The sequence below is a fragment of the Sinohyriopsis cumingii genome, chromosome 8, assembly GCF_028554795.1.
Source record: "Sinohyriopsis cumingii isolate HCF-2022 chromosome 8, ASM2855479v2, whole genome shotgun sequence".
NCBI classification, from domain to species: domain Eukaryota; kingdom Metazoa; phylum Mollusca; class Bivalvia; order Unionida; family Unionidae; genus Sinohyriopsis; species Sinohyriopsis cumingii.
Window position 1 is genome coordinate 113,599,340 of NC_142968.1, and position 144,179 is coordinate 113,743,518.

General features: G+C 36.0%; 3 protein-coding genes and 1 long non-coding RNA gene across 6 annotated transcripts; 2 read left to right on the forward strand and 2 right to left on the reverse strand.

Moving 5' to 3' along the window:
- The first annotated feature begins 21,410 nt into the window (after window positions 1-21,410).
- Window positions 21,411-50,654, forward strand: LOC149794408 (radial spoke head 1 homolog). Its single transcript, XM_089968600.1, has 7 exons — window positions 21,411-21,573; window positions 25,700-25,824; window positions 27,517-27,611; window positions 29,681-29,907; window positions 30,547-30,618; window positions 31,989-32,142; window positions 49,733-50,654. The coding sequence occupies exons 1-7, from the start codon at window positions 21,520-21,522 to the stop codon at window positions 49,951-49,953; spliced, it is 948 nt and encodes a 315-aa protein (XP_089824726.1). The 5' UTR covers window positions 21,411-21,519; the 3' UTR covers window positions 49,954-50,654.
- Window positions 50,655-66,401: 15,747 nt separating this feature from the next.
- Window positions 66,402-72,499, reverse strand: LOC149794409 (uncharacterized). Of its 2 annotated transcripts, XR_016423026.1 has the most exons (5): window positions 69,405-72,499; window positions 68,444-68,567; window positions 67,740-67,883; window positions 67,213-67,482; window positions 66,402-67,008 (listed from the first exon to the last, which is right to left on the reverse strand). It is a non-coding gene; the product is annotated as an uncharacterized LOC149794409 (long non-coding RNA). The 2 variants fall into 2 exon arrangements; XR_016423025.1 differs by lacking the exon at window positions 66,402-67,008 and having other exon boundaries at window positions 67,029-67,482.
- A 163-nt stretch (window positions 72,500-72,662) lies between these two features.
- On the forward strand, window positions 72,663-96,301 carry LOC149794410 (uncharacterized protein NKAPD1-like). Of its 2 annotated transcripts, none has more exons than XM_089968607.1 (5): window positions 72,663-73,015; window positions 76,855-76,973; window positions 82,699-82,973; window positions 87,702-87,797; window positions 91,182-96,301. In XM_089968607.1, exons 2-5 carry the CDS (start codon window positions 76,908-76,910, stop codon window positions 91,366-91,368), a joined length of 624 nt encoding a protein of 207 aa, XP_089824733.1. In that variant the 5' UTR covers window positions 72,663-73,015; window positions 76,855-76,907; the 3' UTR covers window positions 91,369-96,301. The 2 variants fall into 2 exon arrangements, with proteins under 2 accessions (XP_089824733.1, XP_089824732.1); XM_089968606.1 differs by having other exon boundaries at window positions 72,664-72,960.
- On the reverse strand, window positions 96,111-120,145 carry LOC149794411 (CD9 antigen-like). The gene is made up of 7 exons (XM_089968605.1): window positions 119,679-120,145; window positions 114,896-115,129; window positions 112,251-112,325; window positions 107,352-107,450; window positions 105,355-105,435; window positions 101,417-101,500; window positions 96,111-96,706 (listed from the first exon to the last, which is right to left on the reverse strand). The coding sequence occupies exons 1-7, from the start codon at window positions 119,745-119,747 to the stop codon at window positions 96,635-96,637; spliced, it is 714 nt and encodes a 237-aa protein (XP_089824731.1). The 5' UTR covers window positions 119,748-120,145; the 3' UTR covers window positions 96,111-96,634.
- Window positions 120,146-144,179: the final 24,034 nt, after the last annotated feature.

Sequence of the window (144,179 nt, forward strand, 5' to 3'; positions counted from 1 at the left end):
ACCACAGTAAGGCTGTATCATGAATGCCAAATACATGCTGGAGACGGTGAAGTAATATATCATGGTCTATTGTGTCGAATGCTGCAGACAAATCAAGGAGGGTGAGGACTGTAATCTGTCCGCTGTCCAAAGCAGAGAGAACGTCATTAACTACTTTTGGAAGAGTAGTTTCAGTACTGTGGCAAGGGCGATATGCAGATTGTACATTGCTAAAAAGACTGTTTGAATTCAGATGAGATACAAGCTGGGATATAACAACTTTTTCTAAGATTTTTTATATGAGTGGGAGATTAGAAACTGGGCGGTAGTTCTTTAAATCGTTATGGTCTAGTGTTGGTTTCTTCAGCAGAGGCTTTACAATGGCAGTTTTCAAAAATGATGGGAATTCCCCTGATGAGACAGAGGTATTAATAACATCAGTTGGTGAAGGCAATACTGGATCTAAGCACTCAAGCAGCAGTGATGTTGGAATTGGATCAAGTTCACATGACTTTGGTGCACTCTTCATCACGATTGTACGTACGAAATCCATAGAGACAGGTTCAACTGCTGCTAATGGTTGCCGCTCAAATTCTGTATCCCAACTGTATGGTGACGACGAGTCAATTGAAATTGTGATGTCAAGCTTATCTCTAATGGTTTGTACTTTGTCACGGAAGAAATTTGCAAACATGTCCGGAAGGTCAACTGGAGAGAAGGTAGTTGGAAATGGTGTAGATTTGTTCCTTGACATTAGCTTGTTAGTAATCTCGAAGAGCTCTTTGCAGCTGGAACTTTCCATGATCTTAGCAGTGTAGTGGGCTGATTTCGCTGCAAGGACTATATTTGTGACATTCTTCTTAGCGGCTTCATAGATTTGTTTTTGAATAGTGAGTCTGGTGGAAAGCCAAAGCCTCTCAGCTTTACGGCGGTCTCTTTTAGCAGTGCGAAGCTGGTCCCTAACACTGCTATACCATGGAGAACACTTTTGAATTGATACTCTGCACTTGGTAGCTGGGGCATGTTTGTCGAGCAATGAACGCAGGCAGTTATCGAGTTGGTCTACTGTAGGAGGTAAGCAAGTTGTTAGGTTAGCTTGGATGTCATGCATTAGTTTGGTTCTATTTATCATACGGAGATTTCTCTTAGTAGTAGATAAAGGTGGAGGATTAGGGATTGATACGTCAAGATGGCATATAATGCAGAGGTGATCTGATGCAAGTTCATGGGATACCAAGGAGGACCGTAGAATGTTATCATCAGGTCTATGAAGAATCCAGTCTACAATGTGACCATGTTTATGGGTGGGTTGGTTAACTGACTGTTTGAGGTTGAAAACATTGATGGAATCTAGGAGTTTTGATGTGCTTGGGTTTCCGGGACAGTCAAAGTGAAAGTTGAAATCTCCAAAAATAATCAGTTTGCCACCTATCGAATTTCCATACTCCAGGAGATTCAGAAACTGCTCCAAAAAGAGAGATTCAGTCAGCTTGTTTTTTCTACTAGGAGAAGGGCGGTATAGGCAGAAAAAATGGACTGACCTTTGCTCCAGTGTGAATGTGGTTTGGACTAGTTCAAACGATGTGTGGTCGAAATTGAATGTTGTGGTGTGGTTAAGACGTTTGATCATGGAGTTCTTTGTGATGACAGCAATTCCACCTCCGTGAGAGTTACGAGGGAACGATTTGATGGAGTAACCAGTGGGTGTTAGATCCGCACACTTGGGCTCATCGCCTGATGTTTTTAGCCATGTGATGTTTATAGCCATGTTTCTGTCAGGAAAAAGGCGTCAATATTCTGGTCGTTGATAAAATTGACTATTTCTGTGCGCTTTTCCGGTGGTCCTACTGATTGGGCATTGAATAATGCAATACGCAGAGGTATCTCTTGGATAGTTGACACAAAGGTTGACGAATTAATAGGGATTTGAATTAGGTTATCTAAATTAACGGTCGAATTTTTAAATTGTTGAGCCGGAAAGGGCATAAGGGAGATAACTGGAATTCTTTCTCCTGTTCTACGCCGGCCAGCTTTGAAACAACGTTTCCTTTTTTTCGCTTCTGTTTAAATTTAGGTAATGATGAATGTAGTCCCAGTTCGTTTAGTCTAGAGCACAACGTAGTGTGGAGAGCCAAGGAGCGGTCATTTAAAGCAATTAATGAGGGTCCATCATAGCATAAACGGGTTGACTGGCGAGTATCACGTGATGGAGGTTTGTTCAAAAACAAGTGAAGTTGTAGCAGTGGAGCAAGACAGCTGAGAAAAAGTCTAATTGTTCTCGCTTCCAAAACAAGGAGATGAAGAAACACATACGAACTGAACAGCCAATACATAATGAACACAATAACGTAGACGAAGACAGACAACAAGCACAAATATCATGAAAACGGCACAAAAATCGGAACAGCTGCTTCAAGCCGGTTAAGCGATAGCGGCCCTTTTGATCCATCTTTTTCATTATTACTTCCGCTTCAGTACCCACGAATGTAGTCCTAGACTATTGTTAGATAATATTTATCTCTCTTTTTGATGGTGATGTAAAAGTTAGGTTCAGGCATTAGTTATATCGATTTAGAGGTAATCTTGTATTCTTTAGAATTTTGAGCTTTACGATATAGTTGTCTACATGTTTTTTAGCGACAGCGCACAGTGAGTTATGAGGCATTGCGATCGGAACATCATTAGGTCATTTCCGTCAGGTATTAAAATATTTACTGAAAGTTTATTTTTCACAATGTGACGTAAATGGCCAAGAGATGCTCCGATCGGAGGCATTAGTTCTGCTCCGGAAGTGAAATATGTGACCCACTGCACGTTGATTTGTTATTACTTCAGCCTCCGCGAAATGCCGGAAAACCTATGGCAAGAACTTCACCGTGAGTTCATTTTTGGAAACATTTTGGATCAATAAATGATTTATTAGGTACTGGACACAGTGGAAAGTTCAGTACTAAGAAATAAATGTTGAGACTATATAGAAAAAATAATTGTGATCCAAGTCCTACCTGGATGTGTAGCAGAGGCAACCATTATAAGCTTCGTTATTGCAAGGATGCAATATTACGTCACTGAAAACTAAAGTAATGATTCAATTGAAGACAAAAAAAAACAAATGATTAAAAATTACTTTCAGTTTGGTGTATATTTGTTAGTCTGAATGTGTTTAATTGGCCTGTTTCTTTGATTCATATACTTTCAGGAAATGGGTTGTAAGCTGCGCATTGAATTGTTGCCCAAGAAGTGCTAGTTGTGGTTTTGTTTATTAATTATTATTTTTTGTACTGTTCTCGTGAAAAATGGAAAAATCAGATCGTATTATACATTGGATTTTTGGGTTTGACAGAAATGTCAATTTTGCTCTTATTGAAGTACTTTCAAATAAATTAATCCTTTGATGTCGTTCTCATTTCTCTGTGGTGTGCCTTAAGGTAAGCGCTTCCGGCACAGTTGCAAAATTACCCAGTTATTGATGCTAAACTAAAATGAATTGACGCAACGGTAATAGTTTCCATTGCAATGATAACATTTACGGTTGTTAATGCATTTTAACACTGAAGTCAATGCACTATTATTCATATAACTATCATATAAATTTGGCTATTTCGTGTTTCTATATCGGGTTTTTCCTCCAGTTCAGAAGAAATTATAAGCTTTAAGCTAGAAGCACTATCAGTATTACTGTTAACATTTTAACGTTTTTTCGCCAATATTTTACGAAAAAATGACTGAAGTGACAACTCAAAAATAGATTTTTCCAGGTGTCAAACGGTCTTTTCAGGCAATGACTTTATTTATCTTTCACTGGAGAATAATTTCACGCGGAATATCACTCAAAGCGTCCTCTGCTTGTCTTTAAAATAAAAAAGAAACAACGACAAAAATATTTTTTTAAATTAAAAACAACATAAAAGTCCACGGATAAAAAGGAGCGTAGCATGTGACACCCGACGCATGCGATAATAAGGTTACCATGACTGTGTGGAAAGCTGGATATGAAATGGTGATCTATTTCACATGATTTATTTTTTACACCTCATAGTCTTCGCTGATATTTTAACACTATCCCGTGTTTTATTAATACTATTTTTTCACAACAGGTTTAAAAGTCATACCTTTAAATTTAACATGTCTTTATTTAAAGCTAATTCCAATGAATTCTTTTTCAGAAAGATAGAGTATAACCAGCAGTAGATGTTCAGTGTTATTAGGTATTACCTTACAAACTGAAATAAAAGCTGGGAGCTTGCTTAGAAGTCAATCAAAATGTCCGACTTGTAGTAGAAAGTCATGCTGAAATAAAATCAACATACTAATTGCTATAGTGAACTGATTAAAAACCTGCTTCTTGCTTTTGCTTCTGGTGTGTGTTTTATATGATTCCCATGACATTCAATAGCAATAGGCTAGTCTTCATCCTCATATATTACTTCAGATTACGTCATACAGAAAAGGGTCTACAAAAACACTGATTACGGGTTTGGAACGAATCTGGATTGTTTATTCAGTATGGAAAATATGAAACTTAACCCATTCACTTGAACGTTTAAAAGTCTTTGCCTAGAGTCTAGCCCGTACATATGTTTTTGCTGGATAGAGTGGTACCATACATGCATCTGGCATCACCCCTTTTCGTGTACACAATGATTAAGACTTACTGAAATTAGTCTGTGCATTCTGACGTGCCTTACGAAAAACAAATGAACTTGACAGATATTTAGGGATAAATAGCAGATAAAACGAATGAGAAAATTGAGATTGATGCATTTTTCCATAAAAGTGCATATGTAAACCATGCTCACAACTATAAACATAGATTCTTTTGTATGAAATGTTCTAGCCTATTTATTGTGTCACGTTTTGGAAAAACCTGCTCTATGTGAGACAGACAGACAGACATACAGATATACAGACATAAACGACTAGAAAGAGATGGACAGTTCTCAAACAGTCAAACATGATAAATCCGGTTTAAACATCCTCGTACTTCCAGAAGAGAAAATCCATTGAACCCATATAAAATTCTAAATCACAACCAACTCTCTATGGCATACTAAGGGTAAATGGCGCTCGGGGTGACGATAATGGCCCTAAGAGAATTTTTGCGCCCCAAGACCTCTATCGCCCGTGGTATTGGTACCCCAATACCTCTGGCGCCCAGGACAACCATCCCGTCTGACACCCACCCACCTCCCATTTTAGTAAGCTACTGCCAACGCCTTTGAGTACAGGACGATATTCTATATCTTGACTGTGCACTGAGTAGAGTAGAAATAAATGGATTTTAGAAGGTCATGGGAGATAAATCTTAGTGTGTGTTGGGTATGCATTTACGAGTTACTTTCTTTACGCCGCCTTAGAACATTGAAACCAAGCAGTTTAAACAAAGAAGACTAGAAAAAGACAACCATGCACAAATAAAATTACCTTTTGCAGCCGACACATCTTCTTTTAAATAATTCTCTAAATTTGATTAATAGCCTATGACTACTATAACAATTAAATATCTTGGATATAATTTGCGCTTACATAGATATACATGCAATAACAGATGTCGTTATGGCTCATCAATTTCTAGGTCAATACAGATATTTTCCAGTATTAGCAACAAGCTGAAATAAACTAATTGAAACATAATACAGTTAAAAGGTTTAATTCCTGTAGAAACAGCCATGTAAAGTTTAACAAACATAAATGTTTTTCTGTTTTATTTATTTGTCTTGTCTACGTTTTGTATTTGGCACTGAAAAAGACTCATTAAAGAGTCGACAGAATGACAGAAAGTGATGGAGATTTTAGAATGAAAGCAATTTAAAATCATACATTCGGTGATGATGATGTTGTTGATGATGATGATGATGGTGATGTGGTTAGATTTAGAATGTACAATGCAAATTAACGATACTGTAAGTCTTTCTCGTGTCTTTGGTGAAGGTCAAAAAAGAGGATATAAAATAAAGCATCATATGATTTCATAAAAAATGCCATTAAAAAACATCTATTATTGAAATCCTGACAGTATAGACTTAGGACAAATAATACTCTATATCAGATTAAGAAAAGAATTTTTAACCATGTAAGGTTAGATAAATCTAGTTGGAAAATGAATAAGTCTAGTTGGAATATGAAAAAGTCTAGTTGGAATATGAATAAGTCTAGTTGGAAAATGAATAAGTCTAGTTGGAATATGAATGTTACTTACTTAAGAACCTAATGAACAGGTAACGTGTAAATACTCATTAGAACCTTGTGATGTACAAAGACAACCAAAACATGTCCAGAAAGAAAACAAAAAGCTGAAAATATTAGACACAACGAACCCTTTCATCAACAGGAAAGAGTAGCTTTAGTAAAGGACCGGGAAAAGATTATTAACTACACAAGATGGAAAACAAAGTTACGATCTTATGTAAATGCTGAAGAAGTTGTCAATTCGGAAATATAATCTGTTCATCGGATGTTGAAAGGTATGAAATATATATTTAACAGCTAAAGGACATCAGCTACAAGGAACAGACACAAGCAAGAAAACATTATTGAAAATAAAGTAGGAAAGTGTTGTAAGTAAAGGTTATTGAGCATCTAATGTAGTTTGAGAGAAATTATAGGAAAACTGTTAAAACATTCAAAGTGAGGGGAAAATAAACATTAGTTCAAAAGCTAAAATAACCGTTCAAATTAAAAGATGGTGCTGTTGCTGCTATAGCAAGTGATACCAATGACAACAACAATGGTTTATCTCTTTAGAGCTCTCGTTATTTTATAGTCAATTTTGTTTTTACGTTTCTAAATTGGCAATCGTCATTTCAGCGTCCGAGTGTCCGGTAGCATAGGCAGATCTGACAGTAGGGACATCGTCATCATAATCAGTGTTTTCTCCACTGTTTTTTTTATTATTATTATTTTGTCTTCTGCAACTTCTTGTAGTATTGCCACATTGTTTTCTGAGTTGGTAGTTGAGAGTTTTGGAATTGATGAGTTTGATAAAGAAAAAGAACAACTACTTGATAGGTTGTGTACATCTAAGAAGGTTAATTACGATTACGATAACTCATACAACTCATATTAGTTGAAGAGTTCAAGAAATGAGTCCATAGTGACGTCAGAACCTACCTTGGTGAGTAAAAGGTGGAAACTTTGAAAAACTCTGCCCATACAGCTGACGACTATTCCTTGACTCAGGAACTTTCGTTTGTCAGTAAGTCTTCCTCTCGGTAGTGTTTGGTAAAAATACAACCCATCTCAGTCTCATAGGAGTACTTCTACATCACAATCTGGCACAACGTTTATGAATCAAACTTCTGTCAAAACTGATCAGAAATCCTTATCTCTTCCTATATGCATTTATTGTGAGAGGAAAGGGCACGTTATTTCTGATTCCTACACATTGAATAAAACAACAAAATAAAGACACAGCCATTCCAAATGCTATTGTTTCTAAGAGGTCAGGTCACGGTAATGTATTGAAAGCAATACATTTGTTGGGTCAAACAAACCAGTTTGATTTTATTATAGAGAATTATGTATCATTCGTGTTGAAAGGTTCTATATCATTTATTGGTGATTCTGCCAATCCTATCCCTATTAAAATATTATGGAAAAAGAGATTCTCAGAGTCTTTAAATATTGGGTACTTTGCCTTTATCAGAAAAGTCTTCTTCTTGTGAAAGTGTTCTTATTAGAATGCGGTTTTGTGGACGTGTATCATCAGACTTATCTCATAACTCGTGAGAGTTAGAATTGTGACTTCTTTGCCCATTAAGGGTATTCGTTTTCCTAGGCAACAACCTAGTTGTAAATAAGGTTGTGGTTATCCCACCTGACCTCAAATACAACTATTGAGTTTCGTATGTACTGAGGTGAACATGGTTGTATTAGAAAGGTGCGTATGGTTCGTATAATTTTATACACTGTAAACATTTAAAATTCACAGTTCAAGATTCAAAATAGAGTTCAAAATTCACATCCACTGAACGAACTCTGGGCTTGTCCGTCCTCCTTCCGGTCAAGTTGGTATGTTGTCAACGATATTGCTCAGCTGCCAACTATGCTGTTTTGCTGCCGAATATGTTGATCTGTTGCCAACGATGTTGTCCTCTTGCCAACTATGTTGTTTTGTTTCCATCAATGTTGTCGTGTTGCCAACTATGCAGCTATGATGCCACTCACTGCCTTTCTCCTATTCTGTGTCTATGCTGTCATACTGCCAGACCCATGGCTGCAGTAAACTGTCTACGAATTAGACACTACCTTGAAAGATCTCGGAATCATTGTGTCTTCATGTAGCATATGCGTCTAATAAATAAACAAAAGTGTGCAAGACCCAAGGGTAAATTACCCATGCGCATCATGAAATATGGGTATCTCGCTGCTTAGGACTGAGAACTAAATGTATCTATTACTCAGTTACAATTATTCAAGGCAAAACAAAATTACTGTATGCATCGCTGTACGCGTCAACGAAAGCCATTACATATAATTGCTCTCTCTTTCTAATGCATCACCAAGTTATTTTCTTGTCCTATTCCGTGACAATCTCGTAACACAAGAATGTCCAGCTACAGGATCGACACACAATTCCAACAGCAGCACTCCGTAAGTACCAGAGAATCAACGAAGCACCAGAAAGTTATACAAAATGCCTCTGATTGAATCACCCATACATATAGGAACCAAACCTTGAGGACTGCAAGACAATCATGTTCAGACACACATAGGTAAAAGAATAAATATTATACAATACAGGATTATCAAATTGATCTGACTCAATATTCAAACATCACAGTATATGGTATAGACAAAGATTATAGCGACCTGCACTCTCTGCAAGAAACTAAGCATGACAAAGACGGGAGATATCCGACGAAACTGATTTTGGTACAAACATAATCGTGTCAAGAATATCTCCAATGTCTGACATAATTTAAACAATCGGCAAGACCAGCAAGGGAAATATGTGACCGGCTTCGCTGTATTGCTTCTTCATACTGAATTAAAATTATTATTACGTCATTAAATATATTATGTTTCTAAGAGAGTGACGTTATAAACACAATTACATAAGCAAGACTACGTCATAGATTGAATCATTATGAGACTTTCTTGCTAGTTCCACATGGAAAATTAGCATGGGAAAATGGCTTTTACAATACTTAAAACGGAATCATTAGGATACTGCATCTGTATTGAAATAGATAACAGTATAACATATATGACAAAATCGAGTTAAATTATTTTGTTTCCGTTTACATATGTATAATTTATCGTAATAAATATGAATTCATAAATTAATGAAGAATATGAATATTCTTAGAATTATAACCCTTTAGATGTTTTGCCAGTAATAAAATTGTGAATGATATATATTTGTGTGTGTGTGTCTGTGCGTGTGCGTGTGTGTGCGTTTTTGTGCGTGTGTGTGTGCAATTCACTAACAACGAACAATGCAAAACTAGTTTCTAAGTAGCCAGAGTGCTGTGTGTGTGTGTGTGTGTGTGTGTGTGTGTGTGTTCTATTGCACAATTAATGTTGAATGATTTCTTCTTTGACAATTAGTGTAGAAAGATTTCAATAATGTCATAATTTATAAATGTTAATTTAAAATAATAATAAATAATAATAACTAACATTCAAAGATATAGTTTAATAATATGATATATAAATAACAAAATATAACCATATAATCTATTATACATTTTCAAATTGAAATATACTTCTGTATTTATATTTTAGTCAGTATTATATCGATTAATAAATCAATAAAAGTTCAGTTGCAGTGTAATAGGCCGGGTAATTCTCATTACTTACAAAGAAATATAAGTTCAGTTCCAGTGTAACAGGCCGGGTAATTCTCATTACTTACAAAGCAATACAAGCTCAGTTGCATTGTAATAGGCCGGTAATTCTCATTACTTACAAAGAAATATAAGTTCAGTTCCAGTGTAATAGGCAGGGCAATTCTCATTACTTACAAAGCAATACAAGTTCAGTTCCAGTGTAATAGACCGGGTAATTCTCATTACTTATAAAGCAAACGAGAAACGAGAAAAGACCAAATGTTGTGAACTTAATAATGAATTTCATAGATAAGTTTGGAAATCCGATCTTTAAAATAAATGGCATCCAGACAGTCAATCCATTATGTTTCTTTTAACAGACGTTTATTTCCGAATTAACTATATCAACTGGCTTAAATAAAAAGTCTTGTAAGGTATAGGAGCCGTCATTACAGCGTATGGTTACCTGAGATAAAACAAAAAACAAAGTGGCTCTATAAAGTTACTGATGTCAAATCTATGTATATGCATGTGTTTAGATACTTGCAGACAGATTTATGGAACATATTGTATACCACACTTTTTTTACAGGTTATGAAATAAATAACCATAGATGTTATTATAATGCGTCCTTAATGTGTTTTGTGTATTACTGCTACTGACACCAGTATTGTCATTAATGAAAGAACAATGCAAACATCTGTTACATTTCGCTGATGAACCCTTTACAAAATATTTCCTTTCTAAATTAGACCTAACAAGGAAATCGTTGAAATTCTTAGTTGTTTAATAAGCAAATGTAGGCCTGTCTTTGTGAAACGAGTTCCTTACATTACAAGATAATTTCAAAGATCCCATTAATTCTCACTCGTCACATAAACATTTAGAAAAAGACTCGGTAATCCGAAGACTTCTCAAAACCCCAAATAAAACGGGGTTCCAAGGGTTCTCGGTTTTGAAGAATTAGCTGATAACTGTCAAGTTACAATTTAAAATCATTCCGCTGTAAAAATGTGCAACAGTTAAAAGAATTTAACTCAATGGCAAATGAAGCATCATTGTCACATAAGATTTTAAATAGTCGGTCCAATATGCAAATGATATTATTAAATTAATGCTTAGGTTTCTCACGTCATACCTGAAACAAAAGGGCAGTCTCAATTTAACTTGCAACTATGAACAAATGTGCGCCAGTAACAACCAATAGGAGCATAATTTATGTCAGGTCGTAAAATAACATAGCAAGTAGCTGTAGGGGAAGCAAATCAAAACGTACCGTACTAAAAACGTACTCAAGTCAAAACGTGCACAAGCAGAAACGTATCCAGGTCAATGAACTCAGGTCAAAATGACCTATGTCAAAACGTACCCGAATATAAGCAAGTCCAAGCACGTCAAGGTTTGGAAAATTGCTGTTTTAGTTTTATATTTTTTAAGTTCATTCAATCTGTATATAGTACTTCTCCATAAGTTGTGAATAGGCATGGCTGGTTTTATGATGATATTCTGATAATTGTATAAAAGATACCTTGAATAAGGTAAACATTTTGGCCTTTGAAATTTACTTTGATCTTGAGAGCTCTTTAAATAATTTTTCATTGGAATAAATCAGCACCGTATTCCAAGAGATGTAATTTGCTAATCAAATCTGTCTGTAATTGATAAAAAAATAAATAAGCCAAAACTTTCCCAAAACATGGCAGCGTTCTTATGCTAGAATTGCAATTTACATAACCTCTGCTAGGCCGCCTTGCAAACACTTGCAGATCGCCTATAGTAAGGCGATTGGTGGCGAGCAGCTTTATTATGACATTTGGCTTTCCAGCAGAGATCAAACCAATGCACGTATAGAAGCAATGATACTGATATCATGTATATGTGACTCGATTACTGTGATAATTAACTGCTCGTGATTAAAAAAAATGCTGTAAAGACTAAAAACAGAAAGAGCCACAAACTAAATTGAATTTAAGTGAGATTATGCAGGTATGTCAGCATATAATTCCACTTCATACCTCATTGAGCACTAAATCTGATTAAAGTAAAAATTTCGTTTCAAACGGCGTCCGTGCAAGCTGCTGTATGAGCACCTTCTGCAAGACAATTGTCGGCGAGTGAACCTTTTTAAAAATGATTATTAGATAATTAGCATTCACGTAATGATCACAGTACTGAGCGCAGTAAAAAATTATCATGTTGACAACATCATGTAATCGCAGCTGATGATCAAAAGTTGAAGAAAGTTAATTTGGATTTAGGTTAATTATTGCAGGTGTGTAATGATACAACTATAAGTCTTAAACTATGTAACAGAAAGTTTAGTACTATTGACAAATAATTTTTTTCTCTAATTTACAAAGTGAACATTTAAGAGTTCAGTATTGTGAATTCAATCATAAATAATTCTAAATATCCTTTCACAAGTTCAAACTTACAGAATGTTCAAAATTAATTCCAAACGTCTTGAATGTCTTCATGTATCAATGCTCTTAAATATCCTGATGTATCACAATGATACGATCCAGAATGTCTTTGAATTAGTTCTCAGTAATCTTAAAGTAGTGTTTAAGTCCAAAAAGTCAATGATCGCGTTATAAGTTTAATGAATAATTTAAATAAATAATTCCTATAGAATTGAATCTGAACACGACTCCAAACTCTGTCTATAGATTCCCAAAGACTGATATGAAATAAGAATGAAAAATATGTGTAAATCCCCTTTATATATAAATTTCGCTTGACCTATTACGTAACAGATTTCCAACGGAAAAACCTAAATTTCCGATGGAAATCTCCACTAACTCTTGACCTAAATGATAGTAAACACATTGTTAACTACTTAAAAGCATGACAAAAGTCTGATAGACAGAAACCCCATTCACATCCCTCAAATACAATTATGTGGGTCTCATGTCACCTGTTCATTAAATGTGCAATTTTACTGCATGCTAATCTTTCCGGAATAAAACCTGCGTACACTTTGGACACTTACTGGTATTTTGTAAAAGCCATATCTAGCGCGAAATTCATACTGGCCACAGGACAGAAGGTTGTGCTATTCCACGTGAATTTACAAGTCGCCAAATATAGTATTTGCTCCGGAAATTAAATGCATTTGTTGCCAAAAGGATCCTTCAGCCGACGGTAGCTCCACTGCCGCGAGAAATACCGGAAAGTGCCAGTATTAATGGTGGAGGAAGAACCCGGTAAACCCTAGAAAGAACCACCGACCCACGAGAAGCTTACTGGCAAGCTTTCTTACATACCCACATTAGCCGAATCCGAGACTCGAACTCACGCATACAAAGGTGAGATGGCAGTGATCCGTAACGGAAAGCGCTTTAGACCACTCGGCCACTCGGGGCCCCTACGCCCATGTGAGCAGACAAAATTAGCTGCAGATTTTTGCAGGTTTTAATGAATAGGTAATATCAGATTAGACCTTAAACCGCCAACCAATATCATCACGGGTGTGTGGCTGATTTATCGGCCTACAATTTGATGTGTTCGATGGTTCTTCTCTGGCGGAGTGCACCACATGTATGACGACAGAAAAAGGACCAATAATATTCCAATAGTAACTTTGTCTCCTTCCGCCACCATATTGTTGCACGTGAACGAAACTAATTAAAAATATAATTCTCAGTAGGCCAATAAATCAGCCTCACACCTATAATAATAATAACTGGCGGTTTAGGGGATGATATCGCCTATTCATTAAAACCTGAAACAAATTTGCTGCCACTCTTGTCTGAACACATCGGTGTATATTTTATATACTTATCGGTATTTCTCACGGCAGTGAAGCTACCGTAGAAAGGTTGTTTTGGCGATAGGTACATACTATTTCTGGATCAAATCCCATGTTTGGCGACTTTAAATCCACGTGGAATAACACATCCCTGTCTTGTGGCCATTTTGAATTTCGCGCTAGATATAGCTGACACCAAATACCGGTAAGTGTATAAATAGTACGCAGTGTGTTCCGGAAAGATTTCCATGTAGGAAAATTGCACATTTTAACAAACAGGTGACACAAGACCCACATATCGTCCACCAATATCAACACATATTGGGGGGGGGGGGGGGCTGATTTATCGGACTAAGGTCTCAATGGCAACGATTCGCGTCCGTGGTTTCTTTATCGACATGTGGGAAAATATAAAGAACGCTCTGGTTAAAGTAACAAAGGCCACCGTATGAACTGGTTCTCTCCCCTTAGCAATGCAAATTTCAAAAGTAGTCTGCAACTAATCTCTTTTAAAGAGAGGATTTGCCCGTACTGGTCTCACATTAGATTAGTGAGCTATAAAGTCTGACTATACCAACCCTTTTGTTTGTACCCCCCACACACAAACACACATATCGATTTCAATAATGGAAACCTTTAATGTAACAAAAAGTGCAAGAAACTTAGTCAATTCATTCATTGATTTATAATTTCTAACCTGATTGTGAGTGTAGTTGCCCTAACACCGTCATAATCTGCGCGTTTCATGCTTAATGGAAGTTTTCAATATAATAGACGATATGCTCGAGATCCATTTCCAGTTCCAAGACAAGTCCATTTTCAGCAAAGGGGTGTAAGCATGACTACAGCTGTACATACATGTCGTCTGCTTCTGATATTTACAATATCGAATCAAGCAAAGGAAAAGAATGAAAACAATGAATTTGCCTTTCACGTGGATTTAACAAGCGGTTTAATTTCTATGTTCATGTGTGCAAAGGAATATAATTCCAGACTCTCAGCGTTATGGTAATTTACGGAATTATCCGGCAGTTACAGAATAGGATGAACTACGTCATTATGTTGTCGGATGGAAATAAAGTAGCCCATAATGTACACAATATGGCGCCATGTTAGTATGGAAAGTCCGTTAAGCATGGAAGGTGCAGGGGATGCCAGTAGGGCTCATGGTCATTCCGTACCCAAGTCGTTTCGTACCGAGTGGAAATTGGTCGTTTCGCACCCAAGGTGCTAGTCGTTTCGTACCCGAGGTGCTAGTCATTTCGTACCCAATGTGGTTGTCGTTTCGTGCCCATTAATTTACAAGATCAAATATACAGTATTGTCATATTTACCGCTCTCTCTCTAGGCCTAATCTTTTTCCTACCTTTAAAATTGCATGAGCAAAGCATATCCGGGCAAAAAGTAAAACCAAACACAAATAATTACAGTAATTGTATTGTTTTCACTGTATAATAGCATCTCCAGAACACTAGTTAGTTAATCATAATATGTAATCTTATTAATTTCTCAGCTACATACCATTGTAACTGTATTGTATTGAACGGAAATATACATTACAACATAATAAAATTCTCAAAGATTATGAAAGAATAAACTTACTCTTCTTCTTGATTTTCTGTGACTTGGAAGGAAGCGTCTATGTTAAATGTGCATGTCACTTCTGTATCTTGGGACGCTGTCCAGATATGAGAACTAACATCTGGTGGTAATCTGGAAGACAGAATATTTTCGTGGTTACCTAATTTGAAAACGCTGCACATTTATTACGAATTTGTTTCTTACGTTAAGATCGATTAAATTAAGATGAAATAAAAGGGTATATATCTTACTGGACTGAAGAGTTGTCGATCGGCATGTCAGAATCATTGACACTGATACTGACGTCAGCATTCATTGCCTGGTCTGTAAGATCACCATATGTAGGGTCTTGGACATCATGTCTTTCATCAGCAGTCAGATGCGTACTCTCTGCTACTGGCAAAATGTTCACCATATAGTCGAGACTGTCATCTGTCGAAATCAGCGGTGGAGGAAGTTGGGAACAGTCCTTGCAATGCTAACCACTCAGCGTCTCACCACCACGACATAACTGCCCATACAGTGGTTGTGATATGCCTAAAGAAGAAAACCAACAACATCAGCCTAGTAGCTACAGCAGTAATATTAATATTATTTCAACAACCACCAGCAGTACTTTTACTAATGTTACTATATAATAATAATAATAATAATAACATCATTATACATACCTGTCTCACATGTACGATGCTGCCACTTTTTGCAAGCGTTACATTGTAAAGCATGTTGACGTGGTCTTACTCTTTGGAAACAAACTACACAGTTGTCCATTTATTGCTTGTATTTGCTTGTGTGTGCTGATGTCTGACTATTTCTTACAACACTTTATTTTTTAAACCAACTGAACTATTTATATCTGTATCGCGTTTTCTTGTCAAATAATGTTTACACAGAAGCATTATAAATGTGGCTTCATTTACTGATATAAATAGATAGAACAACATTAAAATAAACTGAGATAGAAATCAAACGTAAATTGTACAACACCTGACGAAAAACAGTTAGGAGTGGGAACATATGTCAGTTGTAACTAACAAAGGAGAGTAAGAGCAGCGACAATTAGTAACAATGTATGCGTCCATGAGAACTATTGAATGTATTTTCTAATTGATTCTTTTTGGCTTAATGATAAATTTTAATTCATTGTATATAACTCCAAGTTTGCCTTCTGATCATTATACTAAATTATAAGTGTCTGAGTAGAACAGATTTAAATTTCCGAAGATAAAGTAAAACATCAGTAAACAAGCGAGGTAAATAGAGTATTAATGTCAAATAATTCTTGACACGGAATTTATTAAGATTTCTCCGAATCAAAAGACTGCTGAAAAACAGAGACCTCGTGTAATTATTTCAAAGTAAAACAAAAACAAATAAATAATCAAACACGTGTAAAATTGAATGAAGCTTGAAAGCTTCAACTTACTAGACATCCGTGGATTTTAATATTTGATAACTTAACATTTCATTTATGCTTCCCGTTAAAGTATACAAGGTCATGTAGTATTCACATAATATTATCCCTTAATTATGTTCCTATCATTAATCGTATTATGATTATTATTATTAGTAGTAGTGGTCTAAGGTTGACATTGCCCGGGGTGGGAGTGGGAGACAAGCGCCCCAATCCTCCAAAATGCCCCATAGGCCTGCGTCTCTTAATGCCTCTGTCAACTAAAATCCAGCTCCTGGCCTTAGCGAGTGGCTTAGATTTGAAGCCCGGCAGACCATGTTTTCTACTAACAGGAGAAGGGGTGAAGGCGGCCCACTGGCGCCTTAAAACCAGTTTCTTCGGGTAGATGGGACTCGTAAACCTTGGATGGTAGCTCATCTAGGAGAAGGAAAACTCCGATTCCAAACCTCTGCTGCCTTGTGGCTATACCCACTCATGGGAAAGGCTAAGGGAGTAAACCCCGACAGAAAATCCGGAGATGGAGTCCCTAAGGCGGTATGACATTGACTTCAACGTCATTCCGGCAACTCCTGCGACGCCGTTGGTGCCAAGCTGTATCGGCATTCGTCGTTCCCTTGGGCACACCAGCTGCGTGGAGAGGGGGGATCTGCTGCATGGGCAACAGCTGATTCTCCATACCACCCTGCTCAGGCTTCATAGCTCCACTGGAGAGGACACTCCAGCGTCGTCGTACGGCGTCGGCACAACACGAGAAGTAGCAGTTTATCGGTTCTAAGTCAAAGCTCGATTGGCGTAGAGCTTGGCGCCAGGGGTTACTTCTGACGGTGGGAGAGATCACCAGGTCTCACTGGACAGCTACCGCCCGCCTCAAGCTGGGCAGCCCCCAGTCAGTAAGGTGCTGCCCGCCAAGGCCTGCCTGCTTCACTGGGTGCGTGGAGCTTAGAGAACCATCTCGACAAGTGGGCCACAAAACTCTGCACCAGGAAAGACTAAAAGAAGAAATAAAAAGACTCCAACTCTTCGATTTGCAACCTGGAACATCAGGACCATGTGTCCTGGATTGACCACTGACCTACAGCAGATCGACGATGCACGGAAGACTGCCGTCATTGACAGAGAACTCTCCCGACCGAACATCGACATTGCCTGCCTCCAAGAGACCCGACTGGCTGACAGCGGCACCATCAGGGAAGCCAATTACACATTCTTTTGGCAGGGGAAGCCCTTGGATGAACCTAGGCAGCATGGTGTAGGCTTTGCCGTCAAGAACACGCTAATCGCCTTCATTGAACCTCCATCATCAGGTACTGAGAGAATCCTTGCCCTCCGGCTGTCAACATCCTTAGGCCCGGTCAACATCTTCAGTGTGTACGCCCCAACCCTCTGCTCCACCTACGAGGAGAAAGACAAGTTTTATGAGGCTCTGGATCAGGCAATATCCAGTATCCCCGGCAATGAAAGCCTTTACTTACTAGGAGACTTCAATGCTAGAGTGGGAGCTGACCATGAGGCCTGGTCCACCTGTCTCGGCTTCTACGGAAGGGGCAAGATCAACGAGAATGGTCAGCGACTGCTGGAGATGTGCTGCTCCCACAGCCTATGTGTGACCAACACTTTCTTCAAATGCAAGGAGATCCACCAGGTGTCGTGGAGACACCCACGTTCATGCCACTGGCACCAGCTAGACCTCGTCATCACCAGGCGTGCAGAACTGGCCAGTGTCCTCCTTACCCGCAGCTACCACAGTGCCGATTGTGACACGGACCATTCCCTCGTGGCCAGCAAGGTGCGAATATTACCCAAGAAGCTGCACCACGCCAAGAAGAAGGGTCACCCACGTATCAACACCTGCTGTGCAAGCATCCCAGAGAAAACACAGCAGTTCATCAGCAAACTGAAGGAAGCCCTCACCAAAGTGACACCTGATGACACCATTGACTCCAAGTGGTCCAATATCCGTGACTCTGTGTACAATTCAGCTATCACAGCTTACGGGAAGAGGGAGCGAAAGAATGTCGACTGGTATGAGACAAACTGGGAGGAGATGGAGCCCGTGACTGAGGCAAAGAGGAAAGCCCTCCTGGCATACAAGGCTGCACCTAGCCCCAGAACATTACAAGCCCTCAGGATTGCAAGGAATAACGCCCAGAAGACCGCCCGCCGCTGTGCCAACACCTACTGGCTGAACCTTTGCAACAGTACACAGACAGCTGCTGACACTGGGGATACAAGAGGACTGTATGAGGGTGTCAAAAAGGCGACAGCCCCCCCCCCCCCAGCTACAAGACCGCCCCCCTCAAGTCCAAGACGGGTGAAGTCATCACAGACCAGGGGAAACAACTGCAGCGATGGGTTGAGCACTATCTCGAGCTATATGCAACCCAAAACAATGTCACTGGAACTGCCCTGGACGCCATTCCAGACCTGTCAGTCATGGAGGAGCTAGACACACAGCCCACCCTGGAAGAGCTCGGAAAAGCCATCGATTGCCTTGCCTGTGGGAAGGCTCCTGGAAGCGACGGCATTCCGCCTGAAGTCCTCAAGAGCGGAAAACCAGCACTGCTCCAGCCCCTACACACACTCCTCTGCCTTTGCTGGGAACAGGGATACATCCCACAGGACATGCGTGACGCCAACATCGTCACTTTGTATAAAAACAAAGGAGACCGTAGCGACTGCAACAACTATCGGGGCATCTCCCTCCTCAGCATCGTCGGAAAGGCTTTCGCCCGTGTTGCCTTGGCGCGCTTGCAGATCCTAGCCTCCCGCGTCTACCCAGAGTCCCAGTGTGGATTTCGAGCCGGCAGGTCAACTGTAGACATGATCTTCTCACTACGTCAGCTGCAGGAGAAGTGTCGCGAGCAGCAGATGCCCCTCTACATTGCCTTCATAGACCTGACGAAGGCGTTTGACATGGTTAGTCGGAGTGGACTCTTCAGACTCCTGCAGAAGATCGGCTGCCCCCCACGTCTGCTTGCTGTCATTATGTCGTTCCACGAGAACATGCACAGCACAGTGTGCTTCAATGGCGCAACATCTGAAGCATTCCCAGTCATTAGCGGAGTCAAACAAGGCTGTGTCCTTGCACCGACACTCTTTGCCATCTTCTTCTCCATGCTTCTCCAGTACGCATTCAAGAACTGCAGCGAGGGAGTGTACATCCATACCAGGGCTGACGGCAAGCTGTTCAACATCGCCCGTCTCCGTGCTAAGACTAAAGTCACAGAGGTACTCATCCGTGAATTGCTCTTTGCCGACGATGCAGCCTTGACATCACACACGGAAGATGGACTTCAGCAGCTGGTATGCTGCCTCTCCCATGCATGTAAGGAATTTGGACTGACCATCAGTGTGAAGAAAACGAATGTCATGGCACAGGACACAGACTCCCCTCCCTCTGTCTCCATCGATGGGTACAATTTGGAAGTTGTCGAGAACATCACATACCTCGGGTCTAACATCTCCAGCTCACTCTCCATTGATTCTGAGGTGGGCGGCAGGATTGCCAAGGCAGCAGCAGTGATGGCCAGACTTTACCAGAGGGTCTGGAACAACCCCAACCTCACAGAGAAGACCAAACTGCGTGTCTACCAAGCCTGCGTGCTCAGCTCACTTCTCTACAGCAGCGAAACATGGACCACCTATGCAAGACACGAGAGGAAACTGAACAGCTTCCACCTGAGATGTCTGCGGCGCATTCTGCACATCCAGTGGCAGGACAAAGTACCCAACACAGAGGTTCTAGAACGCGCCAACATGAACAGCATGTTCTCCATACTCAGCGAGAGGCGCCTTCGCTGGCTCGGCCATGTCAAGAGAATGGACCCAGGTCGCATTCCCAAGGACCTGTTATATGGAGAGTTAGCAGAAGGTGCACGACCAACTGGACGACCACATCTGCGCTACAAAGATGTTTGCAAGAAGGATATGAAGACAGCAAACATCAATGTCAACGACTGGGAGAGCTGTGCAAACAACCGTTCCAGCTGGCGTCTAGCTGTCAGACAGGGAGTTCAAAACGCAGAGGAAAAGAGAAGAATAAAACAAGCTGAAAAGAGAGCTAAAAAGAAGGATAAGCAAAAGCGTACTTTGGAGCTATGCCATCGTCTCCCGTAGACGGACGGATGCCAAGTTAAGTTATTATTATTAGTATCCATTTATATATAGCCGTTGCTTCACTAACATGTAGATTCGTTTTAGCATTGATCGTTCGTGTAATTATCTTTGTAATTTTGTATGTCTATCTATCTAACTATCTATCTATCTATCTATCTATCTATCTATCACAAAGGGAAAAAAGCAACATAGAAATAGTTTATTCTGATGAAATGAAAACTATAGCATTGGGTACGAAACAACCAGCACCTTGAGTACGAAACGACTAGCATTTTGGGTACGAAACGACCATTGCTTTGGGTACGAAGTGACTCATTTGGGTACGAAACGACGTGGGTACGGAATGACCAGTTATCTGCCAGTATTAGTGCCATTCTGGTCACAATCAGGTTATAGATTATAAATCAATGATTGAATTGACTTAGTTCTGTGCACTTTTTATGACATTAAACGTTTTCTTTATTGAAATCGGATGCGGGGTACAAACAAACGGAATGTGTAGTCAGACAGCCGGGAACCAGGCTACTATGCGACTAGATTTTTCATTCGTAACTTGTCAGTCAATGGTTGAATCAATAAAATAGTAGAGTATTGAGACATCGCCCGCAAACAAATATATGATTTATTTCTGTAAATGACTTCCGAAATATAAAGAGAGCATTCTTATGCATAACCTGGTTCCGAACAAATGTAACTTTAGCCAAAAAACATTTCAGGGAACCAGTCTATTTTTTTATACACTATGAAGCCAGTAAAACAGAACGAAAAACCAGTCTGACAACGGATCGTTGTTGCCTAGCGACGTAGAAGGTAACATCCGCTGGCATAGAAAACGATAACGAAGATCACAACACCCGTATATTTTATCTGAGAAAAAGAGGTATTGTTAGGTTAAACTTCAAAAAATGTCTGATATCGGCTCAGAAGAGATGGAAGAAGAGCAGGGACCCTATTTGGGCGTAAGCATTTTGTTTTCCTCTATCTCAGCTTATCATAAGTTTTCGAAAATTCGAAAGCCTTGCGCAAGCTGGATAGCAATTATCTTAAGTATTGCATAGAATATTAGTGCATTTGTTATACATACAATGTACCCAATTAAATAATATACATTATTGTTTATCTCTGACATCTCAGCTCCTGTCTATTATTTCTTTCATAGTTGATCGAAGCATGCAAAGCACCCACACTCCGTCAGTATACAGTATGGTATCTGAAATGTTTGGTTTTTGATGCACAGAGGGAGTTATTATTAAATTATTACAACATTACAGATCATTTTCGTGGTTGTGTCCAAAAAGGTATGCATTAAAATAAATCACTAATCAATACTGAGAACATTGCTGACAGTTTTGAAGGCACAAAAATAGGAGATGACTATGTATAGCTTAAACAAATTTTGCACAGATTTGCTGTCATTTAAAAGAAAGAACATATTCCTGCATGAAACCACATTTTGAGTATTTTGTGAAGATTATTTCAGGCTGACAAAACCATGTACATATTGTTCTGAAATAAATGTTTTGAGAGCCATTTGGTCATGGTGGCAAAATATATGACATTTGTCACTTTTTACATACGAACTCTAATTATAGATTTGTAAGAATAAAATGAAATATCTATTGCCAGTACAAAATACCTTGCATGTTTATTTTTCCAATTAACTTTATATCAAATTTAAAAAGTTTACTTAGATTAAATATAACATGCACACAAAGATATAACATAATAGGATAAATATCACATAAATATACTTGCACTTACATTACCATGCTGTCTGGCATTTCTGCACACCTAAGGTTTCCATCACCAATACTGAAGCAAAAGGCATACTGAATATGACGATTGACGAAAATAAAATACTGCAATGCATACCATTTGAAAAGAGGCAATTGTCACCAGAATATTCTGTTCAAAATAATATTAATTTTGGACACACAGGATAACATCCCCATGTTTTCATGACTTGCAATATGTCGGTCTATTTTGTGCGTAGCTTTGAAAAGATGTCATATTATCCATCGGGCTAGAGAAATGAAATATGTTGCTTTGGACTGTTTCTGTCAGCAACTAAGTGAAGTAATTAGGGCAGGTTTATAGCTAGTTTTACAAAATTCAACATAACAGTGCCAATAGATGGCAAGCAATATTAAGCCAACTAAACTGATCTTGTAAAATAATTAGTAAAATTCAGTATTTTATAAAAAATAAGTTATTATGTTGAAGAGAAACAACAATGAATAGGGTGTAATATGTTTACAATGTCTTGTTTATGGGGAAAAAATTATTAAAGAATTTAGAAACAGACTATAAGCCAAAGAATTTCTTGAGAATCCCTTTCTAGTGGTAAGTTGACACATTGGGTAGCAGATGATTTTGTATGTGTAGGACAGCTTCTTGCAAAATTGGATTAAAATGCAGAAACTTGGACTAAAATGCAGAATTCTTTTTAGGTATACATTTCCATCTTTCAATTATTGTATTTATTTGTAGGATTCTAAAAGGTACATAGCAAATAGGATTTTCTGGGCTACAGGTTCCAGAAGGTAATGGAGTGGGTATTCATGTTGACATTTAGAAATCACATTTTCAAATGTATTTGAAGTCAAAATGTGGGATATTTTTGTACAGTTTATGAATACCACTTTTCTTAATTAAAGTACGACCATTCTTTCTTAATACAAATAGATTTTTAATCCAAAATAACATGTGATCCATTGTTTACAGAAATGAAGTATTGTTGCACAGAATTACCCAATGTGTAGAATTGGCTGACATTATGGTATATATGTAGATTTAGATGACAACATTGAACTTATATTTTAAAATTTGTTAAATGCAAGAAAAGAATAAAGAGAATCAAACTAAACAGGAAACAATCATTCATCTATAAGGTCTAAAGTGTAAACCAATAAACTAAGAACTAAAAGACTTACTGTAATAAACTATAAAATGAATATTAAAATTATAAATTAAATATTAGGCTGAGTTTAGCTTCCAAAAGATATTATTATTGATGCATACACAGAAAGAATCTAAAACTTTTTGGCCCCACTGTTAGTACAACCTTATTTGTGTTTTGAACATGACATCATCACGCTATCCTCACCAGTCAACCCATTTATGCTACAATGGACCCTCGTTAATTGCATTACATAATGATTCTTTGGTGCTTGATACTACATTGTGCACTAGACTTAACAACCTAGAACTACATTTATTATCACTTAAATGTAAACGGCAGCAAAAAAAGAAATGTTTTAAATCTGGTCGGCATAGAACAGGAATAAAAATTCCAGTTTTCTCCATTTCACCTTTTCCTTCACAGCATTTTGAAAACTCAACCATTCATTTGGAAATCTGAATTTAAATTCATTTTAATTTGTCAACCTTGAAGTCTGATCAACCACTGAGCGATATATTATTCAAAGTTCAGTCAGTAGGACCACTGGCAAAGTGCACACAAAGAGTTAACTTTATCAATTGTCAGGATATTGACATCTTTTTCCTAATAGAAAGTTGGCTGAAAAATAAAGCATAAACCAAAATGTATGGATCTAACTTCCTGTGATTAATCCATCAAGTTGTTGTCATGCCATTCCATGGAGGTGGAATTGCTGTCATTGCAAAGAACTCAATAATTCACACTAAAACTTTCAGGTTTGGAATACACATTATTTAAACTGGTCCAAACTCACCATGGAACCAAAGGTCATATATTTTTTGTGTCTCTACTGAGCTCGTCCTAGTAAAAACAACAAGCTGACTGAATCTCTCTTTTGGAACAGTTTTCTAACCTCCTGGAGCATGGATATTTGATAGGTGGTAACCTGATTATTTTTTGAGATTTCAACTTTCACTTTGACTATCCTGGAAATCTATAAAATTTCCTAGATTCTATTCACATTTTAAACTGCAAACAGTCAGTTAGCCTGTAACCCACCCATAAACATGGTCACATTTGGGCAGGATTCTTCATTTACCTGATGATAATAGTCTTCATTGGTGTCCCACAGATCACCTCCTTCACATATGCCATTTCAACATATTGGTCCCTAACCCTCCATCTCTGATGCCATCCTGATCACCATGCAAAGACTTTTTCATTTATATCCTTTACATCAAACATTATCAGCAATCTCAACATTAAATTAACAATAGGTATGAAACATAGGTGTCATTTTTGACAGTATGCTCTTATTACAATAACATGAAATGAACATATGCAAAGCTGAATATCTGGAGTTTAGATGTATCAGCTCCATTTCCAATTTTCGTTTGGTTGATGACATTAAAACACTTGTGTGTTCCTTAGTACTTTCAAGACTGGAATATTGTATTGCACTTCTGTCTGGTTCATCTCAGTATCAATTACAGAAATTTCAAAAAGATCAAAACATGGCTGCTCAGATCATCCTTAGAGTAAAAAGAATTGAGTAAACATCATTTTACTGTACTTTTTATCTAATTTTGATGAAATAATGATTCAGTGGCACTGTATAATCTGGAAATAATATTAAAGAATCATGCCAAAGAATGGAGACTAAAGATCCTGATTTTCTGCTGTATCCTTAAAAAACACCAATTGAAGCAAGGGCTCATGTGTGTAGTATAATTGATTAATGAAAGAAAATATCCAAAAATTATGACAAGGTCACTAAAAAAAGGGCTTTTGGTAATCATATTAAGAAATACATTGTAAATAAAATAGGACAAAAATTATTCTAATATAAAATTTTGAAAATACCAATTTAAAGTCATACCTTTAAAAGGTTTACATATTGATAATGGATATACCATTTTTTTCATGGTTGAGATATGATATCCATATGTGGCTATTTTTACAAAGTAGTTGACATTTTTCAATTTTATTCTCTTTGTTAGAAGAAATTAGAAAAGTTTGTAATCACCCTTTCTTTCTTTGTTATATTCAGAAATTTCTCTTTTTCTTTCCATATTACTTTCACACTTTTTTCTCACTATCAGTGTTGCACTTGCAAGATATTATATTCTCAATGGCAACTATAGATTTTGTATGATGTTAATGTAAATCAAGATCTCAAAAAGTCTGCATTTTTTTTATAACAGGAGTATGAGGGTGGAAGAAATGAGAGAGATGAGAGAGACGGACATGGAAAAGCCACTCTTCCAAATGGTGACACATATGAGGGAATGTATGAAAGTGGCAAGAGACATGGACAAGGTGTATACAGGTATATACTATCTGGTGTATGTGCATGTCTGGTAGATAGATACTGAGATATACTGCTGTTAGAAAAGAATAATTGTTACATATAAATATATTGGAATGATGTTTTTAAAACTATGATGATATTATGTATGCATTACATAGTAAATTCTATCTTAGTGCTATACTAAATAGGACTTGCTGTAGACCATCCACCTGAGTACTAAACTGGACTTGTTCTAAATCACCCACTTGACTACTAAATTGGAACTGCTCTAGATCAGCCTCCTGACTACTACCAGTAAGCTGGACTTTATTCTAGGCTACCCACTTGACTACTAAATTGGACATGCACTTGACTGCCCATTTGGCAATTATTACTACTAAATTTGACTTGCTTTGGACCATTGGTTCCCAAACTTTTCGACAATGAGGACCTCCTTTTAACTTCAAAAATTTCACTGACCCCCAAATGCTAATACTTGTACTTTTAGGCTCTGTTAATTAAGAAAATACATACCTCTTGGAATAACCTTGTATCTATGGCCCACAGGTTGGAAACCATTGCTATAGATTACCCACTTGACTGCTAAATTGGACTTTCTCTAGACCACTACTTGATTACTAAATTGGATCTGTAGACCACTACTCAGTGACTATATTGGACTTACTCCAGACCACCCATTTGACTACTTAATTGGACTTGCTCTAGACTACCCACTTGATTGACTAGATTGGACTTGCTTTTGACCACCCACTTAATTACTGTATTGGACTTGCTCCAGACCACTCACTGGACTACTATTTTGGACTTGCTCTAGTGTACCCACTGAACTACTAAATTGGATTTTCTCTAGGCTACCCACTCAGTTACTAAATTGGACTTGCTCTAGTCTACCCACTCGATTTCTAAATTGGACTTGCTCTAGACTACCCACTCGGTCACTAAATTGGACTTGCTCCCCACTCAATTACTAAATTGAGCTTGTTCTAGAGTAACCCACTTGATTACTAAATTGGACTTGCTCTTGAATATCCCCTTGACTACTAGACTGGACTTGTTCAAGACTTGACTGCTATATTGGATTTGCCTGAGACCACCAACTTGACTGATAAATTTGACTTGCTCTAGACTACCCATGTGACTACTAGTTTTCTCTAGACCGCCCACTTGATTACTGTATTGGACCTGCTCCAGACCTCCCACTTGATTACTATATTGGACTTGCTCCAGACCTCCCACTTGATTACTATATTGGACTTGCTCCAGACCACTCACTATTGGGTTTTCTCTAGACCACCCATTCAGTTGCTAAATTGGACTTGATCTAGACCATCTACTCAGCTACTAAAATGGACTTGCTCTAGACCACCCAGTCAACTACAACTAAATTTGATTTGATCTAGCCACTTGACTACTAGATTGGATCTTCTCTAGACCACCCACCTGATTACTAAATTGGACTTACATTAGACCATGGTTCATGGTAAATGGACTGGTGCTTAAATATATTTGTTTCTCCAAATCAAACATACTCTACTAACAAAATCAGTTTGAGTTGATTCATGACGAATGGACTGGTGCTTAAATTTTTGTGAGCCCAATCAAATCCAAGCACTTATGCACCTTGAAAAGGAACTAGAGAAAGATTAGAGGATGTCAATAACAATTATTTAGTAATAAATGTGTAAGAGTGATAATTTTCCTTTATTGTAGGTTTAAAAATGGTGCCAGATATATGGGTGAATATGTGAAAAACAAAAAGCATGGCCAAGGAACATTTATATATCCTGATGGATCCAAATATGAAGGTAAGTCTGCTAAGAAATATTTTCAGTAATTTAAGGTCTGTTCTAAAGTAAGTGACCAGTACCTTGGACAGTGTTATGACATTAAGGTCTTTCTACTATAAGTGGCCATCACCTTGGACAGTGTTATGGCATTAAGGTCTTTCTACTATAAGTGGACAGTACCTTGGACAGTGTTATGGCATTAAGGTCTTTCTACTATAAGTGGACAGTACCTTGGACAGTGTTATGGCATTAAGGTCTTTCTACAATAAGTGGCCAGCACCTTAGACAGTGTTATGGCATTAAGGTCTTTCTACAGTAAGTGGCCAGCACCTTAGACAGTGTTATGGCATTAAGGTCTTTCTACTATAAGTGGCCAGCACCTTGGACAGTGTTATGGCATTAAGGTCTTTCTACTATAAGTGGCCAGCACCTTAAACAATGTTATGACATTAAGGTCTTTCTACTATAAGTGGCCAGCACCTTAAACAATGTTATGGCATTAAGGTCTTTCTACTATAAGTGGCCAGCACCTTGGACAGTATTGTGGCATTAAGGTCTTTCTACAATAAGTGGCCAGCACCTTGGACAATATTGTGGCATTAAGGTCTTTCTACAATAAGTGGCCAGCACCTTGGACAGTATTGTGACATTAAGGTCTTTCTACAATAAGTGGCCAGCACCTTGGACAGTGTTGTATCAGTACCTACCAACTCACATTGTATTACTGTGTTATATATAGAGCATACATCACACTTATCCATCATATCTGTACCTGCCAACTCACATTGTATTACTGTGTTATATATAGAATATACACCACACTAATCCATCATGAGCATATATGAGTAACATTGAGTGTACAATGTGAGTTATATTATATTATATACTGTAACCTGTGTACTACATGTAATCCTTTCCTTTCCCCAGTCCTTCTTCAATCAGAGTTCTACATCAACATATCTAAATTGTTTGATAAAGAATGAGTATGACAAAATTCTGGACATTTCTAGATTTTGTTTTGAGATTTAAGGAGAACAAAATATGCCAGGGAAAAAGAATACTTGAACCCTTATACCCTGTCAAAGATTTTATTGATCCCTTTTTTCAACTCAGTCTCCTGATTTTGATGTAATTGAAAATGTGTAGAAAATTTACAAATTTGCTGAACTTCAGAATAAAACAACTTCAGTGACAACATTGTCTTTTAAGCTGATACAGGAGATTATGTCTATTCCGTCTAGCCTATGTGAATTCTGCATAATAGAAGACTATATCGATGCCTTTATGTCTAAAGTAGTTTTGAAACAAAAAAGGATATATCACCAAATATTTAGGTTTTCAAGTAGGTGTCATCCATTGGTTCAAAGATTTTAACATCACACTATGTACATCAACTTTCTTATGTATCATGTCATCAGCATGTTGAAATATGTATGGCTACTTACTGTGGTTCTAGATCCGTCATTAAGTGTAATATAATTCCTAACTTGTGTATGGTATAGACATTGTTCTAGAATATTTGGGATCTCAAGCATTAGGGGATTTTTTCTGTCGAGTTTAGCTAGTACAGATGATGTAGAATTCAACTTATATTCATTCATTTGTCAGTGGTTATGTTAATACTGATATTGTCAGTGGTTATGTTAATACTGATATTGTCAGTGGTTATGTTAATACTGATATTGTCAATGGTTATGCTAATACTGATAATAATATCTCATGTCACAATGATACTTGCTCAGCCAAGGAGAACAGGATGCAAATATCCTGTGTAGCCAACAGTTTAAAAAAAATAGGAGAAAAAAAACCCAACTTTTTTGATGGCATTTTTAACACCCTGTGAGCTGTATCAAAGAAATGGGAGCTAAGTGATTGTCCATTGGACATGTAGAGGAAGTAAGCCCAGCATGGTCTGGTTGGGTATCAAACCTGGGTCTGGTTGGGTATCAAACCTGCTACGCATTGATTACAAGTCTGATGCTTGATCAGCAGAAAGGCTCTGCATATGCCTATCTGGCAGCAGTTAGTGCAATGGTGTAGGTGTATATGGCAGAAACAATAACAGATTATCTGATTTTACTTTCCAGGAAGCTGGGTGGATGATCAAAGATGTGGCTTTGGTAAATACAGCTATGTTAATGGTGATATGTATGAAGGTGAATGGCAAAATCATGTACGGCATGGACAGGGAACCTACACATATGCAGCAACTGGTACAAAATATGTAGGGACATGGCAAAGTGGCAAGAGAGAAGGACATGGAGAATTGATACATGCCAACCATAAATATGTAGGAGTGTTCAAGAATGACAAAGTGAGTCTGAAAATATGGTGTCTTGTTTTGTCTTTTTTTATTCTGCCACACCCACCCCATCCTGAAGGGGAAGTTTCCTACTGAGTCTGCATTTGATAAATCCAAAGACACTGGATGTGAAAATGCAAAATTATGTTAATTTTTACATTTGTAATTCAACAGTGTGTCAGGGAGTATGCAGCGATTATTCTGATGCCTGTTTGTTTTTATTTCATTTTGTTTTCATGCTTTAAAATTGCAATGATGATGTGTATATGAAGCTTAAAGCGTTACTACAATTATAACCTTTTCTCCTAATAAAGGACAGATTTTTGGAAGATGTGTAATATTTTCGTTACTTCTTTTTATTGCAACCAAGTTTCTCTTCTGAAAGTAGGTAAGTTTAACAAAGTTGACATTCTTAGCAACTGAAAAAGACATTTCCAAACTAAGACAGCACTGTAAGAGCATTATAATGTTGCATTAATCTCTCATGGTAATCCATTCATTTGAAAAGTACTAGGTGTTAGTAATGATTTAATTTATAATGTTTATATTAAAGGGGGGGGCCAGTAGTTTAAATAACTAATCATCCTTGATTTACAGCCCTCAGTAGAATATATTTTTTTTAAACTAGCACTTCTCTTTCCTATCTTTCAGCCCCTTGGTAAAGGAAAATATGTGTTTGACATCGGCTGTGAACAGCATGGTGAATATATTGCCATTGAGCAGGTAGGTACACAAAATAACATTTAGTAACAAAGTACTGCTGTATTAACAGTAATTTCTGGAAACCGATGTGATCACTATGGGGGCAATTCATTTGGCCCTTCCAGGCATCAGCTCATTATCATAACAGAGTAAGGTTAAAAGTAGACCCAACCTCATTACACCACCCATAAATGTACTTACACAATTATTTTTTTCCATGTATATATTACTAATTATAGGTTTCAAAATCAAGTTACATTGCTGATGTGAATTTTTAGGTAGAAGTATTCTTTGATGAATTGGTTATGTTAGGTTTTACAACATAAGTATAAATGACAAATGTACTTTAAAACTTATATGTTGTTAGCAGGAAATAATTTCATATTTTTCCTATATGGTCCCAACATTTGTTTCTTAGTGCTGAACTTTCCACTGTCTCTAAATTATATGTTAATGTAAAGTACCTTCAAAGATGGATTCACGGTGAAGTTTTGTCATAGATTATCTGGCATTGTTTTGAGAGGCTGAACTGTAAGCAAAGCACTATGAAATGGGTCACAGGTTATACTTTTGGATCAGCTTCAGTACCTGATTTCTCTCTGTATACTATTGCCAAAATACACACAGACAGCAGCACCATAATGCTAAAATTATATAGATTAAACAATTACCTTTAAATCAACACCAAGAATGCATTGTATCACAACCAAATTGAAAGAGGAATGATGCTTTAAAAATCAACTTGGACTTCATTCATAGGTACTGAACTGGAAGCAATAATTTTGAACCAAGTCCATATGACTGGTCTGCTCTTGTGGGTACTGATGCAGGGATATCACTGGTGCTATAGGGATATGACAGGTCTATACTTGTTGGTATAATTATTACTGGGATATGACTGGTCTACATTTGTGGGTATTTTTATGACTGGTCTATATTGTAGGTACTTTTACAGGGATATAACTGGTCAACATTTGTGTTTATTGTTACAGGGATATGAGGGATATGACCAGTCTATGCTTCTGGGTATTGTTACAGTGATATGACTAGACTATAATATTTTTTAATATTGTTACAAGATGCTTGTGTGGGTATTGATATAGGGATGTGGGGGATATTACTGGGGATTGATTGTAATCTTAACAGTCTAACATTTGCATGCATAAACACAAACAATTCAAGATTATTAATAGACTTTATATATATATATATATATATATATATATATATATATATATATATATATATATATGTGTGTGTGTGTGTGTGTGTGTGTGTGTGTGTGTTATCACTAAGTGTAACAAATGTTGATGACATGAAATTGATCTTCTGATAATATGATAAAATAGAATCAATTAAGACTGGGGTGTTTGTATTTTGTTTTTTAACAGGAGAAGGAAGAGAAGGCTGAGGAGGAAGAACCAACAGCAAATATCATCACCAAGTGGAAGGCAGGAATAGTAACTGCTATCCACCTAGCCACAGACGAAGATGAGATGGATGACCCACAAGTCGTGCATCAGGAGAATGACAAGCCACATGCAGGTTAGTTCTTCTTCAGCTGAGACATAATAGGAAAGGAAATACATCTTCATTAACAAAGGTTCTGATATGTTAACCCTATCTACACGTTGGCAGTTTCAGCAGATATTTAGTGTTTTGTCCTAGCAACATCTATTGGATTTCATGAGTTGCCTCCCTTAGAATGAAATGTGAATTAACCAATAGTATGTAACAGCAGTACATTGTAAATCAGCCAAAAATGGTGGAGGTAATTGACTTCAAAATTATACTTTGTCAAAATGATACTTTGTAAGTTTAACATTGAAAGTATGACTATGTACCAAAGAGAAGCCATTACAGGTGTATTTGAGTGAAAGGTATTTGTACAAACGCTGAATGACAATGGAAGATTGCATATTTTTGAGCACATTTAAGTTGTGTGCTTCCCTTGTCTCAATCATGTAGGAATATTGTTCAAATTTGAACAGTTTCATGTTGATTGGATGCGGTGGCCTTTCAGAAATTCACAAACCCAAAGCTCAGAAATATCTGCTTAATCTGCCAAGGTATAGACAGAATCAACATATCAGAACCTTAGCTAGCGAAGATGGGAAAAGATAATGCTCAGTGATTTTATCGGCAATAAAACAGTTATTTTTTATGTGAATATAATGTGCCTTTCCACTATATTATAAACTGCCGTCTGCCATGAAGCCCTTCCTGTCAATTATAAATAGGTGACTGCCAATGGGTCCTTATTCCTGACCATTATAAATAGATACCTGCCATTGATCGTTCCTGTCCATTATAAAAAGGTGTCTGCCATTGAGCCCTTCCTCTCCATTATAAATAGATGCCTGTCAATGGGCCTTTTTTTCCATTATAATTAGATGTTTGCCTGAAGACCTATCCTGTCCATTATAAATAGATATTTGCTTTAGGGCCCATCCTGTCCATTATAAACAGATGTTTGCATTGGAACCCATCCTGTCCATTATAGATAGATGTTTGCTTCCGGCCCATCCTATCCATTATGTGTTTGCCTTTGGGCCCATCCTGTCCATTTCCTCCACTAATAAGATACTGAATTTTTTACAAAATTATTTGCCCACCATTATCATTATCATCATCATCATCATCATCATCAATAAAAATAATAAAAATAAGTATTATGGGACTATGAAATTCAACTATTTTTTGCTCAAAATAAAAATGGATATAAAATAAACCAAAGCATACGTTTTACATATATACATGTGTCTGAGAAGTACAAGCTTTTGAATCAAAAGATTAATACCAATCAACACTCTATTTTGCTGTCAAATGAATTTTTGGGTGTCTCATCTTACGTGAGAATTTTAATTTCAATTTTCACTTAAAAAGTGTGAGAATGAAATTGTAATGAGTCAGAATATTGTAATATTCAGTACATGTATTTTGTGCACTCATAAGTCTACACTATCATGTTTCTAAAAATATTCAAAAGTGGACTGACCATTTAATTGAGTGGGGTCTGACTGACCATTTAATTGAGTGGGGTCTGGGAGGAAGAGATGATCCTAGAATTTTAGTTCTAACCATTATATTGTTTTAGGGGTGGTTTTTTAAATCTCAGAATAGTTTTGTTTAAATACTGATATAATGGATAGAATTTCTTAATTTCTTGTCAACGAATCATAGCAAGGGGGCTTTTTCAAACTATATTGGGACTGCCCGTTCTTTTTCAAAATAAATCCCATTACCTTCCCATACATAATTAAATGGTTGGTCCATAAATTCCCATGTATGGATCATCCAATCTATACAACCATCAAAGACACTTGGTTTGCATGTATGCAATATTGATCCTGGCCTCTTTTATTAGGAAGCACCTCACCCTCCTTAAGCCCAGGTACCCTGCCCTAATTTTCACCCTGTCTTTAGAGGCACCCATGTCTTAAATCTCCAGAGATTGCCTATGAGACCATTCTTCATGTGCGATTTGGACATCAGCTTGACATCCAGTTCAACTACATTTCACTTGCAGTGCAGATATTTATTTAAATCCACCAGATGAATGAATAACAATTACATATCCTCTAAAGAGGGTTCCTTCATCAGACTTAACCACACAAAATGCCCTGGCAGGTTTCTGGCACCTTACCCTAACTAGTAGTCTGGGGGTAGCATAAATTTTTTTGTACGTATATGGCCTTTTTTAGAGTGATCATCTATGATAATCCTTAAAATTTATTGTTTTTTAAAAAAAATTGAAGATGTAATTTAAATTACTTACTTGAAGGACATTACTACCTTACTTTTTGCAAGTCTTGTGTGCAGTGATAATTCCGCCCTACCATGAGTCTAAAAATAGAATCATAACTCCACCCTATTGTGTCTAGAAATGCAATTATAACTCTACCCTATTATGAGTCTAAAAATGCAATCATAACAATGCTTGAAGATAACTGCCTCACATTCTGACTGATTTTATATTAATTTGTACAGCCCACCCACCCCCAAGGATTAGTTACGGTTCAAGTAAGCATGTTTATTACATAGGCATATGAGCCCTATCAGTTTCTGGTGTTTAGATCAGTCACTTAGTAGGGAATCAAAAACCTTTGCAAAAATTGATGAATAAAGTACATTTTAAAGAAATTTTGTTTAATATTCTAGCTTTACAAGTTATGTGTCTATTAATTAGCACCAATAAACCAGCTGATTTTAGTATATATTAGCTAATACAGTCCATATCCTTTTCACAGAATAGCTTTCAAAGTGGTGTATTGGTGTAAGGTAATCAATTTCACATGTCCTGTTGCACCTCTTTATGTTTATGTGCATTTTGTTCTGTTCCATTCCTTTATAGCATTTTTGCATGTTAACAAACCAGCACCTTTTGGGGAACTCAGTTCAGTGTTCAGTAATGACTGACAGATTAAGTGGAGTGGGTGTAAGTGTATACTCATTTTTAATTACAGGTTGTGAAAATAATCATTGGGTTTGTACCCATGTACCCATGTTTTAGTGGGAAGCAAGACATAATATCCAAATATTTTAAACTGACCTCAAGATGTTTTTCAACATGTACTCATGCCCTTTTGATCATAATTAGAAAATTTATGTTATGGTTTTGGTCTTTTAAATTTCCTTTTATCTCCTAAACCCCTTTATGGACTCTTGGATGACCCATTATGAAGCTAAGAGAATTCTTTCTAAGACATGCTAATTCTACATTTTCACGTTGTCAAGGTCACATGTTTAATGGAAACAAAAGAACACCATAAAAAATCTATGAACAATGATCTCAATGTGGGAACAATAGAACACCTTCCGAAATCTATGAACATTATCCTTATTTGAAAACAATACAACACAATCAAAAATCTATGAACAATGGTCCTTATGTGAAAACGATAGAACACCATCAAAATCTGTGAACAATGATCATTATGTTGGAATGATAGAACACCTTCTAAAATCTATGAACAATGATCCTTATGTGAAAACAATAGAACACCTTCTAAAATCTGTGAACAATGATCCTTATGTGAAAACAATAGAACACCTTCTAAAATCCATCAACAATGATCCTTATGTGAAAACAATAGAACACCTTCTAAAATCTATCAACAATGATCCTTATGTGAAAACAATAGAACACCTTCTAAAATCTATCAACAATGATCTGTATGTGAAAACAATAGAACACCTTCTAAAATCTATCAACAGTGATCCTTATGTGAAAACAATAGAACACCTTCTAAAATCTATCAACAATGATTCTTATGTGGAAACAATAGAATACATTAAAAAATACATGAATATACGTCTGATGAAAATGTAATTTTTAACAAAACCATGAAAATGTATAGCAGTAAAATACAGGAGTTCACAGCAGTAAAATTTGTTATTGTCACTGCACAGTAAATCTAATTTGAATGATGTGTTTGTTAATAGTTACATTGCCCTCAGAATGGTGTGAAGATCAATTAATGTCACTGACAATTTGCCCATAAAGTTTCCTTAAAGCTACATTTAAAAGGTGAGAAAATCTCAAGTATTTAAATAAGTTACAATGCTTTTCAACCGTAAAGTGATTTTATACATCAATTTTTATTACCAAACATACTGTTCAAACTGGAAGGATTTCATATATCATTGCCACCTTTTCCATTCATTCAGTTTTTGTTGCATGAGTTCTTTGGGTTGAGAGTTTATGTATGTTTATCTCTACTTCATTTTTCATTGATCCATTAATTAGTATGTTTGTTGGAATTGCATGATTGTATTCATCTTGTATCTTACAGGTAATTACATGCTACATGTTTTGTAGGTGTCATTTACAGAGGAAAATGTACTTTTCCTTCTTCATTGTATATTTATTTCCACTCATGTAACATGTACGAGTCCAATTTTGAGCATAAACAATAGATAGATAGATTTTATATATATATGAAAGTAATTGGATAATAAACACATACATGGAGAAAAGCTTACACAGAAAATAAGCACACATCAACCTTCCTATATTTCTTTGGCAAACATAAGTGTGCATATATGTTTGTAAATTAAAATAAAGTCTAGTACATGTACATGACATTTGGGTTTCTATTCCTTTAAAAGTTTTTGTTGGAGCTGTATATCTATTTACAGCACCTTATTCACTACCATTTCCTGACTCCTGTCTTTCCCGGTTTCTTTGATAAATCATTTTTATATCATATACTGTCAAATATTGTTAACAGATATCATCCGATTGTGTTATTTCTTATTATTGATAATGATTACATGTATAAAAGAATAAGTGCAAATGACCCTCGCTGATTCACAGACTATGTGTATATGATTATTATCCAGATTTTAGTGTGTGTGTGTGTGTCTTTGTTTCTCTGTGTATATATATATATATATATATATATATATATATATATATATATATATATATATATATGTGTGTGTGTGTGTGTGTGTGTGTGTGTGTGTGTGTGCATGCATGCATGTGTCTGAACAGTGTTATGATGGCAGAAATTCTTTTATATGCTTGCAGTGTTCTAAGATCCTCTTGTCTTGTTATGGTTGTTTTTTTGTCATGCCACGATTTATGTATGAATAGTTTATTAACTAAATACTGCGAAATATTGGGCCAAAGACCATGTGAGACAGAATGCCAGAGCTTGCAATAGGATTCTGTGCCAAATGAATGAGGGCCCAGTATTTTGTAATACCATGTCAATCATTTTTTATTATATACATGTACTGAGATACAAACATATTAATGATTCTAATAAGTTACAGGAATAACACCTTTGAAACAGAACATGATTTCATCATTTTGTTGAACATTCTGCAAGTAATGTTATGTATGAAACTTGAGCATAGTGCAGTAATATACACTACTTCAATGCTATGTCATCAAGTGCATTCATAGTGTGATTCTCATTCAGCATTGATATGTTTCTTAAAAAGGCTATAATGTCATGTAGTCAAAGAAAAAAAAATTATGATATTAGGAACAAAGGATGCAATACATCAATGGAAATTGGAAATATAATTATGAAATGACGAGTCAGAAACAATTCAAGCTGATGCAGTCATTGTGATTGTCCTTATTTGATGTTGCTGTTATGGTGGTGGGTAAATTGGAAAATGCAATATCCTTCAGGATTATTGCCAAAGTATTGTGGCACATCAGTCTTAGATAATACCTGAAAATAAGGACACTGATTCATGTTAGAGTCACTTGTGTTTCAATATAGTCCATGTACATGATAGAACAATGCTATTCAGAGTGGATAAAATTGTAGTGTTTATATGAAAAAGAAATTGTTCATTGATATATTTGATCAAGGGTCATTTTCTCTCTCTCTCTCTCTCTCTCTCTCTCATTAGCAAACTATTAATTACTATTAATCCAATTTCATTGCATTTATATAAAAAAATTCCTTGTAATTTAAGTCTTTGGTTTTATTTTTGTATTCTTAGCAATTAGGTCATTGAGTTTTACTTGACTTCAGTCAATGTCTGCTTGATATTGAGCAGTAGGAGCAACATTAAACTAAAGAGACTCTTTATAAAGTAAAAAGTAATATATATATATATATATATATATATATATATATATATATATATATATATATATATATATATATACTGTTCACTGCAGCCTTAGTTATCTGAAACTTGATTATCCAGATTTACCATTCATCCAGACTAGAACCGTATACAACAAACATTTGTGATCTTATTCTTATTTGATTGCCATAGTTTTAGGTCCATGGTGGCCAAATGGTCTAAAGACACTCGCCTTTGCACATCCAACCATTGTAAGTGAGATTTTGAGTCTATTCTGAACCAAACATGGGTATGTGAGAAAGCTTGCCAGTAGCTTAATCCCATGAGTTGTTGGGTCTTCCTGAGGTCCTCCAGTACAAATACACTAGCCACCATGCATTGCCTGCCATGCTGAAAACTGGCATTAAACATCACACTCAAAAATCTCTCATAATATGGATGTGTAGTCTCTGCTTACAATCAAACTCCAAAGATAAAGGCCTAATTATGATGTGTAGTCTCTGCTTACAATCAAACTCCAAAGATAAAGGCCTAATTATGATGTGTAGTCTCTGCTTACAATTAAACTCCAAAGATAAAGGCATAATTATGGTGCATAATCTATTGCTTACAATCAGACTCCTCCAAGATCTTGGGGGTAAAAACTATTTACAAAGTTTTATCAAAGTTTAGCCAATCAAATGAAAGATCATCTCATTAATTTGGAGAAATCTCATTTATTCTAGAACCAGTCTAAGATGAGGATGATATAGAGGACTCCATATTTTCTTCTTATATATTTTTAAGGCAGAAACTGTCAGTTTGCACAGATTTTTCCCTCCATTCTGTGGACTGCTCCAGTGGCTTAGTGGATAGAGCCTCCGCCTCAGATGCAGGAGGGTCGTGGGTTCGATCCCTGGCCAAGTCATACCAAAGACTTACAAAAATGGTGCTTGGCACTCAGCATTAAGAGGTTAATGTTAGGACTGGTCAGCCTGGTGTCAGGATAATGTGACTGGGTGGGACATCATGCTACATGTCTGCGGCTTGATGCCCCAGTGCTAGGCATCACTATAAACTGCCACAGTGCAGACATCATAGCAATATGACTGAAAAAGTTAAAGCTACGTTTAAAAAATCCAAATCCTCCATTCTGTGCAAACGTGATTAACAGCTACATTACTACATTGATAAAAGAAGTTCTGAAATGTTACAATAATTTTATACAGTGCTGTTTAGTTTGTACACTTAATGCCTCAAATTGTATATTTTTGACAAATTAATGATTCTTCTACTGAAGAGATATTTATTTTTCATTAATACTTTTCTTGCATGGATTGGGATGTGGATACTTTAGAAACATCCGAGTGATTGATTATAGATTACAGTCTTCAGAACATTCCATCTTTAAAATAAGTTTTTAATGACTGAGTAAGGATTTTGGTTATTTATTATGTTTTTTCTGCATTTAAACATGACATTTCAAGTGGCCTTTAGTTTAGTTTTTTTTAGTTTAGTAACAAATGCTGCATCCAGAAATTTATATTGTCACTTAATTTCATTTGCAATCATTGCTCATCAATGACAGATTTCTCCATCATTTTCAGACATGATTATAATTGCAGTGTGAGTTAAAATTGCTACTTCAATAATATTATTACAATATTTAATCAAGCAATTTTCCTAAAAATGTTTACCATTTGCCATAGACTGTATCATGCATATGACACTGACACATGATATCAAATAGCAACAGGTCATGTAAGTTCAGTTACTGACAATTTACCTGATTGGTGTGGAAAGCTAATTATAAAAAAAAAGAATACTTGGAGCTTAGTTTTTATTATTTAAAGTTCGTTTTTATGCATTTCATGATGGCGCATTCTAATTAATTACATACATGTATATTAGAGTTGCTATAGTCAGGGCCGGCGCTACCATATAGGCAAACTAGGCAGCCGCCTAGGGCGCTGATTTCAGGGGGAGTGTTTAAAAACAAAAATATTGTTTATAAATTATGAAATTGATATTTTCCGGGGGGGCACCAGAATCTAACCTTGCCTAGGGCGCCAGATAGTCTGGCCGGGTCTGGCGCCGGCCCTGGCTATAGTCATCATGCATTTTAAGATCTCTTCATCCAGATGGAGATTGAAAGAGAGAGAGAGAGGAATGGAGGGAGAAAGTAGGATCAGAAGAAGAAAAATGAATGAACCTAAATATTAAAATACAGGTTTGAATAATATATGTAAAGGCAATATCAGTTTTATAACAATATAATAGATAAGTTTATTATATACTTCATAAAAAGTCACATTAGTTTAACATTGTTGCTATGGGTCAATACCCAGTGGTATAAAAAGTCACATTAGTTTAACATTGTTGCTATGGGTCAATACCCAGTGGTATTGACCGAGGTTAAGTACAAGTATTAACCGCTTCCTTATATGGTAAATTACGCGCCCACATTCGAAGAACTTCTTTTGTCTATGTTGAAATAAAAATGGCAACAAGCACTAACTGCCTCAAAGTTTGATGTTTCCAACTTATTGCTTCTTCAACCATTAGAGGAAGAAATAAAGGTAGAAACAAGAGATTGATACATTAATCCAGGTGACGTGGAAAATTTCACTGAAAATCAGAAAAGCACAATACCAAAGGGGGGACACAATGAGATGTAAAAAATGTTTAATGATGGTTATGGGATGTGAAGAGAGAGCCAAGGACCATAGAAAACACCAATGCACACTTACTGAATGAATATGTTAGTGATTGTTTTGTTTCTATATACAAGCGTGACAGCTAGATATAGCTCTTATCCAAAATGAAATTTTAAAAAATACCTACTGTAGCCATCACCAAAATCCAAAGACTTAAAATTGCAATAAAAAAATGGGAACAATCTCACAGAGAGAGAGAAAGGAAGAGAGCATTTCACTCTAACATTGGATACAATGTATCAATCAGCCGGATCATGAACATGTTCTGTTTCACATAATCAATGCACTTTTAGACACTCAGAATAACATTGTTCTATTCCATAATTGGAATCTTGTGAAACACAGCAACTTCAAAATGAATATCAATCCTTATTTATAGGTATTACCCAATACCGATGGGACACCTTATATTGGTAATGTTGATGAAGGTTGCTGCTGCTGAAAATGCGGGATTTCAGAATAGATTCATGAATCATTCCATAACGAAAAAAATACCACACTCAAAAGCCATAGTGTCATCAAATAAAATCATGCAGCTCACAGGACACAGAAAGATTTCAACAATCACAGCATACAACTTAAAACTAAGTGTAAATGAGCAGAAGGAATATTTTTCAGTCATGATGCACACTCTGTTCCAAATCCATGCCCCCCCCCCCATGTACTTTCTTCGGCTATGACAGCATCATCAAAAGAAGACCAAGTCACCCACCACAGGGGCTCTTATCATTGCTTACAATTTAACTATCAGACATAAATATAATATAAAATGTTATTTAATACTAATGTATGACTGACAGTTGAATTTTGAGAAACGATACACTGGCACCTATGGTCACCCACAAAGACCACATTCAATGATTCTTTAAGTCGTATCTTTTCATAGTTGTACTTTCAGTTTCCACTGATGAATTAAGTCATTTTTCCTCATGTAAATATTTCTTGTTTTTCTTTGGCTACATAAAATTACATTCTCTTATGCAAGCTAAGTTTTTTCACTACTGAAGCACGCGTTCAAAGTCTTAAAGTAGTCTATATCAATACATGGAGCTCAGGTTTCATTCATAAATTGAACATCATGTAAAATATGAAACAAAACAAAATAATTTTATTTTTTAAATTGTATTATTCCTTTAATGTAACAGAAAGATTAATATGCTTATTATTAAGTATATAATAAAAAGGTTATTGACCGAGTATAAAAAAATGTTGGTCCCTCATTTATGTGGTGTAGGATGCCTTTGCAATCTCAGCCATCCTTTGCCACGTGAACCTGGGACCAGTATTTTTTAACACTCAGTTAATAACCTATACTTATTTACCAAGTTTGAGCAAAATTGGACTAAGATTTGGTGTTGAGAATGATCCAGGATTATGTCAGAATTATATGCAGATATTGGTCATACCCAAATTCATAGAGCATCATTGTATAAGATAGTTTAATAAGTTTGACTAGATTAAAAAAGAGCCTCTGGAGAGGTAACATCCTTGGAGTAGTAGATGAAGTATCACCTCATTAACAGGCATCATGCCTGCCAACCTTCCAGATAGGATTGGATGTATTTGAGACTCAGAAGTGTGCTTTATGGTTTAAAAGTATGCATGACCCAGTAGGTGATGTTATACAACTGAGAATAAGTCCTTTACTTATTTAAGCCCATAGAAAATGCCTTGAAATTCCAATATGAAATAATAAAAATTATGTTTTCCTTGAAGCCTTTTATACACTATCAGACAAGAAATAGCCAGTAGACTTAGCATTATCATGTCTCACCACACACACACACACACACACACACAAACACACATAATCACTGTCTCATAAACATAAACAAAAAATGCACAACATTTCTGTCTTTAGAATCTATCGTAGAATGCAGTATTAACTTGTGCATACTGACATATCTGCTCTCAGTAGTTCATTAAACAATTTGAAAGTGATGCAGATGTCATTAGTGGTCATCTTTGCACTCATTAGAGACTGTTGTTCAGACTTCCTGAAAGATATTGTAATTTTTGTCAGCATTGAAAATGATCTTTCTGTATATGTGCTGATGCAAATTGGTCCTATGCTTCAGGATGTCTAATATCAATATGGTGTTTGTAGTATATGCAAATTATAAAATGCTCTCCCTTGCTGCAACACTTCACAAGGTCAAACTTTGTCTGAATTTTACTTTTTCTGGGCTTTGCTCACTTCACAGATGACATCCTTTCTTATGCAAATTTGCTGTTCAACATTTTGCCCTCAAAACTGAATTATACTTCTACACTGCTCCTAACTTTATCATTCCAACTGCTGAAATAACCATGTTTTGCATTTAATGTATGAAATAACTTAGGACTTTAAAGACATCAAAATATCATTTATGCTGATCATAAACTAGCCAGGGATCTTTACAAAAAAATAAGGTGGCTTAAACATTCTCATTCAAGTCAATGAAGTATAATCACTTTTATTTTTTCAACACCCTTCTCTGATGTACCTAACATCAAAAGAATTTGAGTTGTTCCAAATGTGTGCTATGCTGAAAGGACTTGCAAACACAAACTCACCGTAGCTTTTTTCAGGCAGTTAAGTAATTTGTTATTTACTTCTGACTGCCTTAATCTTTTAATGATCTCTGTGACAATTAACTGTATAAACTGCCCAGTGGTGATAGTTTTCCATTAGCATGAAGCTAATGGTATGTGAATCATCAATGTTTAGCTAGCTTCAGGTTACAGACATATATCACAGTGTCATAAAAGGTCTCTGTTTATTTTTTTCCACAAGATTTACTGGAAATAATGTTGTGACAAACACAACTTTGTCAGGGTGTTTACGGGTCAAAATAATGTTTTTCATGTTAAATGTTGAGTTCTGGAAGGTCCAATCAGTGGATATTATTCATTATTTAACTCCTGTGAGATCATGATCTTTTAAGCCTATATTACAAGTTTGATCAAATCAGAAATATGGCTTCCAAGCTCCTAAACAGCTCAGACAACAAGGTGCAAGATCATTTCATTAATATGTGTGAATAAAACTTGTTCATTATCAAACTCATCTGAGATTTTAATGATACGAGCTCATATTCCATGTTTGATGAAATTGGATCAGACATAGTTATGGTTTCCAGAGTGGTAACAAACAGATGATGATGCATGCAGCTAACACTGATGCATTTTGTAATTAAATTAAAAAGACTCCTATATTACTACCTATGAATTTAATTTGATTTATGGGGTACCAATATTTATCAATCTTACAGTTGTTACTAAAACCAAATTTAAAAACACTATACAAATATGGATTGACCAATGAAAAAAAGCTTGGAATCAGTAAATGTTACAAGTATCATCCCAAACTGTATTCACAACAAAAATGTAATTTACAGCGAAACTAAAGAAAGAAATAAACTTATAAAAAAATGAGATTTTTTGTATTTAGAAGTACACTTGGCACTCTGTATTTGGTGGTTATCTGAAATGTGGTTACTGTATATGATAGTTGCATGGAAATTAAGCATATTGAATATCCTACAAAGCTGCAAGCCCTCTCCTACAATGGCATGGCTTTTACACAGATTACTTGTTGGTGTGGATGTCAATATCATGCCATTTCCTGAATCATACTGTATATATCATACAATTTATAGCATACACATTTTTAAATTTTGGCACAACTACTTATTTTGAGCAATATTATGTAGCTTTTTGGTAATTATTCAGTGTGCAAACTGCCTGTGAACTAATCACAAAGAACAGGTTTGTTGTCACAAACATAATAAATTTATAAAACTTGTGAAAATTTCATCATACCAGTATACCATGATATACATGATATCTTTTGGGTAAGAATAGGGTAAAGCATTAAATCATTTAATCCAAAAGTTATCACATATATGCCAAACATAAGTTTATTATATGATTTTTAATGTCCTTACAATTTGTCCACATCCTTTTTTTAAATCAGTAAAATATTGTTTGTACATATGTCATTTCCCTGCACTGTATTTGTCCGCTTTTTCCCAACCACTACCACCAGCATCATTTGTTAAAGTTACCTCTTTGTTTTCATCATTCATCAGCAATCATCACACAGATTTTTTCTAATTGATAATTACATATTGGATCTGTTTTATCTTATTTGGAATCATCTATTTTAATTTTACTGATAGAAAATACATAGTTGAATCACACTCCTACCTTTTTCATTCATAATTACTTTAGTTCTGTGTAATGACTGTTTCATATTTTCATTGTTTCAAGCTTTTTGTTTTAACATTTCAGTTTTTCAGATATATTAGCTGGTATAAATACATTTACCTTTTACAGCTGACAGTAGATGAAAATTAAATGATTACCATATATACTGCATAGACCCAGATCTGTCATTGCATATTATACTGGCTGATCTGGGTCTGTGTAATTTCTTAGGAGTAATCAGTAGAACAAACAACATAGACTTTGATCTGCCAGTGCATTATGCATCAGCAGATCTGGGTTTGTATTGGTTTTTAGAAATAAGTATATATGGTAATTCATTGCTAAATAGTATCTTAGTAATACATTTTCAGCTGCAAATTTGTCATAAAAAAGTTGAATAGTAATCACTCAGACTAAGTTGAATACTTCTTTGAATATCTTCAAAATTCTTTTTGCATATATATTTAATCTGACATGCTTCATCAAATGTAGCCTCTTTATCTGTTATGCTTTGTCAACCACAGCCATTTAATATGACATGGTACATCAACCAAAGCCATTCAATCTGACATACTTCATCAACCGTAGCCATTTTGTCTGACATGCTTCATCAACCATAGCCATTTAATATGACATGGTACATCAACCATAGCCATTTAATGTGACATGCTTCTTCAACCATCACCATTTAATCTGACATGCTTCATCAACCAGAGCCATTTAATCTGACATGCTTCATTGGTCATTTGTTATTGAAGTTTCATCTATTTTTCCATAACACACACTAAGGCTGGAACTATTTGGGTATCTTTATTCAAGTCCCATGATTAATATTCTTCACCAATCAAAATTAAGCTAACAATAATAATAATAATAATAATACTTCACTTATTGAGGGTGACTCATTTAGTCATGGCATATTTGTCTCTTAAGAAGAAAGTACAACAAACAATAATGCTTTTTAATCTTACACGTAATTCTATGTGACTAAAAATATTTGAAAGCATAAAAAATGTGGTATATACAAAACCACCACATTTGTTTTCTTATTCCAAGCCATGGGAAAGAACTCTGTTGGTATGGTAAATGAATTTACCATAGTCTAACATATCCCCAGTAATGTCATATAAAATCAAGTTCTTCCTGCAAGGCAAGCATTTAGGCTTATGTATGTGAATAATACACATCCGACTATTAAACAGTCTAGACCTAGATCTACTGGTGTATACACTGATTTTTGTATCTGTAATTTGAAGCTCACAGAGGTAGACTCAGATTTGCCTGTGTAAATTTATGTTATTACAGATTTGGATCTGTAATGCCATTTGCAGTGTAGACCAGATTTGCCTATGTAATATGTATTACAGATTTGGATCTTTAATGCCGTTTGCAGTGTAGACCAGATTTGCCTATGTAATATGTATTACAGATTTGGATCTTTAATTCCGTTTGCAGTGTAGACCAGATTTGCCTATGTAATATGTATTACAGATATGGATCTTTAATGCCATTTGCACTGTAGACCAGATTTGCCTCTGCTTTCGGTTGTGACAGATTTAGGTCTGTAATACTGTCTGCAATGTAGACCCAGATTTGCCTTTGCTTTTGGTAAATGTGACAGATTTGGGTCTGTAATACTGTCTGCAATGTAGACCCAGATTTGCTTTTGCTTTCGGTTGTAACAGATTTGGATCTGTAATGCCGTTTGCAATGTAGACCCATATTTGCCTTTGTTCTTGGTTGTGACATATTTGGGTGTGTAATGTTGTTTCTGATGTAGACTCATGTTTGCCTTTGTAGTAGGCTATGACAGATTTGTGTATATCATGCTGTTAGCACTGTAGACATGGGCTTGCCTTTGTATTGGGTTATGACAGATTTGGGTCTATAATACTATTTGAAATGTAGACCCAGATCTGCCTTAGTATTAGGTTATGACAGATTTGGGTCTTAATGCTGTTTTCAGATGGGTTTACATATTATGCATGTTTTTCTTACCTCAGAATTTGTAACAATGAATAAGACGTGAACATTAGAATTACAGTGATCCTTTAATGTAATGTACCTCAGAATAACATGATCCCTGATATAACATGGGTATTGTCAGGGATCCAGTTACACAGACTAGATTATATTTTTTCTTGCAACATACCTCAGTATAACACAGTCCAAGATATAGCACAGGTATTGTTATGGTTCCAGTTATACAGATTGGATTATTGATTTTTCCATATAATGTACCACAGTATAACATGGTCTCTGACATAGCATGAGTATTGTTAGAGATCCAGTTATACAGACTGGATTATATTTTTCATGCATTATACCTTAATATGTCACAGTCCCTGATAGTGGTGCAATGATGTGCCCAAAATGATGTTGTGATATATTGTGATATACCAAACCTGTATTGCAAGACTGTAACACTTAATGAAAACAATAAAGTAATCACTATAGCATTTAGTACTTGAAAAATACATATCTAAGTGATGTTACCTTGTAAGACTTCAACGGTAGTCAAATGAACATATAAAATTAAGATAAAAATAAAACAAGTCTACAAACACCTTAAAGCAGTCAAATTATGAGCAAATAAAAATCTCTGCCATTTCTAGTCCATCTGTGTTTTAATTCAAAGTTCACAGCAGCATTGTTTTAACAGTCTCCACAAACTTGAACTCTGTTTTCTTACCTTTCTTAGCAAGATGATAAATAAGTCACTGCATATTTTTCTTGAGGAAAATTAACATATCGACAGTGTCTGAACTCAAAGTAGCTTCTGTGTTGTAACAATGTCTCATGCGGTGCAAAGACTCTCTGAGGGTACTGAAGTGGCAGGAATGCGTAGCCTTTTCCTATCTAGTTGTGAATGGAGTGGAAACTTGTACTGCCGAGCTTTCCACCATTTTAAAGCACCCTCATTGAACATTATTAGGGAATCATTCCTGAACAAAGTCAACCTCATGTTTCACTCTATTGAGTCTGGATTCATTTGGCTTGCCCTCTCTGACAAATGTGACATCACCCAAAATCAATGCTAGTCCAGTCATAGGAGAGCACTTACTCTCAGAGAGAGCTAGTTCATCTGATTTGACCTCATCTGTTGAAGCAAATAAGATAAAATGAATCCCCTTTCAAGGCTTTCATTCGTATTTTCTTGTTTAAGAACATTTAGTGTCATTACAAACAGGACACAAATAACTGAGCCAAAGTGAAGTTTATAAATTATTATTTATAACTTAAAAAATATCTCCTGCTCTGGACATGACACCATCCCCCCAGTTAATCTTTGCCTGAATAATGCTACTGTGCATCTCGTTCCACATTCTCTTGCAATCTCGTGCTTGGCATGCATCTAGCAAATAAAGAAAATATGGTTCTTGAATTATATTGGAAAAATTCTGTGGCATACAGATATTTGTCGGATGAAAGCAAGACCGTGAAAAAATCACAGTACAGAAAACTGTATTGTCAAAACAGCAAACTGCAATATACAGGTATACCAATATATCAATGCACCCTTAGTCCCTAGTTCTAGTCCCTGATATAAAATGGGTATGGTCATGGATTTCATTATACTGACTGTAGGATTATATTTTTCCTTGCAATATACCTCTGTATAGCATGGTCCCTGCCATGACAGGAGTATGTGGGCATGGTCTTGAATCCCATTATACAGACTGGGTTATACTTTTCCATGTAATTTACCCAGGTATGAGGTGACCTCAGTTCTAACAGATTGGGTTATATTTTTCCATGTACTGTACCCACGTATGAGGTGACCTTAGTTCTAACAGGGTACATGTTTATGGATATATAGATTGGGTTATATTTTTCCATGTAATGTTCCCAAGTACTGTATGACCCAGGTATGAGGTGACCTTAGTTCTATCAGGGTACATGTTTATGGATATACAGATTGGGTTATATTTTTCCATGTAATGTACCCAAGTATGAGGTGACCTCACTTCTAACAGGGTACATGTTTATGGATATACAGACTGGGTTATATTTGTCCATGTAATGTACCCAAGTATGAGGTGACCTCAATTCTAACAGGGTACATGTTTATGGATACCAAGAACAGTGTTATAATGAAGGATCGCTGTTTATCTTTTGCTTTCATTGTCATCTAGAAAACATGTTAATAGCATCTAATTTATTACCGTCTAAGCAAATCTCTTTGATCTTTGTTATTATTGTATTGTCTGTAATTATTTGTACATTTTATTAACTATTTCAGTTTTATATAGAAACAATTTATAAGTTCAAAATTAATTATAATTTTCTTTAGAATACCAAAAACTGTGCACACTTTTAAGAAGAAAAATAATTCTTTGTACCAAACATAGAGGACCAAATATTTTTAAGTTTTTATAGATTGATTGTTCATGAAAAATTAGAGAGTATCAAAATATTACAGACAATACAGTATGAACATTTCATTAACACACCTGTGCAGGTCTTAATTACAACGCAGTGTGAACATTTCAGTAACACACCTGTGAAAGTCTCAATTACAGACATTGCAGTAGGAATATTTCAGTAATACATCTGTCCAGAAGTCTTGGTTAAACCAAGCTATATACAGTAGATAATGGATATGAACTCTTCATGTGTTTCATTCATGTTTTTAAAACATTTTTGCCATGTTTCATCATATATAATTTGCGTTTTTTTTGTTACAGAAGAGGAGGAGAAGGCAAACAATGAGGATGGTGGAGAGGATGTACAACAGCCACCTGAAACTGTTCCAGAGACACCAAAGGTTGAGGAAAAAACTGAAGACCAGGAAGATGATACTGGAAACCAACAGCAGGAGCCATCAGAGGAACATCAGGAGGAACCAGCAGAAACAGCAGATGATCAGGATGGGGGTGGAAATCAGGAAGAGGAATCAGCAGATTAAATCTTAGACAGTGGACATTATTAGACTTTACATTTCTCAAAATCGACTATATATTAATAAGTATTGTGACAGAAAAAAGTCCAAATTGACTTTATGTTGTGAGCAAGGAGGTAATCTCAAATCTTTAATGATAATGTTGGTGTAAATCTACATCATCAGATTATTCATGCAGACAACATTTATTTATATTTCAGCTACAAGTTTCATGTTAGACTCAATATATAACAGGATTATACTTAATCTGAAATATAGGAATGCTAGTGGTTTTTCTGTGGAGTTCTGTATCACTTTTTTTCCTCTTCAAGCCTGGAAAAGAGTTCTTCAGATAATGAGAATATTCATGCAGACCAATTAAGCATTTAATTTATGATGTATAATGATGTTATTTCAGGTTTAATATCTACAATGTAACATGAGAAAAACTGTATATTTCATTGGAAAGAAAACTTTAAAAGTTGAAGTTTGCAGATTGATATGAATATTCTAATTTTTAAAAAATATGATTTGTTAACTAGATTAGCAACAGTACATAGCTAATTGTGAATTAAAATGGAAAATATTTGCAAAGACATGAACTGTGGACATGATTCTCATCCTTTGGTGCCTCATATCTTGAAATAGTGATATATTTTAAGAAAAAATATTAACATATTTCACTTTTGTATGATGTTATTCATATTTGAATAAAACTATTGATGCAACACGGTTTATGTTTTAATTGTCACATTCAGAGTATAGCATTCTGCCATATTAACCTGAGGTTCTGTCCATGTGTGGTGCCAGGCATTCACATATCCTGTAATATTACCTGAACTACTGTCTTTGTGTGGCACCAGGTATTCAGACATTCTGTAATATTACTTAACTACTGTCTTTGTGTGGCACCAGGTATTCAGACATTCTGTAATATTACTTAACTACTGTCTTTGTGTGGCACGAGGTATTGAGACATTCTGTAATATTACCTGAACTACTGTCTTTGTGTGGCACCAGGTATTCAGACATTCTGTAATATTACTTAACTACTGTCTTTGTGTGGCACCAGGTATTCAGACATTCTGTAATATTACTTAACTACTGTCTTTGTGTGGCACCAGGTATTGAGACATTCTGTAATATTACCTGAACTACTGTCCTTGTGTGGCACCAGGCATTCAGACATTCTGTAATATTACTTGAAATTTCTGTCCATGTGTGGTCATATATTCTGTAATGTTTACATGTAGTTCTGTCCATGTCTGGTTTTATCTGTTGTGGAGTCAGGTATTTAGACATTCTATATTTCTACATGAAATTCTGCCTGTGTGTGGTACCAGGTATTCAGATAATATGAGACCTATTCATCTAAAGGCAATTTCCTCACTAAAATATTTTCTTTTATGATTGACATGCAAAATTTGACCCAAAATTTCATTATATAAATTTTCATTTTAATCTGTCTTTATTATCCATAACATATTCATCAATTACAATAATAATAATAATAATAATAATAATAATAATAATAATAATGACCTTATTTAAAGAGGGTAACACAATTAGCTAAAAACTAATCTACCTTGAGGCCCTCATACAAAGGAATTCATTTATTTAAGCTGCATCTCTGAAGCCACTGGATATATGGGTTTGGAAGAAGGAAATAGAGTGGGCATTTCTACTCTCAACTGGAATACTATTCCAGAGCAGAGTTCCAGAGTATTGGAAACTTTTTTAAAATAACTCCTTATTTGGTTTGGGAATTTTATACTGTTTGGTATACATGGATCACAGGTGGGGAGTATTACCAGGTAGCCTATACTGGAATAGTGATTGTAAATATTCAGGAGCACTATTCTGAGATATCCTGTACATTAATTTGGCTTTTCTCAAACAGATTCGGTCTTGAATAGGTAATATTTTTAACCTACCAGCTAAACTTTCCTTGCTTTCTTTCTGGATTGATATTAGCCCAAATGCTCTTTTTTGAAGATGTGCCAGCTTTGCTATGTTTTTATCATTTGAATTAACCCATACTGTACTACAGTAGTCCAAATAGGGTTGTATGTAACTGTTATAAAATAGTTTCCTGTGCCTTTTAGGGAGAAAATGTCTTATCCTACTGAGAAGCCATAAACTTGAATTGACTTTTTTTACTGGTATGTTTGATATGTTCAGTCCATGATAGGTTATTACCTACCAGAACACCAAGTAGCCTATCATGACAGACTATTTGCAGATTTGTATCCTTCCATGTCCGACATAGTTCATCACTATCAAGATTTGTCCTTCTTTGCCGTGTTGAGATAAGTAATATTTTAGTTTTACCAGTATTTACCACCATGCTATTACAAGTGCACCAGTTTTCCAGTTTGTTTAGTGTATTCTGTAAAGAAATTTCGAGCTCATGCTTTGTGTTTTGGATGTCTGACAATGTTGTGTCATTGCATAGAGATCTGTAGATGATATTGAATCTCTTAGTAAAAGTGGTAGGTCATTAATAAATAAAATGAATAGTAGTGGACCTAGAATTGAGCCTTGTGGTACTCCATATCTAATTGTTTCAGGTTCAGACAGAACATTATTTATGTAAACATGTTGTGTTCTCTCATTTAAGTACGAAGTAAACCATCTAACTGTTCTTTCATCACACTGGTAGATTTTCAGTTTCTTCAAAAGGATTTCATGATCCACCATGTCAAAAGCTTTCCTGAAATCTACAAATACAGTTCCTATTATTCTACCTTGGTCAAGTACTTGAAGCCATTTATCAGTTAGGGAGATCAAGGCAGTCTCACAGGAATGGTTCTGTCTAAAGCCTGATTGATTAGGGTGTAACAGCAAGTGTTTGGTTAAATATGACATGAATGAGTCATGGACATGTTTTTCAATCAATTTTGACAAGTTTGGTAGTATTGAAATTGGTCGGTAATTATCAGCATCATCCTTAGAACCAGATTTGTGAATAGGAGTTACTTTTGCAGTTTTCCATATTTTGGGGACAGATGAGGTTGCAATGCTTAAATTAATTATGAATGTTATGCTATCTACAATAGCAAAGGCAGAAGATTTAATGAGTCGTGGACCAATCTGATCAAGTCCTGTAGCTTTCTTGGTATCAAGTTCACTGAGACATTTTTTAACAAAGTATTTTGACACTGGTGGGATAGAGAAACATACCTCCTTTGAGATTTTACTGCTGCAGAACTTTTTCAGTTCATTAAAGTTGTTTTCTATCACTGGCTCTTTTAACTTTGTGGTAATGTTGATGAAAAAATCATTGAAAACATTTGCAATGTCAGTTTCATCAGTGACTATGGTGTCATTTACCAGAAGTGAGTGAATTTTATTTGTCTGTTTTTTGTGCGTTCCTCCAGTGAGTTCATTGAAGACTTTCCAAATGGAGTTTGTGTTGCTCTTTTTGTTTTCAAGCAATGATTGATAATAAGATTTTTTAGCTTTTTTGATCATACTTGTTATTTTATTTCTCCATACTTTATATGGTGCATGGTTTTCCATAGCCTTGAATTTGTCTTATGTTTTCATAGCATCTAGGATTTCAGTAGTAAGCCAATTAGGTTGAATATCAGTCTTTACTCGATGTACTTTCAGTGGTGCATGCTAAGATACTACATCCATAAATAAGTCAGTCCACACCCTCATGGCTTCATCTATGTCATCCAAATTTTGGATCATACTCCATGGAACTTTATATAGGTCATTGAGAAATTGTTCTTCATTAAAAGTTTTGAACGATCTGTAAGTGATCGTTTTATGTGTATTTTTCTTATTTTTCTTGCATTTAACCTTTCTTGTCAAAAAAGTAGGATAGTGGTCACTAAGACCAACATTCGGTACATTAACACAAGCCACATTGTCTGGTAGGTTAGTATAAATGTGATCAATAAGAGTGCTTGATTTTTCTGTTACCCTTGTAGGCTCATTTACCAGCTGGTCTAGGCCTACTGATTCAGTAAATTCCATCCTGTTGTTCCTTATTTGAGTATTGAGAAGGTCATTATTTATATCTCCGAGTATATATGTTTCTTTCTCCTGTGCTAGAACATTTTCTATTTGTTTCAAAAAGTTATCATTCCAAAATGCTTTGGAGGAAGGTGGTCTATAAATGAAACCAGCTAGGAAAGATTTTGCATTATTTTGAAAAATTTCCACCCAGATACTCTCAATTTCATGTGACTCCAAGTCAAGTCGCCTTTTTACATTTACATCTTCCCTAATGTATACAACAAGACCCCCCCCCCCCGCTGTCTCTCTGTCCCTATGAAATGGTTTATTGTAGCCTTGACAGTGAAATAGATCATCATTGTGGTTAGCATTTAATTTGGTTTCAGTGAGTCCTAAAACATGTATATTATTTTCTTTGGAAGACAACATTAACTTAATCTGGTCTATCTTTCCCACTATACCTTGTACATTTAAGTGACCTATGTTAAAACCTTTTGTATTTAGTTTCATATCAATTACATGTATGTCATCATGCAATGGGGTACTCACTGAGATTGTCTCCATACTACTTTTATCATTCTGACATCCTATTTCTATATTTAAATGTTCATATATATTAGCATCTTCAAAGTCACATACAAACCCTGAAAATCCATTTACATTTGCATCTACAATAGTGTCCATTGAATAGTTAGAGTCAAGAGTCCCACTGGGTACATTTAGTTTTTTTGTAAATGAAGCGTTGGCATTCTCCTCTTTGCCAGCTTCCTAATATGTATACATTGATGGACAAAGTCTTTGTTTGTGTCCATATTTATGGCACCTAAAACACTCGATCTGTTTGCCATGATGGCATACCTGTGTCATGTGCCCAGTTTCTCCACAGTTGAGACAACACTCTTCATTAAAGTGTTTGAAAATAGGGGCATACATGTTAATATTTCTCAGTAGCTGAGAGGTTCCTTTTCTGCTTAGATGAATTTTGTCTCTGTGGTAGAGACTAAGGTTGACATCCTGATTCTGAATGAAGAAAGATTTGTATTGTGGAATGTACTGTAGGTTGAAATCTTCACATAAATCAATTATCAGATCATTTATTTCTTTGGCCTTGGTGTCCACATGAGGAGGTAGTCCCGATATCATTAATTTACATGTATTTGGGCTGCAATACCTAGCAGCATACAATAAACTTTCAAAATCTGTTTTGAGTTGATTTAGTGACCTTCCCTCACAGGCATCATTTCCACCTACTAAAATAATAATTTGTTTGTATTTGGTTAGGTCACTGTTCATTATTCTGTCAGTGATGTTGTTGATTTTTGCACCTCTTAAAGTCTGTACATCTGTTTTAAAAAGTCTCCTTGGTATTATACTGTTCAAAATTGAGGAGCCATTTGTTAGAGTCCTATCTTTTCTGGCTTGTGATGTCGTGTGTTGGACTATGAAATGTATTTTAGACACGTATCTTGGAGGAAGGGGTGCTGAAATTGGTGTTTCAGTTGTGTGAACTACTTGTGTTGATTCTGACACATTTGTCTGAGCACTGGGAAATGCAGTTGTTGGTGAAGGTAACAGACTTGTTTGAACTGCGGGCCATGGATGTACACTTATTGCTGTTGCAGGTGTGTCACATGACTGAGAGGGGGATACTGTTGTCTGCAATGCAGGATTACTTTGGGCATCAGTTTTTATTTGCATGGTCATTTTACATTTTCTTTTGGCTGGTACTGGGATTGTCTGTGTCTGAGCATCTGATACTGTTGATATTTGGGAGTCTGTCTGAATTGCTGTTTCACATGAGGTTACTTGCTCATTAACCTTTCCCTGTGCTGATTTAATAGCATGTAACTGTAGTTTTAATTCTTCGATTTGGGTCTCCAATTTCCTAATTGTTTTTTGATGTACACACATGAAGAAATCATTAAGGCTTAAGCCATCACTGCTGTGGTCATGATTTATGGAGTGTGTAATTGCCTGACACTCTGGAGGGGTGTTAATTTTATTGCCTGAGTCATTTAGGTCAAAGACTTTAGGAACTGTTTCATGTTTCGTACTACATCTAGTTACTGGTGTAGATGTCAGCATATAAATGCCTTTAGCATGGGTATTCTCATCCTGTCTACATTTACAGATAATATGATCTAACCATGTGAGACTGTTCAGCCCCTGTATATGTAAGACACATGTTGTTTTATACAATGTAGCTGTCACTGTGTTTTTCTCTTGTGTTCTGTAGATAATACCATTTTGTACACTTGAACTGCATGAAGTCATGCAAGGTTCTGAATCCAATATCTGTTTTACAAACTCCAACTTTTGTGGATCTATATTCACAGTGATACTGTATTTATTATGTTTGACCCTCAAGAATTCTGGAGTGTCAGCCATAATGGATAACTCCAAATCATCACCTGCACCATTGTTTTCATTTTTATTCTGAACATGACTTTCCTGCATGGGATCATCTGTGTGGCTCTGATCTTTAGGTATATCAGACATACTAAAGCCAGAGAATGATGCAGAAAAGGCTGAGCTGAGTGTGTTGAGTAAGGAACCTACAAGGCTGGTATTTAAATATGTTTCCATGATTCTGATATTTTCAGCTTGTTCATAGCAGTGATAGCAAAAGTATATCAGATCCTTATTTATGACTAGCACATATCCATAAACTTTTGAATGAAACTTGCATAATGTGTTTGAGTTGGTATCAACTGAAGTTCAGATATGGTAGGTGTAGTTCAATTTCATGTATATCCACTTCGGTAGCCATCTTGGATAGCCAAAAATCCTTTGTTCTGAACAGGTTTCCAAATTCACTTGAATACATGAACATGTGCACATAACATTTCACTTACACTAACTGAATATTGTCATAAATCCACAGTATAAATGATGGCTACAGGTATTAGCATATTTAACACCAGTTTTTACACCAAGTTCATGGAGTTGAGTGGAGCTGTGTTAAGACCATATATACATGGCAGCCATCTTGTAGGGAACATCAACACATATGCAGCATCCATAACACATTTTTGATATTATCAATAACATATTAGCATTGAAAACACAGTGTTATAATCAATAGTATATACAGCATTCATAACACAATGTTATTATCAATAGCATATTCAGCATTCATGACAATGTTATAATCAGTAGCGTATACAGCATATCATTTGCGGCATTCATAACAATAATATTATCAATACAATATACAGTATTCATAACAATATTATCAATAGAATATACGGTATTCATGACACAATATTACTATGAATATTATCAGCATTAATGTTCAGTAGCATATACAGCATTCAAAACACAATGTTTATATTGATAGCATATACAACATTCATAACAATAACATCAATAGAATATACAGCATTCATGACAATATTACTATCAATATTATATTCAGCATTCATGGCTCAATGTTATTAACGATAGCATATACAACATTCATAACACAATGTTATTATCGATAGCATATGCAGCATTAACAACACAATGTTTTCATTGATAGCATATCCAGCATCCATAACAAAATGTTATTATTGATAGCATATACAGCATTCATAACACAATGGTATTATTGATAGCATAAACAGCATTCATAACACAATGTTATTATTAACAACATATACAACATTCATAACACAATGTTATTATTGATAGCATATACAGTATTCATAACACAAAGTTATTATTAATAGCATATACAACATTCATAACACAATGTTATTATTGATAGCATATTCAACATTCATAACACAATAGCATATACAGCATTCATAACAATGTTATTATTGATAGCATATACAGCATTCATAACACAATAGCATATACAGCATTCATAACAATGTTATTATTGATAGCATATACAGCATTCATAACACAATGTTATCATTGACAGCATATACAGCATTCATAACAAAATGATTTCAATATCATATGCAGCAGTCATAACACAATGTTGTTATTTCTGATAGTGTACATAGAATTCATAACAACGTGGTGTTGAAACATAATCAGGATTATTTTCAGTGTACTGGAAAATTCTGCTAAAGTCCTTGAACAACCTTGAATTCTGAATGTTGGCCAAATTTGACACACATCCCAAACACACCATAAAGAGATGTGGATGAAATTTTCTCCTGCAACGGTAAATAAAAGTTAGGAATACATGTAAGAAGAAAATAAAACATGATCCCAGACTGATGCCTTATCTAATTTCAATCATTTGGTATATGATCCTTCATTTCCTTTGACTTTTGTAGTTTGTTCATGTAAGTAGCCTGTTGGTACACCCACTGTTAGCTGTATATACTTTTGTGTTGCTATTGTTCTTTATATTTTCTCCACAGTCCTTGCATAAATTGCTTTTATGTTTACATTGAATTTAAGGGGTCTGGGGTTGGTTTAACTTCACTATTGAAATGGTAATTCATTTCTTCATCCCTTTCTTAGCAATTAGTGTTATGGTAAGTATAACCTACCCATGGACAACTTCATCCACTTCTTCACTGAAAGCCCATTCTATTCCCAGAGGGGACTAGGGCACTTCCCAATGTAGTGAAACCAATGGCTTCATAGTAATGGAGAAGTACTTTGCTCTTTTGGGGATATAGCTTTTGCCCACTCCAGCAGTGAAGGGATCACTGACACTTCCTAAAGGAAAAATGTTGTCAGCTTCTGTGATGGAGGGATTCTTAGCACAACCAATTGTATAGAAGTCACCAGCTTTTCAGAACAAAGCTTCTCATAAAGAGTCCTGACCATTAGACCAGTCATTGACCAAGTGAGATTTCAAGTAAGTCACCAGGTGTCTGGCATTGGGTACTGGGTAAAGCAACAAGTTCCAATACCTGGGTTTCAACATGGTGGCACTGGACATCTGTCTCCTGACTAATCTCCAGGTTTTGATCACAAATATGGAGGAGATGAGGTTGATGCTCCTTCTCTTTTCTGTGTTTCTGTTTCATCTCTACATGGGTCATCAGTGATCAGGCTTTGATCATCCATCATGGCTAAGAGATTAGATTTGACACCCGACTTTTCCAATCTGCCATTCAATCCTTTGTGGCTTGGAGACTCACACCACCAAGTTCTGAGTATGAAATGACCCCTTTCAACCCCATATCTATATGGATAGGGTTCAGCTTGCTAAACATGTAACCCAATCCCCCATCACATGCCTTGTCTTCTTCTGGCTTGACATTGAAGAAAAATGAGAGTGTCACTGCTCTAAACTACTTGACACTTTACCAAGTAGAGAGAAGAGTGGGATGGAAATGTTCTCCCTCTGTGAGTGGAGATAGGACAATGAACTCACTATCCTTAATGCCCCTTCTCTTTGGACAGAAATTAGAAGGGGTAGTCTGTCTCAACTATAGCACAAAGATGAGATGAGGAATTCCTAATTGCATTGGAATCCAGTTGATCTCAGTGAAGACCCTGTTGTATCAGGCCCTTCCTCTCCCTTTGGGTCTCCATATTCTTCATACAGTGTGGACATCAAGGCGACAAATGAAGTTTACTGCCACCTTTTCCCACATGTGTCCAACACCTTCAAGGTCTCTTTCTACACCAGGATTCTCTCCAGTTTTGGAGATGATTTTTAGAGAGCACAATTTACGATGGGCTCTCTTTTGCTCCCACACTCAGTGATGGTCAATGAGTTTTCCAAAGCCAAGAGGCAACCAAGCAGTAGAAGGGATATGTAATTTCTCCACAGTTATAGGGTCGACTTCCCAGAGTGGACATCAAACCTCCCACACTTGCCTTTGGCGTCTTCCTGCTTGGGATATCAGCATAAACCTTGACCAGTTTTTCAACTAAGTCTCTAGAGGTTATGGAACTAAAGGCTTGTGCACTAGACACCATAGTCTTTCATGCCAACCTCGCTGTTGAATGGGGAATTGCTTTTTCTGCTATTAAAGGCTTAAAGGAAGCTGTCACCAGAACATTAAGATGCACTCTATTGATTTCAAAAGTCCTCTCAGCAGAGCTTCTTCACCTTCATATGATTCTGACCTCGATATGTATATATTTTGCTGGAGGACAGCAAAAACCATTTGAGGGTGGCTTCCTTTGATATGGAGATATTTTTTGTTTGATTTGCTCTCACAAAAGCCTCCAAAAATCTGAAGGATTAGCAACACAAGACCCTGGATGTAGTCCCAGACCCAAGCAAGCTGAAGTCTCTTTATGTGAAGTCTGTGGGGCCCTTCTTAAATATTTTAAACATGGACAAAAACTGAACTGTCAATCCCAATTTAAAACTCCCTCCAGCCTGTCTTTTTCAAGCTGGAGTGATCAAAGCGGCCAGGTTATGACATCTACGGACTCCTCCACCTTTCCTTTCCCAAGGAGGGAGATGGTTGGCCCAAGGGAGTGACATCATCTCAAGTCCCTCTCCATTCCAACATTCCGATAGGTGTAAGACTGAATCTTTATTCAGAGACTTGGTTGAACCTAGTGGGCTAGGTCCTTTCCATGGTACAAGAGGGTCATTGACTTCATTTACGGGACCTCTGCCTCTGTCAAAAGCCTTAACTGGTTTCATCAGACCAAATTGGAATTCCTTAGGGATGAGACATACATCCTTATACAAAATTTGGGAGTATGACAAATATTCAAAGTCCAGGATTTTATATCTGGATCATTTTTCATTTCAAAATAAGGTTCCTAAGCTTCGACTTCTTATCCATCATTTTCCCTTAATGATGTTTCTCCATGAAGAACGTTTCAAACTGGAGATATCCACCTCAGGAATGCCACAAAGCTGAATGACAGGACCATCTCCACAGACCTTCTGGCTACCTACCTTCCCATTCCAATCCTATCACTGCACATGAAATTTCCACAGTTTTGACTAAACCATGAAATCTTGATTTTGAGCTCTTCCCCTCGGCAAAGCTTCCACTCCCATATCCTTTATTATGGTAATGTACATAATAGCATGTTCACTTAATATTATTAGAAATCATTATTTTTTTTTTCTATTTTGACTTTGACTGACCTGAAAATCTATATACATCAAAACTCCTAAAATCTATTCACAATTTCAACCTCAGGTCAGTTAGCCAACCCACCCATAAACATAGTCATAAATTTAGACTGGATTCTTAAAGACCTCATGATAATATTCTAAAGTCCTTCATTGGTGTCCCACGAACTTGCATCAGATCATGTCTGCATCATTTGCCATTTCACCCTATCAGTACCTAACCCTCGATCTCTGTTTGCTACTAAAGAGAAACCTCCATATGATAATAGAACCCAACACTAATGCATGACATCCAAGCAAACCTGACATCATTTTGTTTTGTAATTCATGGTGTTTGTTTTTATAATCTTGTCATTGTGCATGTTTTTATGTGTTATCTAATATTGTAAAGTGCCCAGAGCTACTGAAGATTACGCACTCTACTGTGTCCACATTATTATTATTATTATTATTATTATTATTCAGATTCAGTATTTCGATAACTAGTTGGAGCACATTTTCAACCATCTCCAAATGAGGTACTCCTCTCACTTTGGGAGCCAGTGACTCATCTAGGCTGAATCTGCAATCTCAAGAAGTTATTGCTGATCCCTGGCTTTCATTTACTTGGTGATGAATTTTCTTGCCTGACAAGGGCAAGTTCTCCTGTTCCTTCCAACAGGATCTCACAGATGTATATCATATCAAAACTAGTCGAGAAGATCTCTTAGCTTGCATCCACCTCTTTCTCATGGGTACTCCTGCACCTAGTGAATCTCCTTAGGACTTCAATTTCGTCATCACCCAGACTGTAGCAAAATCAGAACAGGTTTCTGGCTGGAGTTCAGATTCATGCAACAGGACCTCATTCCTTCCTGTACATAACTGCTGTTGGTTCAGGCTGGGATGCTCACCTAGAAATCAGAGAGGGTAGTTCTGCAGGATTTGTGGTCATGGGAAGAATCTTCCCTTCATATCAACAACCTTGAAATGCCATTGATTGTCCAGGCAAAATGAATGTTTTGGCAGACAGCATGGCCAATCAGGGATGGGTAGAATGGTCTCTGCAAAAGTTGGTAGCTAGAACACTTTTTCAACTGTGGTGTAAGTCAATGGTAAGTTTACAAAGACACTGAACAAAAGCTCTTTCTTTATATCTCTCCTACCCCTTACAGTAGAGCATGGAGTGGGGCTGACCGTATGCCTACGCCTTCCTACAGCTCATAATAACCCCTCAAATTTAGCACAGAGCCAGGATTTCCACGTCACATCACAATTCTGATAGCACCCTCCCCCCACCTCTTATGGTTCAGTGAGCTCCCTGACATATTGGTAAATGTCTCTGGGGAATTACCACAGGGAAATGATCTACCGTCCAAGTACAGAGGGCCCCTCTTGCACAACAATCCATGAATTCTCCACCTTCACTCCTGGCTCATACTAAATGGTCCATCTGCTCAGAGCAGTTTTCAAAAATTAGGTTGCTAAATAAATTGCCCAGGATAGAAACCATTCTACTTCCAAGGTTTACAATGCCAAGAACAGAATATTTTGAAACTGGTGCAGTAGGAAATGCAATGTTTCAATAAGCATCCCTTGAACCGCATTTGCGGATTTTCTTCTCTATCTTTTCTAGTAGAAAGATTGTTCTATATCCACTATTAAGCAGATCTCTCTTATGTTTTATGTTCTGAGCAGGCTCCACTACAGAGTCACTAACTGCTATCTTTCAGAATTGATCAAATACTTTTGAGTTTCACAAACCAGTCTTTCGCTCCTTAATGTCTAAGTGAAACCGTATGTTTGTCCGTTGGTCATTATCCAAACATTCATAAAGAACCATTGAGTGAAGTTTCCCTGGAACAGAGTGGTTTATAAAACATCTTCAACAGTGTATTTAAAACTATGTGTTGTTCATTCTTTGAGTTTGAATATTACTATCATATCACGGACTGATTTGGTTTCTGTGAAAATGTGAGTGGCTGTTCCTGTCAATTTGTGCTCATTACTGTCTGTGAAATACTTGACATGAGATGCCGCTTTGGGTTTGCTTGATAAATAGAGGATGTGCATCAGTTCTGAGATTAACACTGCTCATGCTTCTGCACTACCTCTACAGTTCTCTTCTGTTCAAACGTATCAGCTCCAGTATGGATGAGACTCCACCAGTGGAGCAATCCTGTGTGCGATCTTTCCAAGACTCCGGATCAATGTTGAAGTGGTTCAAGGATGACTGGAGGTAATCTTTGATGTGTTTCTTCTAACCACCCTGAGACTGCTTCCATCCTTCAATTCATCATAGAAGAACTTCTCTGGCAGTCACACTTCTGACATCCTTGTGATCATGTCGGCTCAGTCAGACTATATGGTTTCATAGATATGGTGGTTTGGGTTTTTGATAGATTAGAAGTTTATGTTAATTATTCTAAGAGGATGTCATAATTATGTGTTTTCTCTTTGTGTCCTGTAGCAGTTTACTCTTGTCTTCTTAAATGGGAGATGAGGAAGCTCTAGCTTCGGCTGGACTATTGAAGTTGTTACTTGTATTGAGAGCGACGAAGTAGTTCGAAAGTATTTTTTTTATGAAACTGAATAAAGATATTGAAAAAAACTCTGGCTGATTTGCACTAAATGACAGGCTGATTCAGATCCTGGCTCATTTTAATCTAATGTCTGTCCGATTTGGACCATATGAAATATTATATCATAAAGAAAACATGGAACATACATAATTGTTTTTATTGGCTGGGGGTGTTTAAGTCTTTTTGGTGCTTTTTTTGAGTGTGTAGACTGTTAACTTTTAACACATTAATTTATATTAAATAGTTTTTACATGTAGATTGATCTTTCCATCATGTCAATTTTTTCATGGCCAATGTAGCGTTAGAAATATGTATATTGTGTAGCTAACTCAATAGTAATTTATCATGATTTTGATGAAAATTGATGTAGACATCTAGATAATTTCTACTTCAAGACACACACACACACACACACACACACACACACACACACACACACACACACACATATATATATATATATATATATATATATATATATATATATATATATATATATATAATATAATATAATATATATTTATATGGAGAGAGAGAGAAAGAGAGATGAGGCCATGTTTTCAGTGTAGGTTTCAAGATATATCACTATTAAATTATGTATGTATATTGAATCTGTATTATTTGTTGACTTTTATTAATGATTATAAGTTAGATACATCTGTAATTTGTTCTTGACCTAGTCGAAAATCAAATTAATGGTGTACCTCACCAGTAGCATATATTTTGTAAACAACATAATATATTGCTAGATAATTCTCTATGAATATGAATTAAACATTGAGATCGTTGGTGTATTGCGAGATCAAGTCTTACATTATTTAAATTTGTTTTTTTACTGTATTATCCCACATAAAGTCACGGTTTTATTTCTTTAAATGTAGTTTTGAGTTAGTCAACATACCTGGGAGACATCGAGAAATATCCTATTTTTGACAACTGTAAATGTCAGATTTACATCAAAGACAAAATATGGTCCAAATCAGCCTACACGTGGAATCAGATCACAATAGCTCCGGTTCAGTACTAGTCCCAGTCTATTTTTAGCGCATTTTTTTCCTGTATCCTTTTGGTCATATTACAAGTGTATGATTTAAGCATTCTTGGTATGGATTTAAAGGTAATTGTTTATTCTTTAGAATATGAACTTAGTGCATGGTTGTCTGTGTGTTTCGTCGACAGTGTACAGTGACTAATAAGGTCTTGGTAATGATCTGGAAGTGAAAGCTGTGTTCCATTGCACGCTGGTTTGTCAGCCTCTCAAAGAAATGCCGGTGAACCTATGACAAGAACTTCACCGTGAAGTCATCTCTGAAGGTATTTTAGATTAGTAAATGATTTGCATTGATTGTCACACAGTAGAAAGTTCAGTACTGAGAAACAAATGTAGAGAATATATAGGTCTCAATGGATAGTTTTGTATTTTGACACCTCCCCAATTTTTAAGGTAGAAGGCATGAAACTAATTATCACAAGCCTAGCATTTATAAATTCACACAGAAGCTAAATCTGTAATGTGGTTTAGATTTACTTCGAGTTAGGCTTGAAAATGGGTTGGCTAGGTGGTGACTGCCTGTCACGGTTAGATTTGCATTGGAGATCAAATGCATAACTCGGGCTGCAAATGAGCAGCCGACTTGGCACACATATTTATGTATGACTGTAAATATCTAAAAATTGAGATGGTTGAGGGGTGATGAAAAGTATGCTAATTCATTATAGCACTAGTGAACTTTATTCATGAATAAGGCACATACTAATTCTTTTAGCTGCCTTGTCACAGGAAAATATTCAAAATAGCTTTTTGCTGTCAAAAATGAATGTAAAAATGAGGGGTTGGTGGCAGTGTTGGTTGAATATAAAATCCACCATTTGTGTATGGAATTTAACTTGATTTCCACAGTCAAAATCTCACATGCATGCTTTCTGCAAAAATCATTAGTTTGTTTTCATTTGCCTCTTCAGTGTAAAATTATTCTCATTTTTCTGCAAAAGGAAAGGTCATTGTCAGATGAAAATTCACTAGATAAACTGGCCAGTGAGACCAATAGTAAAATTTTGTTCTGGGTCCAAATGTTGAGCCTAGTGTTGTGGTCTGTGAACAACGTCATCGAATATTGACTGGCAATGGACCAGGGTCAAAACAGACCGGTACCAAAAAGGCCCACAACCAAAACGGACTAGTGCTTAAAAAGGCCCAGTCCGAAAAAGCCTGACCCAAAAAGCCCATTTATGTATCAATTACCAATTACTAGTATCATGCCTAATAAAAGTAACTAATACGTAAATATCAAATCCTTGTTTTACTGTGAAATGTCTATAAATAATGTGCAGTAGAGAATCATTGTGCAGTATGTCACAATCGTACATCAGTGATCATGAAAATAGTTGTGACATGCTACTACATGTTCTATGCAAAATGAACAAAGAAAGCAAATAATATTTGTGTAAGAAAATATTGGAAGTAGAGTGAATCAATAATACCTTTGCTATAACATATCAAGACTAAATACGAGTTAGTGTCACCCACGTGTGGTTTGTGCATGCTAACTTTGCCATGGTAATGCCTTAATAAGTAATGGCGATTTCATTAATGATGGATGAATGTTTTCATTTGTAAAGACTATTGACTCTTCCTGTTTCACATTCATTCAATATCGTTAATACTTGTGCATGCATAGTTTATTTGTGTTGATTATAATGTATGCTTTCAATAGACATTTGTTATATTCTGTGCATTGTGGTTGCAATGAAAGTCAAGTTACAATTGAAAAAGAATTAAGAGGTTATTTATAATAATAAAAAAATTAAAATTTATGGTGAGATAGAAAGAGAAAAAGAAGAAAAGATATGTCTAACTAGTATAAGCAGCAAAAGACAAACAAATGCTAATGCCATTTCAGATTTATAAATTTGTTAATAACAACAAGATTTATTGCTAATACATGAATATTAAAATCTAATATCAAATACTACAACAATAATGCTCATAATGGCTATAAAATAAATTTAACAGCACAATATAGTAAATAATTCAACAATAACAGCAACAAATAATCATCGAACTATAAAAACATTCACTTTTCAACAAAAAATCTTACAACACAACAAAATTGCACACAGTGGCTGTCAAAGTTAATTCATAAAAACATGCATATACTGATATTCACTTTCAACAAAAAAACTTACAACACAACAAAATTGCACACAGCGGCTGCCAACGTAAATATTACGATATAGGATGCAATCCTAGAATAGCAGAGGTATATAGCACTGTTGTTGCAACAGTGTTTATACTTACACTCTGAGAACATACAGCTCGCCATCGGAGCTAAAAAACTTAGAAGTTTTGATCTCGTACTGCATGTACTGGTCCCAAAGTGTGTTTAATGAATTTTCTAATCTGTAGCTTCGTCTCTCACATCCTAGGTCATTACACTGGATGGCTAAGCGCACCAGACTGGTCTCCCTCCACAGCAGTGGCACTAATTGGTAGAAGCCCAGTCCCATTGTGTACTGCCTTTGAATTTACACAATGGTGCCAGCCTGAAAATGTAAAACATTTAGTGAACAATTGAAGTGTAAACATAATTAAAAAAATTATATATCATCATGTATAAATATTAATATGATACTGAGAATTATGTCATGCATATTAATAGACTAATGACTTTATACTGATATGCTTTATTTTTGCTGTGCTTAGCTTCAACGTCATTGTTCGTTTGCACTTTCTGGCGGTATACTGACCAGGCCTCAGCTGGAAACACTGGGTTGTCCAGCCACTGCCTGCTGAGGTATCCAATGAGGGTCTGTGTAGCATCAGTTGTAGCCTTTATTTGTAGCATCTGCACTGCTTGATGAATGTGAGTGCTGAGCAGGAACTGAAGGGCCAGCACTTGACAAATGCAGGAGTGAAGGCCCTCTCATCGCATGTACGTTTCAGCCACTCCAACCAGTGGAAGGCACAGCCATTAAGTCTGACACCGGGAAAGACCTCTCTGATGGCGAGCCATGTAGCTGAAAATATGCAAAGAACAATCCCTTAATTATATTGTTTGTGTATGAAGCTATTCCTTTTGATGAAGACGTGGATAGACATGAGCTGACCCTGTTGTCTGAATGGCTCACCAAGGACCTGGAAGTTATAAATACATTTATTAAACAAACAGGCTATTACTGCATGCTATTATAAATTTAAAACCAACAAAATCTGGAGTTCAGCAATAACTGGTACTTGTACAGCAAAAACTAATAAATACAACATAATGATTTACCTTAAATGTTCCATCCATGTAGCACTGTTTCGCTTCTCGCATTAGTCCTAGCTGATATGCAGTTGCCAGCAGGAAGTGTCACTCCCCATCCACTCTGATGTCTGCTACCAAGAAATCAGGAGAGTTGATGAAGTCCTCATTCAGCTGTAAAAATCAGAACAAATAGACATTGGACTACCCATTGATAAACATGTATATCAATATTGCTCTCTATGTTAAAAAAGAAAATATATCATATGTATTTGTCTAATTTTACATAAATGATTTAAATACTGTTAGCTCTTCTTGAAGCCATCTTCAGTGAGTAATTCAGAAGCAAAGTGTGCATGCCAACAGCAAAATAGTGTAAATTTTTACCGCATAAACGGGGATGCAGTTTTCAGACTGATACACACAAGGCTTTGAGTCCAGAGGGACATGTGTATTGTTGTATATAGCCTGATCTGAAAAAATACTGACAAAATGGGGAGATGCTCAGATACGCTTATTTTAAGGTTTGTATCATTAAATAAGGTCTTGGCATTCCATTTAAGCAGATATTACAAAATGGGGACCATTTCAAGGTGTGTCCTTGGGCTGATGGTGTGTATTCACACTGATGTCCCCATTTTGTGCATTTTACAAATGTAGACACACACACTTTTTTGACAAGCCATACACAACATTATTTTTTATAAGTTTGCATTTCTCACACACATCTTTACCCCATATGAATAACCAAGACTGGACACCAATAGCCAGGTATGTTTCTGTGAAGATCCTTCTAGGATTGTATACATTATCCCATGGTATTTAACCATCGTCTTAGTCATAACATCATGCATTGACCTGAAATAAACAATTTTATGCAAGCAATCATACAAAACTGATGCATTTATGTTTTAAGGAAGTATAGCGGTTGCACATGTTTCATGTTTATATATGATTACCAAGGAGTTCAAAATCAAGTTTATAATAACGTTTCTTATAATCTTCTTCAATAAGATTCAATGGACCAATATTTCTGTCTTTGATATCAAATGACATGTCTGTGTTGGGAATGTGGACAATCGGACTCACACCATATGGATCCACTTCAATTTCCGTTGACTTGGCCACAGGAATATCATTCAACAACTCGCCAATACTAAGGATCTATGAAAAAATCAAACAATAAAAACCATTCCATTTTCTATTTTTCTTCACACCAGATAATGAATTTTTTTTCTTCATCATATGTATAATAGCAACTTGTGACTTATGGAAACATAAATATTAAGGCAGTCAATGACCGGGTGGTTGAATTTCTTGCCTTACAAATTCATCCAGCTCACCACTTCCAATGTCAGACAGGTTGAAACTTTGCATGCAAGAAAACCTGCTTCTCGCTTAAGGTAGGTTGATGGTTAATGTCGCTGGATGCATCCGTGTTCTTTAACACACACACACACACACACCCAATACTGTCAATAGCCAAATCAGGGCACTTTTAGATTAAAGATGTCAGCACCATTTCTGGATAACTGACATGAATTTTATGAGAAATTAATCAACTATATTTTTACTTGTTTATATATATATACAACATAAATATGCCATGAACACAATTTTACTGTTGTTAACCTTATTACTAGACTAAGTGTCCTTAAAATTCTTCGTATCACCTTATGAAGTTTAAACACTTACACTTAACTCAAAAAAAGGCAGGTCTACTGGCTCGTCTTGGTCATCATCTGATACACCTATGGTCACAGGAACCTTTTGTAAACGATTAAGGTATATAATTATTAAACGCAAAATTTGCCTCGAATAAATGCTCATCTTGAACAAAATAATGTTATGACTTGTCAGCACCATTTCTAGATAACCGCCGTAAATGTTATGAGAAATTAATTAACTATATTGTTTTATAGAAATTTTCTTGTTACAAGCCAGGGGTCTTTACCTGACCGAGTGGTGTCAAACCCTGGCGCGATTCCCGTTAGAAGTCATAAGTTTACCCCAAATTTCCAAAGTCTTCCATACAACTTCAGTTGTAAATGAGAAAGCCCGACGTGTCCGTTACACACATAAATTTTACTATAATCAATGCAAGATCACAGATCTCACAACCTGCCAAATATCTATCCACCGCACATCTGCATGGTTTCTCTTTTGTTAGGTTTCCGTACCGCCAGCAGTTCACGCCGTAGAAACTATGCAACTAACCCTTAACACCAGGAACTTTTTAACTACGCCACCTTAGGCCAGTCAATTCATTGTTTTCAGGCACATTGAGCCTGTATAACTGCGTTACATTTGCCGCCATGGCGACATAAACGGTATCTTCCGAGCTCCTTCTTATTGGTTCCATTGTGTAATTTACCAGTTTCCTGCCGTAAATACTGCCAGTGCAGTCACACTACCAATGTATACCACTAGATTTTAGTAGGGGCTTTCCATGGACACTCACTCGGTTAGGACCTGAATTCACTACCAGTGAACCTTGGCATCATGGAAAGTCACTAACACCTTACTCGGTGACGTTGGCTCCTAGTGATTGGCTAATTATTTCGGGCAAGGAATATTTCTATTGCACCAAATTCCAATAAACAGTCAAGTAATCAAAAAAGTCTAAGAATTCCTTAAAACGGGGCGCTATAGCCAAATGGGCATACTCCAGATTTATTACAATACATACAACAAAGTTGGGTTCATCGGCTCGTCTTTGTCTTCACCTACCACCGCCATGGTCGTACGTGGTAAAAGTGATTTATTATATTTTAGTTGCTTTTTATGGTCTACAGCCTCCCTGTACGACAGCAATGACATTCCTAGAATAAATAATTTGTTATATAATCTTCTTAGATAAATGTTTTAGATTCAATTCCTGTAGGATGTACAATTAAAACATGCAAGGGCCAAAACATTCATACAAGATTTAATGGAACACATGAAGCTAATTATTGCCATCATTACCAGAGATTTGTCTTATTTGTCTTAAATAAAGAGAATTTTCTTAAATAAAGAACTGCTTCTTATTTTTTATTTTTTTGTCCTGTATTGTAAAAGTTAGCAATGGTCAAAAGTCTCGTTCATAATTTTATTTTCAATGACCTGCACCGCCATCTTTATATGTTTCATTGTAGTACTTGTGACTTCGAGAATATGTCGAGTATGTAAGAAACATAAATGTGTTTGCTTGTGCACCCCAATTTCCAATTGAATGGTTATGCCACAAAGAAGTGAATATGAAGATTTTTACACACACACACACACATATATATATGTGTGTGTGTGTGTGTGTGTGTGTGTAAAGTTAGTGCATAAGCGTATGTTTTAAGCATTTCGATTGTTTCACATACTTTGACTAACTGTAACCAATTCTAAGAGTAAAACGCATTTATAATATGGTTGATACTAGTGGCAATATTTTATATTACCTTTATAGCTTAAGCATAGTCTTATTAATATGAAACTTCATGAATATATTTAAAACTGTACTTACCAGTGTTGCACGTGCGATGTTGCCAAAACCCACACACGTAACAAGCAACCGCATGCTGTCGTGGCCTAACTTCTCGAGCAATGAATACATTGAACATACGGATTGCTTATCTTTTTTAAAAGTCGTAATAAATTGATAGACGAGTATGGAAAACAGATTATGGTGAAACAAAATTAAACAATAACTGCCAAAAACTTAATTGTGTGTCGCTGAGATAAATTGTACACAGCAGGTAATTTAGGAAAACAATGCTAAAGTTAAAATAAATAGGTTGTAATAACATTAGCATACAAATAAATCTCGAAGCACCTGAATCAGTGATCAACAGCAAAGACTTTGTCGTTTATATAGGTATTACATGTTGTAATTATCTTATTATTTGTTGCTGCTCATGTGCATATATATTATGGAAGGAGATGTTTTCTTGTCCCATATGGTCGGTCCGAGTGGATTCGGTCTTGTGATTTTCGGTTATTGTTTTCTCGTCCCATAGGGTCGGGCCGAGTGGATTCGGTCTTGTGATGTTCGGTTATGGTCGAGTCAGTTTTAATCATTTCGGCATTTTGTGCTTGCGAATACAAAATAGTCATTAAAGGCATGTAGAAGGGGGAATGTGTTGATCGTTCTATTCACTAAAAGATATATGTAATGGAAAAAAGTATAAATGATGAATAAAATGTTATGAGTGAAGAAAGAGTCATGTTTACATATAGACCTGAAGTTTACAGATAATTTCATGGGGTAGTTTAGTCAGGAGTGTCTCAGTAATCGTAAGAATAACTTACAATCGTATGACACATCAAGCTCTGTTGAGACTGGATGCATGGGAAAGAGTGTGATGTAGAGACTTGTATTTGCGTCTTAATTGTGATTATCAAAGTTTCCAAACATATTAAATAAAGCTGAGACAGAAAACAGGTAAAGGAAGTGTGAAAAGTACAATGCGATAGCTGATTCTTTCCTAATATCGGTACTACAATCTGCGTAATCGGTAAAGGTCTGCTGTTTGCTATCCGTGCTTTATTTGTGTGTGTGTGTGTGTTAATCCTAACTGACCAGTGCTTCAGTTTCTGCAGCTCAGTGTTTTAGCAATATATGTAAAAATGTCATTGACTTAGAAGTGAATTGATATGGGTATTGTCGAAAAGCTGTCTTATTATTATTATTATTATTAGCCAATCTTTTAAAGGTCCTTTGTAACCCGGGCCTTTTCCGTCCAGGTCCTTTCTGACCAGTTACTGGCCTTTCTGGACCGGGCCTTTTCCGTACCGGTCCTTTCTGTCCTGTTACCCTGGGAATTCTAAAAACAAATATTGATACATAATTATATCTGTAAACCAAACTTAATAAACCAGTCAAATTTTCATACACTTGCCTCGATCGGAAAAAATGCTCGGCCATTTCCGTAATTTTCTTTCTTTATTTGACGGAAAAAGCTGAGGATTCTCCGATTGATACATGTTTGCTGTTGAGTTAAGTTACTAATAAATGTTTCACTACATTAGCCATAATTTATGGAATACAAGTTTAGAACCATTAAGTTAAGTCTAAGTTGTGAGACAAGAACGAGTTTATGTGCAACTGTCACTGTGCAAAACTGAATCCAAAACAACTGGGTCCAAGTCGGCACAATACGATTGAAACTGAGCACAGAACATTACGTACTCTTCACGAGTCCCAGCGTAAGCCTGGAGTGCACATAGATGTAAATGTTATTCACGAAGCCCGTGAAAACGGAATGAGTTCAGAATAGTGGTGAGCACACAGAGAACAAGAAAATGGTGCCGTTTTGACGAATAACTGACCTTTAGTAAATGGTTTTACTTTTTAAACTATAATCCCATCGTTACATAATGCTGTGTATTATTTCGTTCTTGTAGCTATAATGTTGTGAGTGTCACATTATGTAATACCAACGCTAATATAAAATTTATGATTTAATGATTATTTAATATTTGTAATAAACACCAAGTTTCGTTCGTTCAAACTAGCCTGACCAGGGTTTATGTATGAACAATTCAGTTGTACTGGTCATCCATCCATTAGTATTTAATACTGAATGGCTTCTCCAGTCTTTTATTAAAGTATTGGCATGCTGTAGTCCTACATTATAAGATGCCTCACCTGATATTTGTATTTTTGGGGTCACCAACTTACTGCCAAAATAACAGCATTGTGTTGCAGGTTCCAAGGTTGACTAACATCAGGACTAGTCCTTCAACGTAAGACGCATGACCCAATATTTTTGTTCCGGGGGGTGATGGCACTAAAGCAAAAACAACATGTGATATGTCTTAATGTAGGACTAACATAAGACAAGATGTCAAATTTTTATAAATATCGTACACACTAGGTGGTCCATATTGATGCTGTTCTACAAATTAAAGTCATATTGCTTTAGTCAGACTTTACTTACTCTGATGTTTCGTTTCAAATAAATTCATATTCTCATACAAGCAAATGGACATGTTTTTAAGTTTGGTTGACCTGCCATTCAGCTGGATGGAATGCAATGGAAGCAGTGAATGCTGAAATTGGTTAAAAGGATGATAGGTATATTGAATGAAACAAAGCTGTCTAAACAGTTTCATCAGTATTAGTATATTTTTTTTTATTATGTTAAAGAACTTCAGCTTAATCCAAGTTTAACATTCATGGCTTCCAGATGCTAATTTAAAATTGTTCTCAAAAAATAAACTGAATGTATGAAAATTGCACTTCATGTCCTCAATATTTACTTGTATTTCTTCACTCAGTTCCTCCTATGTTCAGATAAATTCCTCCCTCACCTTTTTTCTTCTAGTGAAGTGAAAATGCTCCACCTTTGATTATTTCTGGAATAGAATGCAACTAATCCAACTTCCACTAGCCAATTTCAATTATATCTCAGTTAATTGAAATCACTGTACAACATTTTCATGATATTTTCAGTATACTGTATTTGCTGATGTAGAGTATAAGTCGAATGAGCAGATGTGGTAGATTTTTCATCCTTCAGCTATATATAGGTTGATGCTGAGTATAAGACAAGACCAGCTCAATACCTTGGCTTCATCTTTTTCACTTTGTTACATACAGCATCGCTAATTTTAACCGTATCTGTAACTCGGTAACCTTTCCATTCTGGAGCAATATTAATGGAACTAAAAGTACCTAATTTGTTTCACTTGAAGTATTTTAAATGTACAGGTAAAACCTGTTATAACACGATGCTTGGGGTCCAAAGAATAACACTGAGATATAAGTGGGATTGTGTTAACAAAGTGATGAAAAATGTCAAACTAGATACATGTTACTGCCTCCAAACATTAAATAGTACTGACTTTATTGAGAAATCTTTTAACTTGTCTGATCGTGATAGCTTTTCTTTATTTTAATTAACAAAAAAAAACATCGCAAAATGTTCAAGAAAATTTTGAAAGTTAAGGCAACATTAAACACAGTGCTGGAATTAAAAATCTGCTAATGATGTGAATAATCAGCTTTTCCAAGAGCATGTATTTAAGATATTAAAAAGAGAGGTCACCTTAAATTTTAAAAAAAGGGAGCCATGCTGCCATCGCGTTATAATCGGAATTCGTTATGATGGGTTTTACCTGTATTATATACTTTTAGCTACATATAATGACGCTGACCTGAAAATTTATTGAGTTACAGATAGGATAAAATTTGAAATGCTTTGTGGAATTAAGCTATAATAACTTTAGGTTTCATAAATATTAAAAGTATTACTCTTTGCTATTTCAGATTACCAGCAATAGGGAAATTGCATCATTAATACTAAAATGCTTTTTCCACATTTTTTTAGGAGAAGAGAGATACAGAAAGAGATGCATATGTATTCCATTGCATTTTTCTTCTTACATTTAATTAAAATAAAATGTGGCATGATATATATGAGTGAGAGACAGAGAGACATTCCAGATCTTCGTGGGGTTTTTCACCTTATTGCCCCTGTTTAGCTTAAGCTTTTGTCAAAGAGAAAAAATTTAATAAATAGTAAATGTAAACTATGAAAATACATACCATGCTCCTTCAGGGTTTGAATATTCACAGTAGTTACATCTGTATAGACTCCATTTACTAGGTTAAATCTCAAGAATGGTCATTTCACATGCTGTCTAATTTTCTTTGACGTATAATGACCTCTCATTTTCCAACAAATAAGATTATTTTTTAAAGTGCATGTACTCTTCCTGTATTTAGGCAGCATTTGTTTTTGATCTTTGCTTATGCTATGTTACTTTAAATTACTTTCAGTCCTATCAGCAAGTTCAAAAGATGCAATGGTTGAGAAATTTGCATGAGTAACCAACTGGCATTTCCTTTCATTATATAGTACCATATTCATAATACCCATGGTTAGCCTCATTGCCCTATTGGTAGCCTCACTAATCTGATCTGGTCTGCCTAATCTTGACCTTAGACAGGTGTTGGCTTTGGAAAACCTGACTACAGCTGTAGCATATTTAACTAGCGTGTAAATGCCATTACAAGCCACATGATTCTTGGACAATGGAAGTGGTAACTATAACTAGAAGGAATTGCTTACCTATTGGTATTAATTGATAATTGAATATGGTACTGCACTTGTATACTTGTGTCAAGCAAGTGGACAGTACAAATTACCATACAATCGTCAATTGTCAAGACATCTCTCTCTCTCTCTCAATGGTGCATAATTTTTTTTATATCATGAGATGTAGTAAGAAAATTGTGATGGAATATCTGTCGTTTTCATGGTTTTTTTACCTTCTAACTTGTTAATTCTAATGCACCTATATCAGATTTAAACAACATATATTACTAATGCATGCTGCTTTGGCACAATTACATTTGATGTAAGTTAATTTTTAATCCTGAAGATCTTGAAATTGTTTCAGATTCTTAATGTGGGGTCCTATATTTTTTTTTTCATACATGATCTCTTCCCCAAAAACTGGGGGCAGAGTGGTCAAAAGTGCTCACTGTTATGGATTGCTGTCATCTCACCCCTGTCTGTGTGGGTTTGAGTCTCGAATTCAGCCAATGTGGGTGTGTGAGAAAGCTTGCTAGTAGCTTCTCATGGGTTGGTGGTTCTTTCCAGGGTTTTCCCTGGTTCTTCCTCCATCATTTGTACTGGCCGCCATGTATAGCCTGTCTTGTGCTGAAAAATGGCGTTAAACCCTACAACAACAACAACAACAAATTCTTCCCCAAAATGAAATATGTTTGTACACATTATTTTTCGTAAATTTGGAAAATGTTTTCTGTGTGAAATATTATGTGACATACGATAAAATGATTCGGATGACAAAATCCATATACATGTATAAGATTTAGCTAAAATTTCCTGGTCAAAAAGTAAGCCGGCAAATATGGTACACTAAAATAATAAACACTAAATAAGCAGTAATTATCAAACTTGATGGGATTATTCTTTAAGGCATGTTCTACCAAAATTGTGTCACAGATGGTTTCCCTGGCAGTTGTTTGGCCTCCAATAATGAAAGTGGAATACCATATTTTAATTTTTTATATACTCTTTTGTTCATTTTACGTAGATTTATGACTGTCTTCAATTGTCTATCATTTGTTATTCCATATTTGTTGTACAGATTGCTGAAATATGAAATAACTCCGCTGTCTTAATGCATTTTTCTGTTTCAGAACTCAGCTGATCTTTTATCACTCAGTTACCTTAACTGCAGTTGCATTGTAAAATGCTATCTCAAGGAACCAAAACACTTATAAAGAATGTCATCCGTCATACAGATACTCACAACAGGGTAAGTTTCATTTCCTAACATATTGGAATAAGCGGCAACACTTTGGTCCTACAATCATTGCTTGCATGTGAAAGAATGTGGCTTCTTGTGTAATCCATATGCTGTTCCTTGGCTGGCCATGAAATTTGATTTTTGGTAAATTGTTATTGTCCAGGAAATTATTACTTCACCTAATTTATTTTTAAGTTAAACTTGGAGACACTTATATATTATTTTAGTGTTGGTAGTTCACAAAAGAACAATTATAACATGGCAATGACCCAGTGAATTTAACTGCACAGGGACAAGATGTGAATGGATGCCATCCAAAGTTAACTTGTTATGATGGTGCATGAGATTTGTTGCAAGCCCTAACTCTTGTATTGATTCACCAGTGGAAAGCACTTTTAATAAATGGTGCTATCCCAGTTATTTTCTGTTTTATATCAACAACCAGTTGTATTTTGATGCATTGATGAAAGGTTATAAAAAGAACTTAATTTTTAAGCTTACAGGGGTCATGCTACCTGGAGAAGTGGGTGACTAAGTTGCTTAAATAATGTAAACTTTGCCTTCTTCTGTTAGGAAAGTGAAAATGACTTCGCCCATTGATTTTTTTATAAGTACATTGACTGACCGTATTTTTGTAGCTGTCCCCTTTCCTTAGCCAGGTTAGTTCTAGTATTGTGTTGTAGTGAAATGTATTCCTCAAGCCATCAAATAGCTACTGTTGATATCAGTTACACCAACAAACTCTTGCACATTTACAGGCATGTGTTTTGATAGCTGAATGACCATTAACCCTTTTCCAAGTAAGTTAGTAACTATTATTGCCTGATTTCCACATTATCCTTTGATGAAAAAAACATACAAACTTGTGTTTCAAAACATTAACAATAGTACATAAATAGCGATTTGTGTTTTAAGAACGGAAGTAGTGATCTGGATATTTTAACTGCTTCTTGTACACTATTTGGGAATAAAATTAGTTTGTAACTGTAAGTGAACCAGTAACAGGAAAATAACGGCAGACATCGCTGCATCTGGGAAGTACCAGCTTTTTAGGTTGTCTGTTTTCGTAAACCATTTGGCAAATATACATGTATTCAGAAAAAATATGCAATTCATGAAAAGCAAGGCCTAGGTATTATGCTATTGACGATTTAGCTTGAAAATGCAATTATGTTGGTCTGAAACATATGGGACAATGCTATTTTATGGAATTCACGAGAAACTCTATAAGGTTACGTTTTTTTTCTGATAACTCGTATTTGTGAAAATACCCCAAAAAAACAGCAAAGCAAATACTATTTAACCAATGCCTAAAATTACTAGAAGTACTTAGACAATAAAACCATAAATTTGCAATCCTTTCAGTGGACTGCTGTAATGAAACTATATGAAGTGTGTGGTTACCTTACGAAAACCCCTCCATCTAAAAACAGATGCACTCGCATGTTTGTTTTAATTCGGTTGGAAATAAGGGTTAAATCATATACTGACTATAAAGGAGCCGTGCCTCTAATTTAATGTATTTCAGTGTGTTATGTATGAATAGTTACAATAATGTTTTATCCACAACAACAAAATTAGGACGAACAGTAAGATCTGAAGACCCTATGCATTTGCACTCATGTACATTGTACAGGGGTTGTTTCAAACACATTTAGAAGTCTTTCAAGTGCCATTATTGTGAACTTTTAGGAAGTAAAATTTGTCTACAGTAATGCAATCTGATTACTCGGTTAAAATTTATTACAATGTAGTTTGTGTTGTTCTCTTTTAAAATTTATATTGCCATATTAGCTCAGAAAATTTCTGCTTGAAAATTTAGTATTCCTTAAATCCAATGTTAAATGCAAATATGAATAGTGTGAAATAGAGGGCATAATTCAAATAAGAGAACACACACATTATATATTTTTCATTTCTTGCTTTGCTTCCATTCTCCCTTTCTCGCTATTGAGCTCTCACTTTGCCCTGTTCTTCCCAAAAGGAGAAGTCACTTGTCCCTAAAATTCAACTCTAGCTTGAGTCCTGGTTTACATGCCCAAGTACGTACTGATAATTCAACCCAAGTATGTACTGATAATTCAATCCAACTACGTACTGATAATTCCACCCAAGTATGTACTGATAATTCAACCTAAGTACGTACTGATAATTCAACCCAAGCAAGCTTTACTAACTAATTACAATTACACAGTTTTGATTTAATGGCCAGTAAGAGCGGATCAATCAATATAATGCTGCCTGCATCGTAAACAAGAGAAATATGGAACATAGGTTTATATACCTCTCCCTCGATAACTTGCACACAGCGGGTTCAAAAAAAACAGACCACACTATAATATGAAATGATACCATTCTCACTGGTCATAGAGAAAACCGCAGGGAGGAACCAGAACTTTACAACTACATGTTTGGAGAGTTAATTCGAAATTAAATGTGAATCGTTTGGGCTGTCAATTTTTTGTGACATTAAACTAGAAACATTAAATTGCTTACACTAATGGCAGTTGATTAACTATTTATTTGTATTATAAATTATAATGATGTAATCTAAGTAGTCCTATCAGTTATAATTAATTACAATTAGATACTCCTGTCAGTTAGAATTTATTACAATATATAATTCCTGCTGTACTAGTGTGAAGTCTTATGGAAAAAAAACACATGCTGTAGAGAACAAGATGGTAACATTACCCAGCGCTCGAATTTAAGACAAATTTCTTTGTAGCCAGAAGGACTAGTATATTGAGAAATTTACTAGTCCTGCCAAATCTTTACTAGTCCTGTTCACAAAACAATGTCACACAGCTTTCATGTAAATTTACCGATTCAATTTTAAAGTTCGAACAACCCGCAACAAAACTGGATATTTTCTCTGTGTTTGTTTTTGCAAATTGCGTACACCAGTTACACCACATAACATTCCTTTCCTCGTCATAAGTCAGCCATTCCCTGTCTTTTGTCCATTCCTTCTGAAATTTTCCATTAAACTTTTCCCTATCATAAGAATTATTCCCCATCATTCTCATTCAGCTTTTGCTTTTTTTTCCGGTGGCTGAACACCATCTATCAAATGCCACATTTTGCCAGTCTTATAAGGAGGGAATTGTGCTTTGTTTTGAAATACGAGATGTTATAGTATAGCTGACGCGAATTATTTAAAGCAAGAAAAGGAATGGCACAGTGTCCTTTATATAAGAAAGTCAGAGCAAAAAACACATTTCAAAACATGTGTCTTTGCCCCCCCCCCCAATTAAATGGCGTCTCCCTAAGAAAGACTTAAGCGGATGTTCTGCATGATCAAAGCAGTGGCTATTGTAAACACTTATAAAATATTAACATCAGAAGATAGTGTTAGTTTCAGCTTGGAAAAGGTGTGTTCCCATCAGACAAAGCCATCTGACACTCGGCACATTGTATTTAACAGCTCCAATTACGGTATCATAAGTCGTTAAGTTTGGTAATTGTTCCTAATTAACTGAACCTCAGTGTATTGTTGAATTTAATAATAAGGCGGAAAATTTTCAAATCTTAGATGCCCATGCTCAGAGATTTTAATTCCCAACAAATGTACGGCATTCTGGTTGGATATCTCACGTGTATTCAATTATTGTTCCTTCTTGTAAGGGAAAAATATAAAAACTATTCTTATCATCATAGAAAAAGTAGTATGGAAAGGATGTGTCAATAACGCAATCATAATAAATTGATCTAATTCTTATAATTATTTCGATAGAAATGTAAAATATGTAGTTTTCTGTTTGTGACTGTTGGATCGTTTGGGTAGCGAGCAACAAAAAAAGAACCTTAAACAAAAAAACATGCAAACTAATTTCTGTGATTAGTTCTTGCCATGTTCTTTTGTGTGGTATACCGCTTTGTAGTTTGTTACTGTGGTCGAGTGAATAAAGTGTGATACCAGATCATTTTTTCATTTAATTTGTTATCAGATTAATTAGGGTCAATTACCAAACTTCCGTTGTTAATGACGGGACCATAATTTGCACTGTTGAGTGAAATGCACAAAATCGGATGGATTCTTGTTATAGAAACGCACCTTTCCGAGGTAGAAATTGACTTCATCTTCTCATGCTAATATTTTATGGCTGTGTTTACAATGGCCACTGCTTTGATTCTACAGAACATCTGCTAAGTCAAGTCTTTATTAGGGAATGGCGTAAACAAACGCTGACTATTGATAACCGAAACTTACTAGCCCATCGGACTGTTAACATTATGAAAGTTACTAGACCGACAGGAAATCTGCTAGCCTTGGGCTAGCGGACTACCGCTAATTTCGAGCCCTGTTACCACTTTATTGATGGCAATAAAACATGGCTATTAATTGATGATTGACTGAAACATTAAAATCAATATATGAATGAGATCCTTCTTTCGAACTGAATTGGAACAGAGCCAAGAACAAAGATGCCATGTTGGTGCATCTGTTATTAGCAACATTGATTTTCTTTATGTGGATATTTACTTTCTAGCTATATTTTAAGCATTCATTAACAGGATTACAAATTCATGATTTCTATTTTCGTCTGTGTAATAATATGTGTTGGTTATATATTTGCTTTGATGCTTTTAATGAGTGATATAACAAAGCGGCATGGTCCTTACAAACGCTTCTTGAATTCCACAGTATATCATTGTCACATACATATCAGACCTCTACATTTTTTATTTTTAGTCAAAATCTTCTATCACATAATATTTAGACTTTGCTTCACAAATTGTTTATTTACCTTGATTCATAAATTGTGAAAACAGTCTGATAAAGATGTATTTCCTGGACACGTGCTCTGAAAAACAGTAACAATGACAACATTCAATTACAACAACAACTTGTATGTTTTCAGGACCACAATGGTAAAAGGCCATGGGGAGAACTCTAGATGTAGATACCTTCTATGCTCACAAGTCGGAACCAACTGGAAACAGCATAGACCCAGATCTGCTGTCATTTTATGTTTTAGATCTGGGTCTGTGCAGTTTGTTTGGAGTAATCAGTAGAACCAACAAATTTAGACCCTGATCTGCCATCTCATTGCATTATGCAATGGCAGATCAAAGCCTATGTTATTTGCAGTTAGAAGCAATTTAGAAGCAAGTATAGATGGTGATTGCTTATACATTTGGATCCATGATAGGAAATAGGTTTAATTTGACAGTTGAGATGAAATATGACATTTCTTGTACAGCGAGAATTCTGCCAAGGAGATTTGCATTTCCTCGTTTATAACACTGTGTATCTTTAAAATTCTAAAGAAATGGAATTGAACAAGGATGTCAATCTGATACTATCCATTCTGCCTTGTTTTAACTGCGGCTTACATGAATAGAATATGATTAGATCCAAATTGAATATCCTTTAAGATACATCTACATTTATAATAATTTGTAACAAAAGGGCTTCCATTTGTAAGAAGCAGTCAGGTATAGTGGAGCATATACATTACTTTTGCAGTGTAGAAAGTGATGTTTAGAGATAGTGAATATTAGCATTCTCTTTAGATATCCTATATGTCTGAGATCTTGATTGTAATAAGATTGGTTTTTGACCATGATTAGAACACAATTTTTTGTCTTGTGATTGTATTGTGAGCTTGCACAGATACTACTTTTCTTCTTTATTGCTGAAGTCTGCACCAAGACTGATTTTGATGTTTTCTTTAATACTTGTGTATATTAAAAAGTGTAACTTGTTATGAAATACACTTATTTTCAGATGTTGGAGGAAGCAGAAATGTGGCGGCAGAGGCATAGTCAGGTCCGCTCAAAGAATGAAGATAAGCATGAAAGCCGACGAAACTTTGACAAAGAAAGAAGACACTCAGGGGAAGGTTACTCTTACCTCCTTGACAAGAGAGCTGACATGAGCAGGGAGTTTGGTTCATCCAGAAAGAGGAGAGCTCATATGGATGATGAAGAAACTCCCACAAAAAGCACGTCTACTTTCTGGATGAGAAAACTTCATCAGACAGAGGAGGCAGATCCAGACAGGTGAGATTTATCTCCCATTAAGCAAAAGGATGATAATTATTTTCTTAAAATAGAATAGCTTGGTCAAGTGAGATTTAAAGCCCCATTGCCACCATTACATGCAAAAAGACGTACGGTAAAACCTTTTATGAGAGAACACCCCTTCTGCCCCCCAAAAAACAGTCTCTCAAGACAGGTGATCTCTCATAACAGGGTTGTACAAAAAGACCTGTTTCCAAGGTTCAGTTTCAGAACAGTTTAAAGAAAAATAACCACAATCATTGTACATATAATCTATTTTTGATTAATAGTTCTTGCTGAAATTAATAGTTCTTGTTGAAATATTGTATGCATTCAACTGAAAACAAAATTATATAGCATTAAAGATATGCTTCTATCATTAAACATGAAAGCACATTTACATATGAAGATCACATGTACATGTATTAGCATATGAAATCGTTTCTGATTTACTCCTTTTCCTTTATAATACCCTAAATTTGTTTTACCAACGTTTAAACTGCTATTTTGTGAATGGCTGTTCTTTTTCCATTTCGTTCACTCCAGCCTGGGGTCCCCGAGTGGTCTAAAGCACTCACCATTACGGATCACTGCCATCTCACCTCTGTCTGCATGAGTTCGAGTCTCAGGTTCAGCTAACGTTGGTACGTGATAAAGCCTGCCAGTAGCTTCTCATGGGTTGGTGATTCTTCGCTGGGTTTACCAGGATTCTTCCTCCACCAATTATACTGGCCGCCATGTATAGCCTATCTTGTGCTGAAAAATGGCGTTAAACCCTATAACAACAACAACAACACTCCAGCCTGAACATTTGTCTCTTTTTAGCTGGAGGTTCGTCCATAATTATTATGGTTCTAGGTGTTAATATTATTAGTGCTCAGTTGTAATATCGACTGTAAAGACAGTTTTGACTGGGCTTTGGGAAAATATTAAGAATCTATACATGTTCATTGCATATATAACAATTAATAAAACAAAAAGAAACAGTTATCTCATCCAAAAACAAAGTCATTTACTTGGAGACAAAAGTCAGTGGCTTAATTCAAAGAAGACATGGTTGGATTAGATTTATAAACAAAGTGTGTAACCTGTTCACACCATCTTGAATAGATGACAGCTTGCTGATTGGGATGTTATCACTTTAACATCGGGAAAAAAACAACAAACATCACAAGTCTGTAACACTATCAATCAAGTCCTGCAAACCATTTTCTCTTGCTGGTTTAATAGACAAAGACCTTATTCACCCTCAGGCAATACATCCCTGAATGTACATTAGAATTCACCTTGGATTGATTTACTCAGAAAATAAAACAAAATCCAAGCAAATCAAAGAATATAAAGTCATGTTACTAAAGACAAAAAATATATGCCACCACTACATCAATTTCAGCACTACAAAGCAAATTTGCGACATGTACAAAGCCTGGTTTAAGGACTGTAGCATCTATCAATGGTAGCCAGAATCCTTTTTCTTTTGTTGTTCTTTTTGTGTTTGTTTTTTATGAGAAAAATCATTACTAATCAAGTGGTCGTGTCTATGTTCTTTCGATACGGTCGTTTATAGGGATACTGGGTCCTATTCATACATATTGACGCTAGCTTCGATAAGGCCAGGAATCAGGCTAAGAGTGGAAATAATCTACATGTACTTTAGTCTGGTTTACATAAGAAACTAGAAAACATTATAAACATTCCTACATAATTTCAAATATTGGTAGCCAGCCTTTTTGTTTGGTTTTTTTAAATATTTTTTAGAATGGTATAAGCAGTCATTGTTACATTACAAGGATCAGAATTATGAGCCATTATATTGTGTAATGCTTTTTTGATCCACTTAAGGTCAAAGTTTTAAGTCAAAGTTTTATAAAAAGGTTCATCCAAGCCTAGCACTTGAGCAAAAGAAAAGTAAGTCAGGATAAATAAAAATATAACAGATTTACTTATACAAAAATTGGAACCACTCATACATGATCATCCTATTATGTACATATTGTTTACCCATCTATGGGTACTGACATGTACCCAGTACTGCTGAAGGGTATTTAAAGTTTAGAATGACTTTTGCTGATGTGCTTTGACTGAAATTGAGCTTTAAATTAAGAGGGTCAGAATGGAAACTGATGCTAATTGAATGCTTGAAAATATGTTACACTGCAAATATGTGTCAGCTCTTTCTCCCAGATTGGTACACCATATAACAAATATGTGTCAACCTTTTCTCCCAGATTGGTACACCATATAACAAACACTGCAAATATGTTTCAAGTCGTTCACCCAGATTGGTACACCATATAACAAATATGTGTCAACGTTTTCACCCAGATTGGTACACCATATAACAAACCACTGCTCTTTAGCTTCTATACTTTCTCCTCCTTTTGCTACAACTTCAGTGCTTTCACTTCAGAACTGCTCCTTGGATTTTATCTAATGGTGCAAGGGGCCTCCTTCTTGTTAGAAAAATAACGGAGGAGGGTGTGAGTAGAACAAAAAGGAGGGAGGGGGAAATGGCCATAGTTCAGTTTACCTAATATAATTCAATATCCATCTACCTTTCTTCTAGCTATACTCTGTCTGAGTCCTATTGAAATAAAAATCTTAAAAGCTGTTGCCTCTACTGGTATAAGCATTAACGTTGATTTTTCTGAGCTTAATCTGTTCCTCACCAGTGTATGAATATTGTTCTGTGCTGAGACACCCCTGCTGATGGAACATATGCATAGATAGCTTAACCAGCTGGAACAAGTTTGGAAACTGTTCCTTATGGTTATTATGTACAGTTTTTCACAGCACACAGGTAATGTCTTTTGGATACTTTGGCTCCATAAGATTTTTCACAACACACAGGTAATGTCTTTTGGATACTTTGGCTCCATAATAAGATTTTTCACAGCACACAGGTAATGTCTTTTGGATACTTTGGCTCCATAAGATTTTTCACAACACATAGGTAATGTCTTTTGGATACTTTGGCTCCATAAGATTTTTTAAAACACACAGGTAATGTCTTTTGGATACTTTGGCTCCATAAGATTTTTCACAGCATACAGGTATTGTCTTTTGGATACTTTGGCTCCATAATAAGATTTTTCACATCACATAGGTAATGTCTTTTGAATACTTTGGCTCCATAAGATTTTTCACTGCACACATGTAATGTCTTTTGGATACTTTGCCTCCATGATAAGATTTTTCACTGACATAAGCTCTGTTTAAGTTTCACTTTCTTGAATAGATGCTTTTCCTATCTGTTCAATAATGCTGTATTAGGATTTTAAGTCAATTATTGCCATTGACTGCTTGTTCAGACAGAGGTATTTTGATCAAACAAATATATTGACTTCCTATTTGACAAGGTTTTTAACTTTACATACACAAACAGCTGCAGTTAAACTAATCATGAGTTAAATTTATTGAGTGCTTGCCAGAATTTTTGCAGTTTACAGAACTCCATTTAGGAACAATTGCTGTGATTGCCCCAAATATTTGTTTAGTCAGTTCTTGTGCCAAGGTGATCAGCTTGGTCATTAGATTATTTAATTCATTGTCAGTGCAATTTTTATCTTTTCTTTTGTAAAAGGTATGAAGACCAGTCTGATGTCACATTGTGACTGTGACATGTTATTTCAGTAAGTTTAACACATTAACCCCTAGCGACGACTTAACGGGGCAGGAGGTAGCAGCCTACTGCCGAGCTCTGTAGCGTCACGGTCATGCATGATACACTAAAGTGGGTGGTATTATAGAAAGGTAGACAGATGTAGCTCTACATTGATTCCAAATAATCTGGAATATCTAGTTGCACTGCAAAATACAGATATAAAAACTCATTTTTTGGACCCAACTTTTTTCTACTGAAAATTCGCCCATGGTCGGAATTCGATTTTGTGTCCAGATTTTAAACTTTTTGGTCTCAGATCTAAGGCAAACCAGTGTGAACTGCAAACAGACAGATGAGCCTTTGCAAAAAGTAGGATAAGATGGGCATTTGGAATAAAGAGTGGTCTCCTTTAAAAAATAATGGCTTCGTTTAGCAAAAAAAAAAAAGAACTCCAACGTTTACCCGTCTGCTCATGTGCGAGTCAAATAGCCAATGAAAAACGATGTTTCTAACACAACTAGGCAGTATGTTATTGAAAGATCACCAGGGATTTGGTGTTTTCGGATTTATTCAGAAATAGCTTTCAAAATGTGTTTCCTACTTGATTTTCAGACAAAAATGACAAAAAGCCCCAGGGGTTAACGTGTTAAGAGAAAAATCATAAAGTTTGTCATCTCCAATTCCCCTTTTGGTATATAAAGGTAACAAAAATGTATTGTGATACATCTTTGCTTATTATTTAATACTGTATTTGCCCGTCAATAAGTTGATGTGGAATATAAGTCGAATTAGCAGATTTGGCAAATTTTCCATCATAAGTCGATGCTGAGTATAAGATCAGTACCTTGGATTGTCTTTTTCACTTTGTTCCGTGCAGCATTTTGAATTTTATCCTATCTGTAACTCAGTAACCTTTCTGGTCAGGATCATTAAATGTAACTAAAAGTACCTAATTTGTTTTACACAAAGTCTTTTAAATGTATTAAGTACTTTTAGCTACATATAATGATGCTGACCTGAAAATTTATTGAATGTCAGGACTGAATAATCAGTGTCCCAGGAATATTGTATTTTTTGACAACTTATTTCCATGTAATGTTTTTATGTCATAAATCATTTTCCAGATGGGGCCATGGTGGATACAAGGAACTTTATCCTGACGAGTTTATCAACACTGACTCCAATTCTGATTCCAGCAGCCAGCATGATAGTCCCAAAAGGTTGCCATATTTATTTTCAGCAGATACTAAATTTTGATGCTACTGTTTTTCAGAATCTCTGTCTGAGAACACTATATCAGTCACGTTCTTCCACCACAAAAGTAGGTCACTATATGTTTATGCATTTTACTACACTACGCATCTTTTTTTTGTTTTACTATTGCTGGGGACTGTATTGTTGCAGTCATTGTGTGGGGGTGGGTTGTGAAGAAATTTTGTTGATTAACAAATTTAGATATGACAATAAATATCATCAGGACTTAGTATTGACTGAAATAATATAATGTTGCCAGATTTTTTAAACAAATGATAGTATGCAGGAAGTGAAAATGCTTTAGTGGTCTTTGTTCTCAGCATACATGTTAAATGTGATTAAATAATGGTTTTAGAAAATATTAAGTAAATGTTATTTGAATATTGTTTGAATATTGTTGTTGGTATTGTAATGTTTTTCATAGCTGTATTTTTGGAGGGTGCTGTGTTAGGGCTTGACAAATTTTAGAAGTGAACATACCCAAGGGACAAACTGACTGGACAATTTAACTTGCCCTTGGGTAATTTGAACTTGCTCAAAAATGTGATTGCATATTATTTAAACAGAAGTTAAAGATAGGGTAGAATAAAATGTGGGGTGTTCTCTTGAACTTGTTTTATATTTATTTTACAAACAAAGAATTTTTTTTTTCATTTTTCCTTTGTTTACACATTAAAGTGCCAGTCATTAAAGTCATAGGCTGATCTAAGTCTTTGCACAATAAAAAAGCATCTTTTAAGGCAAATTCTTAATAATAAAATGCGTGTAGGTAAGTTGTTATGAAAGGCTATGTTTTATCTGCTTATCAATAGAACAGTCTTTTGGGTTGTCTTTTTATAATTAAGTATCATAGTTTTATTAACCAGGCATATAAACATGTTTTTGATGCTTTGCCATGTAGACTGACAACACTGTATTTTAAAAGTGAGATTCAGTCAACTGATTTTAAATGGAGTAAAATCATTAGATACATGTATTTAAGTAGCCATGACTGTCATTTTGTCTTCACTCACATGTTAAGAGGTTTAAACAAGTATTGTAGTGTTGCAGGATTTAATTATGTGGAATATTAAAACATTGTGAAGCATTGTTCATAATCGTAATTGAACTTAGAGTAATGTTATAGAAGTATCTCATTCCTCAGATGTGTATTGTGATGAGGAGACTGTACTTCTATGTGGAACAACTATTTATTCAAGTGACAGGATGTGATTCTTAGAAAAAACTTAATATTCTTCACCTAATTGTTCATTGAATATATATATTTAAAAAAATTACAGCTTTCATTATTTTGTGCATTCTTATACACACAGATACTGATGCTATCATAATTACATTCTTTCTCCTTCTCTCTATCTCTTGCTGTCATTGCTTAGAGAAAATATTTTCTACACATTTGCAAAAGACCACATTTACAGGGTCCATATGGCACATATTTGAGATGTTTACAGAGATTTCTTGGTACATATTTGAGATATTTACAGAGATTTCATGGTACATATTTGAGACATATTCAGGGTGTTCATGGTACATATTTGAGACATTTACAGGGTCTTCATGGTAAATATTGAAGACATTTACATGGTCGTCATGGTACATATTCGAGGCATTTACAGGGTCTTCATTGTACATATTTAAAACTGAATGCTCAATGCTACCAGTAAATGTTCCAAGTTTATTAATGACATTTGCTGGTATTTATGATATTACCAGTGGTAATGTTACCAGTTATGGTGATGTTTTGTCATTTATTGTCAACTTTACATGTATTACTGTTTAATGCACTTGTAACTTACTTGAATTGGTGACAGTCTTAATGGAGCATCATTCCCTCAGTGGGTGGAGTGGCAGCTGCCCTGTCTTAAATTTTTGGAGGTTTAACTTCATGGCATATGGTATCAATCACCATGTGAATTTTAGGCAATGCAAATTTTGTATTAAGTGTGCCAATGTCATGGAAAATATTGCCCTTTCTTTTAGATGGTAGCCTCGGAAGAACTTTCAAATGCCATTACTGGCAACCAACACCTGCCCAGACTTGCATGTTTCACATACAATAGTATAATGGTACATACAGGCATTGAGAAGTCTTTAATGGCTCATTGGATTCTATGAGATCTTACATGTCCTTGGAAGAAACTGTTGTGGAAGAGAATAGTTAAGCTGACACTGGGATCCTCTTAAGAGACCGGTGTAGTAGAGTCCTTCAGTGTATGCTTGAAAGGAGCACTATTGATTGTCAGCACAAAACTCAGAACTCTGGCTATATTTGAAATTTCACAATTTTGCATTTGTCCAAATAACTTCATACATGGTATATAGCATAACTGCCAAAACAGAAATCTAGCACTTAATGTTGGTGTTACAGTATTTATCAAAATTGCCAGATAAAAGAAATGAGGACTTCATGCTGGCATTACAGTAATTACCAAAATTGCCTGATGACAGAAATCTGGCACTCAATTCTCGCATTACAGTATTTATTAAGTATTAAATAACAATGATATTGATAGCTGAGATCAGCTTTGACAGGATCCTGTAAGGTCACCTGTAGAGTATTTACAGCAGCCAAAATGGCTAGTCTGTAAACAGATTGACAGAATTTGAAAATAAATGCTGAAAATGGTAGGCTTCTGACCTTATCTTTTTTTATTCTGCCACCAACATCATTATCATTATTAGTGTCAATGGTAGTCAGTTTGATCCCCAATTAAAAAAAAATGTTTTCCTGCCACAGCAGCAACCACAGGGCATTGCATCTTCATAACACTTGCTTGTGGTACAGAACAACTTGTGCTGTAATCCACACATCATCACTGCGTAAATGATAAAAACCAAACATTTATGAGGATATTCCCCTCCATTTTAAAAAAAGGGGGGGTCAGAATATGATGCATGTTTTTTATGATTTTTAATATATTAAGAAAACATAGATCAAGCAGTAGTGCTTTGGTGGTCTAGTCATTAACCAGTATATTACAGTCATTGGTGTAAGAAAACCAAGTCACTAATATAATTTGCACTTATGGTGGTTTTGAAGGATGCAAGGAACACCATGTGTTCCATAGACATGATATGCCCTCAGATGGCAACAGTGGCAGTAAAACATAACTTGGCAAAACACATCTTAATACATTTACCATCTAGCACAAATTTTTGTGTGGACATTATAATATTTAAGGTGGTGAATTTTGATTTTGATTATGGATCTGGACTGATTATAATATTTGAAGTAATGGATTTTGACAGGATTTATTTTTGTTATTTCACTCAGAGACCACTCATTTGCTCATACATCTCCATTGCTACAATTCTCACAGCATGGTAATATAAATTTTTATATTAAATAGGAAATCAAAGAAAAGGAAGAAGAAGAGCAAGAGAAAGCACATTAGCAGCAGTGATGATGATTCAGATAGTGAGACTGACACTAGTGAGCAAAACAAAAGGAAAAAGGAGAAGAAAAGAAAAAAGAAAAAGGAGAAAAAAGAGAAAAAGAAGAAGAGGAAAAGAAAAAAGTCAGATAGCAAAAGATGATTCATACTTGGAGCTTAAATGATGCTGAGAGAAATCCCCACCTCACCTAGTAAAGGGAAAAGGAACAGTGACATTATAAAAGGAGTACAGGGTCTGCCAAATTTCAGAATTACATGCCATACCCAGCAGGACAAGAATCTGGTTGCCTTAAGAAAGGACTTTAAATTTAATGTGAAAACTGTCTACCATAAGCTTACTGTGTCCTTTTTGAAAGTCGTTAATGATTATTTTTATAATATATTTTTATAGTTATGTTTGGAAAATGTATATCAGGTAATGGTGTAATGTAGTAGTAGTCCATTGCAGCCGTTACCCAGCATTCTGGTAGCTCCTGGACTATGGCACACAGTTTGTCAGATCCTGGAACAGAATATGTTTTGATCCTGCATATAGTATTGATTCAAGATCTGCAGGGTATTTATAATGGGTACAGTGATGCTAGATGTAATAAGTACACTTAAGAGATCCAGTCAAAATGTATATTAAAGAAATCCAGCCTAGGACAGTTATGGATAAATTCTTGGTTGGCAGTCCAAGAAATGTTTTGCTGTAAAAGTAAAATTCATGTTACTTGCTTAGCAAATTATATACAGTATTAAGGAAAAGTCAAATCAATAGGTAATTTCTATAATACCTCAATTTGTGGCAAGTAGAAAATGTTCCAATTCTTCCAGCTCCAATGGAGTGTAGTCACTAGCTGTGATTACTGCACATAATTGCAGAATGAATGGAGTGATAGTTGTCCATCTTTATTCTTGATTCAGTACGTTATATAGTTCATGTTGCTGTTTAGCTCATTTTCTCAGAAACTGCTTTGGAGTCTTATAAATTGATATGTAGGTCATCATGAGTGCTACACAATTCAGACACCTAGTTCACTGTGACTAATATTTAATGCTCCAGCAGTTTTTGGATTTTGCATTAGTTCAGTTTTTCAGATACTGTTATTTGCATTAAAGTAACTTGAAAAATTCTTCCATCCTTATCAGTTTTACACGATTCAGACAAATCTAGTCAACTTACTTCATAGTCAAGTAATTTGGATTGCAGTTTCAGGAATAAAATAAGGAGTCTGTGTATGTGATCATTCTCTTTTTTTATTACAAAAACAAAACTAGCTCTGACAATACCTTGCTTGTAAAATCAACATGTATAATTCAAGATATACATTCACCAAACTTTACCAAACAGTGTTGTCTTCTTCAAACCACACAAATTGTTCTCAAGAAAGACATAATGATAAAATGGACTGTGGAATTAATGCCATATTTACCTGTATTTAGTACATCACATCACAGTCTTGAGTTCCCATTGTCATACTATGAGGATCTGTTTTAGTGGAGTAAGTTTTACATTGTATGATGTTTGAAATCCATCATTCCCTTTTCCCTTGGGAATTGATCTCCAGTCTTATGGAGTAAAGTGCCCTTGCCTTGGGCTTGGGGAACTACCCTACAAAACATTATAGGAAAACTGTTCCCATGGGAGAAGGCAATAATAGATTCACAAGGTCCACTCTGGTGTGAGCAGCACCAATCTTGATCTTCCAAGACTTGTTGCGACATCAGACCAGCCATGACTTATGTGTTGACATCTGCCATCATTTAATGTGCCAACAGGTTTATCATGACTTGCTGTACCATCAAATCGGTTATGATTTGCTGCATTGACACCTGCCATGGTTTAATGTGCCATTAGATTTGTCATCACTTGCTGTGCCATCAAATCTGCTATGATTTGCTGCATTGACACCTGCCATGGTTTAATGTGCCATTAGATTTGTCATGACTTGCTCTGTCATCAGATCTGCCATCATTTACTGTGTAGGTTGACTCGGTGCTGTATGATGCATTGGCAGATTTGACTTGATACTGTTTGTGGTTAAGTGCTTGTTTTACACAGGTAAGTTCAATAAAAAGTGATCATGCATGCTTTTTCTACATATGTCATAGAATGCATACACAAAAAGTTTGGTATCCCATGTCCCACATTTATTTAGTAACCATACAGTAACTCAGTAGCTGACATAAATAAAGGTAATTTAGCACGTTTTAACTTGTGACCAGTAACAATACATTTCTCCAACTTTCAAGATCTCCCACATCTGGTAGAATTTCAACAAATTGCACTCTACAGTTGAATATAACACAGAATATTCCATACATATATACACCATAATTCAGGAACACCTCTAGTACAGTGGTCTGTCTCCTGACTAGATCTTCAAAATAAATATCACTAAAAGTGATTGGACACACACACACATATGGGCTACAGTCTACAGTAGTTATTCTAATATAAGCCTTCCACACAAAACAATTTATGCCTTATCAAGGCTTATAGATCTTTACTTATCTATTATAGAATGTCAAAAAAATAAAAACAGTACATGAGTAATCAAACTTTAGAAAAATCAAAACAATTTATGAACATTTTCAATCAGTGATGTACGGTATTCAAGGCTCCAACCTCCACCCCAGTGTCTATTAGAATAACTGCGGTATATCAAAACTGGATAGGAGGTGCAAATGATCGGGTCTCAGTACGAACAATTCAGCCAGATTTTAAATCTCATTTTTGTCAAGCACACATGTCAGGAAGTGAGACATAGCTATCACTTTTCTGTCGGCAGTTTTAACAGTTTGTTACAGTTTTGGTTAAAGTTTTCTAGCAATGCTTTGATCATGGGTTCAGTGTGCAGGCACTGATCTGGTCATTTGCAACCATTTCTCACATCTTGGAGATTTATGTAGGATTACAATAAACAAAAGTTTGCATGACTGGGATACAACTTGTCATGTGGTTGCATCCCACTCCCAAAATTGTTTATTACATGTAATGATATATTTTTCATCTGAATTGGTGATGCAGAATATTATGTTATTGTGATCTCTCAGTTGGATAAATAGGCAGGACCAATTAAATCACAATAAAACTGATTTTTCTTTTTTGCTAATTATGCAGATGGTGTGATTATCACTGAAATTATTTTTATGTAAGTCATCTGTTAAGCCAGTTAATGGTCCTGCCATTTTCTTTATGGAATTTTAATATCCTTCATATTCCATTTGACATCTAACCAGTACTGTTACCCTGTTACCAACCAAAAGAATCATAATTTCCATGCTTTAGTGTGAGATTTTGTAATGTTCTCTCTGCCCATCACACATTTTGTTGATCTTTTTATCATATATCCATTTAAGCCACTGGGTGAAAATTCCCCGGGATTGGGGATTAAGGCATTGTCATTCTCGGCACCAACCCCTAGGGGTAACTGTGTTGGATGTAAACAATTTTTTTTTAAATTACAATGACACTTTTAGATGTCTGTGACCAAACTTTGGAAATGTAGTCATTGCAGGAAAATACATTGTATATGTGACAGATTGTGCTTTATGACCCCTGGGCCACTTGGGTGGGGGGTAATGAGTACCTTGGTGGAGGGGAGGTATAGTGGGATATAGGAATATGTAATTAAAATGGGATTTGTGATGGCCAGACATTGCAGTTCCTCAAGTTATTGATTGCTGCTATTTTCATGAAATATTTCAATACATATACCATGATTTCAAATTGCATTCAAGTCTATTCCTACTGCAAACTGCATAGACCCAGAACTGCTGTTGTATAATGCACCAGCAGATCAGGTCTTTGTTGTTTGTTGTACTAATTACTGCATAGACCCAGATCACGTGTACATTATATGATGGCATATCTGGATCTTTTCAGTTTGCAGTAAGCAAGTATATACAGCACTTAAAAGTTATATTAATTTACGTGGAGGTTATTGTCATTTTATATTGCATAATGAGGTCAGTATTGGCTTATTTTTTGTGTGTGCATTTTACGACATCACCTGTACATTGGGTTTTCATGTGCTAACTGAGCACAGGCATTTTTCATGTTTAAAGTTCCTTTTTTGTAGGCATTTGGTATCTTATATATGTTCTTATTAATTGAACATGTATAGGTTTGCTTCTAACAAATATTTGCCAGAGCTCTCAGAAATCAATTTCAACTCTCAGGCTGAAAATTCTTCTGTCATGCAAATATTGGCACATAGCAAACTATTTATGATTGCTCTTTGTACACATTTTGGCTTTCATACAAAACTCAGAATTCAGATCTTAGATGTAAACCTGGTCATTTTTAATTGCATACCATCAAAAAAGATTGGTGATGCAATTATCAAAATAATTTAGACTAGATTGATTGTTCTAAATTACTGTCACTATTGCATCATGAAGTCAAAGAAACAAGCTATTCCAGGGTATTGTCAACTAAGTCCAGAACACAAAAGTACAGTAATGTAAAATAATATAAAATGTGGCACATGACTGAAAGCACCATGATTGAATTTTAAAATTTTCTTGATATCAGATACAAAAGTTGTGATAACTTAAGGATTTAAAATAATCATAAATGATACTATTGTAATAACTATATTGAAAATTGTTTGTAAAATGTTCTTTTTCAATTGCACAAATAAATACATCATTATAATTTTCTGCCAACTCATGAGAAAATTATTTAAAGGCTAAAAAATTATTTTAAATACAATTTGTACAAATTGATGGAGAGTGCGACATTTAAGTATGCAAACAATTTTAAAGAATAATTATGCATTATTCATTGTGCATTAGCAAGTCACAGAATAGAGTTATGCATTATTCACTGTGCATCAGCAAGTCTCAGAATAGAGTTATGAATCATTTACTGTATATCAGTGAGTCTCAGAATAGTGTTATACATTTAAATTTATTGTTCACAGTATGAAATAAAATGAGATTTTATGCCCTCATAGTTGATCAGTTCTTTGCTGTTATCAAACAATAATATACCTTTGAAGAGCAATGAAAAATAATCATTATGAAAACTCTCCAGTACACATACTAATAAAATAACAAAAACTGAATAAATTTGCCACATTGCAGAGGAGTTCCTTGTTTTTCTGAGTTGTTTTTGTCATGTATACAGATCTTGTCATGTGGACTGTTATAAATATTTAGATGGATCTGATGAAATATTACAAATGAAAAATATGTACAGGTAAGTGACTATTCTGAAATAGACAAAACTTCTACTACATTTGGATGAGAAATGAAGTTAGTCCTAAAAAGAATTTAAAAGAACTATCAATATGCATGGAGGATAAGCTCTAAATGACAATTGTGTGGCAGTAGGAAACATTTAATTATGTTGAACTTTGCAAAATTTCACTGAAATATACCATTTATATAGCATGCATTTAGAAGTCACACAGTGGTTACACAACTTTTTGCCCTTTCTGTCTGTGGACTTGAGCACAAATCCAGAAAGCAAATATAATGCAGAGGATCTGAAAAGAACAAAAATAAATAATGAAAATTGTAATCAATCTCTCTCTCTCAATTCGGTGTTCAGCTGCGCTTTTCTTTTCAATCACAGGTCTTTTAAGGCCAAAACGTTTCCCTCTCTTTGAAAAAAAAAGAAAATTCCTTACAGATGGAATGTAATGGAGAAAAAAAGTTAGACATGAAATTGTATAGCTTGATTTTGGTACATTCAGCTGATTTTTCAGCATGATTTTCTTTTTAATTAACAAGAAAACTGCAATCAATCATGCATCCTGTAATACACCTAAAAACTTCTAGCTGCATCTCGAAGATTTTTGCTTCATTCTTGATGGTTTGATAGCTATATGTTGTGCTTTTTATTTGGTTAGGGGCCCCGAGTGGCCGAGTGGTCTAAAGCGCTGACCGTTACGGATCACTACCATCTCACCTCTGTCTGCATCAGTTCCAAGTCTCAGATTCGGCTAATGTGGTTATGTGAGAAAGCTTGCCAGTGGCTTCTCATGGGTCGATGGTTTTTTCCGGGTTTTTCCTCCACCATTAATACCTATCTTGTGCTGAAAAATGGCATTAAACCCTACATCAACAACATTTATTTGGTTAGTGTTTCTTTATAATTTTATATTAAGTATAGAGTAGGTCCTGATGGCACTTTCTGGAGACATTTAATTTTTTGTTTGAGGTTAACTCTGTGCTGTTAAAACACAATGTTAAGATCAAGTTGATGCATTGATACCCATTACTTGGACACCCCTGCATGCATTATATGTACGGATGTATTTATCAGCAGTGATACTACTCAATAATTTGGCAGCAGTGGGTCTAAATTTAGGACTCCAGTACTTGAAGTGGCAAAATTCAACTTGGTCACATGAAATTGCCATACCTGGAACACTATCTCTTGCCAGGTTGAAGAAGAACATTCTACCCATTTCTCAACAGTTTTGAAAATTTGAATTAAAAAATTTTGGGGGATTTTGGAAGGAATATACCTATTTCATGTTACTTGCTTAGCAAATTATATACAGTATTAGGTATATATGGGAATGAAATAAAGTAACTCTGGCTTGAGTTTAAGGGAGAAGACTCTTTCATGATGAGGAGTAGTTGACTTTGATGAGTCTTAACTTCCTCACCCCTTATTGACTCCTCAAGGAATGGCGTGGCTGGACACAAGACACTGAATATGGTAACTAGAGAATTTACAAGTGCACATGCATTCAGTTCTATACAACTAGGAAATTCTTGATCCATTATTAATTCAATCTGCACTCTATATATATATAGTTGGTGGTGGCTGTATTGTGTCCATTGGCAAGACACTTTACTCTCATTACCCAGCAAAAATTAACCAAAGCCACTAGTTAGGCAAAGCACTTCAAAGCGGACTTAGCCTTAATAAAGCAGAAATGTTCTTGTGCATCTCTCATGCACACCAATCATGTATGTCTTTAAAACCAACATTTTCACACACACACACATACACACACACACATAATTTTCATTTTAAAATTGAAATTTACTTATCAATACATTGATCTGACAGGCACCCATAAGATGTCATGTTCTGCTGACCTGTTTCACCAATCAAACTACAGCTTTCATACTGCAGAAACTTAAACACGTGTCCTTCAAGGAGACTGATGATCAGGTGGTTGAAGAAAATTTACAGGAAATCAAGTTAAGTTCATTTCTTCATTTTAACTGCTGCGTGCTGAAATCATCTCTGGTATTCATCAACAATAGCAAGATGGTCAAATTAGCTTCATTTATGACCAACTAGACAACGATAACAAGATTGTTTAATTAGCTTCATTTATGACCAACTTGACAATGATAACAAGATTGTCAAATTAGCTTCATTTATGACCAACTAGGCAACGATAACAAGATTGTCAAATTAGCTTCATTTATGACCAACTAGACAATGATAACAAGATTGTCAAATTAGCTTCATTTATGACCAACTGGACATCACAGTAAGATCTATGCTGATATGACCAGTAATTCAGGAGAAATAGTGATCATCAGATTGGCACCATTTTCATTTAGGACCAACTAGACATCATGAGAAGTCTTTAACCCTTTACCTCATGCAAGCGTCTTTGGATGCCTCTACACCATTCGCATGCAAGTGCCTTTTGACACCTCTACTCCAGTCGCATGGAAGCGCTTTTTGACTTTGGCTGTGAACATCAGCCATTTTAAGCCGGTTTTTGTAGCGCCACCTTCAGGGAAGCCCCTATTAGATACTACATTCATTTCTGTGAATGACAGTTATGTCAGTCACTGTTTATGCACTGATCGGTATCTGCTATTTAAAGTACCTGGGTCATAATCTCCACTCTCCAAAATGGCGGTCGCAGATTTCCTTCAGTACTTACGAAGTTTTCACGATTAGAATCACAGCTATGAAAGATTCAATAATTTAGGTAAAGGCTCTGATATTGATGTAGGCAGCAATTAGTTTTTATAAATTATAAAATTCAGATGACTTAGTGATGTAGACGCAGACGAAAAACTCATAAATTTTGAGTATGAGAAATGGCAGCTATGGTTGGTCACACAGCCTCAATGACACGACGGTGAACGAGTTCTCTCAAGATTTTAAAGCACATAAAAAATTCTTCCGTGAAAAATAATTATACAGCTATAACAATCGGACTTTACTCTTAAATTTTTCCACATATAATAGATGTGTACCAAAAATTTTAAATGGTTAAAATTGCTGTTAAATGTAACATACACTACATTGCTTAACAGTTCACAGGCAGGCTTATGCATATGGAGTCGAATAGGTAACAGGTGTTCTATTTATAGTGCGCTGCACTTTGTAACTATGCTCTATGAGCTAAAGGGTTAAGTGAAAACCTTATCTTGATATGACCATCAATTCAAATGAAGTAGTGATAACAAGATTTTCAAAATGACCAGTGTGATGTCTGCATCAGCATTATTTTCATTTAGAACCAATTATACATAATGAGAAGTCTTTAAGTGAAAACCTTGTCTTGATATAACCATCAATTCAAATGAAGTAGTGATAACAAGATTTTCAAGATGGGTGGTGTGATGTCTACATCAGCATTATTTTCATTTAGAACCAATTAGACATAACGAGAAGCCTTCTGGTGAAAACCCCATGGGATAATACAACTTCCGATTCAGAAGGAGTAGAGACAGATTTTCATGACCACTGGGGTGGTCATGTTGGACATCAGATCAGCACCATTTTCAGGTAGAACCAACTAAAGTCTTTTAGTGAAAGCCCCTTGTTCATATGGACATCCATGCAGGAACCATCTAGACTATGGGATGAACCGAGTGCAAAGTTTCATGACAATCCTCAGAGTAGTTATGAGGAGTAGTGATAACTTGTGCAAAAGGATTGATGGACCACAGACCATCTCATAAGATCTTTATCACCAGTAGAACTAAATAAAAATCATTCAGAACATGTGGCTGCTAACACTAACTCTTCCTAACATGAAATGCAACATTTTATCTGATAGGACATAAAAAGATAGGTGGACAGGGAATTTCAAAGGTCAGGAGAACATGAACTTTGATCAGTACTTGTCAGAAATCTGGGTTTTATTCAGGTTTTATTCTTATGCCTGTATTCTTGGTTATTATTTGAGGACTCTGCATTATGCATGGAACCACACAAATAGCTAGCTCTACATTCTCCTGCTGAAAATTACTTAGTTTAACTTTTGACAGCTGAATAGAATAAAATGCAGTTTAGTAATTTTATAGATAAGAGGCGTACATAATTTTAATTGACGGGCAAATTGTATCTATTTTTCAGTCAGGTCAAAAGATAAACAGGCTGCATGTTGAAAAAAATTCATTGCATCTAAAATGCAAGACATTTGTATTTTTATGCATGTTTTAATATTTTTTCTTAATCATCTAAATCTGGTATTTTCAATTTTTGAGGATTATACGTTTAATTTTGTTTTAGAAGGATTTATCTTGATAATGATTTTGGCAGTTTTTAACCATTAGTATTTATATTTTACCTTATACCTTTTACTTGGCACTTTATGGCCAAGATTGGGCTGATATGCCCGTAAATCCAAGACATGCATACTGTATATTCATAACATGCAAAAATAATGGAAGCAATTATGACCGATACAGTCACCATGGTTTTCATGACCTTGCTCTGTTCTTTATAATTCAGTGTTAGATTACATCATAATCAGCCATTTGTAGGCCTCACCATTAATATGGATGAAGCATATAGTATTTAACCCAAAACTTCACAAGTTCTAGTTTTATTCAAAACCAGTCACTTCTGTTGAAGTATTATGGGATTGCAAACTACATGCAATCTTTATTTACCTCAGAAATGGAAGAGCATGACAATGTGAAAAATCCATGCAACTCCGAAACTAAAGATTTGACACTGAAAGTGGTTCAATGAGCATGGACAATTTTTCATAATGCAAAAACACATGTAAACACATTTTTACTTAGTTAAATTACAATCAAGATTTGTATAGACTCAACTTGGCACGTCATCATAATGAAGTAATTTAGTGGCTAAGTGTTTGAAACTATTTTGTTAGACTCTTTAACATAGTTGTCTGTCGAGATGGTCATAGTAGGGATAATATTAGTATATCATCAGATAGCTGAGGCACCTAGCGCTGTTGGTGCAGGGTGATATTTACTCTTTAAATTACACGTATGTTACCATGTCTTACCTCAATTACTAATATGAAAATACCCATGATGATGAAGTAAAGGCTAACTGTGTCAAATTTGTCTTTCAAGCTTTCAAAGCAGTCCTGTAAGTAAAAGAAATATGATGATGTAAGTAAACATGTAAGTAGTACAGAACTTTAGGGGAATATAAACCAGAATACTGCATAGTAAACTGGCAGTGTTCATTATTATTAAATTATAGCAAATTCAGCAAGATCACTGAATGAGATAAATATTATAAATGCTTATTGGATATTAAATCTCAAAACATTCCTATATGCCAATCAACAAAACACTAAAAGACATTGAATATTAGAAATAGTAAACTGGCAGTGCATGTACAATGGCAATGCATAGTAATCCTGCAATGCATGGTATACTGTCAGTGCATAGTAAACTGGCAATCCATGGTATACTGGCAGTGCATCATACACTTGCAATGCATAGTTAGCTGGCAATGCATGGTATACTGGCAATGCATAGTAAACTGGCAATGCATGTTACACTTTAAATGCATATTTTACTGGCAATGCATAGTAAACTGGCAATGCATGGTACACTGGCAGTGCATAGTTAACAGGCAATGCATATTATACCGGCAATGCATGGCAAACTGGCAATGCATGGTACACTTTAAATGCATATTTTACTGGCAATGCATAGTAAACTGGTTATGCATGATACACTGGCAGTGCATAGTTAACTGGCAATGCACAGTAAACTGGCAATGGTGAGTATACTGGAAATCAGGGGTGTAGTGCTGTGGGAATGGTATTCCCTTTTTTTGTGATTGCCATTGTCCTCATGCATCTGAGTAACATGCATTCCCTCACTTCTTTATTGCGTTCTCTCACTTCGTTATTTACCACTACACCACTGCTGGCAATGCATAGTAAACTGGCAATGTATGGTACAGCTCTTACAATGTGCATGTCATTCATTGCTCAACTGGTGATTTGTTTAATTTGCTGTATGTAAAATTTATTTCTTATCATGACATGATTCAATTTGTGAGACATGCTTTTGTTGAATATCTCTTGACAGTCATGTTGTACAAAAAATCCTCATAAGCAGATATGTAGAAATTGAATTTGAACTGATGGTTCCTGCATCACTGACAGCCACATACATGTTTATGGATTTTGTAAACATTTACAGGCAGTAAATTAAACTAAACCATTTAAACATGTAACCATTGCAGCCTGAAACAAAACATTTAAACAGCAGCAAATAAACAAAAATGTCACCCATAGTTTTGGGATTCTGTTTTCACACTGAAAGCTGTGCAAGACATTAAATTTTGACAACCTGATGCTGTCCCAGATGGTATAGATGCACGATTTGCTAAAAATATCTGGAAAAAGTATCTTTTACTATCGACTGCCTAGTCATGTTGCTATTAAGGGTTAAGAGAAGGCTGACAAAGCACCCTTGTATCATCTCTTTCTAAATAGAAGAGTCCACATACTGACTTGAAATATGGTATAAATCAATTTGTTCTATATACTTGGAAAAATATACAGGATGAAATTCCACGAAGAAGCTTCAGAATGATAAACTTGTCGTTGGAGAATAGCATCCCTTGATCAGAACATATCAGAGAGATGAGGTGATATTGTGTTGATCGTGTACAGGATACATATCCAATTCATGTATACCTCCTGAAGTGTGTATAGGACACATACCTGATTCATGCATACCTCTTAAAGAGTGTATTGAACACATACATCAATCATGCATACCTCTTAAAGAGTGTATAGGACACATACCTGATTCATGCATGCCTCTTAAAGTGTGTATAAGACACATACCTGATTCAAGCATGCCTATTAAAGAGCATGTTAAACACATGCCCGATTCATGCATGCCTCTTCAAGGGTGTATAAGACACATACCTGATTAATGCATGCCTCTTAAAGGGTGCAAAAGACACATACTTGATTGATGCATACCTCTTAAAGAGTGTGTATGACACATACCTCATTCATGCATACCTCCTGAATGGTGTATAGGACATGTACCTGATTCATGCATAACTCATGAAGGTGAATAGGACACATACGGTCTTATTCAAGCATACCTCAAGATGGGAGTATAGGACACATACCTGATTTATGCATACTTCCAGAAGGGTGTATAGGGCATGTACCTGATTCATGCATAACTCATGAAGGTGTGTAGGACACATACAGTCTTATTCAAGCATACCTCAAGATGGGAGTATAGGACACATACCTGATTTATGCATACTTCCAGAAGGGTGTATAGGGCATGTACCTGATTCAGGCGTACTTCCAGAAAGGTATATAGGACACATACGGTCTTATTCAAGCATACCTCAAGATGGGAGTATAGGACACATACCTGATTTATGCATACTTCCAGAAGGGTGTATAGGGCATGTACCTGATTCAGGCGTACTTCCAGTAAGGTGTATAGGAACCATACCTGATTTATGCATACTTCCAGAAGGGTGTATAGGGCATGTACCTGATTCAGGCGTACTTCCAGAAAGGTATATAGGACACATACGGTCTTATTCAAGCATACCTCAAGATGGGAGTATAGGAACCATACCTGATTTATGCATACTTCCAGAATGGTGTATAGGACACATACCTGATTTATGCATACTTCCAGTAAGGTGTATAGGAACCATACCTGATTCATGCATACTTCCAGTAGGGTGTATAGGACACATACCTGATTCATGCATACTTCCAGAATGGTGTATAGGAACCATACCTGATTCATGCATACTTCCAGTAGGGTGTATAGGACACATACCTGATTCGTGCATACTTCCAGTAGGGTGTATAGGAACCATACCTGATTCGTGCATACTTCCAGTAGGGTATATAGGACACATACCCGATTTATGCATACTTCCAGTAGGATGTATAGGAACCATACCTGATTCGTGCATACTTCCAGAATGGTGTATAGGACACATACCTGATTCACGCATACTTCCAGCAGGGTGTATAGGAACCATACCTGATTCATGCATACTTCCAGTAGGGTGTATAGGACACATACCTGATTTATGCATACTTCCAGAATGGTGTATAGGACACATACCTGATTCATGCATACTTCCAGTAGGGTGTATAGGAACCATACCTGATTCATGCATACTTCCAGTAGGGTGTATAGGAACGATACCTGATTCGTGCATACTTCCAGAATGGTGTATAGGACACATACCTAATCCACGCATACTTCCAGAAAGGTGTATAGGGGACACGTACCTGATTTATGCATACTTCCAGAATGGTGTATAGGACACATACATGATTCATGCATATTTCCAGAATGGTATGTAGGACACGTACCTGATTTATGCATACTTCCAGTAGGGCATATAGGATGCATACCTGATTCATGCATACTTCCAGAAGGGTGTATAGGACACATACGTGATTCATGCACACCTCCTGAAAGATGAACCTCAGCTAGAGTGCATACATTGCCAGTGTCCACTGACAGTGGAATGCTTTCTTCTCAAGAGTATCAAGTTCCACTCTTTCAAAGAAAAATACCTTGCCTGTGTTCACTGTCAGTGTAACGCATTCTTGGTGAGTGTAACAATGTCCTCTGAGTGAGACTAACATTTTGAGGGGCAGGGGTGGGTGTGGTAAATGAGTTGAGAAATCTTTAATGATGTATAACTAGAGAAATCTTGAATTTAAAAGAAAAGTGACTATAACAAATTTTAAAATCTTTGCCTTGTATTTTCTTTTTCGTGTTTGTATTCAGGAGAGTTTGTCTTCCTTTAATTTTTGCAATTTTGTTACTTTTACATATTTCACTATTTTAACTTTTAATTTGCACTATGAGGATATGAATGTGCTGACTTGCCATTAAACCATGTACATGCATGCAAATTCATAAATTTCACATAATGATTAACCCATCCTATCAGCATAATTCTTACTTGTACTGCATCTGATGCAATCGTGTTGCACCTGTCCGTTTGGTTCACGAGACGTAGATTGTCAACATGGCAGCATTTAAACTGGAAATAATAATAATAATAATAATAATAATAATAGCATAATGTTTATTACCTTTGTACCCTCACATTTTGTCATTCACAAGAAATGGTAAATATCAATTATTTTTATTTTTGTCTCCACATCCAAACAGTCATTATCTTCCCTATTTTTCTTTATCTAATTTATTTACACAAAAAAATATCTGTTCTTACCCAAACAAGTTATAAATTTGAAATCTTGTTAACTGTTATTGTTTTTACATAGTAACATGGTTCATACAACCCTGAAAATCTATGAATCTGAATAATTGCCTTAAAAACAATTAGAGTTTGAAAACAGATTATTTTATCTTTGAAAATGAATTGTTGAAAAGTTCCTTGAATTTGCCAAAAGCTTCTTGAATTTATCTGAGGGGATACAAAACACTAATACTGAAGAAAATATACCATTTGTTAAATTCAGAAACCTTGTTCATTTATGTAGTTAAAATAACAGTGAATAGATAGATATAATTGGATAAAGCTGAGTAGATTAAATGATGTACGACACCAGTTGTTATCAGATGGAGTAGCACTATAATCACATTCGATAATGGTAGTGAAATGTTGTCATCTCTTTGTCTTTTAAAAAAACACTCTTCAGGGTTGACATGAATATAAATAAATTTTACACCTGAAAAAATATTAGTGAAAAAAAGTGCATGAACTTTACAGACAATAAAGTTATATTACAGAAATAATTCTGCATTTCTTCACAATTTCACCTAATTTTCTCAACAAATTGTATTAGGTGGCTGCTGAACTAAATCATTTATAAGATAAACATAGAGACACATATCAAAGCCAAAACTCATTTTGGAAATTGACAATCTCTGGTTACCTCAATAAGCTATACTGCTAAGAAAGACTACATGCTTATAACAAAATCCATAATCAAGAGGTACATATTAAAGTGAGTAACTTTGTTAAATAGGACACACATACACAGAGTGTGTGTGTATGTGTTTAACTTTGTTGTTGTTGTTGTTGTTGTTGAGTTTAATTATAGTGGCGTGCACACAATTGTGCATGTGCCACTTTTTTCTGACTGCACCGCAGCCTGCTAGTTGTTCCTGGGGAAGGGGATGGTGCCACCTACCTCAGGCTTTTATGGATTCAAGGAACCCTGATAGTTTGGCCTTAATCTGTGGGTCCATAAAGGTCCCTACAGTTGAATGGTTGGCTGTCATTAGTGGGAAGGAGAGCTCGGGAACGGTCCTGCTTGCTTTACATCACTGGTTTCTTGTTGCATTTGCCTGGTGTTTCTTGCAATTTTTTTTTATTTTATTTTTATTTTCTTTTTCTTTTTTTTTTTTTTCCTCTTCAAAATGTTCTAAAAGGAGGGGGGATGTTCTATGCTGTTTATAGAGGTTCTTAGTAGAAATCGTGTGTGTGTGTGTGTATGTGTGATTTAATGCATCGCACAAAAAACAGTACATTTAAATGTATACATATATTTTGAATAGTTACTGAACTATACAGATTGTAAGAAAGATATCCATAGAGTCGGAATGATGGACAAATAGGTGAACAAATCTGATACAGCAGTGTTTCCACATCTGGATAAAAAGCCTTATTATCAACTGGATACAAGTCATTAAAGCTATTGATTCCTCTGTCTCTAAAGTATGCAAAGCAGCCATTGCTACATTGAGAATGTGTACATAGAGCTTGGGAGGGGGGACACAGCAACACAAGTAGTTTATTTTGTACCAAGTAAAGGAGGCTTATATGCCTTAACAATGAGGCACTATGGTCCTAACCCAAAATGATCCAGTGGTAGGATTCAAACCCGTTCCTTTCCAGTCACGAGTCTGGCACTTTAACCACTGAACCACCTCAGCTCCTGCCTCCAATAATTGCTTCTTATAACATATGACAATAATACAGATACTGACCAAATCAAAGAAATAAACAATGCCATCCCGAACTTCTTTGTTGCCTTCATTCGCCTTTTTTACTGATTCCTTCATGCCTGTCCTTATAGTATCATTAAACTGTAATGGAAAAATATGTCAATGTCAAAACAAATGTCACGTGCAGCATATCAACAGTAAAAGACACACAGAGAGTAATTTGTAAGAAAAACCAGAGTACACTACTCGTAAAATGGTATATAATACTCGTAAGTCAATATAAATAAGTTTGCCTGCACTTTCATGATAAGATAAAAATTTACCTTATTTCCCCTTTTTTGAAGTTTGTGGGAATAAAAAAATAACCATGTTTTAAAGGCTTTCTGACTAGATTCAAATGAATTTTATCTTCACATAATAGTCATTTGGAAAGAGACAAGCTATAACTGTAAATGTATACACATCCATCCATCCATAAATTTGCAGGAGATACGAATGTTCCTTTTCATACAATAATGTTCTTCTCAAAATTTAACTGTTTTAACAATTTCCTTGCTTTGTAACATGAGATACAAAAACTAGTTTCTCAATAACAGAACTACTAATATACTTACTTAATGGTAAATAAATGGACAAACTTAATTGTGAACAACTAAAAGTACTGATAACTAATTCTCATTAAAACTAGTAAAGAAAGATGTCGAAACACACTGGAATATGGAAAATGGAGAACAGTAGAGCGAGATCACTGATGATAAGAAAATAATCAGTCCTAATACTTTTTCTGTGAATCTTGGAGATGAACTGCAGATGCTAGAGAAAATTTGGTATGTATCTGAGTCATCTCCTTCCTGCTAGTGTTCTTTAACAGTTGGGCACTGTTTGCTTTGGTGTTTTACAGCTAGTGGAGAGTTTGGGGTTTGGTGTTTTACTGCAGAGTGTTTGGTTTGGTGTTTTTACTGCAGTTGAGGAGTCTGGGGTTTGGTGTTTTACAGCCAGTGGGGGGTTTGGTGTTTTACTGCACAGCATCACATGGAAGTTATTTAGTACCAAGGTAATTAGAGTACAGTTTCTTCTCCTCAGGGGCACATAACTGTAGCTGACCTGATCATAAATGGCACTACGTTTCCTGGTAGGTAAAGTGGACAGAGAGGGCTAAGGCTAAGTCTAATCTAGTTTTGAGACTGACTAAATGATAAAAGAGAAATGACACAATGTGATCCTTTTGACCTGTAAGAACACATTGATACATATGAGAATATCAATGTGGTAAATTGTCACTAACTCATGGTATCCCTTCGCAGTGTCACATTTAAAATGGCAGAATATTAGCTATAACATCTGGTAAACACACATTATATTAATATACAGTAAGAGATGATCTATCCTTAATTTATTGCAATGTCAGTAGGCAGTGGCCAAATAATTTGTGTAAACTATTGATCACTGAAAATTGACTATGTTTAAGTTATTCAGGTACACAATACAAAATGGGAATACAAAATGGGCATACCTGCTCCCAAAGATGCAAAATGGCAAATTACTGTTGGTAGCATCAGATATTCTAGTTAATACAATATTTTTTATGCATAGGGAACTTGCAGGTTGTTTGTACGCATTGGGAACTTGCAAGTTGTTTGTACACACAGTGAACTGACAGGTTGTTTGTATGCATAGTGAACTTGCAGGTTGTTTGTATGCATAGTGAACTTGCAGGTTGTTTGTATGCACAGGGAACTTGCAAGTTGTTTGTATGCATAGGGAACTTGCAAGTTATTTGTGCACATAAGGAACTTGCAGGTTGTTTGTATGCATAGGGAACTTGCAAGTTGTTTGTACACATAGGGAACTGGCAAGTTGTTTGTATGCATAGGGAACTTGCAAGTTGTTTGTACACATAGGGAAATTGCAAATTGTTTGTATGCATAGGGAACTTGCAAGTTGTTTGTACACAAAGGGAACTTGCAAGTTGTTTGTACACAAAGGGAACTTGCAAGTTGTTTGTACACATATGGAACTTGCAAGTTGTTTGTACACATAGTGAACTTGCAAGTTGTTTGTATACATAGGGAACTTGCAAGTTGAGATGTAAATGTTGTTGTTGTTGTTGTTGTTGTAGGGTTTAACGCCATTTTTCAGCACATGATAGGCTATACATGGCGGCCAGTATTAATGGTGGAGGAAGAACCCGGGAAAACCCTGGAGAGAACCACCGAACCACGAGAAGCTACTGGCAAGCTTTCTCACATACCCACATTGGCTCAATCCGAGACTCGAACCCATGCAGACAGAGGTGAGATGGCTGTGATCCTTAATGGACAGCGCTTTAGACCACTCGGCCACTGAGATGTAAATGAATAAATGAAGTTCCATCTAATATTAATAACATTTTTCATATGACTAATTTTTCCTCCTGTCCAGAGTAAAAGTACATGATAAAAGTCCCAAACAGAGCCCTCAGAAAGTTTTAAAAAATCGTTAGAGTGTGATTTTGATTGCCTGTATCATAATTCAAAGTGCACTGCTCACTCCATATCTAGTGATGTGCAAAATTATGAAAACTTAATTCCTGTGATATATTCAAATAGTAAAACCAGAAGGTTTTTCTGTGTAAAAACACACACACACAAAGCAGTACAAATCCAGCCTTAGTGATCTCTTAGTGAACAGAAAAATACAAGGACCAAGCCTTTATGGCATATCATCAATAAATTTCAAAGATGTCAGAGTTCCTGTATCTCCCATGATTTTTAGTATACTTATTTTAAAAACCTTACCAATGTATATAACAAGGATGAACCTATTCCTGAAAGAAGTGTTTCAACCTATGTGTAAGCCATCAGATGACACCATTCATATCTAGACAATGCATTAATACATGCAATGAGATGTTGAAAAGGACAGTCATAACATAGTTCATAGAGTTCATACATTATTCAATATGATCCATATCAATGGTTAGAGACTATCAAATGCCGTTGTGGTTGGAGACTATCAAATGGCATTGTGGTTGGAGACTATCAAATGGCATTGTGGTTGGAGACTATCAAATACCATTGTGGTTGGAGACTATCAAATGTCATTGTGGTTGGAGACTATCAAATGCCATTGTAGTCAGAGACTATCAAATGCCATTGTGGTTAGAGACTTTCAAATGCCATTGTGGTTGGAGACTATCAAATGCCATTGTGGTTAGAGCCTATCAAATGCTATTGTGGTTAGAGACTGTCAAATGCCATTGTGGTTGGAAACTATCAAATGCCATTGTGGTTAGAGACTATCAAATGTCATTGTAGTTAGAGACTATCAAATGCCATTGTGGTTGGAAACTGTCAAATGACATTGTGGTTGGAGACTATCAAATGCCATTGTGGTTGGAGACTATCAAATGCTATTGTGGTTGGAGACCATCAAATGCCATTGTGGTTGGAGACTATCAAATGCCATTGTAGTTAGAGACCATCAAATGCCATTGTGGTTGGAGACTATCAAATGCCGGTGTGGTTGGAGACTATCAAATGCCGTTGTGGTTAGAGACTATCAAATGCCACTGTGGTTAGAGACTATCAAATGCCAGTGTGGTTAGAGACTATCAAATGTCATTGTGGTTAGAGACTGTCAAATGCCATTGTGGTTAGAGACTATCAAATGCCATTGTGGTTAGAGACTATCAAATGCCATTGTAGTTAGAGACTATCAAATGCCATTGTGGTTGGAAACTGTCAAATGACATTGTGGTTGGAGACTATCAAATGCCATTGTGGTTGGAGACTATCAAATGCCATTGTGGTTGGAGACCATCAAATGCCATTGTGGTTGGAGACTATCAAATGCCATTGTGGTTAGAAACCATCAAATGCCATTGTGGTTGGAGATTATCAAATGCCGTTGTAGTTGGAGACCATCAAATGCCATTGTGGTTAGAGACTATCAAATGCCACTGTGGTTAGAGACTATCAAATGCCAATGTGGTTAGAGACTATCAAATGTCACTGTGGTTAGAGACTGTCAAATGCCATTGTGGTTGGAGACTATCAAATGCCATTGTGGTTAGAGACTATCAAATGCCATTGTGGTTAGAGACTATCAAATGCCATGTAGAAGACTGGTGATCAGTTTTTGCAGCAGATTGTTACCTAGGATTCTCTAAATACAAAAACAAAATTGTGATGCTAAATATGTTTTAAATGCTACCTGAAAATATAAATATTTTATGAAGTAAATCTTTTATTGCTTTATGAAATTATATTGAGGTGAAATTAATGATGTGAACAAAAACTATGAATAAAGAATAAAATGGATGTACAGCAATTGTAAGTATTTTTCATAAACACTTTTCAATTTTGACCTTGAAAATTAATCATCTCGATTTATGTTTGCAACTAGTCCTCATTGATGTTCAAGCTTCCTATGTTGCACTTACTGTATCTAGTCACTCTTATTGTATATAGTCATCTTGTGTTATCTTTTCTGTTTTTTACTATTTTTTTTAACTATGATCATTTTAAAGGATGATTTTTTTAATGAGCTAGGAGCATTATAATGGCAAAGTTAAGCTAATTATGAGAGTTTTATTTACTAATTAGCGTAAAGTATTATCATGATGGATATTGAACTAGAACTTCTACATCATGATATGTAGCATTTTTAGACTTCATTTACATAATTTGTACTATATGGAAGCACTGTATTGTGATACATGCATTGGGAGTTCTATTATCTGAGACACATTGTACCAGGACCTCAGTATCCTAATAATATGGCAATGGGATTTCTGTATTTCTCTTGCATATTATATTGAGACTTCAGTTTTGTGATACATATTGTATCTCTGGAGTCCTTCCCACATTATCTTTATTATTCACACTTACACCATCATAAAAGGAAGTCTCTGTTTCTATCGGGATAAGTGGATTTGTGTGTCTGTGTATTGTAACTCACCTCTCTGCGCATGACGAAGAAGAAGGCAACTGCCACAATTTCCAATATGAAAATAAGAATCACAAAGCTGGCATACTGGAAATAATGGAAATATACATTAAAAATGTATAAACTCTAATTCCACTATTTAAAAACATTTTAAAATGTAGCACTTAGCGAACTAGAAACAAACTTCTGGAACATGAATACTCAGTGACCAAAACACAAAAATGTTACAAAATTTATATTTATATTAACTGAAATGTTGTAACTATTTACACCACATGCTCTGTCTTATTACTGTTCAGAGTATGGTAACCATATATACTTACTTATATATCAAGTCAAACTGCAAACACATAGATCTTGATCTGCCATAGCTTAATGCACCTTCAGATAAGGGTCTATGCTGTTTGTTCTACAGTTTACTGTACAGACCCAGATCTGCTGGTGCATTATGCGATGGCAGATCTGGGTCTGTCAGTCTGCAGTTGGACTTGTCTTATAAGCAAGCATATATGGTATATTGGTTGACCAACTACCTAGTATATATGGAACTAGTTATTCTCTCAATATTTTATACTGTTATCAAGTCATTTGTGTCTTTTATGACTGCATTTTGTTATGTTAGCTTGAGTCCATAGCAAATAGTGTAGAGGATCAATCATGGACAGAATCCAATCTTTGAAGCAAAATTAGCCTGAAAATAACGGAATAATACATGAAAATTTCAAGACAGCGCAAGTTAAATTTACTTACACTGGGAGTGTGAGGCTCAAAATAAAAGATGGATGGAGAGCTTTGGTAACTATAAATAGATATTATATATCAATTTGAAAAAGGGTTGCATTGTATCTCTCATATAAACCAGACTGTCATGACTAGATAGACTGTATCAGTTAATAAACTAGAAACATTTATTGAACAATAATCTCAGCTCTTATTCATGATTCTGCACCTTGTTTTAGTCGGTAACAGGGAAATGTAAATAGTATCATGTAAGGAATGGGTGGCATAGCTTCCATCAAAAGCCATCTTGGAGATAATTCTGTGTAGTGTGCCATGTATCTGTTGTTATAGTTCCTCTACTTATCGTCTTTCGATCTTAGCATATCATGATGCATACGGTATGCATGAAGTTGTATTATTCATGTATTGCATGTAGCTTGCCATCTTTTACCTTCACTATTTGGGTGTTGGATCGATTGATGTACAGGGTAATACGTATGCTGTTAATGAAGAAAGGTTTGTAGAGAATATGTTGTGCATTTAGTTAAGTTTGCAGCTTTGTCAGGACGACAGCTTTCCCAATATGATATAGGTTATGTTTTTTTAATGTCTGTTTGACAGTTTCTTGAATATCATTTTCTAAAGAATGTTGTCACACTTGTAACATTTAAAACAAGGTAATGCAAGGTCTACACATTTGGGAACTGTGAGAAGCATCACAAGTATATTGGGGCTATTTGATAACAGAGTGGTAATGCAAGATCTTCACATTCAGGAACTGCAAGAAGTATATTGGGGCTATATGATAACAGAGTGGGTTCATTCTCTGAGTGTTATTAATCTTTTATTTCTAGTGCTGCATCCCGACATCACAAGCTTAAGAGAATCGGGAAAATTAATAGCCATCCATTATATCAATAGGTGGTTGTATCTTAACATCCAAGTTATGTACTTGCTTGACGGTAATATTTTGTTTCTGTTACCTATTGTTTACCACGTTGTGGCTCAATACCTCCATGATGTTTTTTCACGAAAAATTTAATTTAATGAACGAAAAGGTCACTAGAATATGAACTCATGTAGGAGCCTCTGCGAGCTACTTATTTATAAGCAGATCTTGATTTCAGTTAATTTGAATTTGTTCAACGATTGATGTGGAGGTAAATAATTTTGAGAAAACATTGGCATAGAATTTTAACACTGGCAATAGTGACAATTCCCATGCCACCAGAAAAGTAATATAATTGTCCCTCTCTATAAATCTCTTCAGTATTCTGCTGCCTCTTTTTAACACGAAGAGGATCATGGTTCTCCTTAATTTATTTGATTTTTGTTTTCTAATTGCTTCTGGGATTGTTTCACTTAACATTAGTTCTTGGTTAATGACAATCAATAATAATGTAACTTCACATTGCTAAATGTTCAAAGTTTGTGTTTAAATACACTATTATAACAAAGTAGTGTTAGAACACCCATCAGTACAATGCCCCCTCACTTATAATGCAGTCATTCACGTGAATAGCATAATAAAGAGCTAGCACTTTACATTGTCTAAAATGGATAAAATCTTAAGACAACTGACAGCTCTAGTAATACAAATACTGCCTGCTTTTATGTACTTTTGCATTATTTTCACAGTTGAATTTTTCAATGCATGATGATATTTTATATTTTATGTATGTTTATGTGTTCACAGATGCCTGTACATATGTTCCAGGCTTGATATTTTGATTTAGTGTCAAGTCTGATTTTTCACATCATGTTGCATATACTGTATATATTGCACATAACAGCTAGAAGGCCTCAAGGTAAATGAGTTACCTTCTCTAAATAAAGTCTTTATTATTATTATTATTATTATTATTATTATTATTATTATTATTATTATTATTATTATTATCATATGCAAGACAACAAATTGCAATAATTCAACTTACAACGACTAGCATCCATCGGACGAGGCAACCAGCTCCTATGAGGCCGATTATTGCGATTGCAATGAGGACAGCACCAACGACGATGAAGATGATGGTAAAAGCATCTGCGAGATAGTACAAACTATTCCCTTCCAGTTTGATGTCCCCAAGGGTTGGCTTGATTTTTTCATCGAGAAACTTTTGTTCACCAAATTTGAAGATCAGACCAACAACGAGGAATGCTATCCCAAATAGCTAAAAGAAATGAAAGAAAAATAAACACAATAGGTTTGAAAATGCAGAGTGATTACTTCTCAGGTTTCTTGATCATTCTATGTCAAAGTTTCTCCATCTAACATATGATAGTCTATTTATCTGCATGTAAATCTGTAGATAGGTACATACATACATACATACATACATACATACATGCAGACAGACAGACAGACATACTGTTATGATTATATGGTCTTAAAATAAGTAATAGAGGAGAGTGAAAAGCAACAAGGTTTGTAAAATTCAACACAAAATTTTGTCCCTAGACGGTATTGCGAATTAAATCACAAATAATCCTAGAATTACAGACACAAGTCCTAATGTTTAAAGTTCTTTATTCGAAATCCAAATTATATCCATCGCTGGAAGTGTTGATGTACCTGTGGTGTCCTGTATAATGCTGATGAACCAACAGTCTTTTGTTGGATCACAAAAATACAATCCAAGAATCACACCTTATTTGAAACTTCAGTATAAATTCAAGTCTCTATTTCCAAGAATGCCATTTCTGAAGAGCACTTTGTATTTTCATTGAAGAATCACTTGTATTAAATAATTTGAAGAAAGTAATTCCAGCTCTAATGAAATACTGGACACAACATAATACAATTGATTCTGCCAAGATCTTAAAGCACGAATGACTAATGTTCAAATAAACAAGATTGATATCTTAACCTAAGACACCAAAAGAGACCCCGGATAATAAGGGTCAAAAGTACATTGTTCTAGAAAGATCGTAGTTATAATTAGAAAATCCATCACCAAATTCACAATAAAACATATGACAACCATCACGTAGTCTAGCTATAAAAAATACAATGCCCTTGACTTAAGATAATGATCCTCACTCTAAGAAAAAATAAATTGTTTGCCAAAACTGTCACCGATTTTAGACAAGGTCAACCACTAAATAAAATGTTTGAAAACCCACAGCATATAATTAATTTTTTTTTAAAATTACAATTAACTAACAAACAATGCAAATTAAAAATACATACCAATACTGTGAGTGAGGGAGTGATATATGTGATCCCCCACCTGTTATGGTGCTTTGGTTATCGCAGTGTTATTGCCCGGATCGAGCAAACAATAAAATAAAAATATATAATTAATGGAAGGAAAAACAGAGATCGGAGCAAAGATATAGAATAGAAGAACACAAGCCCCTGTATGTAAAATATAACAGTTTAATCAATTACATAGACAAAATGAACATGACATTTGAATTATACACTTTCTCTTAGAAAAAGAATTATAAAATTTAGGCGAAGTGCATTTAGCCATTCTGCTATACCGATAAAACAAATTTCATCATATAATCAAGTGAATGAGCTAACTCAAATCGCCGGCAAGTCAGCATAACCTGGTTGCTTCCAATCCTTTCCAAATCACTATTGGTGACAGGTCAGAACTGCCCCCCCCCCCCCCGTGTAGCACAGGTATGAAGCTGTTTATCCCTTCAAATAAATAAAACGCACAACAAATACTGGTCATGCTTTTCTTTTCTAGCGTCGAACACTGTTCTCACTCTTGTCATGTCAGATATCGGTTTATCGTAACTCAACAGACTAAGGCTATGGTCAGTTCGCAAAATGATGATGATACACAATCTTATTAACATTAAATAAAAGTCTATCTAGCGGCTACTCCCATTCCTAACCGGAACATTGACCTAACCATACATCTTTGATAACTATTATATATCACTGTGGACTGTAAATTATTAGCTGAACGATGTCGGTCGACATATGCCGATTTTCCAAATGGAGAGAAATCACAACATAAGTACACAAATGAATTAATGGTCGTCACGTCTTTTCTTAACAAAATTACTTGCTAACTAGCGGGTCGTTGACGTAGATATAGTAAAATCAGTTCATAGCATACATGCCACATATCATTTAAGACATAAATTAATTCTCAAAATTCGCATCAGAGTAATGCATGAAATTCCTACAATACGTAATTTCTATTACATCTAAACGAGGTATTTCGAACGAATTCATATCAATTCGAACTGATTCATATAATGCTTGGGTAATATAACATTCGAGACAAATTCATGCAAACCCTTAGCTTCTCAACACATGGAAATATGATTAGAACAAATAAAGTGTACAAATAATTACAAACTTACATCAATGAACGTATTGTACGCGATCAAGACAATACCTTTGTGCCTTTTCGAAACTTGCTCTTTCTACGAAGCCAGATCTCTCTCCGTGTACCTTGACTTTCCAGACACCGTCCCCCGGACGATTTATTTAACGAGAGAAATTACTTGTCAAATTCAGCGGAGTCCCTCAAACTGCTCTTTCGGCAGAAAAACCTGGACTGCCGAATTTCGCAAGGGAAATGACTTAAAACATTTAATTTCGTATGAGAAACAAACACCCTCGTTTAGCTTAGCCAATCAGGATTAACTTTCTCTAACCACCAGAAATGTAATAATCCCATCGAAGTAAGAATAATTCCCTCTAGTCCGCCTTTATTAATAACTATTCTGGAAAATATCATTTAATGACGGTTATTTCAAATGGCTCCAAATTTCCTAACATTTGTCTCTGGTTTGTCTCAACTTTACCATTTCCTCTACTTAACCCTAATTTAACATATCTGTCGGACCTTTATCCTAGCCAGTCCTAATTAAACTCCAGTCGTGCCACCAAACAGAGCATATCCTATCTTTCTCAAGCAGCAATTTATTGCTAATCTAGCCCATACGTCAAAGTTAATGGTTTCGTGCCACGCTGACCACGACAAAATGTGCCGCTACAAAATATCTACAACTATTTTGCATCATTACGCATACATACATACGTGCGTGCGTACACACACACACACGTACATACATACACACGTACATACATACATATATACATACATACATACAAACATACATACATACATACATACATACATGAGATCTCGTTCGTCGCGGAAGTTCCGATTTCTAGTGTTACGCAATTATCAACATATGCCGCCAGATTTTTAATGGCAGTGTCAAGCTATATTATATAGTAGGAAAGATTGCATACATAGTATTCTTTTAAAATCCCCTAATCAAACAATACAATGTTGGAGCCTTAAAAAAAAAGTTGCTTTAAATGTCAAAAATGTATTTTCCTAAAACTAAAATTGGAGAAAATGTTGAACTTAATATCTTTAAAACTTAACAGCTTCTCTTGGGTAACATTTTGATGATTATTATTTTCCTTGCTTTCATTGGCCCTGGCTGCACCAACCACCCTCTCCTTCTTGCGATTATAAGCAACATGAGGCATTGTTCAGAGTATTAATTGTGCTAATTTATTGTTTTGATATCACCAAACTTTAGTGACATCATTCTGGCTCGAAACACATAGTACTGACGGACCTTTATCGTTATTTGTCTCCTATAATTGCAATCTTTAAAAATGGCTTTGTCACTTCCATAAGGGGGCATCGGGGCGTTGAACTGGTGCAAAGAGCGAATAACGTGCTTTAATTTACATGGAAAGGGGTTTAATACAATTCATGAGTAATATTTACTTGGAAGGGGTTGTAATACAAGTAATGAGTATCATACTTTCGAGCAATGCATAACCTAAAAATATGGACATGGACAGAATTTGTGGGCCATAAGAAAAATTCTCCAGCAGGTCGCTATGAATTACAAATTGTGACGACGACGATTACCCCACCCCCCCGACCATTGTGGGCCCCCATAATTTTGTTTTACCCTGTCCGCGGCCCTGCCTAAAAGAAACATATATCGCATATTTTGCCCAACACATATATGTGAATATGTCATTAAAACAGAGAGATAAATAGAGTTCGACCATCCGTTTCCAGGGCCAGATCAGTTAAAGTCTTAAAAGGGGTTTCCAAACTTTCTAAAGGGTCCAGACTTTCTTCGAAAGGGCACCAAAGCAAAAGTATATGTGTCTATTTACTCAGAGTGTGCTTAATACCAGTAAACTTGCCCTAGAATAAAACGATGGTGAAACTTCAGGTGGCAAGTGACTGTTTGTGTGTGTATACGGTTTTTTGTTTTTATTAGTTTGTTGTTTTTTTAAAATGGGACACCCATCCCACCTATCGGTCACCTTCCATAATTAGGTAAGATCTTGCTTTTCCTCTCGTCACCCATTTCATGTGACCAGTTATTTCCATTAAAAGGTCCACAAATAAACCTCTCTCCATTTTGAAGAAAAGATCGTAAAATACACGAACAACGATTATCACTGCTTTTAAAAAGTAGTACCATGGGATCCCCACCCCACCCCTATTTAACTCCTAAACATGTTTTGGACTACATCCATACAACTTAATTGCCGACACTACATATTTGCACCCACTCACCCACCCACTCCAAAAACAATTATGCGGTCGCCCCTGAGTATTACTGCTCAATAACAAGTATTACTACTATTTAACAAGTACTAATCAGAAATACTACGTTAACTAATAATCCTCTAAGTAGAACGTTTAAATGTAAATGTCTGGGGAGGGGGAAAGACAGACAGACAGACAGAAAGAGACTCACCAGAACAACTGTATTCAGCAGAATTAGGAAAATTTGGGCACATCGCCCGCCGCATGTTAAGCTGGCCATCTTTCAGTTGTAACTGACAAATCCTGAATCAATATTTCACCCCTTTAAACAAGACTCCAACTGTTGCACCCTTTTTCTTCTCAGCTACCGTTGTCCTACCACCTCCAAACCTGTATGGCAACTTGATGATCTAATACTTTTAATCTGTTTTGCTCGAATAGATGCAGTTAGTTTCCACGCCCTTTCGATTTCCACGCCCTCTCTTTAGTGCGAAACATATTGACCAGCTTTTTTTCTTCTTCTAAATATATATGTATATAACGATTTCAGTGGAGCGAGAAATTTAGACACACGCCAAAAATAGTCCTGTGGGGTTATGGCTAACATCTGACCTGTTTCTTTTGGTAATGCGAAATTGCACGGATATCGATAGCTAATATGAGTGTCAATTGATACAACATCCACTTATATGAGCTTAGTGTACGCTTCCTGTTTTCTGTCAAAGTGAATAATCTATATTTTCTATTGACTGACAATATCAACCATTGAAATACGGGATAATTGAAACACCGAACCTGTTTTATGGGCGTTGGCGGTGAATGTCAGGCTATAAAATGCAGTACGCGTAAGTGTCGAGTAAAGGTGGCTACAAAAAGATAATTAAATGACCTGTGTTAATTGCACTGTGATTCTTCTTATCATTTTTTACTGTCTAATTTGTCTCATTAAGGGCATCTGCAATGATTTATTGGCTGCACCGACGTGTTTACAGACGGCAATGTAGTAGGATCGCAGGCACGGGATTCTTCTTGTCTGTCGACTTCTGCTATCGTCGGTCTCTGTGCACGTGGCAGCGCGAGGGTTTACGGTGGCAATGTTTAGTGGTACCATTACGTTTCTATAGTAAACAGTTTTTAACAGTTCACACACACACACACACACACACGCACGCACGCACACACACACACACACACACACAACCGCCTCCGGTGGCCTAGTTGTTAGAGCGTCCATCTCGGATGCGGAAGGTCGTGGGTTCGATCCCCGGCCGAGTCATGCTAAAGACATATGCAAATGTTACTAACAGCTGCCTCGCTTGGTGCTCAGCGTTAAGAGGTTAGTGTTAGGACTGGTCGGCCTGGTGTCATGACAATGTGACTGGGGGGGGGGGGAACATCATGCTACATGTCTGCGGCATGATGCCTCAGTGCTAGACATCACTATAAACTGCCACACTGCAGACATCGTAGCGATATGACTGAAAAATTGTTCAAGCAACGTTAAAAATCCAAATCACACACAACACACAAACATACATTCCCTCCTCAATATACGTTTTGGGAAGAATTGCCACTTTCCACTAAAGTGAATGTGAAATACTATTCTAAATTCAGCTTCAAAAAACACAGACGATCCCTCTTCAACTGGCGCCCGGAGGGAAAATTGCGCCCTTCAAGTCCACACCCACCCACCCTCCGCACAGTCACTCCTTGGAGCAAGACTCTAGAACACTGTTTTTTCCGGGTTTAGTATTTGTAACTTAATGAACTTTGTTCAAGATGGTGGAATATACCGAGTGTTGATGCACCATGTTGTATGTTCCTAGATTAATTCTACAGTTGTGAACGTGACTACACTCAAAAACATTTTGGGCGAATATCCGAAATAGGTCACCCAAAGATGGGCCATATTTGGTTAAGACATGTATATTACTGGAACAATAGATTATTGAACGTACTTATCCCATTCTTCTCATTTCTCTCATGTAAACACTCTCACACATTATTCATATCTGACTTACGTACGGATTCAGCATTCGAATATCTTCAGCTACACGTGCACATATTCCACAGACACACATACACAACATCCGCGCCACACACCCACAAAAAATATTTGCGTTTGTGAAGAGAAATATACAAAAAAAAAATCAAGGAATATCTTTGCGACCAGACCACTTCATTATTCTTTTTGACGGGATCTTTCTAGAACATTTTCTTAATGAATCATATTTCAAATATAGAATATGTGTTCGTTCAATATTTTTAATGGAATATTGGTGATGTTCACAATTATCCCTACGGCAAGGGAAGGGTAATTGCTCGATTATTTTCTATGCATTGAACTCAAGAGTTACAAAAATGGAAGTTTGAGCCGTGTTCTAGTCTCGGTATAATAATGATTTTTTTTCTTCAAATAATTATTCCGAATGACAAATATTTATCGTGATTGTAGATGTTAAGACAAAGGTAGATTCGTATCTGAGTTAATCCATCATTAAACCAGTCTTATCCTCTGATAATCTAATGGAAATGTATCAAAATGCACTGTGCAGATACGTAATACAGACGGTGGCCAGCGACATTTTGTTTTTTTTTTTGTAACATTGTTCGAGTACAAGATGATTATGAAGGATTCCTAAACGGATAAGTTGCGGTGTTCGCATGTATATCTGGAATAATTTCTTACACGAAAATAAATTTTAAGTTCCAGGAATACTTCCAATAGGACAAATATTGCAAATTGTCAAGCTTACGTACCCAAAAATCCCAAGAAAGGCGTGGACATTATGGAACATTCAACCCTACTCATATCTCTAAGTCTGAAGTCTATATCTGGACAGCCGAGGGAGGTATAACGCTATAACACGCAACAATATAGATAACTGAAGCAAACGCGCTACTGGGAAGCTGCATGTAGTCTCCAATTTCTTTCTTTCGCTCAAAATGCTTGAGGACAATAACATGTAAATTCCTCGCTCCATCGGAAGTTAATGTTTTATTGTATCACATGATTATCACTACTTTATACTTATAATTTTCAGTTATATCACACGTGTAATCACACTTTAAGACGTAACAAGCAGTACCGACACACTATACAAAGAAGCTAATAAGTACTGAGGCATCAAACTGCATTGTCAAAGACATTTCACGACAGTATTTTGCGATTTGTTTAAAGAAACTCGCATTCTTTGTCATTGGGTGAATATTATTTTTTATTTGTGTTCATTTCATTTGAAATTCATCAAACTCATCGAATAATTTCAATATTTGCCCGCCAAGACTCGCAAGAGTTATTAGAGAAGTTGTATATATTTCATTTGAAGCGAGTACTGATGTAAAATTCCTTATTCACCATGCGACTACTCCGTTATTTGCATTAATATATACAGATCATAATTTTGACATATCAGAGTATTACTAACTCCTAATGACGTTATTACGTCACGCAACGGAAGGCTTCATGACAAAAACATCCGAATGTTTGTTCAAGTATTTTCATTACATTATTCTGCGGATTGGTCAAGTTAAATCAGGATAGTTCGATCGGCGATAAATAAAAATTTGTATTGGTGCTCATTCTAAATGAAAGTGATTGACCTCGTCGAATAATTTTAATCTTTTTCTTGCCAACTTCATAAATTATTCCACTCCTTTCGTGCATATTTTGAAAGGTATAGTCGTGTAAAATCTTCAATGTATACCTTCCACTATTTCTAACAATCAGTGGGAAAACAATCACACATCCTTTGTTGGTTAAATCTCTACTATTCCTTTATCAGGGTGTACGATAGTCGCTTTAAAATGGATGATATATGACAAGTATACCATTCTACAGCTCCTTATGATCATTCGAAGATGTGTAGCAATTACAGGAGCTAGAGGTATAGCTGACAAAGTTGTTAAAAGAGCAGTACAAAAAAAAATAACCTGAATATTCCAATATTCATCAGTTAACCGATTTTGAAAGAGAGAAATATATATTGTTATGACTGTATGGTCTTAAACTAAGTACCCAAACAAGCAAGTTTTGTAATATTCAACAAATACTTTGTTTCCCTATAATACAAAGTGAAAACTTTAAAATAACTTACAGTATTGTGGATTAAATCTCAAAAAGTCGTAAAAGTTCTACCACAAGTCCATATGTATGAAGTTCCAAATGAATTCCAGTGATATTCAAAACTAAATTCCGATATCTTGAATGTGTTGATGTGCATATAGTCTCGAATGTGCTAATGTGTCAATGACCTGGAGTGTGGCGATGTACTATCATTCTTTTGATTCATCACATTAATATAATCCAAAATGCTCTTATCTGAATTCACTATATTTGAAAATAATGTTTCTGTCCAAGAATATTATTAAGCATTTTGTAATTCCAATTTATACTAATTTTGATAAATAACTCCACCCAAATTGAAAAAAGAGCACAACAATAAGACTGTTTTACTTCATATGTTAAGGCAAGGACGAGTAATATTTAAAGTAAACAACGTTGATATTAAAAGCTATAACACAACAATGGGGCCTGGATGTAGGTCAGTCTTCTTTCATAAAAGTTAAAAGTTGTCAACAAGATTAGGAATTTCCAAGTGGAAAACTGACGTCCTAGACACAGATTCAAATAATCATGCTTACCTCCATTAACAATGATCTGAATACTTAATATATGATCCTAGAGAAATATTACCTGTGTATTATGTTCTCTACAAATTAAATGTCACTGGTCAGGTATACCAGCAATTTCATTTCGGACAAGGACAAATACAAAACACAGATGTACATAACATATCATCGTTAAGAAAAACCAACATATAATACAAATTAAATATGCATAACAATATGCAGTCATTTTATTTGTAGAGACAATAAATCATCAAAGTTTATTATCTTTCACAAATATTCCAATAAATTACCATAACAAATTTGGAGCATACTGACGACATGCCTGGACCAAATGTTTTTTTTTAAAAAAGCGTCAGTTTCCACTAAACGTGATATACACTTCGGCCGCTACCAATAATGTTGTATGTACACTTTGCGAAGGAGTGTTCATGTTCATGTTCGAATCACGTAACTGGCTAACTAATCAGAGCGAGACACGAGAAGAAGGTTCTTGACCCCTAGGACAATGCTCGTGTGGTTCTTCTCGCCCTAACGCCAATAACCTTATTGAGAACAGTCAAGAAGTTCGTTCTCTGGTTGAGAGCACACACCACATCTGTGGCGGGAGTAGACAAAACAGAGACCAAGCGCATTCCCGACTTGGAGGTCAGTCTTATGAAACATACATAGAATGTGTGTCGATAGTTCCCATTCGGATAAATTTGGCTTCTTCGATAACAAGTTTTGGGGAGAAGTTACGAATGATATGGTTTATTTTTTAAAAATTCCTAACATTTCGGTCAATCCAAAACACTGACTTGAAATAATACCCTAATGCGGCTCTCAGGGTGGTTTGAGTTTGAGATCCCTGCTTCACAGCGTGTTCAGCCCGACCAAGCCTGTTAATGAGAATGAGTTTTTTACCTACACCTATTGAAGTGACCAAATACAATAAATTTGTAAAACGATTTGATATATAATCGTAGAATTTAAACCAAATGGATAGCTAGTATACAAACGGTGAATCCAATATTTTTTAACAGACCTTTCATTTTCGATTACCAATATCAATTAATTACATGAAATGAACAGTTTTGATAAATCTGGAAACCGCCATTAAAGTGTGTGGATACATCGGACTTATAAGATGGATCGATAAACTAAAATCTGTGTTCATGCATTTATAGTCATGCAGACGGGCTTGTTTAACATATTTCTTTTTACAAAATATCAAGTGAATATTTAGCTTGCTTTGGTTTGGCTTGTTTTTTTTGGGGGGGGGGGGCTAACGCTGTTTCTCAGCACGTCAAAGACTAGACATGGCGGCCAGTATATCTGGTGGAGGATGAACCCGGGTAGAACCACTGACTCATGGCTTTTAGCAAGCTTTCTCACAAACCCACGTTGGTCGAGGCAAGACTGAACTTACGCAAAGGCGCATGTGTGGGTGAGCTGTAAATGCGCGCCTTAACCACTCGGCCACCAGGGGCCCCTTTTTAAATAAATAACATTAGATGTTGCACAGATAGTATCATAAAACATTTGAACTCATTCTTTGTTATTACTTTCTGCTGAAGCAAGTATTTTCATTAACGTAAGAACAGTGCGAACATATGGGTCTATTAATTTAGTTGATGAACCGTTATTTTTAAACATTTAACGACTTTAACTCGTTTAGGATTGAAATATACCAAAATTGTGAAATCTGCTGCCATACTCTTCAATTATAGTTTTCATGCTTAACAGACTTGCTTAATTTTCATCTTCGCCTTTTTATTATTTTGTATGCTTATAGACAGATGGTAAGTTTTTCTATTCAGCATTATTTCATCAGTGTCCTTATGAAATATACACTTACATGGCAGTCTAGATAACAGTTATATATCCTTTCTGTAATTACATTTTTCTTCTGCTTCTATCACAGCTCTTTTTATGCGATTATAAAACTTGCTCGTATGTGCTATCAAATTTATGATTTTCTGTATTATGCCAAACAGCGCTGTCACTTCATATACAAAATATTGTTTTCAAATATACCATTTAAAACAAACAATGCAGCGAAAATTTTATTCAACAAACAAATTAATTTCCTTCTTTTTCACACATTTCATGCATATTAGCCTCAGTTGCAACTTTGCTACATGTCACTTCTCTAGCCTCCTCTACAGGTACTTTTCTAAAGTACCCATCTTATAATTGTTGTTCAATTACGGACTCTGAGCTCACAGGAGTGTACGTATGAGTCGAGCTGAAGAGGCTCATTCCTAACAAGGTCCATTCATTTCCCTTTGCTAGTACTACTTGCACTTAAATAATGACGGAAAACTGGACAATGACTTGGGTAGGGTGCGGTGCGGGCAGCGTCATTCCTGGCATATTCTCGTTCTCCCATTCATAAATCAGATTTATTGTTGGAATTTAAAGGTATTTCCGTTTTCTCTCTGGTCCGTTTATTCTTGTGCTCTTTTAACTCTGTGTGTATACCGTATATACTCGCTTATAAATCGAGGCAAACTGCGAACAACAAAGATCCTTATCTGCCGTCGCCTAAGACACTTGCGGGGTCTATGTTGTTCGTTGTACTGATTACTCCTAACAAAATGCACAGACCCAGAATTGCTGGCACATTATACAGATATGTCTCTATTATCATTGCTTTTGTATTGATACGGACTCTGTAGATTTATAGGAAACCATCTGAACAAGAACATATTTATTTTCATAGCATATACATCATAAGTATCCTTACTGAGCATTTTTCTTGTAAAACAAATTTTTGATTACAAACCCGCCATTCTAACACTCATTCTTGAGAAGAAAGGTCTGTCATGGCACGAACTAAACAAACTGCGCGTAAGTCCACAGGAATGGAAACGTGAAATGGGTGTTAACTTCGACAAGATTGAATAGAATCGTGGAACTGTATACGTGAAAATATATCATTCACAACCAAATGAGGGGCCCCGAGTGGCCGAGTGGTCTAAAGCGCTCTCCGTTACGGATCACTGCCATCTCACCTCTGTCTGCGTGGGTTCGAGTCTCGGATTCAGCCAATGTGGGTATGTGAGAAAGCTTGCCAGTAGCTTCTCGTGGGTCGGTGGTTCTTTCTGGGGTTTTTCCGGGTTCTTCCTCCACCGTTAATACTGGCCGCCATGTATAGCCTATCGTGTGCTGAAAAATGGCGTTAAACCCTACTACAACTACAACAACAACCACAACAAAATGCAATACAAACTTGGAAATAGAATAGAAATCACAAGGAGTGAACCTTACTCACAAGACGCAAACAAGAAAGCAAGAAAATATGGCGGTTGCCCACAAGAAAATAAAAACGCTGGGAAAATTCTTCAAGATAAAGAGGATAGAAACCGACGATGGATCATTCCTCGAATGTTCTTACAATTGTTGTTGTTGTTTTAGGGTTTAACGCCATTTTTCAGCACACGATAGGGCTATACATGGCGGCCAGTATTAATGGTGGAGGAAGAGACCGGGAAATCCCCTGAAAGAACCACCGACCCTCGAGAAGCTACTGGCAAGCTTTCTCACATACCCACATTGGCCGAATTCGAGACTCGAACCCACGCAGACAGAGATGAGATGGCAGTGATCCTTAACGGAGAGCGCTTTAGACCACTCGGGGCCCCTAATGTTCTTACAAAGAAGGTACCCAAGAATTGGATATGTCAAACACACCAAGAGAAAGGATACCATCAACATCAATGGTTATGATAGCTCTAAAAGTCATAAACCCAGACGACATACATCAAACCTACTCCATAAACAGTAATCCAAGTTTCCTCTGACCCTTGTCACCTCATCTTTGATATCTGGACATGTATGTTGGAGGGTAGGGTCAGAGTCCATTCCCTATCGAAAAGTTGGAATTCGCCGACACCATTTGCTGTCGGCATGGGGTAGCGTCTTACTAGCCGACCCAGCACACGTGAACTACCTTTCATCGAGATATACCTGCATGAAATTGATAGGGATATGATTTATTTTCTCAAAATTCGTGAGCATAGAATTCGTCATGTCTTTAATCCGCTGACAGACGAGACGAACGTACGTCGTTCCTGAAATTTGACCAGGATCTGGCCATTTGCATTCCAAGTCACATGACAATACAAATCTCGCAACCTACATGTCATTGACGTCGAGGTCATATAGGTGTGTGTGGGGGGATCTCACACACATCCATCTCCACATCTCCACAAACACTCAGCACAGAAAGCTTATGCTGATATTAGTAAGCCAGAGAGATATTCACCAGCGAAATCATTCCCTTTTTTTTATCCCTGCCGTTTCTCAGAATAACTAAGAAAAACGATTGAATTCCCCACCCTCACCAACTGCGCCGTAACCGGGCTGCAAACTGGCATATTCATAATTTACTGTTTAAAGTTAAAGTTAGAAAGTGCATGGTGCCCCGAATGATTCCTGTGGTGTGTACCTCACAAGACTATCACTTCTATGTACTATTAATAAATGACAGCTTGACAACATATTTTTATTTCATAATGTCAGGAGCTTTCTTGTCTTTAAAATGTAGATCAATAATACAAACAGGTAAATGTTTTCGTTGATGTATTATTTTGCTTCACACTGTCTTGTAATAGATTTTTTTATACAATAAACATTTGTGCTGAGTTCGAGCTTGTTCATTGTTCATTTAATTGACACTTCAGAAGCTGTAAGATCGTGAGAATGTATAAGAGGGTCAACACAGGCTGCCTCCAGTAATGTTCATTAATTTCATTGTACAATTTTAACATAAAATAAACAGTAGTAGTCACAAGGGTCAACGCTTGGAATTTGACCTTTATCTTTGGCCCCCTTCTACTTAATCTTGCTTGATTCTCTCTCTCTCTCTCTCTCTCTCTCTCTCTCTCTCTCATATATATTTATTCTTGCGTGACAATGACTGTGTTTCTCTTTTCTTGCGTGTTATTGATGATATCCTTACTGAAGCTTCTCGTGGGTCGGTGGTTCCTTCTGGGGTTTTTCCGGGTTCTTCCTCCACCATTAATACTGGCCGCCATGTATAGCCTATCGTGTGCTGAAAAATGGCGTTAAACCCTACAACAACAACAAAAACATATCCTTACTGAGCATTTTGCCTGAAAAACTTTTCGCACAACAGGCGCAGAGAATCTTGTGGTGACTGCCCTGTCTACTCGACACTTAACGAAATGAGAGACCCTTTGATTGTGCCAGTCCTTGCTGTTAAATGAAAGTTGACTGCCACAAAATTGTCGTGTTACGTTAGTAAACTGGGAGAGAAGCCTTTCGCACTGTTCATGAGAGGGATCAAGAATGCAGACGACATATTGATATGTAAAATTAGGACAGAGTTTTCCTTTCTTACGTACCTATTTTAAAAAATTAAAAATTTTGGTTCAAACCATAAATTGCATGTTTTGAAAAAAAAAAACAATTGTAATTCATAAAATGCACTTGGACAGTTGTCTGAGGTTGAGGAATAAAAAGTAAAACAAGAAGGATGCAAGAATAAAAATGAATGAAGGCCAGGCCAGGTGGAGAAAAATATAAGGCATAAATAGATTTGTCGTTGTCTTCTGAACTTGCGTAGCGTGGATAAAATCAGTTGAGAAACATACTTTCTAATAATTTATGTTGGTTCAATTCCGGGTGGGATCCAATGAGTGTAATTAGTTCTGTTGTGAGAAAAGACACGGAAGAAGGCTCCGACGAAGGTTATTTGGACAGACGCTTGTGTGAGAGAGCATTTCAGACGTTGAAGGATAGGTTGACGTCATATGCATTGGTGAGACTACCGGACGTGACAAAGGACTTTGTTTTATGTACCGACGCTTCTGACAGGGGTCTTGGTGCAGTTTTACTGCAGGAACATGGAATGCCTAGCGATTATCTTTGGAATCTCTAAATTCCATCACTATCTGTATGGGCGAAAGTTTATTCTGGAAACTGACCACCAACCACTTGCTCATTTGGCCCAAGCTAAACTGACAAATGGACGTTTAATGAGATGGTCATTATTTCTCCAGCAATATCAAGTTCAATTGCGTTACATTAAGGGAAGCGCCAATGTAGGAGCAGATTGTCTGAGTAGATTAATTGATTCTGCGGTGAATGGGTCACTTCAGGACATGTAAACAATAACTGGAACTACAGCTTCAAAATTCAAAGAGCAAAATCTCTGATTTTACTCTTAGAGAGGGGCCTATGTGAAGTGTCGAATTTTGAATTACAGAGAACCTTAAAGTTGAATGCATTGAGCATTAAAATATTATCGCATTTAACCAGAAAAGTCTTTGTGTGTCACTTCAACCTTTCTTTGTCTACCCGCCCCTCATGTCAGTGTAAACTTAAAAGGGATAGCATTCCGACTCAGTGAAATTGACCGGGGTATCTTAACACCTTCCATAGAAAGTAAACATTTGAGCTACCAACCCTAACCGCTTGGTAGGAACCTATGTCCACTTATCGTTTTTTCAAAGGGAAATTGTCACGCACTGTATGTTCACAGATTCCGAGCTGTCTAAACCTGATGAAAGGAATTATTTATTTGGGAAAAATTAGGGACCGCTGCCCACGATTGGGCAGAATAAATTAAGGCGTACACTTTAGAGCAATCAGACTTTACAGTGACGACCTTAGTCGAAATTCTTTAGTCTTAAAATTTCCCAGAAGAGGAAACTTAGTCTCGACTCCGTGGGAAGCATAAAGAGATTAGTGCTTTCCTCGTGAAACAAGGAAGGGACCAGGTGGTCGGCTTGTAAAAAGAAAGACATGTTTAGTGCTAGGACGCACAAGTTCTGAAAGAGAACAGCAATGAGGAACAGCTTTCTGAGAGAAAGGCGAGACAATCTGGAGACAGAAGTACGGGGGGAAAAAAAAGGACGAGGTCAGAATAAAAGGACCAGGAAGTCCATGAAGGGGCAAAGCATATAGCTTAGGAACGATGAACTAGGAGACGTTGATTTAGGGCAAAAAGGGAGGTAGGTGATGCAATTAATCGTGGACATTCCGCTCTTTTCACCTCTCGTTATGATGATGAAATAAATCCGAATTAGACACACCTGTTAAATTCTACTGATATAATCTAAATTGAATTGGAATTGCCGTTTGTGAGGGGCCAAATTTATTTCGATCTATGAAGAACACATTAGTTTAAGACCAGAGAACAATTAATTAGATTATGGAGACAGGACTTGTTAAATCGCTATACTGCAAGAATTTCTAAATGTCTGGTCGGGGACGGCAGTGAGGCTAATTACACTTTTGTTTATATATCAGCCAGACTATTAAGGACACGGTTAAACTTCGATTTCATAACGGAACTTTCAAAAATTGAAAATTTCCATGAACCGTTAGTCGCAACGTAGAAGGTCAAATTGACACCAGATTTGGCGCCTAGAATAAAAGGTGGTAAATATATCTCATCCTGATTGGTTATGCTAAATAAGGGGCGTGTTTCCTACACTAAATTTCCTAGTTTTAAATACCGCCACATCGAAACAATCTAATTAGTCCAAGTTTTGCTGCAAGAGTAAACGTACGTGGACTCCTAGAGGAATTTGAAAGATATTCTCTCTCGTTAAACACTTGTCCAAGGGACTATAGGTCTGAAAGTTCAACTGTCACAATTTTGGCGGAAGTAGAGAAAAACGTTGAAAGCACAGGTATGTACGTCAAAATTTCCTGAAATTCGTTTATACCAATATAATGTTTTGCTTGAATTATTTGATAATATGTGCATGAATTTAGTTTGCTTAAATTCGTAAATCAATTCTCTTGATATGAGTATAACTGTTGCGTGTATATATATATATATATATATATATATATATATATATATATATATATATATATATATATATATATATATATATATATATATATATATAGTTATATATATGAATTCGCACAATAACCTTTATATAAGTTGACGAATTGTGAATTATTTGAATTTTTCGTCTTGTTTGTATAGGAATAGGGTATTCTAAGAATTTATGTATTACCTTTATATAAGGAGACGAATTTCTTGAATTTGTCGTCTTGTTTGTGTTGGAATTGGGTATTCTAAGAATTCATGTATAATCTTTATTGATATGAGTTACGGGAATCCATTTGCATTCACCGATCTTAAATGATTTCACGTATGATAAAGACTTGAATGTGTGTATTCGCTGAAATAGCGTAATTAGGACCTGTAATGAATTTCATTCATTCATTTGTGTTATTGAGATGAGAGTGGAACCGGTACAGCCATTAAAACGTACATTAATTTTATGAAACTATGATTGTTTTGATCTGCCATGCTTGTCCCAACTAAATAGCCTTTGGTATCCGTTTGAATGCCGATAGTAAGATCTGATAACGAGAAGGGGAGGAATGGTCTATTCCCAGTCGGATAGCCGACGGAAAATTTAGGTCGCTTTTTGTTGATTTTAAAAGGGGAAAATAGCTCTTCCTACGTATCATCAGATGTACATACGCACTGATGCAATCAATTAGCTGTGTATCTACATGCTTACATAACCACCTACCTGCACAAAGAAAGAGGACCGAAGGGAGGCGAAGCAGGAGAAAGGTTGGAGAGGAGAAAGAAAAAGGAAGGAAAGAACAGCCACAGTGAAATTGGAGGGAACCAGAGCTAGCAGGTTATGCAATTGTACAAGGCAACGACTTCGATTGTTCACTCGATCATATGATGACTAATTCTATCAGTAAAACAGATCGGATATTTTTATAAATGTATTTGTGTTTTTGAAATTTGGTGAAAGATTTATTCCAAAGAAGTGTATCTTCCTAATGTATTGTATTATCTCCATTGTTTATGTAATTGATTAAATTTTAATTCTTTTCATACGGGGACTCGTGTCATTCTGTTCTGTATATCTTCTCAGATCTCTATTTATTCCACCTATAAGTTTACTCGATCCGGGCAATAACACCGATGGCGATCATCTCCTAGATAACGAGAACCGCATAAAGCGGACACCGTGAAAGAAGGCACACTCCGCCAATCAACCCACACCCCTTGCAAGTGAGGGGTGACACTTTACACCGTTATTAATTTGTTCTGATTAAATTTGTTATTTTCTTGTCAAAGGGGGGGGGTTCGTATTGCTTTATTTCTCCCTAGTATTATCGCTCAGTTCTCTGTTGAAATTCCATTCTTCTTTCATTCCTGCCGGGCTATAATATCGAGGGAGGTCATCCTCTAGATAACCCCAGCCAAACCCACTTAACCACCCCATTTACTAAGAGGGCGACGTTACAGTGCTAAAACGCTTCCCACTTTCCTTTCGTCTGATCAGCATTTTTGTCGCATGCCATAAACATCTACATAAACCCATAAAGGGGCAGATGTGCAACACAACAACAACAACAATAATAACAGCAACAACAAAAGTAAAGTTAGATATTGCTTGAATTTCATGCTGCTGTTGTAAGGTGTCTTTTACCGACACAAAATCTGGACGCTGTCATAGCACAATAGACGACATAGAATACAAGCAAATGTGGTTGAATCAATTTTCTGACCCGGTTAGACTAGTAAATTTGGAAACGTAGCTGGCCTTATCATGGGCATCTTCGGGTCATGTTTACCATTGTCCACGACCCAATAATTGTTTTTCTACAGTCTCGATTGTAACGTTGTAATTGTTTTTCTACAGTCTCGATTGTAACGTTGAAGAATATCGTAAAACTCAAGGTTAACAGTTCCGCCAGAAGTAAAAAAGAAAATATTCTACCAGTATGTATGGGAATAATCTCACCAATGCTTTTCATCGATGATTTTGACTGTAAAATCCTTCCGTTTCTGACACAAATTCCATAAGTATTAACATAACTTTTCTTAATAAAGAAAATTTCTTTTTCGTGACTCTTTCCTTCGCTCCAAGTTTTGTTTCCAGCAATTTAATCCTTTTTTTCTCTGTAAAAAAATATAATTTTGTTACTCCTTTTCCTTTTTTTTCAAAATCATAAACAATGAACATTGTTGAAGAGCGAAAGTTCCTCTTGCCATCATCGTCAATGAACATCATAGAATGTTAAACCTGTTATAAATCGCTCAGTCGTTTGTAACATTCTTAAAAGTAAATATTTGCATCAAAATTGGGTTAGGTATAAGGAATATACAGCTGAACCTGATTTAAACGTCATCTCGTTTTAAGCAAAAACCTGTCTTAAAGAGTCACATTTTGAAAGGTCCGTAAACAATTATTTTAGAAGAAATGGACCGATATGAAGCAGTCACCTTTTCTTAGGTTGACAATTGTTCTTCTTTCTAGAGGTGACAATTCATCACGAAATAGATATCCAATTTTAATCAGCCAGCTGCCTTAAGTTGACATTGTCTTCTATTTGCTATAAGTGGCTGATTAACACAGTTTTAAACTGCATGGTTTTACACACGGGACCACTTGATTGGTGGGGACGGGACTAATGTGTACACTTTAGTTTCCCCCCGAATCAAGTGCCTGTGGTTTTACAGCAGAAACGCCATGTCATACTTTTTGTACAAATATTTTCTCAAGGCGACATAGTTTAATAGCGAGATGACTGCGTTGGTAAACAAACTGCAAACAAGTAATTAACTTTATGTTAGAAAATTCCTCTCACGGTTTTATCGACCTCTCGTTATAAACGATGATAAAATGTGTGTGCTTACGTGTTGTTGCTCAAATCCTGCACTGATTATAATCAATATTACCACTTGAAACTTCCGTGGATATTGGTCTTAAAACCATGGTAAGTAGAGACCAGGATAGTGAGGATGGTGGGACGGGTTTTACAGATAAGCTCAGAGACGAATTCTGCTTTGTGCAGTTTTATGGTTGTCCTTAGTTTCTATGCAATAAAGTAGTTATTTAATATCTCAGTTTATTCGTGAGCACGTGAAATCTTGCGTGTGTAACATTAGCGTGCGTGACAATACCCGTGGAATTTCTGCAAATTTCAGGGTTTGTACTGGGTATTCGTACAGAAAATAAAACTTTGTAAATGTTTCTTTCTAGATTTTAGATCTTATTCAACTATATAAATTTTATGAGATTTCTGTAATTTAATACAGAATAATAAACTCTGGAAGTTTATCTCATCGTCATCTTCTTATATGCTCTCCCTTGCTATCATGCAGTCACCAAATATTGTCTCCAGCACCTCTTCTGTCCCACGACCCTGACTTGCTGCTTAGACTTCTCATTACCCGTGACCAGCAATTTATGCCGCAGATGATTAAACTGGCATATATTCATAGGCTTCAGAGTTGCCTCCCTTAGATGACTTTTCGCAGCTAATGGGTGCGAGGGACAATTTTTATGCACCAATTTAATTCACCAGCCTAGTATTATCAATCATAAAAAATAAATGACACAGTTGAGGTCAAAAAGGTCCATATAATTAGATAGCAATATTAAAACAAAGCATAAAAATATTCACCTGACCAGAAATGTTAATGGCGGTTCATAGCAAAAGAAGTTTATGCACCCCAACCACAGGCACTTGATTCCGGGGTAAACTAATCATGTGTACAGACACCAATTTTGGTGAGTGTATACATGATTAGTTACCCCGGAATCAAGTGCCTGTGACCCTAACACCAAACTTATACCTGAATTTTTCACGTCCCAATGTCATTTTTGACACCATGTGATGCTCACAGTGCAAACACAAGCCCTTTTCCTATGCGATAATTCTGCAAAACGTGGGTACTAAACAGGCCGATGCAATTGAAAATAGTTGTCATCCAAGCCGTTTTTTAATAGATATTCTACATGCCCTGAACAACGTATTTATTGTGGGGGTGGGGATAGCTCTTCTTTTTAGCCGACTATTGGTATTTCACTATCTACATACTGCAGATGTGTACATGCTTCACATCAATTTCAAAAACAACACGAGCCCGAAGCACCTAGTTCACAAATATATCCATATGTTTAATTTATAAACAACAACAGTTGAAAAAGACCAACCATAACCTTAAGTTAAGAAATTTGACAAAAGCCAATTTACGAAACTACTCCCTGCCGCCATATGCTTCTGAAAATAAATTAATATATTGGGGGCATTATGAACTCCTGAGAGAATGACGGGTGTAAGGTAAATTGTTTACATTTGCAACATGCACAATGGAGGGAATGTTGGTATACCTCTATGTTAATTTCGTGTACTGTGGCTGAAATTTCTTTGGATATTGTACTTGTGGAAATTATATGTGATCTAAGCACACAGCTAACTAAAATGGCTGTTCCCTTGTGCTCAAAAAATCATCCTGAATTAGTCGAAAGTAGCTATTAAAATAGGGGAATTTTTTTTTGATCAGATAATACTAGCTTCTGAAAGTTCAATGAATGAATTACCAAATATATAAAACGTAAAAAAGCTGTCGGCTCTATTTTTATAATTTACCCCTGAGCCCAGGAAGTGAAAGCGACAAAAAAGGAGCTAGTAGTTTTTTGAGAGGCGCGCATCTGAGTTATTTCCTAGCTGTATTCTCTATAACCCATATTACACACATCAGTCGTACATGATATTAAATATAATTCAAGTTTTTTTTTTAACAATACCTAACATATACAAGGTAGTTTTAAAAAAGGTCAGTATAACCAGTAAGGAAACCCGGCAAAATTCTTTTTTCTTTAATATTCTATGCAAAATACGAAACTGTGGAGCGCCACCTTAGCATTCACTCTGTCAATCATTAGAAAAGAAAATTGGAGTTGCAATGATGATTTTTCTTGCCAAGACGACAATGATACAATTTTGGACTATGTACTGTCAAAGCAGGCGAGACATCATTGTGCATAAAAGTTCCTCTTGAACACATTTATCAGTTGAAAAGCTTGAAAGAAGAGAATAATCGCGAATCTGTATTGATTTCATGTAAGGGAAATACAGTTTCTGTTTCTTGAAATTTCACTCGCGTTCTCTTATTGCTCATTCATGAGCCAAGTTGAAGAAGGGACATAATTCTCCCAAAATCTTGGAAGCCTCACTTATAACGAGATACGTAGTTTATGGTCAACTTTGCATTCTTTTGTCGATAGGAATATCGCTCCGTTTAAGAATATCATGGGAAGCAGTTATAAACAAGCACATTAATTTGGTGTGTTTACTTATTCGCACCCGACGAAGCACACCACAAACATTGCCACATAAAATGCCGACAATATCCAGATTGTAACTCCGGTATTTTGTGGTGTATCAACAAAATGCTGACATTGGAACCAGAGTCTAAGCAAAGCCACGAGAACAGTGTGAAGTATAGTACGGAGTATGCAAAGTAATTAATAGCAAAGTAAGGATAACTGGCCCCAGGGCGTATTGGTCTTTGCTGAATATGGACGACCACACTAGAAACTCACTATTTGATAAATTATCAGTTGAATTTTGTTCCTGGAAATCTTCAAGAAACTAAATCCGTAGTAGATTAACTGGTATAACTGTTCAACGAGTTTAATATTAAGTCATTACGACTATAGTTTTTTTTCTCACATAGTTTTATTTGAGTGGAATAAATTTAGATAGGAAGAAGAGATGATTTTCGGCATTTCGTTAAATTCTGGCTCAGACGATGCACTTTTAAATTCTTGCGCGTGAAAAAATAGTCCCTGCCGCAAGTTGAGTGAATGATGAACAATTCGATAACCAGTAAGTATAATATTTACAAGAACATTTATTTTTACGAATTATTATTCGAAGCGCAGCTGCCCGTCCAAATTAATATAACGTTGGATACTGAAAACATAATTTCTCAGCACTTATCTCAACAAGAAATTTTTGTTTGAAGTCACAAAGTTCGCTCAGGTGTAGCCAGCCGGAGTAGTTGACCAGACATACACATCATGGGTTTCGAGGAGACTGTTTACAACGTTTCCACCGAAAAGTGTCGATTCCCATCCGGAAATTCACCACATACGGCAGGAAAATATAACACTCAGAATTTTGATACTCATGTAAAAGGATGATTACTGGAAGCAGAAATTTCACTAAGTCTAGACTATAAAGGTGTTGATGTATATACTAGTGATTCAAGACATAACGTTTTATGACCGGATATTTGCATTATTTGGTTTCGAAAAATAATGTGGTTGAATAACCTTCTGTTATTGGGAGACTTGCATTTGTCGATATTCGCTTCATAAGACATGTAATTTTGTGTACTTCTATTTAGGCTAACATTTAAGCCATGCTTGTCCTGGATCTGGGGTACAATCTACTTATATTCTAATTTTACATTAAAAACTTTCCACCTTGGGCAAATCCGTCATCTTCCAACATTTTGTGACAGTCGATCGTTTATTTCCCCAATGCCCGTTTGGTATTCGACTGGAAAGACGGCCACCACAGTGTTGATAGTAAAAGAAAGGTTCCTAAAGGCAGGGAAAGAACAATTCACACGGTCGCAGCCAATCAACAATGATAATACTGAGCACCATTTTAATGCGCTTTCTTGGACCAATCATTTGACAGAAACTGACACGTTGATGTGTTGGCATATTAAAAATATTAAACTGCAAACAATATATGTAAAGTGTACCAACTCCGTGATAATTTGGTAATAAATACCCCCCCCCAAAAAAAAAAAAACAAAAAAAAAAAACAGATGCCGGAGTTGTTAACACTACATTGAGTTAAAAGCAAATTGAACATCTCAGAAAGGATTTTCATATTAACTATCTTGAAGTACACAACACAAATGCTCAAGGATTTACAAAATAATCACAGAGGGACAGTGTTTGCATTTTCACTGTGACCATCAATTTGTATCAGATAAGACGTACGGACATGCAAAATACATGTATTATTTTGGGTCTGAGGTTCTTTTGTTATGATTTTCCATTGACTTGTCATGGAAAGTGAATGATAATTTTTACGTTTTGATTTATTACGGCTGCTTCAAAATGTTGACTGTTTTGATCTCACTGGTGTACTCTATTTTATATAAAATATTTTATAAGGCAGGTATAAAATATTTGGAATAAAATTATCATCCCTTGCACCCTGAATTAAGCTGCGGTTGACTGCCATGATTCAGCAATAGAACGAAGCGTGAAAATGGATGTAAAATCTGAGACTTACATGACCCTGGTAAAATAAACTTATTTTGGGATATGATGAATTACATTTGACTAGTGCCAATAATAAAAGTATGTCAAGACTTAGTTGGTGTTACCTGGTTGGATTGAATCTTAATCGCAGTCAAGTAATGTATGCCCAACAGTCCACCACTTTTTCTTGTACCGTACGTCTTATATAGACAATAGTGTACATAGATACGAGGAAGTAGATAGATGCCATTATAATGTCATCCCCGGTTTCACGTAAAGTTTACCTGCACACATAGTCTCTCTGCACCGGTTCAGCTTAGCAATCTCTCTCTCTCTCTCTCTCTCTCTCTCTCTCTCTCTCTCTGCAGTCTTGGATAGAGTCCATGAACAAAAATGCTGACGAAATGTAAATCTACACTGCGTAGATCAGTTGAAAGTGAAGGAAATTTTTCAGAAAAAGTTGATGAGCAAATCAATACGGTGTTTTTGATTAATTTATAAAATCTATACAGATTGAAATAATTCACTGTCATAATATTTGTATGTGGAAAATAAGCTCGTCGATTTTCTAAAACAAGATAACCTACATATAAATTATACAATTAAAAAAAAAATAAAGTAATTTTGAAACATACATATATTACGGCTATGCGTAGGTTATGGTGATACACTCGTTTATCATATGTGCGAAACTGGGTTAAATATCCAGTTCCAGCGCATGCAGTATTTGGTTGCAGGGGACTAGATAAACTCGTTTGAGCACTATATTTCTTTGGTGGTAATACGGCCAAGATTCGTAATGCTATTCGACTTCAGACGTAACCCTCACCTACCAGCAGATATTTACCATTTAACATGCCGTATTTACTGGCTTATAAGCCGAGTCCAGATGCACAGACTTAAATCTGCCGTCGCATAATGTGCAGGAAGATCTTGTTCTATGCAGTTTGCTAGAAGAAATGACTAGAACAAAAAAGGTATACCCTGGTTAGTCGATGCATTATGTGACGGCAGATCCTTTTCGGTCTATGTTGTTTGCCGTTGGACTCAATTTATAAGCGAGTACATACAGCATGCTAAATGCGAGAGAGATTTAAATTTGTTAAAGTTTATTTGTTTTAAGTACAGAATTTACTGAAATAAGTACAATTAAGGTAAGTAAATAAGTGAGCAAATGATTGGGTTGGTGAGTCAGTAAATAACTAATATAGACTAAATGTATTAGTGCATAAAATAAGTTATACATTACGTAAAGCACTTGGTGCCATCACACCCGACCGGGGACAAGATACGTGTTCATGGCAACAACAGAGTTGTAATGCTTTCTTTCACGATTGCACTTGTCCCTGTTTATTGTTATTAAATCTTTACAAGGCACACTTGTAATCTACTCCAGTTTACTTTTCCTCTCAAGAGTCGCTTCTTTTGTTTAAGCTAAACACCGCGTTGCGATTTCATTTAGTACAAACAAAGACTGTCTGCTCCGTAGGTACAAAGCTTGCTCATACTAGAGGGCCTACACATACCATGAGCAAGGTGTTAATAGCATTTATATTTTCTTGATAATACCGTTCTTCGGATAAATAACATTTACCTGAGTTTAATTTGAGCAGGACAATAGACTTGGATTATTTTTGGTTTGAATATATTTATCGTTTTTCTGTCAGCTGAATGGACATAATTCAAAGCTGACTTCGTGATCTGGTAAGTGCCTGTTCTGAGGATGAGTCCATTCCAATTTGAGTGCTAGAAGACACTGGAACTTGAGATAAGTAATGGGCTGCGAAGCTTAGAGTTGGGATATCAAATCTAAGATTTTTCTACTAATACGGATGGACAAAAAGTTCTCTGTAAAGGGGGCTTTACTGAAGAAGAACGACTGAGAAGTTCGAGACCCAACCCCCCCCCCAAAGAATGAAATAGACGTGGAATAAGACTAAAGATATTGTTTGGAACAAAGACTATTTAATTGACTGAGTTTGGCTTCAAAACTGGTGAATGTCGTGTTGCAGTGATTTAAGACCTCTAGAGAACTTAACGCGGGATAAGTTTTGGGAGCTAACTGGTTTGTGCCTACAGTGTGTGTCTATCATTGACGAGAAATAGACAACACTGGTCAACGCTCACAATGTATATCATTCGGGAGAAATAGACAACACTGGTCAACGTTCACATTGTATATCATTCAAGAGAAATAGAACAGAAACTTAACATCTTGATACAAAGGACATGGTCTACAACTTATGGACATGGTCTACAACTTATGGACATTATTAACAATGTGTTCTTAAATTAAAATTAATAACAGTTTTGCAAAGCATTACATTAATTCCTGTAGGTTTTCCTCTTATCCAGACAGAGCAAAAAATGTGGAGATATCGTACCGACCATTTCTAAATTTAGATGTGAATGTGTTAAAGGTTGGGTTAGTTTCTTGCGTCATTTTGTTATTATATAGCTTACAAATTAGAGATATCCTTTGAAAGGCATGGAGTGTCATTCTATGTGAAACAATTGCTTGAAGCTACAGTCAATGTGAATTTAAAGAGCATCTTTGAGAACCGAACAGTTTATGAATGGAAATCCAGGAGCAGAACCTGAGTTCTGAAAATCGTTCGGCGACTGCATTCTCAGACGTGATTGTTCAGAAGTACAGTACGGAACTTTTGAAGTGTATTGATGAAATGAAACTAAAGAGGGATCGATTGCATCTGCAGATTCTAAGGGAAACAGGGGAACAGGAGAAAATAAAGAACGACTTAAGACATCTGACCACACGACTATCAAGAGTAAATGAAAGCCTGAGCGGGAAGTTGGAAGCACGAGGAAAGTTAGACTCAGCCATTCAAGAGGCTGACAATGCTTTCAGTGGCCTGTTGAAAGGTTCTGAAGACTTGTTAAGTCTAGTTAAAAGATTATCTGAAGTTGAAATACCGAAACCCAGGGCGTTTCCAAGCATTGAGGAGGATCTTCCGAAGATTGAAAACACAAAAAGCACGAAAAAGTGGAATATGCCCAAACGTGCCTCGAATCAGAAAAAAATTATAAAAAAAATAGCTGTTAGTTAGAATATTGTGTTTTGAAATTCTCTGTGGTTATGAAAAAATTATGTTAATGTTTATAATATAAATTTTAATTTATTTCTCTTCTACATATACACACGGATTTATAACATCCAGTAAATTGCTTGATCGTCTTATAGATTATTTCAAGAGCTCTCCAAATTGATTTAAGAGACAATATTTTAAATATTACAACTTTCTTGTCCAATTTCCTGCCTAGTGGAGCAGCAAGATTCGTGATTCGTGTGTTGTTTGCTTGATGTTGTACAGGACACTAACACATAAGGATTATATCTTGCCGAGACACTCGGAGGAAAATGCCTTGCCCGAAGATACGCCATGACGATACGCCATGTGACCCTATTCTTATATGATTATTTTTAAAAAAATATAATGTTAATTTACCTTTAATTTTATGAATTTTCACATTTGTTTCCTTGCACGTACCTCTTGAATTATGTTTCTATGGACAGAATTTACGTTGCATAAAATTTATCTTAGACAAAACTATTTCAGTAGACTGTGTATGGACTCCCTCTGCAATGGCATTACATTTCCGCATAAAAATTGTATTGTTACTCTGTACACCTCTTTAAAGCATTTAATTAATTAAAGGATCTCGCAGCAAATAGAATAATATTTTTTTCTTTGAGTTTGACGCCATTTTGCAGTACATGATAAGCTATACATGGCGGCCAGTATAGCCAATTTGAGAAAGCACCCGACCAACGAGAAGCTATTGGCAAGCTTTCTCACATGCCCACACTGGCCGAGCCCGAGACTCAAACCCACGCGGACAGAGATGATGTGGTTGTGATCAGTGCCGGATTAAACCCTGTTGAGGCCCTTGTGCAGTCGAACTCTTGGGGGCCCCCTCCCCCCTACATTAATACAGTATTTTCTCTTAGGAGTCTTTAACATAAAGTTTTCGTTTCTTTGATTCATTTTTTTCTTCTATCTTTTGAAAACAATTTAAGAAAGCTTTTATTAGATAGTTTCTTTCGAGATCAGACCAATACTATTTTGATCCGTTGTCGCGGGGCCCCTGAAAGGCGTGGGGCTCATAGGCCGGTGCCTAATCTGCCTATTTGGCCTACAATTACGCTCTACATGTACTTACAAAAAATGTACCGTATTAAATTTATACCCTACCACAACATACAAAAACGCTGTAAATACTGACCACTCGATCATCTGTCCCTATTTTCACGCCTGTATCTGTAAACTCACTTCTTAACTTAGAAGCAGCACAAACATTTAAATGCAAGAACCAACGTGTCAAATACAAGTCTCACTGTCGCAACGTGCGCTTTAGTGAAACTTTAATAACGGATCATATCACCCACTTTGCTGATTGTTGCTAAACTGCCTATCAGCAGCGAAGCCACGATAGTATAGCGCCTTGGCTAGAGACACTGTAATGGTGGCGAACCCAGTATGGTTTGGGCAGGATTCTCATCCACAATCCACAAGTTGCGACTCCAGTATGGTAACTACTCACCCGGCCCTAATATGTACGGGGTCCAAGGCAGCAAGCTATGAGAGCGGGGCCCCAAGCGAAAAAATTGCATTGCCTGAATGTGCGAGGCCCAAGGTGGTTGCCTCGTTCGCTTTGCCCTATGGCCGGTCCTGTTACCACCTCGGCTCAAGATCGAGTTTAGACTGCGAATATAAACTGGATAACTAGTCTCGACAAGTGTAGATTACTTTTCTGATCAGAACGAGTACTTTTTGTCTCCTCATTTTCTCAACATAGATGCCTTGATATAATACACTTGACAACAGTATAATTAACAGAGCACAATTAACAGCGCACTATGATTAACTGAGTACTTTACAAAAGTATGATAAACAAAACACTTTAAAACAGTATAATTACCAGAACACTTTACGACAGCATAATTAAATTCATTTTATAACAACATAATTAACAGAGCACTTTACAATAGTATAACTAACAAAACACATTACAGCAATACATTTGAAAAAGGA

Coding starts and splice junctions, on each gene's coding strand:
- LOC149794408 (XM_089968600.1), top strand. CDS start 21,520: ATGTCTGATATCGGCTCAGAAGAGATGGAAGAAGAGCAGGGACCCTAT. Junction 25,825..27,516: donor CATGGACAAGGTGTATACAG/GTATATACTATC, acceptor CCTTTATTGTAG/GTTTAAAAATGGTGCCAGAT. Junction 32,143..49,732: donor GAATGACAAGCCACATGCAG/GTTAGTTCTTCT, acceptor TTTTTGTTACAG/AAGAGGAGGAGAAGGCAAAC.
- LOC149794410 (XM_089968607.1), top strand. CDS start 76,908: ATGCTATCTCAAGGAACCAAAACACTTATAAAGAATGTCATCCGTCAT. Junction 76,974..82,698: donor ATACAGATACTCACAACAGG/GTAAGTTTCATT, acceptor ACTTATTTTCAG/ATGTTGGAGGAAGCAGAAAT. Junction 82,974..87,701: donor GAGGAGGCAGATCCAGACAG/GTGAGATTTATC, acceptor ATCATTTTCCAG/ATGGGGCCATGGTGGATACA.
- LOC149794411 (XM_089968605.1), bottom strand. CDS start 119,747: ATGGCCAGCTTAACATGCGGCGGGCGATGTGCCCAAATTTTCCTAATT. Junction 107,451..112,250: donor TCTTCGTCATGCGCAGAGAG/GTGAGTTACAAT, acceptor TTTCCATTACAG/TTTAATGATACTATAAGGAC. Junction 96,707..101,416: donor TTTTCATATTAGTAATTGAG/GTAAGACATGGT, acceptor TGTTCTTTTCAG/ATCCTCTGCATTATATTTGC.